This window comes from Pelobates fuscus, chromosome 8 (genome assembly GCF_036172605.1).
Source record: "Pelobates fuscus isolate aPelFus1 chromosome 8, aPelFus1.pri, whole genome shotgun sequence".
NCBI classification, from domain to species: Eukaryota; Metazoa; Chordata; class Amphibia; order Anura; family Pelobatidae; genus Pelobates; species Pelobates fuscus.
The window spans coordinates 177,204,509-177,348,687 of record NC_086324.1 but is presented as its reverse complement, the minus strand read 5'-3'; the positions used below and the strand labels follow the sequence as shown (position 1 = coordinate 177,348,687).

Sequence of the window (144,179 nt, the reverse complement as noted above, 5' to 3'; positions counted from 1 at the left end):
AGGAAGCCTTTTGCACTCTTAAGTTGCTTGTCACCTCAGCTCCAGCACTGGGTCTCCCAGATTACAGAAAACCCTTCACCCTGTTTTGCACCGAGCAGGCTGATTATGCAACAGCTGTCCTCACGCAGGACCACGGTGGGAAACAGAGACCCATTGCCTATTACTGCAGCAGGTTGGACCCTGTTGCCAGAGGTGCCCCTTCCTGTGTCAGAGCAGTAACTGCTGTTACTACCCTACTGGACAGAGCCACTGACATTGTCTTGAAAAATCCTGTCAACATTTACACCCCCGCATGACATTAACCGCATTCTGTCACAAGTTCAGCCAAAACACATACATAATAGACCTATACAAAAATAAAAACAGAACACAACATAGTGTGATCACTACAGGGAAACATCATATGGTTCGTGTTAGGATGGTATTCATATATTTTCTTCATGCCATCACTTCCAGTAATGTCTGCGCCGTCACTTCCTGTGAGTTCTTCCAGTTCAAAGTTCATTATGTCCAAAGAAGGTCTCAGAAGATGGAATCCTTAGTGTTTATACTTGTGGGCACCATTTTTTAAATGGGCATAAAGTCTATATAGTCCATAATGTGCAGGCATATAGTATGGGAAATAAGGAGAACAGAGAGTTAGAATAAATTCTTTAAATAAAACAATGTAGGTATACATCAATACAATCAAATAAATAACATATAAAAAAGTAATAAGAACTCAGGGATAAAGATGTAGAAAATTGAGTAAATGTAAAAAATATAAAAAATAGTAAAACATAGAGGGGATGAATACAAAACAAATATAAGGAGATTAAAAATTATTGTAAAATTGGATTAATCTCAAAATCAATATTAAATCCTTCGGGGACTAAAGTGTGTAATTCAAAAATCCATTTTGTCTCCTGAGAACTTGTTTTTTTTAGTAATATCTCCACCCCTCCAATGAACAATTACTTTATCTATAGTGCACAATTCCAGATGTTTCGGATCTGACATGTGTTTTTCTAAAAAGTGCTTAAATATGCTGTGATTTAAAAAGCCTTTTTAAAGTTCCTCACATGTTCGCTCATTCTTGTTTTGAAAGGTCGAGATATTTTCCCTATGTACTGTAATCCGCAAGTACACCACAAAAGATAGATCACATTCGGTGCTAATTGATTTGATTTTGTGTTTTTTCATTGTGACTGTGGAATTAAAATTGAGGATATTTGCATTCGTTATTTTCGTACTGCGGCATGCGATACACATGCCACAGTGAAAAAAAACCTTCAAGCTCATGTGACCAGTTTGTCAGAAATTTTTGGGGGACTTCACTTTTAATAAAACTTGAAGTTAAAATCTGCTTAAGATTTCTCGCGCCCCTAAAGATAAACTTTGGTTTTTGGACTATGTATTCTTTAATATCGTCCTCGTATTGGAGGATATGCCAGTTTTTATCGATTATTTTTTTAACTGTGCCCACATTACTAGAAAAATTAGAAATTAATGGAATTCGGTCATTAGTTGTCTTTAAATTTTTGTTTTTATTTTTAAGTAGAGGGGATCTATCTAGATTCGCCACCACTTTTATATTATTTAGTAGATTGTGGCTGTTATATCCCTTTTGTTTGAATTGTTTCTTTAAGACATCAGATAGGGTAATAAACTCCTGCTGGTTAGTGCAGTTCCTGCAAATTCTTAGGAACTGCCCCTTAGAAATGTTGGATAACTAGGGGCGCTGGTGGCAGCTATTCAGTTCGATGTAACTATTTACATCAACTTGTTTTAAAAAAGTCGTAAGTGCATGATTAAAAACATAAATATTCAGATCTAAAAAGTCAATGTTAGAATGGCTGACACTTTTTGTAAGGGAGATACCCCAGTTATTTGTATTAAGATAGTTAAAAAACAGTTAAAAGAATCACCAGATTCCCTCCAAATAATGAAGATATCCTCTATATATCTTTTATATAGGACCAAGTTTGCGCCAAATTCATGTTCATGATAAATACAATGTTTTTTTCCAATATGCCATGAAAATATTGCCATAACTTGGTGCAAACATGTTCCCCATTGCACTGCCTCTAATTTGTAAAAATAAATCTTCACCAAAAATAATTGTGGTTTAAAATCATTTTAATTCCCTCTAAAATAAAGGTCTTCTGTGAATCTTTGTATTTATTGCATGAGTCTAAATAAAACATATTTTTCGTGATCTATAATTGTGTATAGGCTGGTGACATCACACGTAATTAAAAGAAAGTCATCATCCCATTTAAACCCATTTAGAGTATTTAAAAGACACATTGAATCCTGTAAAAAAGATGGGCATGTTTTGACCAAAGGTTGTAAATGGAAATCAACATATTAAGATAAAGGGCATAAACTGAATTAATTCCAGATACTATAGGTCGGCCCGGGGGATTATTAGGATCTTTGTGAATTTTGGGTGGGATGTATATTACGGGAATGCTTGGATGCTCTAAGTTTAGAAAGGAATATTCATTCTTATTAAGAATCTTATTCTCTAGGCCCACATCCAAAACATTTTTAAAAAGACTTTTAATATCATTAGTAGGGTCTAATAATAGACATCACTAAATCAAGGGAGATGCTGGCCACAGTCCCTCATTGTGAGTTGCAATTCCCCAGATGTTTGTCCTACCTCACCTCCTTCGTATGAGTTCTACCTGTGAGAGCTAAAAAATATGGGTTAATGGAAACGTAGTACCATAGAATGTGACGGCAGAAAAGAACCATTCGGCCCATCTAGTCTGCCCAATTTTCTAAATGCGTTCATTAGTCCCTGGCCTTATCTCATAGTTATGGATAACATATATTTACTTATTGCTGGCCAGACTAAAATATTTTATGTTTACATGATCGTATATTTTTCTGTGTATTATACAATCTTATAATAGATTATTTAGATTACGGTATATTATTTAACCTCAAAAGTTAGTTGAAGAGGGATTTAATTATTTAAATTTAAAATAGATATTAGACTGCGTAGTATGGAAAAAATGTAGTCCAAGATTAAACCCTCTGGCGGTACACCAGAATGAACACTTTTCGATATGGTTGCCTTATTAAAAACCTGCAGTAGATAGTCTTGACTAGAGTTTAAAACTAATAACGATACAGCTTATTAGCCTTCATTAAATTAACTGAAACTAATATTTTACATTTAATTGAAAACTATGAGTCCTTAAAAATGATATTATTCCTCTATTTTATGCAAGAATCTGATCGTTAGTGTCCGCCTACATTCTGTTGTTTAAGCCTGAATTTTTAGATTGAGTTTAGTGCCAATGATAGATTATAGTATAGGAAGGGACCACACCAATAGTCATCAAGTATCAGATGCAGTGTTTATCTTACCTTCGAGTTAGTTAGTGTTGGAGTGCCAAAAATCATTCTCCTTTCAAAACTAATAGAATCTAAGTATAAAATCTGTATCTACCCTTTTATTAGTGTGAATGACGCTTGAGCTAGTGTAGGAACAATATAAATTCAATCGCAAAGTGATATGTGACTTTGTTTATCATACTATTAATTATGTGTCAATCCTTTAATTAGAGTGAGTGAATATTGACTTGTTTTTTAATATTTTCCCCTTTTCTTTTTTCTTTATTTTCTCCTGAAATCACCAATTGATATGTGACGTTATATTATCAACTCATCCTCTCAGTCATCCCGGTTTTTCTGTTTTTTTGTTTTTCCTTCCCCTTCCCTGTCCTCATCTTATAAACCAATTTAATACCCAAGTTCATAGTGTAGTTAACTTAGCTTCATTTTTCTTCATATTTCCCTTTTGGAAAACCCAATCAAAAAGTGAACCCAAAAAAACGTTGAATTTAAATAGCGAGGTGATATTTAACTTCAAAAGTGGAAATGATCTTGATTTTATTTTTTGGTTCGCTCCTTTACCACTCTATTTTTATTTTATCCCTTTCATTTAGAACTTTATGGTGCAGAGGTTTAATCTCAAGTGCTCGTAAGGTAGTGGAGTTGACCTGACTTATATACTGCTTAAAGAACGTTTAGTGTGATCATATCCATTATAGTATACATGGCATTTGATATGGTGCCGAGTTCCTCTATTCTGTAGTTTTCTTCTACCTACCATTCGTAAAAAATATTTCTAATTTCAGACCTAAAATATATATGATTAGGCTTTTAGTATATCTAAACTTACATCCAGTAAGGTGTCTCTACCGGCCAGTATTTGTTTCATCTAATTGTACGACCTCTGCAATGTAGTCTGCTATTAACGATGATAGTAGTGTCTAAAATGATAAGAAAAAACAAACATATAAACCTATACCTGAACATCTTATAATAATCTAAGGTTCAGATAGATCGATTAAATAGATCAAATAGATTAATGGTATCCTATGTTTCACATAATTGTTTGTCCTTAAGCCAATTTATGACCTTTTGCATGGATTCAAAATTTAAAGTTGAATTTTCATATGGGATTATTAGCATACTTGGAAAGCCCCATCTATATTTGATGTTATTGTTTCTCAAACCTTTGTTGCTTCAGTAAAGAATTTTCTTACCAGTCTAGTTGACCTTGATAGATCAGGAAAACACTTTAAATGTTTGGATTTCAATGGAAAAGTTGACACGTTTCTAAAAGCATGTGTAAACTTTTATTTGCTTTATAAGAATTAAATTTGATTAGGCTTTTGTAGCCTATAAATGCGTTCATTTCTTTCTTTTACCACCCAGAGTAAATTGGCTTATAGTCAAAACAGCCAATCTGTTGCAGATTTGCTGGTGTGCCTGGGATCATGTCCTGTTGCATGACCCAATCTCAGACAAGCCTGAGCTGTCTGACAGGTGGCCCCACATTCGACTCTAGAATACTTTGGTATACAGAGAAGTTCACGGTCGACTCAATGACTACAGGATTCTCAGGTCATGTGACTGCAAAACAACCCCAGTACATCACCTTTCCACCACAATGCTTGACAGTGTGTATCAGATGTCTGTGCTAATATACTCTGTTTAGTTTTCACCAAATATGGTGCTGTGCTTTATGGCCAGATATCTCCACTTTGGTCTTGTTTATGCATAGAACATTGTTCTAGAAGTCTTGTGGTTTGTTCAGATGCAACTTTGCAAAACTAAGCTCCTAGAGAGAAGAGGCTTTCTCTTGGCAAAACTTCCAAACAAACCAAACCATACTTGTTCAGTCATTTTCATGGTAACCTACAGGCCTCAGTTTTTAGTTTTAATAAAGGATTTTATTTTTTCTTCCGTTCAATTTATTTTGAATCACAATTATATTTTCTTAAATGGTGATTATTTTTTACAAATCTCAGGGAGCGCCATGGGTACCAAGTTCGCCCCCAGTTATGCCTATATTTACATGAGGAGGTGGGAGGAGTTATTTGTGTAGTCAGGGCATGACTGGAGGGCGAGCTTGGTCCTATGGCGGCGTTATATTGATGATGTTATTATTATTTGGAAGGGGTCTTCTGCTTCATTTCAGGATTATGTGAAGTTTTTGAATAATAACGAGTACCATTTTGTTTTCAATCCCATATGGAACAGGGATGAGATCAATTTTCTTGATCTTACCTTGTCCCATGATTTGGGACATGTTCAGAGTAAATGTTTTTTTAAGCCCACTGATGGGAATGGGTTTGTCCATCGTAAGAGTTGTCATCATCAACCATGGCTTTGGGGAATTGCCAAGAGCCAATTTACCCGTCTCAGACGGAATTGTTCACATACACAGGATTTATTTTTCACAATCATCACATGTTAAAAAGAAACTTGTAGACAAAGGATACAATAAAAATAAGTTAGAGAGAGAGATCCATAAAATTGGTGATATAGAAAGAAAAACACTTCTGGAAAACAAACTATGTCCCCCCGATACTAGGGACAGTTTTCGACCCGCATTTATAACTCACATTTATAACTCACTTTAATACTGATCATAATAAAATTAAGAGAAGTACAAAGTTTTTGGCCTATTCTGTTACAAGACCCTGTTTTGGGAGCACATTTATCTGATAATCCTACAGTTATATATAAAAAAAATAAAAATCTCAAAAATATGCTAGCACCTAGTTATGTGATTAAGCCACCATCAGTTCATACCTCTGCTCTTTCAGGCTCTTTTTGGGGCTGTGGTTCTTGCAAAGCTTGTGCCACGGCATCCATCAAAAATAGCCACTCGTTCTCTAGTTTTGTAACGGGGGGAACTTTCAAACTTAAGAATGATATTAATTGCCACACGGACTTTGTGGTATACTTATTACAATGTCCGTGTGGCATGCAATATGTGGGACATACAAAGAGGATTTTAAATGTTCGTTTGCTGGAACATCTTAAAGGACCACTCTAGTGCCAGGAAAGCATACTCGTTTTCCTGGCACTAGAGTGCCCTGAGGGTGCCCCCACCCTCAGGGACCCCCTCCCGCCCGGCTCTGGAAAGGGGAAAAGGGTTAAAACTTACCTTTTTCCAGCGCTGGGCGGGGAGCTCTCCTTCTCCTCTCCGCCTCCGTTCCTCCCCGTCGGCTGAATGCGCACGCGCGGCAAGAGCTGCGCGCGCATTCAGCCGGTCACATAGGAAAGCATTCATAATGCTTTCCTATGGACGCTTGCGTGCTCTCACTGTGATTTTCACAGTGAGAATCACGCAAGCGCCTCTAGTGGCTGTCAGTGAGACAGCCACTAGAGGATTAGGGGGAAGGCTTAACTAATTGATAAACATAGCAGTTTCTCTGAAACTGCTATGTTTATAAAACAATTAGTTAACCCTAGCTGGACCTGGCACCCAGACCACTTCATTAAGCTGAAGTGGTCTGGGTGCCTAGAGTGGTCCTTTAATAATATTAAAAAGAGATTAATGACACATTCTGTTTCGGCCCACTGCATATCGTGCCCATTTTTCTCTTTCAAGGACTTCAGATGTCTGGGGATCGAGAGGGTGCTCCCTTTTCTGCGTGGGGGTAATAGGGTCCAGAGATTAGCCCAGAGAGAATCTTTCTGGATCCACAACCGTCATACCCTCACGCCAAGAGGTCTAAATATAGATAGTGATTTAATCTGCTTTTTGGAGTAATATTATTTATTATAACTGATATATAAACATATATATTTTTCTGTACAACATGGGTATGTGTGCTTGCTCACATTGTGGGGCCTTTTCTACAGTTAGGAGTTAATTTTTTATTCACAATACGGATTATATATAATTGTATTATACTATATACAATTTTATATATATATATATATATATATATATATATATATATATATATATATAAACCTTTTTGTATTTTGATTATAATTATAAGTTGTTCTAAGGGTTTGTATATATGGCACAGAATAATCATTACAGATCCACTAAATGGTGATATATAATAAATTATCTGGTTAAATACTTCATACTTGGGATTTAGGATGCTATATCCCTTTAAAAACAATAGATATGTGTGTTTACTTATAGGATTGGAGATCTTTTTACATTTAGAGAAACATCCTTTTCACTTTCATACACTGCACTCTATTACTTCATATAAAACAGTATTTTATATTGTTTAATCTTGATGAATATAATTTATGTTTAATTGGGAGTTAATATAGATGATACAGTTTGATTAGCTACAGGAGCCGCTAACATTCATTGTATAGTGATTTACGAATAAAGAATGAGGGTGTTTTGAGTCAAATATAGCTAACACATGTTTTTTTTAGCAGAATTTTGAGTTTCAATTACTTCTCCTCCGATCTACATGAACTGCAGCTGAGTTTGTGTGTCCGGTTGCCATAGAGATTAATGGCCGCTGGAATGCATTTGGAACGCGGATGTACCCGCAATGTCACTTCCGGTTTTGGCGATGATGGCCACTTCCGGTTTTCTGACGAAAAAGGGTGGAAATTTTATTCCACACAAATTGGAGAAACTAGAAACAGCTGATGAACGAGGATTCCTCCACCAATCCAAATAGAAGAGGATTTACACGCCCACTGAATCCACCAATGGGCTTAGGGACTAGCCCTATTTAAGGACACAGGGAAGGTTTTTTTTAGGATATGTTTGTTTGTAACATGTATTGATACATTTCAACAGTTTTTATTGCGGTCCCTGAGGAGGTTCATTTAGAACGAAACCCGTAGGACTTTTTTCTTTCCTGCTTTCCATATGCTATGCTGATTGGTGACTGCTTACTTTTTTATTGAATAAATTTCTAAAAATGTTTTACCCTGACTTGTGGAAGTCCTGTGGTGGAATAATTACCTGGAGGTGATTAGAGAGATCTGTTGGCCCCCCATTACATCGGGCTAGGCACCTTGAGAACGCTTACACTTGTCTACATCTAGTGAATGCAAATAATGCTGCGCATAACGAAATTGTGTTTTTACAATATCACACTATGTTTTATTTTATGTCTTTTCTGTAGATTTACACGGCCATATCCCGAATTGTTTGTTGTGGTTCTCTAGATTAACAATAGGTTATCTCTATCAACAAAATAACCTTTAATAAACTGAAAACACAGCATGATTTAATATATTCTGGGATATAAATGGATATTTTATCATCTAGAATCTAGTTACATTATAGAAAACATTATAATTGCCAACTACAAAAAGGCTAAAAATAACACTACAAACACTACATTGACATAAGATTCAGAGATTCCTCTCATTGAAGACATTTCTTTTTTTAGAGCATAAAAACTATAGAATGTTATTAATGATTATTTATAAAATTGCAACACACTCAGTAATGTTTTAGGTTCCCTAAATGCTCGGTATAACTGGTACCAGGTCCCTTTTAGCCTGGGGTTGGAAATTATGAGAAGAACAGATTGTACTGGAGTAAAGGAAAATGTCAGGACGAGATGTGCATGGTACCAAAACATGGTTTTCTCTTTTATGATGGAAAAAGTAAATAACTCCACATAAAATGTTAGATAAAATAATAAAAGTCTTGTCATTATATTTGCAGCCGATTGGTGTGATTCCATGTTGGTGTTGCCAAATGTTCCAATGGTCTCCTTCATTCTGTGAACGTGCAGCCTGAGGAACCCAACAGTACAGAATGTAGTGATAGTCATAATCAGGAATGGGGCACAGTTGGTAATAAGTAAACTGTATTTTAATGTTGGATTGATTGTGTATGTTTCAGATGTTGTGTTACTGGAGATAATTATGGATTTGTTGTTGAAGAGTCCTTGATCTTTGTCAGCAATAGAGAAGAGTAGGACTAGAAGGCTGCTACCGAGAGACACCACTTCTGCCACCATTATCAGCCAGGGCACCATAACATCTATCTGCATTTTAACCCGAGTCAGAAATCCAGAGCTAAAGTTTATTATTTTAATGAAGTTGAAGAAACAGAGACAGGCGGTCAGCCAGGAGCAAGATGTGATGCTGAACATGGACATAAAATCAAGAATGACTTTGCCATAAATTTGTGAGATACATAGAAATACAGTGATAGTAATTGTTACGCAGTAACTGACATTGGAAATGCTCAGAGTGAAGAGAATTTTACAGTTACTGCTCATATTCTCCCTTTTTATAAAACCAAGAAATTTGATTGTCCAGATAAATAAACTGAGAATTATTCCAACCACCGCCTCAACACAACATATTGCTTTTACATTATAATCAATCTCCATGATTCAATCGCTCCCTGGGAATGTCTGGCTGTAAGATGCTGTCTTGTTCCAGTTTAATGGCTTGTTTATCTCAATATTTGGTAAAATTCCTCTCACTGTCTCTCAGTTAGTCCTTCAGCCAGCTTTGTGGAATTCCTGTGTGAGATAGAATGAAGATAACACAAAGCTTCTCCAGCAAACAGCGGTCTGACCATCAGTCGGTGTCAATGTCTGTCATTGGGTACATGCAAACTCAGAATATCTATTTTTACAACTGAATTTAAATACAGCCAAACAAGCCTATTAGGTTCCCTTTCCAGAAATGATATCCCTGGCGCCTATTCTTCACCTATACTCCCCATTTGTTTTTATTTTGAAATTTAGTGTTGAATCCTTTCATTGTATTCACTTGTAACAGAAAGTTCACTGCCTTAGGTCATTTAAGATCATTTGATGCTCCTCTCTGTGAAATCTATAGGTGTAGGTAGATGGATACATAGGGTTATGTAACAGCTGGAGCTAAATGAAACACAATTAGAAGTCAATTTATTAGTGTGTGAGCAAAGCAACATAAACAAAAATGATACTCATGCAAATATTTCTTCTAGAACATCTTTGTGGTTCCTTCCAAACTGACAGCAAGATGAAATAAGCCTGTGTTCGTGGTTGGGAGTTCATCTCATCGAAAGGAAACAGCCAATCTTTGTGAGTTTTAAAAGAAATAGCCAGTTATATTGTTTGAAACTGCAGATCTGGGACTCGATGGTCTAATGCAGGAACAAAACAAAAAAAAGCAAATACATTTTTAACATGAAAAAGAGACTACAAAGATTGACATGAATTACAGAGGTTTCTATCACCATAGAGATAAAAACATCCAGAACAGATTGTACTGGAGTAAAGAAAAACGTCACGACTAGATGAATATCGATCCAAACAATATTCCTGGCTGTGTTTGCTAAGTAAAAGGTAAAAATCTCCAAATAGTAGATTAAGTAAAAGAGAAGAAGTCTTGGCATGGTAGTTGAAGCCGATTGGTGAGGTTCCATGTTGATGTTGTCAGATGTCCTGATGGTTCTCTTCATTCTGTGAACATGTAGCCTGAGGAACCCAACAGTACAGAATGTAGTGACTGTAAAAATCAGAAAGGGGGCGCAGTTGTTAACAAACACAAGAGTGTACATTGAGAAATTGGATGCATTTCCTCCGGATGTTGTGTTGGTGGCAATGGTTACGGATTGGTTGTTGAGGGGCCCTTGATCTTCTTCAGCAGTATACCCTATTAGGACAAAAAAGACTACTACCAAGAGTGTATAGACAAAACGGAGACCACCCCGGTGCAGCAGTGAATTGAAAAAAGGGGGATAAATTACTTCCCTCTGAGTCTAGGCTGTAACAAAGGATTCCTCGGATCCTCACAAATCAATATGTAAAACAAGATACGCCTAGATAAAATGGAAGCAGAGAACACTCATAGGGTAACACCGTTTAGTGTATATGTCCCTACTATGAATATTATGCACTCACAAAATAAAGGAGTATTTCAAGCCCATCTGATGTCTTTAGATCCTGGAGTATAATTCCTCAGGAGTACATGCAGAAAAGAAAACTGGACATAGTGTGAAATCTTAATTAAATAAAGAAATCACATTTAATGGAAAAACTTACAAAAAGTCAGAAGTAAAAATGCTCATCAAAGGTGGTGAATTGAAGAAGCAGGTTACAGGATTTATGAAGCAGCTCTACGCGTTTCGTCTAGATAATAGACTGATGAAGGGTAAATCAGAATGCTTTATTATGGCCAAGTTGCCTGGTTATATACACAGAACCCCAGTATGGGGTCTCCATTCAGTTTTACTGTAAGCCCACCCAGGCGCCTCTGTGCCTGGTAGATAAGTGAGCTTGCTTTTACTAAAATTAATTCTCCCAGGCACTCGAGGTACAATACAAAACACAAAACACCCCAAAATACATACAAGTTTGATAGGAACCCCCACAAGTGTTATATTCCCAGATAGCCCGGATCTGAGGGCCCATATAAACATGGGTGGATCAGACCCTTTATAAACATAAACAAAGTCTCCCCCTGGCTCGTACTTAGCGAATGTTCACCTCATTTGGGAGGGTCTTTTCCCCGAAAAAGCGTTTTTTTGGCTTGTCTGGGAATGGAGCAGGCAACGGTATGATTTTCACAGTGTTCGCAAAGCATATTGTCTGAAATTGAGGTCCAGGCATGTGGCAACTAAGTCGCGCTGCCTGAATTCGGGAGACAAAATGGCCGCCATTTACTAAAACATGCGTTGTTTGGTTAGACGAATGGCGCCACCTAGAAAGAGCACTTAACTTTATTGTTTGTTGTTAATGAGCCAGGGGTAGGGGGGGGGGGGGGGGGGGAGGGGAGGGGAGGGTGGTCAGTTCAACAAAAATACTGAACCAAAGGGAAATGTAGGACTTTGATGAAAATGGGAACAAAATAGGAGAATTTGCCAATACTGTCTGTTCAGAGGGAGTTTAGCACATAATCTATTTGTAGTTTGTTACAGAGCTTATCACTTTGCTGCAAAATATATACATAGTATTTATATTTGATATATTTTGCAGTGCAGCGATAGGTACATTTGTGTGCAATTTTATGTAAGCTAATTCTGTTTGGACTTCAGTCACTGCATTCAGACTGTACAGAATAGTATTTGACCATATTTCACATTCGGTCTACATTTGGTCAATGTTCATGATTTAAGTATTAAGTTTCTACTGAGGATTTGGTTGATCTATAGTTTATCTCTTCATTATTTTATTGATTGATTGATTGATCGATTTGTTGTTTTAGTGTCTGTCCCCAAAGCACCAGGGCTCCTTAATTCATTCCTTATTGTGACCGTCTTCTACTGAATGGCAATTAATTACATTAGTCACAGTGTTTGTGTGTTTTTTTTGCAGTAGAATTACACTGTTTTCAGAAGTGATCGAACATACAGCTGTGTGTGCTAAACAATTACTTATTGAATCTTATGTTGTCCCATTAATGCTATACTTTTATAGCGTTAATCATTTGATACATATGTGTAGATGTTATTTGTGTGGCAATTAGCTCCAACTGAAACAGAATACACAATCAGTGTGAGCACTCTGAGTCTATAAACACATAGGACCGTGACAGTACCAACCTCCACGTGGCTACTCTCCATGATTTACACTTATCATCTCCTCTGTTATTTGTATTTTGTGTTAACGCAGTAATGATGATTGTCCTATGCAAATAACTAAATACCTTTCTATTAGAGCTAGAGGGATATTAGCAAATTGCATTTTAAAGTGAATACAATGACCATCCCCCTACCCTGTCTGTCTGTCTGTTGTATCCTATCTTATCCTATTGTATCCTATATTATCCTATCGTATTCTATCTTATCCTATCTTATCCTATCATATCCTATAGTATCCTATCTTATCCTATCTTATCCTGTATTATCCTATCTTACCCTATCGTATCCTATCTTACCCTATCGTATCCTATCTTATCCTATCTTATCCTATCTTATCCTATCTTATCCTATCGTATCCTATCTTTTCCTAGCTTATCCTATTGTATCCTATATTATCCTATATTATCCTATATTATCCTATATTATCCTATCTTATCTTATCGTATCCTATCCTATCTAATCATATCTTATCATATATTATCCTATCTTACCCTATCGTATCCTATCGTATCCTATCGTATCCTATCGTATCCTATCTTATCCTATCGTATCTTATCTTATCCTATCGTATCCTATCGTATCCTATCGTATCCTATCTTATCCTATCTTATCCTATTGTATCCTATATTATCCCATCGTATCATATATCATCCTATTGTATCCTATCTTATCCCATCGTATCTTATCTTATCATATCTTATCCTATCGTATCTTATCTTATCATATCTTATCCTGTCGTATCCTATCTTATCATATCTTATCCTATCTTATCCTATCGTATCTTATCTTATCCTATCGTATCCTATCTTATCCAATCGTATCATATATTATCCTATCGTATCCTATCTTATCCTATCGTATCTTATCTTATCCTATCGTATCCTATCTTATCCTATCTTATCCTATTGTATCATATATTATCCTATGTTATCCCATCATAGCATATATTATCCTATCGTATCCTATCTTATCCTATCGTATCCTATCTTATCCTATCTTATCATGTCTTATCCTATCATATCCTATCTTATCATATCTTATCATATTGAATCGTATATTGTCATATTTTATCCTATCTTATCCTATCATATCTTATCTTATCCTATCTTATCCTATCGTATCCTATCTTATCCTATCTTATCCTATCGTATCCTATCGTATCCTATCTTATCCTATCTTATCCCATCGTATCATATAATATCCTATCGTATCCTATCTTATCCTATCGTATCTTATCTTATCCTATCGTATCCTATTGTATCCTATCGTATCCTATCTTATCCTATTGTATCCTATATTATCCTATATTATCCCATCGTATCATATATTATCCTATCGTATCCTATCCTATCTTATCCTATCATATCTTATCTTATCCTATCGTATCATATCTTATCCTACCGTATCTTATCCTATCTTATCCTATCGTATCCGATCTTATCATATCATATCCTATCTTATCCCATCGTATCATATATTATCCTATCGTATCCTATCTTATCCTATCGTATCTTATCTTATCCTATCGTATCCTATCGTATCCTATCGTATCCTATCGTATCCTATCTTATCCTATTGTATCCTATATTATCCTATATTATCCTATCGTATCATATCTTATCCTACCGTATCTTATCCTATCTTATCCTATCGTATCCGATCTTATCATATCATATCCTATCTTATCCCATCGTATCATATATTATCCTATCGTATCCTATCTTATCCTATCGTATCTTATCTTATCCTATCGTATCCTATCGTATCCTATCGTATCCTATCGTATCCTATCTTATCCTATCATATCCTATCTTATCCTATCTTATCATGTCTTATCATATTGTATCTTATCTTATCATATCTTATCCTATCGAATCTTATCTTATCATATCTTATCGTATCTTATCCTATCTTGTCCTATCTTATCATATCATATCTTATCTTATCGTATCCTATCTTATCCTATCTTATCCTATTGTATCATATATTATCCTATATTATCCCATCGTATCCTATCTTATCTCATCGTATCATATATTATCCTATCGTATCCTATCTTATCCTATCGTATCCTATTGTATCCTATCTTATCCTATCTTACCCTATTGTATCCTATATTATCCTATATTATCCCATCGTATCATATATTATCCTATTGGATCCTATCTTATCCTATCCTATCTTATCTTATCCTATCTTATCATATCTCATCCTATCGTATCTTATCTTATCCTATCTTATCCCATCGTATCCTATCTTATCATATCTTATCCTTTCTTATCCTATCATATTTTATCTTATCATATCGTATCCTATCTTATCCCATCGTATCATATATTATCCTATCGTATCCTATCTTATCCTATCGTATCTTATCTTATCCTATCTTATCCTATCGTATCCTATCTTATCCTATTGTATCCTATATTATCCTATATTATCCCATTGTATCATATATTATCCTATCGTATCCCATCTTATCCTATCATATCTTATCTTATCCTATCGTATCCTATCTTATTCTAGCTTATCCTATCTTATCCTATCATATCCTATCGTATCCTATCCTATCGTATCCTATCCTATCTTATCCTATCTTATCCTATCTTATCGTATCCTATCCTATCCTATCCTATCTTATCCTATCTTATCGTATCCTATCGTATCATATCTTATCCTATCCTATATTATCCTATCTTATCCTATCCTATCTTATCTTATCCTTTCGTATCATATCTTATCCTATCCTATCCTATCCTATATTATCCTATCTTATCCTATCAGATCCTATCTTATCCTATCTTATCCTATCTTATCCTATCTTCGGTCATTACTTACCCGTCGCCAAGTTTTAGTTGCTGTTTGCTTTACACTGTTATGTTATTATTATAATTGGCATTTATTTCGCACAATAGCTTAACAATAGTATAAAGGGCAAAATTAACAAGACAAACTATCACACATTTTGACAGGAACAATGAGTCATTTGAGCTTACAATATGCTTATGGTAAAATGCTGATTTTGTTTGCAACAAAAAAACAAACATTTCCTGAATGTTTTCCTTATTTTGGTGCTGCTACAGATGAGAAGAACAGATTGGGCCAGAGTGAATGAGCATAATAGTACAATGAACAACCAGTACTGAATAGAGAATTCAGGACATGGGAACAGATAAAATATAAATACTTTAACATAAAAAATGACATAAAATAGTAGCTGACAAATCATCATTATCACAACATTTGTATGAGTTTTCCAAGAGTTGGTAGGAACCGATCCAAGTCTATCCTCTATCCGGAGACTATGCAGTTTGAGGGAAGAGACAGTACTCAGCATTGTGCCAAATGCTATAGGAAAAGGTATAAAGTTAATCACAATGGCCACATATGTGTGTAATTGAGTATACCATGTGCCTGGGTTAATACTGTCTGAAGCATTCACAGATCTGCTCATTACAGAATCTCTGGACTCAACATAGATAATTATATGGAAGGCCATACTGCAGAGAGTCAGAAATTCTCCCACCATTATCAGCCGTGGTACAAGAGAGTCAATCTTCATTTTAACCCACGTCAGGAAATCAGAACTGAAACTGATGATTTTAATAAAGTAATAGAAGCACAAGCAGGTAGTCAGCCAGGAGCAGGACGTCATGCAGAACATGTTCACAAGAAACAAGAAAAATCTTGACAGTTAAATTTGTGTCCAGAATAAAGTGCTTAATATACTGAGCAGAGACACCAAAGCAAAATCGATATTGGAGATGCTAAGGGCACACAGGATTTTATTTACGCTAGTCACAATTTTTCCTTTAACCCAATCAAGGAACGTGACCAACACAATAAACAGACTGGTGACGATGCCAATGAGGACTTCTAGCAGGATGATAACCAGACAAGCGGTGGCATTCTGATCCATGATGTCTGCTTGAGTGTAGGACAACACAAAAAGTCCTGAGATTCTTCCTACAATGCTTCTCTTATAACATGAGGTCAGGCTGTTTTGGAAATGTGGCTTGTTCTGCAAGTTTCTTCTGTCTGGTGTTGGATCTATAACAATGTGGCTGTTTTAGACAAACAAATCAAGTTTGCGGTAAGTGCCGAAAAGTGTCCTGTCCTTACGCGTTTCGTGAGTAATCTCTCACTTCATCAGAGGCTGGAATCACTGACCACAGCCCTACACGGCCGATCGGATGCCTGTACTAGAACCTGGACCCCATGGTTGATGTACACAGCCAGAAACAGAACAAGCACTTAAACTCCCCCCATGCCCTCCACCCTTGCTCCCCCCCTTTATTACATTTAGTTATTTATTTTATTTTATTTTTTTTCTTCCTTTCTCTCCTCTCTCTCTCGCATGTGAACAAACCCTGAGCTTTTGCTTTTGTCCCCTTCTCTCGCCTCTGCTGAGTCCCCCCCCCCCTCAGCTCACCCCCGACAGCCGACCGACCTCGGACTTACCCTCCCCCGCTGACCAATGAGCAGAGAGATAGATGAGGGTAGGCAGTTACCACTCGACTGTCCACTGCATCCCCTGATGACCTACGATTATGCCTTACTGAGTTTGAAACCAACGGCCTCTATGTATAGACATGTTACCCTATTGTAACTCTAGTGGAGGCATTAATCGCCCACCGTCTCTTGCTTTTCAAATCTCTGGTTCCATATGTAGTAATTCGCTACTTGCACTTCTCCTTAGCATGTGATGCAGATGTCTGTTGATTAATTGCATTCCCCCTTCGGGCATGAGTCATTTTCACTAAATGTCACATACTGGCCAACCTTACTGTTTATATTCTTGTTATATGCTCAACGCTGTACCGTGAAACTCTGTGTTTTATCAAGCAAAATAAATGGAAATAAAGATTGTCAAACAAAAACAAAAGTTTTAGATTTTAGAAAAACAATCTTTTCTAAAATTAGAATATGCGTAAAGGAGTCATTATCAGACTAGAGCAGTTTAAATTATTGATTGGAGGAGAAATTATATTATTTAAAAGTTGCACTACTAAAGGCAACAGAAAATTAGGCTTGTCAGTAAGAGAAAAAAATTAAGAAACCACTGTGGTACTCGGCAGAAGTGGGCAAAATTCTAAAAAACTGAAAGTACACACAGAAGAGAAAATAGCCCAATTAGTAAAAAAGGGGAATAAAACATTTTTAGAAACATAAATAAGAATAGGAAAGTCAAACAAGGATTAGTTAGACTAAATACAAAAGAAGGAAGGTATGTAGACAGTGTAGGAACTAACGCGGTCGCAGGAGTCACAGCTGCGACCAGGCCCACCACTCCAGGGGGCCCGCGCGTTGTAACCACCGGGGCCCCATTGAAGGGGCCCATTGGGTGGCCAATGCTGGCCAATGCTGTTAGGGTCACCAGATGCTATGTATTTCCAGGGGGCTTTAACAGCGCGACCGTGCCCCCTCTGATGATGACAGACTGCGCTGGGAGGAAGTGACTGCCCTGGTAACTTCCTCCCAGCAACCACCGGGAGCCACACGGGAGGAAATAAAGGAGGGAGTCAGAGTGGGAACTCTGACTCCCATCAGGCTGAGCCACTGCCCCCCAGGGAAAGGTATGTGTGTCTGTATGAATCTCTTTATGTGTGTGTATGTATGTCTTTCTGTGTGTCTGTATGTATGTGTCTGTCTGTGTGTATGTATGTCTGTGTGCGTGTGTGTGTGTGTATATTTGTTTGTGTCTGTATGTATGTGCGTATGTATATCTTTTAAGACAGCCCGCACGGCATGAGGGAGCAGAGCTGGGAGAACATAGCTCCCTCGCCGCATCTGACCAGTAGAGAGCCGCCCGCCTCACTGAAGCCCCACTGAACCCCAGGGACAGATCCACTCAAGCTCTCCAGGTAGGGAGGCTGGGTGGACATTTGTAAATATTACAAAAATGTATAATTTGAGTGTGTCTCTGTGTGTGTGTGTGTGTCTGTCTGTGTGTGTGTCTGTGAAGGATTGTATGTGTGTGTGTGTCTGTGGGTGTGAGTGTCTGAGTATGTGTGTGTGTGTGTGGATGTGAGTGTCTGAGTATGTGTGTCTGTGTGTGTGAGTGTCTGAGTATGTGTGTGTGTCTGTGGGTGTGAGTGTCTGAGTATGTGTGTATGTGAGTGTCTGAGTATGTGTGTGTTTGTCTCTATGTGTGTGTGTCTGAGTATGTGTGTCTGTGAGTGAGTGTATGTGTGTGTGAGAGTGTCTGAGTATGTGTGTGTGTTTGTCTCTATGTGTGTGTGTCTGAGTATGTGTGTCTGTGAGTGAGTGTATGTGTGTGTGAGTGTCTGAGTATGTGTGTGTTTGTCTCTATTTGTGTGTCTGAGTATGTGTGTCTATGAGTGTATGTGTGTGCCTGAGTGTGTGTGTCTGTGAGTGTATGTCTGCAGTGGTGTATCCTGGTTTTGTGCTGCCCTAGGCAGGAAAAAACTCAGGCGCCCCCCCCCTTCTAAATACACACACACACACACACACACACATTCACTGACAGATACGCATACACTAGCTAACAGAAACACACTGTGGCAAAACTAGCCACTTAAGGCTGTATTTGCTTAAATGTGTTTCTGTAGCTTTAAGGTTGTTAGAACCAAGTGTATTCATGTATATGTATTTCATGCGAACAAAAGCATTCGTATGCTGGCGGCATGAAAGCCACCAGCATTCATACAGTAGTTTCACGAACAGTGGATTTCAACACTGTTCGTGAAACAAACAAACTGCCGAATGGGAGACCACACACAGGAGGTCGTGTGGCTCCCATTAAATACTGAAGCATTGTTGCCATCGGTAATTAGAGAGATTCAGGGTGGCAGCCGTTCGGCTACCGACCACGCGGCGGTCGGCCATCTTGGATCCTTTGTTAGCCCAGCGGTATTTGGTCGTCGAGCGCCTGAAACTAAAATCGGCTACTCGACGGCACGAATACCGCTGGACTTCCAAGCCGTTCGGGAGCCCCGGTCCTTCAGTAGTTTGTTCCCCTACTGTCAATCGGTACTTTGAATGTAACTTTGTAATAATATGTATTTCGTGTGGCGTTTGGTTAGTTGTGCTGGGATCTGAGCGGTACTTTCACGAAATGTGCGCGCAGACCCCAGCTATCTACTGAACATCCATTCGTTTAAATAAAGTGAATAATGTTAAAGTTATGCATTTTCATGTAAAATATTGGTTCTGCTGCACGGAGGGATAATCCACTTAACTGTATATTCTAGTGGGAGTATCCCTCTCGTACAGCAGTGCATGATGGGAGAAATGTCCAGGGTGTTAAGTTCCCCATGTAGTCCCCTACTGTACAACCCCTGTAATGTCAGTAGGGAAACTCCTTGCATGGGGAATCCCATAAATACTATGTGTCGTCTAGTTCTTGGGAAGGAAGGATTCTTACAACGCTACCGGGATTATTGTATGCTGTATTTATTTGCCTGCATTATTTTATGCTGTTCCTGTTACCCAGCGGAGATACTGTGGATTATACTACCTCTCCGCTACACACACACTCACTAACAGACACACACACACTCAGACACACACACACTCACTCCCAGACAAACACACATTCACTAACAGACACACACAGACACTAACTAACAGACACACACACACTCAGACACACACACACTCACTCCCAGACAAACACACATTCACTAACAGACACACAAAGACACTAACTAACAGACACACACACACTCAGACACACACACTCACTCCCAGACAAACACACATTCACTAACAGACACACACAGACACTAACTAACAGACACACACACACTCACGCGCAGAGTTCTTTTTTATTTTATTTTTTAATCTTTGTTTTATATATATGCTTTTTGCCTGATACTCCTGTGAATAGTTTTCTACCTACCACCACAAGGAGTGGGGAAACGCAGAGATGTATTGATGGGCTTTTTAACTCCTTGCATACTGTAAGTGCATTGAATAAAGTGTGTGATTTTACTTTATATCAGCGCTATTGCCCTATGAGTTTTTATTTCTCTGTTTAGGTATATCTTACTTTTTCATGCTTGAGACAACGCCTGTTTTGCATATTTGTGCTGTTGTGAAATATTCTATTCAGGAGGTTGAATAATTTCGAGCCTGAAGAACTTGCATTTTCAGATGAATTTGGTGAAACCACTTAAAGCATTAGTTGTGTTGAGCTATTTCAATTGCTTTTGTTTGATTTCTGTATTGCAAAGAGCTTAAAGTCTGTACATTGTGACAATAAACATGATTTTCAATGGGGAATGAAGAATTTGGATTGCAGTTGTATACTGCAAAACCTATTCTGAAGCGCTTGACAATATTATAATCTGGGAAATTTAACAATAAATCAGAAATTTAAAATCGCTCTAGTACGTTTTATTGTGAGTATTCTAGTGTTGCAGGTGTTTTATTTAGTTTATTTTGTTTATGTTTTTGATACATGTATGTCTACATGTTTTTTTTTTCAGTAAGAGAAATAAGAATGTCATGGATGCAGTATGTGTAGTGGATGCAGATTGTACATTTTGTGTAATGTATGTAATGTTTGTATGCATGCATTAGATGCAGAGTGTGTGTGTAGTGAATGTAGGTGTGTATAGTGAATGCAAAGTGTGTGTTTTTGTAGTGGATGTAGTGTGTGTACAGTGAATGCAGAGTGTGTTTTTTTGTAGTGGATGTAGTGTATATAGTGCATGTAGTGTGTTTGTAGTGAATGTAGTTATATTGCATATAGTGTGATTGTGGTGAATGCAATATGTGTATAGTGAATGTAGTGTTTTTGTAGCGAGTGCAAAGTATGTATAGTTGTTGGGGTTAATTCAGGGATTAGTGTTGCAGGGAATATTATTATTATAATTCAAAATGTAAGCTCGTATAGTCAAAACGGGAATAAGATCCATCAAACCCAGTGGCAAAGAAGTGTACACAAAGAGGGGGTGTGAGTTAGGTGAGTTAGGTAATCTCGACCTGCAAATGGAATATGCTTCATGAGAAAGATACAGCAGGTTGTTTTGATATAAAGAAAGAGGGAAAAGTATGTTGTATCGGTAACAAAGGATTGTGATTTTAAGCAGGGGAGACAAGGACAGTTGTGAGGTGATAGGAGATTGAAAGTTTTGGAGGCAGAGGTAGAGAATTTGATCAAAGGGTCTAACTTTTGTAGAGGTGGCAACTTCAGCACTGTTTTAATTGTTTTAATTGTGGAGAGCAGGGGTTCACACCAAGGTGCTCGTGGTGAACCCGGTTCTCCCGGTCAAGCTGGCCCCACTGGTGGTATTGCTGGTGCCCCTGGCTTCCCTGGTGCCTGTGGTGCTCCTGGACCTCAGCCTAATACACAGATGGTTCATGTTCTTAATGTTTTATATATAGATAAAACAGTATTAATGCTGACTCTTAGGGAAAGTACAAGCTGAAGTTGAGATGTAGACATTGTTTGCATAGGCTGCGCAATGTGAAATAACTAAAATAAAATAGGATAATAATAAGTATGCTTAGTCAATTTGTAACGTGGTATCAGAGAGGCATCTGCAATAAAATAAGTGAGTTTACAAGACCTGACAAGTGAGTGCCCCTTCCTTATCAGAGGCCACTTGCAATTTTAGCAAAGCAAGACAACTCTGTATTAAACAAAGCACTTTGCAACAACAGTAATTCATTTTGTTTCTCCTATTTCATTCCTAGTTGTTCTGAAAAAAAAATATTGTTTAAGTGGGATAACTGTATGGAGGTTCCACCATTTATTAAGCATGATCACACACATACAGAACTGGTGGCTTTTTGGACATCGGGATCTATAAAAGGTTTTGGTTTTAAAAAAAAAAAAAAATGTTACCTGGGTCCACAACATTTTTGACAGACCATACGAAGTGTAGAAACTCCCGAACTGACCGGTGTTCGTACGCCTCAATGAAATAGAAGGGGGGCGGCCGTCTCCAGCGGTGTTCGGTAGATAAAGAGTCAGTTTTTAGATCCATAGGTTTTGCACCGAACACCGCTGATTCGCCTCGTGTCCAAAATGGCCGCCGCCTCGTGGTCGGCATACGAACGACGACCACCCATACGAATGGAATGGAGAGGTGTTTGTGGTTAACCACAACGTTCTAATTGTGGTCAAGGTGTTAACAAGCCGCACACTCCTCTCCTGGGTAGCCGTTGGTTCGGTAGTTTCAATCGGTACTTAGGGAAAACATACGAACAGGGGCATACGGACAGGAAATCCACGAACTCAAGGCAAATAGACGAACTAGCAATACAGGGTAGAAAACAATACAGGTCTACGCAGAAGGGTTTGTCACAGTGTGTATAGTGAATGCAGTGTTTGTAGTGAGTGCAAAGTGTGTTTAGTAAATGTAGTGAGTGCAACGTGTGTATAGTGAATGTAGTGTGTGTGTGTAGGGCAAAGTGTGTTTAGTGAATGTAGTGTGTGGTGGAACCAACCTCACCACTGGGCATTGGAGAAGACTGATTGCCAGCCTCCTGCCCTGTGATTATGGCCCCATGTTAAAATGCTTGATTTTCCCCTGCAAACACCTGAAAGCCGTGTCATTCTGTACTTTCCCTATGTGAGCAGTGTTACCCCAGATAGCTATGCCATGGAGCCCATTCATATAATGAAAGACTATGTGAAAGGCTTTGGCTCCATGGCAATTGAACTGTATGTATGTGATCTGAGCGCCATTCAGTAATAAAGTGCGCTCAGATCTAAGCTATCTGGGGATATGTTGAATGTACCTGTTTTATGCAATATCTGCACAGTTATATATTTTTATGTATTTTATTGTATTTTGCTACCATGTGGCTAATGGAGTTTTGCCTCTGTCCTTGGAGATAATTGGATTACTTCACAATTATCTCCAGGACAGAAGACTCTGTGGAACTGGTTCTGGGGAGAAAAGCCATGCTTCATTTGGTCAAATAGGACTTTTCCTTAACTTTTTAATCCCTGAACCGATTGCCCTGATTTTTGAGTATGTGTATATTTTAAGCCTGCTGATTCTGAAAATGTATGTTTTATGTGAACGACATGTATATTTTGGAAGTTATTAATATTTTGTAAAAACTGTATTTCTCTGCCTGTGATAATTATATTACCCAGTGTGTTCAGTAATCATATCAGGCAGAGGGGAGGATTTTGTGTGGGAGTGTCTGTGTGTATTGTACGGATTGATTGGTTGTATTTCAAAACCCTGTGGGCAGTACTAGGTTTGTGGATTGTGAATAAAAGAGGCTGTATGTGCTAGTACAGTCAGTTCTGCTTGACCCTCAAATGAAGTGTTATCTCATTATTAGGGGAATTGGATTGTATGCTGATTGCCAGGAGTGTAAGCTGATTGTATGCTTTTCCTGTTCAGTTATTTACAGCATTCATATGCTTGAGAGCATTCGTATGCTTCTCCGGTTCGGTGGTTGTGGTGTCTGCTGCAGTGCTTGGAGTCCTCAGGAAGCGCTAGGAGCATCCTTCAACGGAGGTACCCAGTCAGGGTGCCGGTCCATCCGTTACATAGTGTTTGTGTAGTGAGTGCAGAGTGTGCTTTGTGAATGTAGTTTGTGTTTAGTGAATGTAGTGTGTGTGTGTAGTCCAGATTATGTTTAGTGAATGTCGTGTGTGTGTAGTGCAGAGTGTGTTTAGTGAATGTAGTGGGTGTGTGTAATGCAGAGTGTGTTTAGTGAATGTAGTGTGTGTGTGCAATGCAGAGTGTGTTTAGTGAATGTAGTGTGTGTTATGCAGAGTGTGTTTAGTGAATGTAGTGTGTGTGTGTAATGCAGAGTGTGTTATGCAGAGTGTGTTTAGTGAATGTAGTGTGTGTGTGTAATGCAGAGTGTGTTTAGTGAATTTAGTGTGTGTGTGTAATGCAGAGTGTGTTTAGTGAATATGGTGTGTGTAATGCAAAGTGTGTTTAGTGAAAGTAGTGTGTGTAATGCAAAGTGTGTTTAGTGAATGTAGTGTGTGTGTGTGTAATACAGAGTGTGTTTAGTGAATGTAGTGTGTGTAATGCAGAGTGTGTTTAGTGAATGTAGTGTGTGTGTGTAATGCAGAGTGTATTTAGTGAATGTAGTGTGTGTGTGTAATGCAGAGTGTGTTTAGTGAATGCAAAGTGTGTTTAGTGAATGCAAAGTGTGTTTAGTGAATGTAGTGTGTGTGTGTAATGCACAGTGTGTGCTTGTAAGAATGCAGTGTGTGTGTAAAATAGGGGGGAGGGGAGTATTTAAAAATATATATATTTTTGTGTATTTAAATTTTATTCCCCCTTCCTTGCTTCTTACCTTGCCGGGGGGGGGGGGGGGGAGTACATTGCAGAGGGGGGCCCAGAAGCACACTCTGTCTTCCTTTCCAGCTCCCCTCTGACGAACTCTCGCGAGACAAGCCTGCATGCTGTGCGGAACGTTGCCATGGTAACCCGTGGCAACGCTCTGGCGCCTGCAGGAAAGTTACAGAGAGGAGCTGGAAAGGAGGACAGAGTGTGCTGCTGGGCCCCCTCTTCAATGTACAGGTAGCAGGGGGCCCTCAGTGCTAATATATATATATAGCGAAAATCGCTATATATATATATGGAAAGAATCTCAATATAGGATTAAATGTAAGATTTTACCATAATGGAAACTATAAAATCATTTGGGAAATTAGAGATACCTGACATAGGGCAAACATCCTGTGCAAGGATTGAGACCCTCTCAATCCGACTGGGATCATAAAAAAATATATAAAAATGGGGCGGGGGCAGAGCCTAGCGTGCGGCGGGGGCGGAGCTAGTGTGCGGCAGAGGTGGAGCCTAGTGTGCGGCGGGGGCGGCGCTTACTGTGCGGCGGGGGCCCTGGTAACTGCTGCATGGGAAGCAGGAAGGAGTTCCTGCTTCCTCAACAATCAGACCCCAGGATCTCTGTTTGGGACTGCCTGTGTGTGTGTGTGACTGTCTGCATGTGTGTGTGTGTGTGTGTGTGTGAGACGGTCTGCCTGTGTGTGTCTGTCTGCCTGTGTGTGTGACTGTCTGCCTGTGTGTGTGACTGTCTGCCTGTGAGTGTGTGACTGTCTGCATGTGTGTGTGACTGTCTGCCTGTGTGTGTGACTGTCTGCCTGTGTGTTTGACTGTCTGCATGTGTGTGTGACTGTCTGCCTGTCTCTGTGTGTGAGAATGTCTGCGTCTGTGTGTGGATGTCTTTGTGTGTGTGCATCTGCTAGTGAGAGAGCGAGCGAGCTTCTGTGTGTTTGTGTGTGCGCATCTGCTAGTGAGGGAGCCTCTGTGTGTGCGCGCCTGCTAGTGAGTTTGTGTGTGTGTGTGTGTGTGCCTGCTAGTGAGTGAGCTTGTATGTGTGTCAGTGAGCTTGTCTGTAAGGAGCATGGGTGTGTCAGAGCCTTTCTCTGATGAGCATGTGTACAGTGAGCTTGTCTATAGTAAGCATGTGTGTGATCGTGAGCTTATCTGTAGTGACCATATGTGTGTCAGGGAGCTTGTCTGTAGTGAGCATGTCTGTGTCAGTGAGCTTGTCTGTAGTGAATCTGTGTGTTAGTGAGCTCTTCTGTAGGGAGCATGTGTGTGTCAATGGGCTTGTCTGTAGGGAGAGTGTGTGTGCATCAGTGAGCTTGTCTGTAGTGAGCGTGTGTGTGTGACAGTGAGCTTGTCTGTAGTAAGCTTGTGTGTGTATCAGAGTTTGCCTGTACTAAATTTGCGTGTGTGCCAGTAACCTTGTCTGTGTGTGTCATTGAGTTTGTGCATCAGTAAGATTGTCTGTGTCTGTGTGTGAGTATGCTTTACTGTATAATTTAATTACCCTGAAAGGACTAATATTTTGAATTAGAAGAAGAAATGTATCAATAATATACATACACCCTACATAGCACAATGACTTATGGGGCTGGCATAGATTTTTTTCCAGGGCTGCTTCGTATCCACAGTCCGGCCCTGGATGGAGCTAGTAAATTAAATATCAAAATATAGAAAATACAGAGAACTTTGGAAAGATGAATTACTTTAATGTTACAACTTGGGCCTCAATTTAATGTTTTTTTTAATTATAAATTGTGTATCAAGGATAGAATTATTAATTTATCAATATTACACCCCAGTGTATAACTGAAGAGATAATTTATATTAACTCGTAGAATTAGCTGCAGTTAAAGGACATGATAACAAATTATACAATTGCAAAAGAACCTCACAAGAGAAACACAATCTTATAGAGAATTGACTAATTGGAGAGATCTATCTCAGTTACTTATTAGTGTCATATTTACAAACCATTAATATGTCCAGTAGTTTTGTAGGTGATATTAATAACAGGTATAACCGGTGCCAAACCTCCTTCAGCCTGACGTTGGTAAGAATGAGAAGACCAGATTGAACAGGGGTAAATATAAACACTAGGACAATATGTATATGATACCAAAGAGCATTGTGGGTAGTATTTCCAAACGTATAGATAAATATTTCCAAATAAAATATCAAATAAAACAATAGAAATCTCCTCATTGTCTTTGCAGCTGTTTGATGAGATTCCAGGTTGGTGTTACCATCGGACTTCTTCATAGATCGAACATGCAGCCTGAGGAACCCAATGGTACAGAATGTAGTGATAGTTATAATGAGGAATGGTGTACAGTTATTAACAAATATAATGATTAAGTACTTTGAAACAGATATAATTCTTCCAGATGTTGGGTTGGCTGAAAGGATATTCGATGTGTTGTTGAATAATTCTTGATCTTCATCATCATTAAAGGCTAACAGGAAAAGGAAACTGGTACAAAAAGACACGACTTCTACCACCACGATCAGCCAGGGCACCTTAACATCTATCTGCAATTTAATCTGAGCCAGAAATCCCACCCTGAAGTTTATTATCTTAATAAAATAGAGGAAACACAGACAGGCGGTCAGCCAGGAAGAAGATGCAAAACTGAACATTAACACATAACTAAAAATAAAGTAATAGTAAACTGAGTTAGAACCATGTAGAAATATTCCGCTAATCGAACAGATAACATTGACCATGTTGGCAACACTCAGTGCAAGGAGTATCTTATTGTTGCTGCTTATATTTGTATTTTTCATAAAATCCATGAAATTGACAAACCAGATAAAACCATTTAGAAATATCCCAACACTAGTCTCGAGCACCAAGACGGAGATTATTATTTCGTAATTATTATCCATAATGAAATCTCTCTCTCTGATCATGGTCCAGTCTTGATCCAGTGGTTTGTTTCTGATCTAGAACCCTATTTAGAAAATATTTATGTCCTTTCCACAGATCTCCGTAATGGGTAAAATATCCCTTCAGTCTCTCTGCTCCATTTGCCAATGTTTGTGGAATTTGAATGTAACAATAAAAAGGATGAAGATAATCTGTGGCTCCTCTACACAAACAAGACCAGTCCCTCAATCTGGCCGGGCTGTCATTGTCTCTTATTGGACTGGTTTTGGGTAAATGCAAATCTGTCCGATCTAGATATACAGCTGGTGGACTTTCTACAGCTGAATTCAAATCTTGTAACTGGAGTATCTCTCTACAATCCGTCAATCTAAACGTTCATGGATTCCAAACAAAACTTGAACTTGGTGAATTTTTTTTTAACATAGTAAACCAAGTAATGGTTACATGCTGTTAAAGGGACACTCCAGGCACCCAGACCACTTCTGCTCATTGGAGTGGTCTGGGTGCCAACTCCCACTACCCTTAACCCTGCAAGTGTAATTATTGCAGTTTTCATAAACTGCAATAATTACCTTGCAGGGTTAACTCCACCTCTAGTGGCTGTCTAGACTACTACTACTACTAAACATCCACTAGAGGGCACTTCCGTGTCTATAGCACAGACTATCTGTGCTAGAGCGTCGCTGGACGTCCTTCTGCTGTGTGAGGACCTCCAGCGTTGCTCAATTCCTCATAGGAAAGCATTGAAAAGCATTAGGTCTCCTCAGCCGGCGGGCGGGATCAGTCTCGCCCATCGGCTGACATAAGGTAGGGGAGGAGCAGCGGTGACCCGAAACCGCCACCGAGGGACATCGGCGGGGGTCTCAGGTAAGTGACTGAAGGGGTTTTCCACCCTTCAGCAAACAGGGATGGGTGGAGGGAGAGGAGACCTGCAGTGCCAAGGAAAATAGATTGTTTTCCTGGCACTCGAGACTCCCTTTAAGTATTCTTAATATAAAGGTGAATTTCTGTTTTTTGAAAAGGAATACAGGAGCAGGGTGGCTCTACTTCCAACAGCACCATCTGACGAGAGGGCTGACAGGATTTTTGCAGATGTGCAGGAATACATCATGCTTCGGAGGTCGCAGATGAACCAGCAAACAGGAGAAAGAGCCACGACGCCTGTTAACATCCTTCCAGGGAAAGCTAAAATTCCCTACCAAGCTTTTAAGAGCTATTCGGAAGCGGATGGTGGGGTAGATGACTACCTGCAGGACTTTGAAAGGTTGTGCCAACTACACAATATCAGTGAGGCCGACCGGGTACCGCTATTAGCAGGGAGATTATCTGGGCGCGCAGCAGAAGCGTACCAGGCGGTGCCAGATGCGGACAGCACAGACTATAACAAGGTGAAACAGGCTATTTTAGCCCGGTATGCGATTACCGCAGAGGCCGACCGCTTAAAGTTCAGAGACATTCAAAAGACTACAAAAAACACCCACGTAGAATGGGCACATCGCCTACAACGCGCTGCAAAGGGGTGGTTAGAAGCCACACAAATTAGCACCATGGAGGACCTGTTCCAGTTAATGGTCATGGAACAGTTCTTCAAGGTGATATCGCCTAAACTACAAGATTGGGTCAGGGACCACAAGCCACAGATCCTGCAAGGGGCAGCCAAGCTGGCGGATGAATAACTGGATACCCGGCGGGACCACCCCATGCACAACCAAACCACCTACAAACCTACCCCGATGATACCCGCTGTGACTTCCACGTTCCAGCCACGACCTGGGGTAAGCCAAAACACTTACAACCCCAGGTACCCTGCACGCCCTCCAATTCGGTGTCACACCTGCAACCAGCAGGGGCATATCCAGCGAGACTGTCCCCGCAACCAACCCAGACCCAGTTGGAATAATGCAGCACCCAGCAACCGAGCAGCCGTACACTGTATGCAAGCGGAACCATATCGAGCACCCAAAACCATCACTCCCCGGGAAGAACCACTGGGGACACTGCATGAAGTAAACCCCATTCAAGCTGCCTCTGACAACCAACAAAGTCATCGACAAGAGGTCCAGATGGAAGGGAAAAAGGTACAAGGACTTCGTGACTCTGGGGCCACCTTAACACTGGTCCGGAACCACCTGGTCCCTAAGAGCAACCTAACGGGAGACTGTGTTGCTGTACGGGTGGCCGGGGAGCCATTTATAAAGTACCGACTGCCAAGGTACATTTGAATTGGGGAGCGGGGCATGGCAATGTGGAGGTGGGGATGATGCCGGACCTACCCGCTGACGTCATTTTGGGCAACGACCTGGGGGAGCTGACTTCAGCTTTTGTTTCTCAAACCGCAGCACAAGAGGCGTACCCGGTTGTGACCCGGCAGCAGGCCCGCACCACAACTCCGCCTAACCACTCTGAGGCTCAGGTAAGCAATGTACCCCCCATGCCTAATGTCACGCCCTGGGCATCCCCCCTAGAATTTGGTTCTGAAGTGGCCCTAGACCGCTCCTTGCAGATTTACAAAGATCGCAGTAATAAAGACCAGGCAGGATTTGAAGGGGAAAGATATACCTGGGACAAGGGGCTGCTGTACCGTCACGCAGAAAAGGTAGTGTCCGGGTCTATACCCATACCCATTAAGCAATTAATAGTGCCTCGGAAGTTTAGACTAGAGCTATTGCACATCGCCCATGACATTTAGGGATTAGCCGTACTAAGCACAGGCTGACCCAGAACTTCTTCTGGCCAGGGATCTCACAGGATGTCCGGCAATATTGCCAGACCTGTGATACCTGCTAGAGGGTAGGGAAGAGGGGAGACCGATACAAAGCCCGGCTCCACTCTCTTCCCATAATTGAAGAACCGTGCCGTAGGGTGGCGGTAGATATTATAGGACCCCTATCAAAACCCAGCCCCTCCGGCAAGAAATATGTCCTGACCGTGGTGGACTATGCCACCATGTACCCTGAAGCAGTGGCCTTAACTAATGTGCACGCAGAGACGATAGCGGATGCCCTGATGCGAATATTTTCCCGGGTGGGATTTCCCAAGGAAATTATTCAGCAGGTATTGAACTCCGCATATCACCCCCAGTCCAATGGGCTCTGTGAACGGTTTAACGGAACACTTAAACAGATGATCCGTACATTCATAGATACTCACAAGGACTGGGAAAGGTTTCTACCCCACTTACTGTTTGCCTATAGGGAAGTGCCCCAGGAATCCACCGGTGTAACGGATCGCCTGGCACCCCGACTTGGTACCTCCGTTAATGGATGCTCCTAGTGCTTCCTGAGGACTCCAAGCACTCTGGCAGACACCACAATCACCGAACCGATGCAGCATATGAACCTTCTCGAGCATAGGACTGCTGTAGACCATTGAATAGGAACCATACGAATAGGCTTGTACTCCTAGCAGTCAACTGGAACAGCATGCAATAAATCCTTCCCCCCAATAATGAGACGACACATCACTTTGAGGGGAAAACAGGAACTCTGGACTGGCTCATCCAGCCTGGCTTTTATTTCCAACTCACACATACAGGCCACACCCAGGGGGAGGCATAAAAGAACCAATGACATAGATGTTACCTCCCACACATCCCCTCCCCTTAGTGTGACACATAATCCCATTATTCATACAGTTTAAAATATACTTTTTACACAATATTTATAACTTCAAAACCATACATCACATTCACACAAAATTACATATCCACAATCAATCCATTCAGGGGAACAACATATTAAAAAATGGCATGGATCAGACCAGGGGTTCAAAAGTTACTAAAAGTATCTTTTAAAACCCCTAGCTTTCCAGGGCCTTCTCTGTGCTGGAGAAGTAATCCAATTATCTCCCAGCACAGAGACAGACTCCATTAAGCACATGGGGACACAAAGACAGTAAAACACTTTAAAATACATAAATTCACCTTTTACACATAACACACAGACATTTCACCTATCCCCAGATAGCTGTGATCTGCGCGCACAAAACTACCGAATAGCGCGCAGATCCTACTCACACAGTACAATTGCCATGGAGCTAAAGTCTTTCCCATAGTCTTTCATTATGAATAGGCTCCATGGTATAGCTATCTGGGGTATCACATTCCCATAAAGTCTGGTCCATAGTCCAAAGGCCAGAGGCGGGCAATCGGCCCCCTCCCAGGACACGTGGCGAGGTCGGTTTCGCCACAATCCCAAAAAGTCCCAATATGTCCATCGATGATTTTAAAAGGGCCAGTTGCAGCAATATAAAGTACAATATGCCCCAAACAACCCAGGGGCCATAGTCATCAGGTAGGAGGCTAGCAAACAGGCTTCTCCAGGGCCCAGTGGCGAGGTTGGTTTCGCCACAACCGGGTTCTCTCCTTTCGAACTACTGTTTGGGAGGAGAGTGAGGGGCCCCCTGGACTTAATTCGGGAACACTGGGAGGGAGAAGAGACCATTAACGGCACCCCCATCGTACCTTATGTGCTGGAGTTTAGAGACTGCCTGGAGGTGCTGACCCAGAACGTACGCGACAACCTCCAGGCGGCCCAACAAAGACAGCGCAGATGGTACGATAAGGGAGCCAGGGACCGCAGCTTTCAGGTGGGACAAAAGGTGTTAATCTTGCGCCCCGTCCACAAGGACAAGCTGCAGGCCTCCTGGCAGGGCCCATACCAGGTGGTAGAGCAGATCTGTGATACCACCTATGTGATCGGTCCAGGCACAGGCGCAGGAGGCAAGCGCATGCTCCATGTGAACATGCTCAAGCCATACCATGAGCGCACAGAAGAGGTAACCGCGATCTGTGCACCTGCCACTGAAGATTATGACAACTTGCCACTCCCAGATCTCCTAGACCAAGAGGGCCAGAGCGGAGACCTGGGGGAAGTACAGTTAGGAGAACGGTTAAACCCCCAGGAGCGGACCCAGGTCCAAAGACTTATCCAGGAAAAGAGGGCCACATTTTCTAACCGGCCCGGGTACACTCCGTTAGCTACTCATAAGGTAGAAACCCTAGACCAGACCCCCCTTCGCCAAACCCCTTATCGCATACCCAAATCTGTTAAAGGAAGTATGCGGGGGGAAATTGAGGAAATGATACAGTTAGGAGTAATAGAACATTCGGACAGCCCCTGGGCCTCTCCAGTAGTCCTAGTACCGAAACGGGACGGCACGACCCGTTTCTGTGTGGACTACCGGAGGCTCAACGATAAGACTACCTCAGACGCCTACCCTATGCCCCGGATAGACGAGCTCCTAGACAAAATGGCCAGAGGCCAGTACCTCACCACACTAGATCTGTGCAAAGGGTACTGGCAAATTCCGTTAGCCGAGGATGCCATCCCCAAGTCGGCATTTGTCACCCAGTTTGGCCTGTATCAGTTTAAGGTCATGCCATATGGGATGAAAAATGCTTTCAGAGGATGGTAGACCGGCTACTGGACAGGGTTCAGGAGTATGCGTGCGCATACTTGGATGATATAGCCATTTTTAGCTGCTCCTGGCCCGAACACCTGACCCACATAGGAGCCGTACTAGACCGGATTAGGGAGGCCGGACTGACCCTCAAGCCCAGCAAGTGCCATATAGGGATGGCAGCAGTACAATACTTAGGGCACAGAGTAGGCAGCGGGCTACAGAAACCCGAACCCGCTAAGATAGAAGCAGTCGCCCAGTGGCCAACTCCTCGCACCAAAACCCAGGTGCTCGCATTCCTCGGTACCGCAGGGTACTACAGAAAATTTGTAGCCAACTATAGCACTATAGCGAAACCCCTCACGAATCTAACCCGTAAAAACCTCCCCAAGATAGTTGCCCCAGAGTGTGAACAGGCCTTTCAACAGCTCAAAACGGCGCTCAGTAAATCACCTGTACTTTCTGCTCCTGATCCAACTAAACGTTTTCTCGTCCATGTAGATGCTTCTATGTTTGGATTGGGAGCAGTACTGAGCCAAGTCGGAGCAGATGGCGGCGAGCACCCTGTGGCTTATCTAAGCCGGAAACTTTTGCCCAGAGAAGTGAGCTACGCCACCATTGAAAAAGAGTTCCTGGCTGTGGTGTGGGCCCTCAAAAAGCTGCAACCCTATTTATATGGACAACCGTTTACATTACTCACAGATCACAACCCGTTGGTGTGGCTGAACAGGGTGTCAGGAGACAATGCCAGGCGCTGCAGCCCTTTGACTTTACAATCCACTATCGCCCTGGGAAACGAAAACGCAACGCTGATGGGTTGTCCACACAAACAGACATTGAACCATGATCTGTGAGTACTCCTCTGGACATCCCCAAGCTGATCCGTTGGGATCAGACTGTGTATGCCGGCTTGGTTCTGGGGGAGCATTGTGGCAAAAGCAGCCACTTTAAAACTATGTTGTTTAAATAGGTGTGTACCACTTTGTAACGGATCGCCTGGCACCCCGACTGGGTACCTCCGTTAATGGATGCTCCTAGTGCTTCCTGAGGACTCCAAGCACTCTGGCAGACACCATAATCACCGAACCGATGCAGCATATGAACCTTCTCAAGCATATGAATGCTGTATACAGCCGAATAGGACAAACCATGCAAATAGGTTTCCACTCCTAGCAGTCAAACTGGAACAGCATACAATAAATCCTTCCCCCAATAATGAGACGACACATCACTTTGAGGTTAAAACAGGAACTCTGGACTGGCTCATCCAGCCTGGCTTTTATTACAATACTACACAAACAGTCCCCACCCAGGGGGAGGCATAAAACACCCAATCACACACATGGTTCAGCCCACACATCTCCTCCCCTTAGATAATACTTAACCCAATTATATAGTACACACTTTTCCCCAATTCCTGGATGTACCCCAAATACATATGATACAACCCTAAAACAGGTATCCCCTGATAGCCCTGATCTGGGTGAGCTCAAAAATCACCCAGATCGGACCAGGGGTTCGGGAGTTATGAGCAGGCAAAGTTTTGACCGACCGCATGGGTAAAGTATCCGAAAACAGTTCCATGCATTTTGGCCCTGCGGTCGGTCACAAACAAGGGAATGAAAACAGGCGAATTGCCTGTGTTATATAGCCTGGAGAGGGTTTAAATGAATTCCCTTGTTTGAGGGGTTCTTTCTACCGAACGGCGGGTCATTCGGTAGTTTCTATACGAAATCATGGAAGTCTGGAGGTCTCAGCGGTGCTTGCCTAGTCAAGTGTCCGATTTCAGTTCCAGACACTCGACGGCAAAACACCGCTGTTCGGTAGTTAAAGATGGCCGCCGCCACGTGTTAGTTTCCTGAATGGCGGCCACCCAGAGGACAAAGACCACACTGCACGGATTGCCAATTACCCGTTTGCAACATTGTTGCAAACTGTAATTGGAGGCACACTTTTTCCTGGGTGGTCTGGTTGTTCGGTAGTTTCACTCAATATAATGAATGGAGTGATTCTACCGAACAATCAGATGAATGCTGCATACAAATCACCCAGGTTAAACTTAACACATATATAAATACATATATAATATTACAGGCTGTACACTAGGATATGCTTCACAGTCTTAAAGGGACAGTAGTCCCAAAAGTCCCAATGTGTCCATAGATGCTGTTAAAAGGGCCAGTAGCAGCAATATACAGTATAACAAGCCCAAATATAAATCTTTAAATGTACCAGTTTTCCAGGGGCCATAGTCAGCGGGTAAGAGGCAGGCAGCCAGGCCCCTCCAATGTCCAGTGGCGAGGTGGGTTCCGCCACATTTCTCCCCTTTCCCATTTAGACTATCCAGACTCCAGACCTCCAGTCGGTCTGGGGCTCTGATAGTCGGCTGGCTGTCCTTACAGGGGGTAGTTGTCCAGATGGCCCCCTGCCACTCGTGTCCAGTTGTAAGTCCAAGGCTTGGGGAAAAAGTAACCAGGGTGTCCTCTCTCCTGGTTGAACACAGCTGTGGTTGGGGAAAAACGACTGTCTCCCCTTCCGATATTTTGTCTGGCTGTTGTGGACTAGGACCGACTGTCCCTATCCCCAGTGGTGTAGGTGCAGAGACTACGGTCCCATCTGCACGGTTGTGGGGTTTACTGTCTCCCCTTGGTGTGCTAAGCTGCCGCTGGGGAGAGGGGATGACAAACTCCTCTCCCTGAACCATAGACTGCCGCTGGGGAGCAAGGACGGCTCCTTCAGCTCCCTGTAACTTGGGCACAGAGACCACGGTCCCATCTGTGCTGGTGAGGGGCTTACTGTCTCCCCTTGGTGAGCTGTGCTGCCGCTGGGGAGAGGAAACAACAAACCCCTCTCCCTGAACCGTAGACGGCCGCTGGGGAGCAAGAACATCTCCTTCAGCTCCCGGTAGCTTGGGCACAGAGACCACGGTCCCATCTGTGCTGGTGTGGGGCTTACTGTCTCCCCTTGGTGTGTTAGGCTGCCGCTGGGGAGCAAGGATGGCACCTTCAGCCCCCTGTAATACACACTGCCGCTGGGGATCTGGGCCAACTGCCCAGCCTCCCTGTAGGGCCGGCAGAGAGACCACGGTCCCATCTCCACCTGCCATCTGTGGGTCTTCCCAGGACCAGTCGATAAGGTCCCCCATTTCTGGGGCTGGTTGGGCAGTAGGAGGTACTAAATGCAGGTCTCCTACTGGCGGGCTTAGTTGTTGGGGAGGGGGAACAAAACTCACCGCTCCCAATGGTGTACAGTCCAGAAGCCCCATCAGGTTAGAGACAGGCGGTGTCACTGGATCATATAAGTCCGCATAATTCTGTTCGATCTCCCACTGCTCTGGTGGTACTTGTGGGGTATATGGTAACTGACTGGCGCTGAACAGGTGTTGGTAATCCTGCTCCAGCTCCCATTCCTGGACAGCCAGTTCAGTCAAGTCTGGCCTTAGGTCCTCGGCCATAGGGAGATCCAGCACGGCTTCTCTGTAGTCAAATATGTCCCAAAGCCGTGACTCTGCCGCACTCCCAAATTCTGGTTCTGCAAATGTCCCCATAATAAGCCAGGGCCATTATAATCCTCGCCCTCGGGTTTGCCAAATTTGGCCATTCCAGGCACCCGCTGAACCGCGTACCAACGTAGCGCTTGGTATGCGTCCTCGAGACCCAGTTCTCTCCATGCCAGTGAATCAAGTTGCATCACCCATTCCTCCTGAGCCTGTTCTCCCAGCATAGGTATCCGTAGGGCCACTCTACCTTGTAACCGCTGCTCCTTGCTGGGAAGACGCTCCCCTCGCCAACGCTGGACACCCTCTAGGGTTTCTTCCCACATCTCTTGTCGTGCGCTGTCACTGCAGTCCAACCTGGTTGCCTCTACTATTGGCTTTACCAGTGGTGCTAAGAGGTTCTGTAACCTCCGGTTAAACTCCTCTTCCACCTGGAGCACTGTCCAGGGACTCGCTGGTTCTATGCCACTCCATAATAATTCCTGTGTCTCCAGGGTGTTGTTCCTCTCACACCAGGACGCCATCCCACCGCTTGCCACCAATGTAACGGATCGCCTGGCACCCCGACTGGGTACCTCCGTTAATGGATGCTCCTAGTGCTTCCTGAGGACTCCAAGCACTCTGGCAGACACCATAATCACCGAACCGATGCAGCATATGAACCTTCTCAAGCATATGAATGCTGTATACAGCCGAATAGGACAAACCATGCAAATAGGTTTCCACTCCTAGCAGTCAAACTGGAACAGCATACAATAAATCCTTCCCCCAATAATGAGACGACACATCACTTTGAGGTTAAAACAGGAACTCTGGACTGGCTCATCCAGCCTGGCTTTTATTACAATACTACACAAACAGTCCCCACCCAGGGGGAGGCATAAAACACCCAATCACACACATGGTTCAGCCCACACATCTCCTCCCCTTAGATAATACTTAACCCAATTATATAGTACACACTTTTCCCCAATTCCTGGATGTACCCCAAATACATATGATACAACCCTAAAACAGGTATCCCCTGATAGCCCTGATCTGGGTGAGCTCAAAAATCACCCAGATCGGACCAGGGGTTCGGGAGTTATGAGCAGGCAAAGTTTTGACCGACCGCATGGGTAAAGTATCCGAAAACAGTTCCATGCATTTTGGCCCTGCGGTCGGTCACAAACAAGGGAATGAAAACAGGCGAATTGCCTGTGTTATATAGCCTGGAGAGGGTTTAAATGAATTCCCTTGTTTGAGGGGTTCTTTCTACCGAACGGCGGGTCATTCGGTAGTTTCTATACGAAATCATGGAAGTCTGGAGGTCTCAGCGGTGCTTGCCTAGTCAAGTGTCCGATTTCAGTTCCAGACACTCGACGGCAAAACACCGCTGTTCGGTAGTTAAAGATGGCCGCCGCCACGTGTTAGTTTCCTGAATGGCGGCCACCCAGAGGACAAAGACCACACTGCACGGATTGCCAATTACCCGTTTGCAACATTGTTGCAAACTGTAATTGGAGGCACACTTTTTCCTGGGTGGTCTGGTTGTTCGGTAGTTTCACTCAATATAATGAATGGAGTGATTCTACCGAACAATCAGATGAATGCTGCATACAAATCACCCAGGTTAAACTTAACACATATATAAATACATATATAATATTACAGGCTGTACACTAGGATATGCTTCACAGTCTTAAAGGGACAGTAGTCCCAAAAGTCCCAATGTGTCCATAGATGCTGTTAAAAGGGCCAGTAGCAGCAATATACAGTATAACAAGCCCAAATATAAATCTTTAAATGTACCAGTTTTCCAGGGGCCATAGTCAGCGGGTAAGAGGCAGGCAGCCAGGCCCCTCCAATGTCCAGTGGCGAGGTGGGTTCCGCCACACACTTTAAGAACCAAGCGTATGTATGTGTAATATGGTTCAGGTGAACTATAGCGTTCGAATGCTGGCGGCATGAAAACCGTCAGCATTCATGTAATTGTTTCACAAACAGTGAATTTCAACACTGTTCGTGAAACAAACAACCGAAGGGAGACGACACACAGGAGGTTGTGTGGCTCCCATTAAGGATTGCAACATTGTTGCAATCTGTAATTAAGAGGATTCAGGGTGGCCGTCGTTCGACTACCGACCACGCGGCGGTCGGCCATCTTGGATCCTTTGTTAGCCCAGCGGTATTTGGTCGTCGAGCGCCTGGAACTAAAATTGGCTACTCGACGGCATGAATACCGCTGGACTTTGGTATGGTAATGTGTTTCCCTAAGGTCAATCGGTAGTTTGAATATAACTTAGAAATAATGTGTGTTTCGTGCGGCATTCGGTTATTTAAGCTGGGATCTGAGCGGTACTTTCACGAAATGTGCGCTCAGACCCCAGCTATCTACCCAACGTCCATTCGTTTAAATCTAACGAATATTATAAAAGTTATGTATTTTCGTGTAGAATATTGGTTCTGCTGTACGGAGGGATAATCCACGTAACTGTATATTCTAGTGGGAGTATCCCTCTCGTACAGCAGTGCATGATGGGAGCAATGTCCAGGTTGATCAGTTCCCCATGTAGTCCCCTACTGTACAACCCCTGGAATGTAAGTAGGGAAACCCTTGCTTGGGGAATCCCATAAATACTGTGACCTGTGATTAAAAGCTCAGTTGACTCCCAGCCTATGTGTCGTCTAGTTCTTGGGAGGGAAGGATTCTTATAACGCTACCGGGATTATTGCATGCTGCATCTGTCTACTTGGATTATTACCTGCTTTTCCTGTCTACCAGCAGAGACCCTGTGGATTATACTACCTCTCCGCTACACAGAGGATGAGAAGAAGCTGTTGATGATCAACAGTGTCAAAAGCCGCAGACAGGTCAAGGAGAATTAGGATAGAGTAGTGACCACAAGATTTTGCAGCGAGTAGATCATTGGATACTTTTTCAGTGCCATTTCAACAGAGTGCTTAGCGCGGAAAACAGACTGAAGCGGGTCTAGCAGAGCGTTGTACTCAAGTAAGTCTGTCAATCTCGCATACACGACTCTTTCAAGGATCTTGGATGCAAAAGGCAGTAGAGAAATAGGATGGTAGTTGGATGGGGAGTTAGGGTCAAGGTTGGGCTTCTTTAGACTTGGGGTTAAAGTTGCATGTTTGAAGGGCGATCAAAATAGATACCTGGAATAGCCTTCCAGTGGGAGCAGTAACAGTGATATAGAAAGGGTAGTAGATACCTGGAATAGGCTTCCAGTGGGAGCAGTAACAGTGATATAGAAAGGGTAGTAGATACCTGGAATAGCCTTCCAGTGGGAGCAGTAACAGTGATATAGAAAGGGTAGTAGATACCTGGAATAGTCTTCCAGTGGGAGCAGTAACAGTGATATAGAAAGGGTAGTAGATACCTGGAATAGCCTTCCAGTGGGAGCAGTAACAGTGATATAGAAAGGGTAGTAGATACCTGGAATAGCCATCCAGTGGGAGCAGTAACAGTGATATAGAAAGGGTAGTAGATACCTGGAATAGCCTTCCAGTGGGAGCAGTAACAGTGATATAGAAAGGGTAGTAGATACCTGGAATAGCCTTCCAGTGGGAGCAGTAACAGTGATATAGAAAAAGTAGTAGATACCTGGAATAGCCTTCCAGTGGGAGCAGTAACAGTTACATGGAAAGGGTAGTAGATATATGGAATAGCCTTCCAGTGGGAGCAGTAACAGTGATATAGAAAGGGTAGTAGATACCTGGAATAGCCTTCCATTGGGAGCAGTAACAGTTATAAGGAAAGGGTAGTAGATACCTGGAATAGCCATCCAGTGGGAGCAGTAACAGTGATATAGAAAGGGTAGTAGATACCTGGAATAGCCTTCCAGTGGGAGCAGTAACAGTGATATAGAAAGGGTAGTAGATACCTGGAATAGCCTTCCAGTGGGAGCAGTAACCGTGATATAGAAAAAGTAGTAGATACCTGGAATAGCCTTCCAGTGGAAGCAGTAACAGTGATATAGAAAGGGTAGTAGATACCTGGAATAGCCTTCCAGTGGAAGCAGTAACAGTGATATAGAAAGGGTAGTAGATACCTGGAATAGCCTTCCAGTGGGAGCAGTAACAGTGATACAGAAAGGGTAGTAGATACCTGGATTAGCCTTCCAGTGGAAGCAGTAACAGTGATATAGAAAGGGTAGTAGATACATGGAATAGCCTTCCAGTGGGAGCAGTAACAGTGATATAGAAAGGGTAGTAGATACCTGGAATAGCCTTCCAGTGGGAGCAGTAACAGTTATATGGAAAGGGTAGTAGATACCTAGAATAGCCTTCCAGTGGGAGCAGTAACAGTGATATAGAAAGGGTAGTAGATACCTGGAATAGCCTTCCAGTGGGAGCAGTAACAGTTATATGGAAAGGGTAGTAGATACCTGGAATAGCCTTCCAGTGGGAGCAGTAACAGTGATATAGAAAGGGCAGTAGATACCTGGAATAGCCTCCCAGTGGGAGCAGTAACAGTGATATAGAAAGGGTAGTAGATACCTGGAATAGCCTCCCAGTGGGAGCAGTAACAGTGATATAGAAAGGGTAGTAGATACCTGGAATAACCTTCCAGTGGGAGCAGTAACAGTGATTTAGAAAGGGTAGTAGATACCTGGAATAGCCTTCCAGTGGGAGCAGTAACAGTGATATAGAAAAAGTAGTAGATACCTGGAATAGCCTTCCAGTGGGAGCAGTAACAGTTATATGGAAAGGGTAGTAGATATATGGAATAGCCTTCCAGTGGGAGCAGTAACAGTGATATAGAAAGGGTAGTAGATACCTGGAATAGCCTTCCAGTGGGAGCAGTAACAGTTATATGGAAAGGGTAGTAGATACCTGGAATAGCCATCCAGTGGGAGCAGTAACAGTGATATAGAAAGGGTAGTAGATACCTGGAATAGCCTTCCAGTGGGAGCAGTAACAGTGATATAGAAAGGGTAGTAGATACCTGGAATAGCCTTCCAGTGGGAGCAGTAACAGTGATATAGAAAAAGTAGTAGATACCTGGAATAGCCTTCCAGTGGAAGCAGTAACAGTGATATAGAAAGGGTAGTAGATACCTGGAATAGCCTTCCAGTGGAAGCAGTAACAGTGATATAGAAAGGGTAGTAGATACCTGGAATAGCCTTCCAGTGGGAGCAGTAACAGTTATATAGAAAGGGTAGTAGATACCTGGAATAGCCTTCCAGTGGGAGCAGTAACAGTGATATAGAAAGGGTAGTAGATACATGGAATTGCCTTCCAGTGGGAGCAGTAACAGTGATTGATATCGAAAAAGTAGTAGATACCTGGAATAGCCTTCCAGTGGGAGCAGTAACAGTTATATGAAAAGGGTAGTAGATACCTGGAATAGCCTTCCAGTGGGAGCAGTAACAGTGATATAGAAAGGGTAGTAGATACCTGGAATAGCTTTCCAGTGGGAGCAGTAACAGTTATATGGAAAGGGTAGTAGATACCTGGAATAGCCTTCCAGTGGGAGCAGTAACAGTGATATAGAAAGGGCAGTAGATACCTGGAATAGCCTCCCAGTGGGAGCAGTAACAGTGATATAGAAAGGGTAGTAGATACCTGGAATAGCCTCCCAGTGGGAGCAGTAACAGTGATATAGAAAGGGTAGTAGATACCTGGAATAACCTTCCAGTGGGAGCAGTAACAGTGATTTAGAAAGGGTAGTAGATACCTGGAATAGCCTTCCAGTGGGAGCAGTAACAGTGATATAGAAAGGGTAGTAGATACCTGGAATAGCCTTCCAGTGGGAGCAGTAACAGTGATATAGAAAGGGTAGTAGATACCTGGAATAGCCTTCCAGTGGGAGCAGTGGAGGCTAAGAAAGCATTTCAGAATTAAGAATATGAGAACAGAGAATTGTAGAATTAAGGGAGAGCAAGATCTTAAAGCTTGAACATCCCCATTGAAGTATATGGTGTTTGGAGTTGAGGTATGTCAGAGTTACCGTAGGTAGAGTCACAGTCAGCAAAAACAACAGAAGGTTAAAAGTCTGATTTATTAGGACATTCCTTTTTCTAATCCCAATTCCTTATGCCAGTGAGGTGGGTTTCCTTTTTACAGACATTAGAATGGGATCCAGAGGTTTCTGCCAAGTATAACAACTGAACTGACGTCACATAAATCTGGAAATTCTGCCTGTTCAATAGAAAAGGTACTAATTTCATGTTAATTTATATCTGGACTGATACCGCTACAATCTCTACTATTGCACTGTATGTATACTGTGAGTATTATTACTGTGGAGCTCTGTGACACATTCACACACCGCACATTACTGTGGGGTTTATTGCCATGGAGCTCTGTGACACATTCACACACCGCACATAACTGTGGGGTTTATTGCCATGGAGCTCTGTGACACATTCACACACTGCACATTACTGTGGGGTTTATTGCCATAGAGCTCTGTGACACATTCACACACTGCACATTACTGTGGGGTTTATTGCCATGGAGCTCTGTGACACATTCACACACTGCACATTACTGTGGGGTTTATTGCCATGGAGCTCTGTGACACATTCACACACTGCACATTACTGTGGGTTTTATTGCCCCGGAGCTCTGTGACACATTCACACACACTGCACATTACTGTGGGTTTTATTGCCATGGAGCTCTGTGACACATTCACACACTGCACATTACTGTGGGGTTTATTGCCATGGAGCTCTGTGACACATTCACACACTGCACATTACTGTGGGGTTTATTGCCATGGAGCTCTGTGACACATTCACACACTGCACATTACTGTGGGTTTTATTGCCCCGGAGCTCTGTGACACATTCACACACACTGCACATTACTGTGGGTTTTATTGCCATGGAGCTCTGTGACTCAATCACACACACTGCACATTACTGTGGGTTTTATTGCCATGGAGCTCTGTGACACATTCACGCACACTGCACATTACTGTGGGTTTTATTGCCCCGGAGCACACATTCACACACTGCACATTACTGTGAGTGTTATTGCCACAGAGCTCTGTGACACATTCACACACTGCACATTACTGTGGGGTTTATTGCCATGGAGCTCTGTGACTCATTCACACACACTGCACATTACTGTGGGGTTTATTGCCATGGAGCTCTGTGACACATTCACACACTGCACATTACTGTGGGTTTTATTGCCCCGGAGCTCTGTGACACATTCACACACACTGCACATTACTGTGGGTTTTATTGCCATGGAGCTCTGTGACTCAATCACACACACTGCACTTACTGTGGATTTTATTGCCATGGAGCTCTGTGACACATTCACGCACACTGCACATTACTGTGGGTTTTATTGCCCCGGAGCACACATTCACACACTGCACATTACTGTGAGTGTTATTGCCATGGAGCTCTGTGACACATTCACACACTGCACATTACTGTGGGGTTTATCACCACAGAGCTCTGTGACACATTCACACACTGCACATTACTGTGGGTTTTATTGCCCCGGAGCTCTGTGACACATTCACACACACTGCACATTACTGTGGGTTTTATTGCCATGGAGCTCTGTGACACATTCACACACACTGCACATTACTGTGGGTTTTATTGCCCCGGAGCACACATTCACACACTGCACATTACTGTGAGTGTTATTGCCATGGAGCTCTGTGACACATTCACACACTGCACATTACTGTGGGGTTTATCACCACAGAGCTCTGTGACACATTCACACACTGCACATTACTGTGGGTTTTATTGCCATGGAGCTCTGTGACACATTCACACACACTGCACATTACTGTGGGTTTTATTGCCCCGGAGCACACATTCACACACTGCACATTACTGTGAGTGTTATTGCCATGGAGCTCTGTGACACATTCACACACTGCACATTACTGTGGGGTTTATCACCACAGAGCTCTGTGACACATTCACACACTGCACATTACTGTGGGGTTTATTGCCATGGAGCTCTGTGACTCATTCACACACACTGCACATTACTGTGGGGTTTATTGCCATGGAGCTCTGTGACACATTCATACACTGCACATTACTGTGGGTTTTATTGCCATGGAGCTCTGTGACTCACTCACACACACTGCACATTACTGTGGGGTTTATTGCCATGGAGCTCTGTGACACATTCACACACTGCACATTACTGTGGGGTTTATTGCCCCGGAGCTCTGTGACACATTCACACACACTGCACATTACTGTGGGTTTTATTGCCATGGAGCTCTGTGACTCAATCACACACACTGCACATTACTGTGGGTTTTATTGCCATGGAGCTCTGTGACACATTCACGCACACTGCACATTACTGTGGGTTTTATTGCCCCGGAGCACACATTCACACACTGCACATTACTGTGAGTGTTATTGCCATGGAGCTCTGTGACACATTCACACACTGCACATTACTGTGGGGTTTATCACCACAGAGCTCTGTGACACATTCACACACTGCACATTACTGTGGGTTTTATTGCCCCGGAGCTCTGTGACACATTCACACACACTGCACATTACTGTGGGTTTTATTGCCATGGAGCTCTGTGACACATTCACACACACTGCACATTACTGTGGGTTTTATTGCCATGGAGCTCTGTGACACATTCACGCACACTGCACATTACTGTGGGTTTTATTGCCCCGGAGCACACATTCACACACTGCACATTACTGTGAGTGTTATTGCCATGGAGCTCTGTGACACATTCACACACCGCACATTACTGTGGGGTTTATTGCCATGGAGCTCTGTGACACATTCACACACTGCACATTACTGTGGGTTTTATTGCCCCGGAGCTCTGTGACACATTCACACACACTGCACATTACTGTGGGTTTTATTGCCCCGGAGCACACATTCACGCACTGTACACGTTTTTGTGAAGTCTATTGGGCAGCACAATGACAGCTCCATGTAGACATAGAAGACACAGTAAACACATCTCTTTACAAGAATATTTACCCACAATCCCTAGCCCAGATATTTAATCCACTAAACTTCACCTCATCAAATGTTATTTGCTTCTCCCTTTCAGCCACATCTCACCCCGCGCCCTCCAGTCTGACTGCATTCTCTCCAGCCCCCCTTCATGTCACTAATCGCTTTACAATAAGTAATCACTAGCAGCCAGTATCATTTAACAAACAAACAAAAACAAAAACAAAAAATAAGAATGAAACCATTTCAGGCAAAGTAACGTATCCATAGAATGACTTTTATTAACATATTTGTAACAAATAGAAGAATCAGAAAATATGTGTAACAATAATCAGCTCAGATTTGTAGCAATATATTTAGCTCCAAAGCTTATGTAATTAAACAAAGTTCTTTAAATGTACGAAACTGATTCATTCCCAGAAAATAAGAAAAATGTAAAACCTGTTTAGCTGTAATATTAATGCCTTATCATTGTATTATCACTATGATTGCCATTTATATAGCCAAGAATAGAAAGCAGCCAAATGTAACAATAAAACAGACAATTACAAAATGTTACAGGAACAATAGGTGGATAAGGACCCTGCTCAACAAGCTTACAGTCTAGAAGAGGATCAATTTTCCAAAAACCAAGAAAAGAAGAAAAAATACAATAAAAAGTAAGTATTGAATAAGCCATGAAACACTAGACATCAAAATAGAAGCCCAAATACGGGTCAGGGCAGCCATTAGAAGACGTCTGACAGCAGGACACCATATACAGAGGGCTACCGTGGCTGCATGGGGGAAGCCAGCCAGGGACTGTCCCAATACGTAGACTTCAATGGTTTCCGGACTTGTTTGTCCTTAGTCATAGATTGCTACAGAAACAGGACATGAATTATTTAAGTGATGTATATATTTATCTGTTGGTGCAATGTGTTGTATCCTGCATTTTGTTTCAATTCATTGATGGGCACTTTTTTGCTGCTTATTTGACGTGATTTGATGTCTGATCTTTGGTAATATAAAACCAGGTACTATTAGAGTTTGTTGTCGCCTCAAACCATTCTCCTATAGTTTCATCCTCTCTTCCTTTTTCAAAATCGCTTCTTCTTTTCTTAATTTCTGATCTAGGTCTCTTTAAAACATATGACAATTGTGACGAAAGGTGTAGCTTAAGGCGGGTTTCACTAACAGGGTGAGGTTTGCCTTGAGCGCCAGCCTTTGTCAATTCTACCAAGCGTATCAAAAATCCATAAACCAAACTAGCCCCTGCTCCATCTTACGTTTCAAACAGAAATATTTAGGAAATGAAGAACAGATTGTGAAAGAGGAAAAGGAGAGGAAACACTTGTAGAAAGGTAAAGGGGCCGAGACACTTTAGGTTGTGGGTAAAATGATTTCATGGCTGCGGGATGGCCGCGAGGCAGTCCCCATTATTATGTATACTGAGAGTGTAATAGCCAGTCATGAAGAAGGGAAACCAACGGGGCACCTACATCAAAAAATAAACTGAATGAGGAATCAGCAAGAGAGGGATTTAAGGCAAATTTTTTTAATTATTGGCTAGTTAATAATGTAAAAAGCCACATAGAGTAAATGTGCGCATAGTCAGGGTCTGCAGCGTTTTTGCAGAGTCTGGTCACTACGGGTAAGAGATAAGAAAAAACAGAATTATCAAACACAATGGTAAAAAGGTCTGTCTGTCTATCTATCTATCTATCTCTAGCAGAGAAGGAGAGACAATGCACAGTGCTGACCTGTGTATTATAGCAAACAATGTATTTCAATCTTTGCTCTTGTGATTTATTACACTTCGGAAACCCACCATTTATATCTAGTCATTCTTATTATCAAACCATCGTTTATTAATGTTAGTGGACTGACTCGGAGGGAACGGTCCTGTGATTATAGAATCGGACAAGACCTTTTCTCTTTCTCTTTCTGAAGATTTTCTATCTCCTCTTCCCTTTCTCTAATTGCTTCCCTGTTTTTCTCATCATCAATGTCCTTAAGGTATCCTAAAATAAACTTCATCCTGTCATTCCTTTCACTTTTTGGATCCCTCTTCTGCTCCATCCCGAAATTGACTTCATTGAGAATCTGGGAGAGAAATGATAGAATTTCCCTGTGTTTTCCCAACACTTGCTGGTGATCTTCGATGGTGTAATTTTCGATGGCATATATCTTATTACTATCCATGTCTTCAAACGTGTTCCGTGTTTCAATAAGACCACCGTAGGATTTATGAGTCAGAACAACAATAGGATTAATTCCTGGAAAAGAAATAAACCAAGTAGATTATTGCCAATTAAAAGCGAGAGCAATTCTAAATAATAGGTGAAAAGATTAAAGACAAATTAACATAAAGAAAGATCTGTAACATAAATAAATTGGGATGGTGATCAATTTGGGTTGGAAATGTAGTATCACATGCAGGGCCAGAGCCACCGTTAGGCAAACTAGGCATTCGCCTAGGGTACCGGTCTTCTGGGAGCACCCACTGGAATGTTTCCTAGTGGGCTCGCCCTGTCTGGGGCTGCAGCGCTAAGCGAGAGGCTCTTGAGCCGCCCCCAACTCCAGGGCGACACTCAAGGCACCCAAAGGTGCGGGTGCCGAGAGGAGGCATGTCACAGAGGGGCCACCCCAGGGATCCCCCAATGCACAGCTAGGCAAGGCAAGGCAGACACCTGCTTACCTCCATGGCCGGTGCCTTCTCTGCCAAAAAATGCTGGCGACTGGAGGAGAGGGGGACAGAGCAGGCAGGCGGCTCTTGCAGCCTCTCACTCCTCCCTCGCGTGCCCTCGGTGATGCAGGGAGCCGGAATATGATGTCATTACGGCCCCGGCATGCTAAACAGCGCACTGGAGGAGTGATGAGCTGCCCCACACTGGACCCCAGGGAGGTGATTGTTTGACTGTCAGTAAGTGTGCGTGTGTGTCTTTCTGTCAGTAAGTAATTGTGTGTGTGTCTGTCAGTGAGTGTATGTATGTATGCCAGTGAGTGTGTGTGTGTGCCTGTCAGTGAGTAATTGTATGTATGTATGCCAGTGAGTGTCTGTGTGTGTGTCTGTCATTGTATGTCTGTCAGTGAATGTATGTGTGTGTCTGTCAGTGAGTGTGTGTGTCTGTCATTGAGTGTGTGTGTCTGTCAGTGAGTGAGTGCATGGCTGTCAGTCAGTGTCTGTGTGTGTGTGTGTTTATGCCTGTCAGTAAGTGTGTGTCTGTCAGTGAGTGAGTGTGTGTGTGTGAGTGTGTGTGTGTGTGTGTCTGTCTGTCAGTGTTTGTGTGTGTGTGTGTGTGTTTGTCAGTGAGTGAGTGTATGCCTGTCAGTCAGTGTCTGTGTGTCTGTTTATGCCTGTCAGTAAGTGTGTGTCTGTTAGTGAGTGAGTGTGTGTGTGTCTGCCAGTGTGTGTCTGTCAGTGAGTGAGTGTGTGTGTGTCAGTGAGTGAGTGTCTGTCAGTGAGCGTGTGTGTGTTTGCCAGTGTGTGTCTGTCAGTGAGTGAGTGACATGAGGGGACAGCAAAATGGATCATTGCTAGGATATCCTTGCACCGATCCCGATCACATGTGCTAGACACAAAACTATAGCAATTAATTAAATTCCTTCAGAATGACCATGTCATAATAGGTCAACTATATCAGTATGATGTCCACAGAAAATCTACTGCTGTATTCACGTACATAATTCACGTACTGCTCATGCAAAATAATATATATTTATTGAAGAATAGTGAACATATAAAGCCGTTTATTATCACGTAGTTGTTTGGCACCTTTGTAAATCATAATGATAACAGAAATCACCCATATGGCTCTGATCAAAAGTTTACATCCCATAGAATGTTTAGCCTTGTTACAGACACACAAGGTTACACACCAGTTAAAATGGCAATTAACGGTTAATTTCCCACACCTGTGGCTTTTTAAATTGCAATTAGTGTCTGTGTATAAATAGTCAATGAGTTGGTTAGCTCTCACATGGATGCACTGAGCAGGCTAGATACTGAGCCATGAGGAGCAGAAAAAAAACTGTTAAAAGACCTGTGTAACAAGGTAATGGAACTTTATAAAGATGGAAAAAGACATAAAAAGATATCCAAAGGCTTGAAAATGACAGTCAGTACTGTTCTATCATTTATTAAGAAGTGGGAAATTCAGGGTGGGGCAAAGATGCCTCTGCCACGAGCTAGTGGAGGAGCATGCTGGCAAGCCTCCTGCACACGGACTATGGCTTCCAGTTAGCTCAATGTAAGATTCTGGTGCTTTCTTACAGGTTCCTACATAATGCTGCTCCAACCTACCTATCCTCCCTAATACACAAGTAGGTCTCATCGAGGCCCCTGCGCTCTGCCAAAGACCTACGTATATCCTCTGTCCGTACTACCACCTCTAATACTTGCCTCCAAGACTTTTCCAGGGCTGCACCTCTTCTATGGAACTCCCTTCTCCGTAAGAATTTCATCCAGTCTCCACTCTTTCAAAAAATCATTGAAAACTCACTTCTTCAAGAAAGCATATTAATTGACTTCTCTCCTGCAACTGTCAAAAATTACGTACTAAGCCCTCAGTGAATACTATTCTAATAACCTACTTTGGGTCACTACTTTTACCCTTTGTGTCACTATACCCCACTCCCTCTAGATTGTAAGCTCATTGAGCAGGCCCTCCCCCCTCTGTTCCTGTACGTTCAGTTGTCTGGTTACAATTACATGTCTGTTAGTCCACCCATTGTACAGCGCTACGGAATCTGATGGCAATATATAAATAATAAAATAATAAAAATAATAATTAATAATGTAACCAACATTTAAAAGACTTGGTTCGTGTGGTTTCCCTTTTTAGTTTGGGAAACAAACAAACGCATGAATTGCGGACCACCTCTGGGCTTGTTAACTCCTACTAACCTCTCTTACTAACCCCACTTCTAATATACCTTTCACACTAGGTATCCTAAGTGTTCGCCTGGGGTTACGCCATTTGTATGCATGAACACATGGAAACTGAGTTTGTGGCCATCTTGTCGCACGAACATAGGCAACTGTGTTTGGTCGTCGAGTGAATGGAACTAAAATCGGACACTCTAACTCGCGAACACCGCTGAAAATTTACAAACGTCTGCTTCTTCTCTACTCATGTTAGGAGTATGTTTCTATACGGTCCTATTAATGAGAGCTAGAGGTCTATGTGTACTGAGCCGGTCACACTATGCTGGGATAGTCTGTGTGCTCTCTATACAGTCCTATTAATGAGAGCTAGAGGTCTATGTGTACTGAGCCGGTCACACTATGCTGGGATAGTCTGTGTGCTTTCTATACAGTCCTATTAATGAGAGCTAGAGGTCTATGTGTACTGAGCCGGTCACACTGTGCTGGGATAGTCTGTTTGCTCTCTAGACAGTCCTATTAATGAGAGCTAGAGGTCTATGTGTACTGAGCCGGTCACACTATGCTGGGATAGTCTGTTTGCTCTCTAGACAGTCCTATTAATGAGAGCTAGAGGTCTATGTGTACTGAGCCGGTCACACTATGCTGGGATAGTCTGTGTGCTCTCTATACAGTCCTATTAATGAGAGCTAGAGGTCTATGTGTACTGAGCCGGTCACACTATGCTGGGATAGTCTGTGTGCTTTCTATACAGTCCTATTAATGAGAGCTAGAGGTCTATGTGTACTGAGCCGGTCACACTGTGCTGGGATAGTCTGTTTGCTCTCTAGACAGTCCTATTAATGAGAGCTAGAGGTCTATGTGTACTGAGCCGGTCACACTATGCTGGGATAGTCTGTTTGCTCTCTAGACAGTCCTATTAATGAGAGCTAGAGGTCTATGTGTACTGAGCCGGTCACACTATGCTGGGATAGTCTGTTTGCTCTCTAGACAGTCCTATTAATGAGAGCTAGAGGTCTATGTGTACTGAGCCGGTCACACTATGCTGGGATAGTCTGTTTGCTCTCTAGACAGTCCTATTAATGAGAGCTAGAGGTCTATGTGTACTGAGCCGGTCACACTATGCTGGGATAGTCTGTGCTTTCTATACAGTCCTATTAATGAGAGCTAGAGGTCCCTGTGTACTGAGCCGGTCACACTATGCTGGAATAGTCTGTGCTTTCTATACAGTCCTATTAATGAGAGCTAGAGGTCTATGTGTACTGAGCGGGTCACACTATGCTGGGATAGTCTGTGTGCTCTCTATACAGTCCTATTAATGAGAGCTAGAGGTCTATGTGTACTGAGCCGGTCACACTATGCTGGGATAGTCTGTGTGCTCTCTATACAGTCCTATTAATGAGAGCTAGAGGTCTATGTGTACTGAGCTGGTCACACTATGCTGGGATAGTCTGTGTGCTTTCTATACAGTCCTATTAATGAGAGCTAGAGGTCTATGTGTACTGAGCCGGTCACACTATGCTGGGATAGTCTGTGTGCTTTCTATACAGTCCTATTAATGAGAGCTATAGGTCTATGTGTACTGAGCCGGTCACACTACGCTGGGATAGTCTGTGTGCTTTCTATACAGTCCTATTAATGAGAGCTATAGGTCTATGTGTACTGAGCCGGTCACACTATGCTGGGATAGTCTTTGTGCTTTCTATACAATCCTATTAATGAGAGCTAGAGGTCTATGTGTACTGAGCCGGTCACACTATGCTGGGATAGTCTGTGTGCTTTCTATACAGTCCTATTAATGAGAGCTAGAGGTCTATGTGTACTGAGTCGGTCACACTATGCTGGGATAGTCTGTGTGCTTTCTTACAGTCCTATTAATGAGAGCTAGAGGTCTATGTGTACTGAGCCGGTCACACTATGCTGGGATAGTCTGTGTGCTTTCTATACAGTCCTATTAATGAGAGCTAGAGGTCTATGTGTACTGAGCCGGTCACACTATGCTGGGATAGTCTGTGTGCTTTCTATACAGTCCTATTAATGAGATCTAGAGGTCTATGTGTACTGAGCCGGTCACACTATGCTGGGATAGTCTGTGTGCTTTCTATACAGTCCTATTAATGAGAGCTAGAGGTCTATGTGTACTGAGTCGGTCACACTATGCTGGGATAGTCTGTGTGCTTTCTATACAGTCCTATTAATGAGAGCTAGAGGTCTATGTGTACTGAGCCGGTCACACTGTGCTGGGATAGTCTGTGTGCTTTCTATACAGTCCTATTAATGAGCGCTAGAGGTCTATGTGTACTGAGTCCTTCACACTATGCTGGGATAGTCTGTTTGCTCTCTATACAGTCCTATTAATGAGAGCTAGAGGTCTATGTGTACTGAGCGGGTCACACTATGCTGGTATAGTCTGTGTGCTTTCTATACAGTCCTATTATTGAGAGCTAGAGGTCTATGTGTACTGAGCCGGTCACACTATGCTGGGATAGTCTGTGCTTTCTATACAGTCCTATTAATGAGAGCTAGAGGTCTATGTGTACTGAGCCGGTCACACTATGCTGGGATAGTCTGTGTGCTTTCTATACAGTCCTATTAATGAGAGCTAGAGGTCTATGTGTACTGAGCCGGTCACACTATGCTGGGATAGTCTGTGTGCTTCTATACAGTCCTATTAATGAGCGCTAGAGGTCTATGTGTACTGAGCCGGTCACACTATGCTGGGATAGTCTGTGTGCTTTCTATACAGTCCTATTAATGAGAGCCAGAGGTCTATGTGTACTGAGCCGGTCACACTATGCTGGGATAGTCTGTGTGCTTTCTATACAGTCCTATTAATGAGAGCTAGAGGTCTATGTGTACTGAGCCGGTCACACTATGCTGGGATAGTCTGTGTGCTTTCTATACAGTCCTATTAATGAGCGCTAGAGGTCTATGTGTACTGAGCCAGTCACACTATGCTGGGATAGTCTGTGTGCTTTCTATTCAGTCCTATTAATGAGAGCTAGAGGTCTATGTGTACTGAGCCGGTCACACTATGCTGGGATAGTCTGTGTGCTTTCTATACAGTCCTATTAATGAGAGCTAGAGGTCTATGTGTACTGAGCCGGTCACACTATGCTGGGATAGTCTGTGTGCTTTCTATACAGTCCTATTAATGAGAGCTAGAGGTCTATGTGTACTGAGCCAGTCACACTATGCTGGGATAGTCTGTGTGCTTTCTATTCAGTCCTATTAATGAGAGCTAGAGGTCTATGTGTACTGAGCCGGTCACACTATGCTGGGATAGTCTGTGTGCTTTCAATACAGTCCTATTAATGAGAGCTAGAGGTCTATGTGTACTGAGCCGGTTACACTATACTGGGATAGTCTGTGTGCTTTCTATACAGTCCTATTAATGAGAGCTAGAGGTCTATGTGTACTGAGCCGGTCACACTATACTGGGATAGTCTGTCTGCTTTCTATACAGTCCTATTAATGAGAGCCAGAGGTCTATGTGTACTGAGCCAGTCACACTATGCTGGGATAGTCTGTGTGCTTTCTATACAGTCCTATTAATGAGAGCTAGAGGACTATGTGTACTGAGCCGGTCACACTATGCTGGGATAGTCTGTGTGCTTTCTATACAGTCCTATTAATGAGCGCTAGAGGTCTATGTGTACTGACCTGGTCACACTATGCTGGGATAGTCTGTGTGCTTTCTATACAGTCCTATTAATGAGAGCTAGAGGTCTATGTGTACTGAGCCGGTCACACTATACTGGGATAGTCTGTGTGCTTTCTATACAGTCCTATTAATGAGAGCTAGAGGTCTAGGTGTACTGAGCCGGTCACACTATGCTGGGATAGTCTGTGTGCTTTCTATACAGTCCTATTAATGAGAGCTAGAGGTCTAGGTGTACTGAGCCGGTCACACTATGCTGGGATAGTCTGTGTGCTTTCTATACAGTCCTATTAATGAGCGCTAGAGGTCTATGTGTACTGAGCCAGTCACACTATGCTGGGATAGTCTGTGTGCTTTCTATACAGTCCTATTAATGAGAGCTAGAGGTCTATGTGTACTGAGCCGGTCACACTATGCTGGGATAGTCTGTGTGCTTTCTATACAGTCCTATTAATGAGAGCTAGAGGTCTATGTGTACTGAGCCGGTCACACTGTGCTGGGATAGTCTCAGTGGCGGATCCAGGGGGGGGGGGGCAACGGGGCAATTGCCCCCCCCCGAGATTCTCCCCTGCCGGCTAATGCAGGGCTGACATTGCCCAAGTGCCAGCCCTGCATTGTGCCTGCAGACCGGGGAGGGAGATCAGTGATCTCCCTCCCCGGTCTGCAGGCACATTACTGACAGCCGACCGGCAGGGGAGGGAGAGAGGACCCGGGAGCTGTTACCAGCAGCTCCTCCGGGTCCTCCTCTCGCGAGATTTGGAGCGTTGCCGCGGTTACCACGGCAACGCTCCAAATCTCGCGAGAGTGAACTCTAGCCCTGGAGCGCGGGCTAGAGTTCACTCCTACCACTGGGACCACCAGGGAATCCCCACTGGGACCACCAAGGAAAGAAAGATGTCCCCCCTCCTCCCAGTAAAGGTAAGAAGGGAGGGGGGACATAAATTATATATTAATTTTAATTAAATGTTTAAAAAAAAAACACACACACATTAACCCCCCCCCCTATCCTTCTTCTACACACACATTGCCCCTGCCCCCCATACACACACACACACATTGCCCCTGCCCCCCATACACACACACACACATTGCCCCTGCCCCCATACACACACACACACACACACATTGCCCCTGCCCCCCATACACACACACACACATTGCCCCTGCCCCCCATACACACACACACACACATTGCCCCTGCCCCCCATACACACACACACACACATTGCCCCTGCCCCCCATACACACACACACATTGCCCCTGCCCCCATACACACACACATTGCCCCTGCCCCCCACACACACATTACCCCTGCCCCCCATACACACACACATTGTCCCTGCCCCCCATACACACACACATTGCCCCTGCCCCCCATACACACACACATTGCCCCTGCCCCCGATATACACACACATTGCCCCTGCCCCCCATACACACACATTGCCCCTGCCCCCATACACACACAGTGCCCCTGCCCCCCATACACACACACACACACATTGCCCCTGCCCCCCATACACACACACATTGCCCCTGCCCCCGATATACACACACATTGCCCCTGCCCCCCATACTCACACATTGCCCCTGCCCCCATACACACACAGTGCCCCTGCCCCCCATACACACACACACACATTGCCCCTGCCCCCCATATACACACACATTGCCCGTGCCCCCCATATACACACACATTGCCCGTGCCCCCATATACACACACATTGCCCCTGCCCCCCATACACACACACATTGCCCCTGCCCCCCATACACACACACATTGCCCCTGCCCCCCATACACACACATACACACACATTGCCCCTGCCCCCCATACACACACACACACACACACACACACATTGCCCCTGCCCCCCATACACACACACACATTGCCTCTGCCCCCCATACACACACACACACACACATTGCCCCCATACACACACACACATTGCCCCTGCCCCATACACACACACATTGCCCCAGCCCCCATACACACACATTGCCCCTGCCCCCATACATACACACACATTGCCCCTGCCCCCCATACACACACACATTACCCCTGCCCCCCATACACACACACACATAGCCCCTGCCCCCCATACACACACACACATTGCCCCTGCCCCCCATACACACACACATTGCCCCTGCCCCCCATACACACACACATTGCCCCTGCCCCCCATACACACACACATTGCCCCTGCCCCCCATACACACACACATTGCCCCTGCCCCCCATACACACACACACATTGCCCCTGCCCCCCATATACACACACATTGCCCCTGCCCCCCATATACACACACATTGCCCCTGCCCCCCATACACACACACATTGCCCCTGCCCCATACACACACACACACATGGCCCCTGCCCCATACACACACACACACACACACATTGCCCCTGCCCCCATACACACACACACATTGCCCCTGCCCCCCATACACACACACACATTGCCCCTGCCCCCCATATACACACACATTGCCCCTGCCCCCCATATACACACATTGCCCCTGCCCCCCATACACACACATTGCCCCTGCCCCCCATACACACACATTGCCCCTGCCCCCCATAAACACATTGCCCCCACATACACACACTGCCCCACATACACACACTGCCCCCCATAAACACACTGCCCCCACACACATACATTGCCCCACACACACACTGTAACTGTCACACACACATACTGACCCACACACACACTGCACCCCTGACATATACTGCCGCCCTCACGTACACACTGCAACCTTCACACACACACACACTGCTAATACACTGTCCCCCTCACACACACACACACACTGCACCCCTCACACATTGCACCACTCACACATACCACTGCTCCTCTGCTCTACTACAGCCCCATTCCCCAGAGGACCTCAGGTAAGTTGTCAAACAGTTCTTAAACAGTTTGACTACTTACTCTGGGAGGGGGTCTTGGCATTATTGGCACTATAACCACTACACTGAGCTGTAGTGGTTATTGTGTCTGGATTATTTATTTAAATAATCTACAAGTGCCCCTCCCGAGATCAGGCTCTGGATCCGCCACTGGATAGTCTGTGTGGTTTAAATGGTCTCCCTTGAGATTTGCATGGTGCAAAATGTTACCTGTTATTTTTCTTGCATTCTTCAGTATAAGTTTGTATGTATCACGTTCCTGTGATGGAATTCTGTTGTTTACACTAAAAAAAAAAAGAAAAGAAAAGATATATATGATATTAATATTATTATTGACATTTATAAAGCGCCGACATATTCCGTAGCGCTTTACAATTTCTTCAATGGTGGAAATTTAACAATATTAATAAAAAATGAGACAATTACAAAATGTTACTGGAACAATAGTTTGATTGAGGACCTTGCTCAAATGAGCTTACTATCTAGAGGAGGGGAGTATAAAGACACGTTCGGAAGGACAGCAAACAACAAGGTGACAACTGGAGGTGAGTGAGTGCTACCCATAAGCTTCCCTAAAGAGATGGGTGATTAAGGCACTTCTTAAATGATTGAAGACTGATGGCGGTAGGCAGGCTGTTCCAAAGAAAAGGAGCCGCCCGCTAGAAGTCCTGCAAGAGTGAGTTGGCCGTACGGGTGCGAGCAGTGGACAGGAGAAGGTCACCGGCACAGCTGAGAGACCAAGAAGGGGCATATCTCCTGTAGAGGAGTAGTAGGTTAATCCACGGTATCTCAGTCGAACACAATCTCTGATATGTTGAAGTGGCTAGGTTTTGCCACATCTACGAATCAATAAATAAATGTAACAGGGGCTAGAGTTGCTTAGAGCTGTAATGGTAAGAGTTAGTATTTTGGTGAGGTGTGAGAGGAGCGAAAGGGGCGAAAGATCAGTCTGGCGGTCACATTCGTTACAGATTGTGGCGGTCACATTCGTTACAGATTGTAGCGAGTCAGTACTGCTTCTGGGGAGACCAACTGGTAGAGAATTACCGTAATCAATACAAGGCATTATGAGAGCATTAACAAGCTCCTCGGCAGCATCTTGTGTAAGAAAGGGGCCGATTGGGATTGGGATTGACAAGTTTTAGCAACATTCTGGATATGAGGTGCAAAGGTGAGGCCAGGATCAAAGATAACACAAAGACAGCGAGCTTGCAAATCTCTGTCTCGGGATCTCTTCCTCCCATTCTGTATACTCTGCCTGTATATTTTATATTACAATCTCTGTCTCGGGAACTCTTCCTCCCATTCTGTGTACTCTGCCTGTATATTTTATATTACAATCTCTGTCCCGGGATCTCTTCCTCCCACTCTGTGTACTCTGCCTGTATATTTTATATTACAATCTCTGTCCCGGGATCTCTTCCTCCCATTCTGTGTACTCTGCCTGTATATTTTATATTACAATCTCTGTCTCGGGATCTCTTCCTCCCATTCTGTGTACTCTGCCTGTATATTTTATATTACAATCTCTGTCTCGGGATCTCTTCCTCCCATTCTGTGTACTCTGCCTGTATATTTTATATTACAATCTCTGTCCCGGGATCTCTTCCTCCCACTCTGTGTACTCTGCCTGTATATTTTATATTACAATCTCTGTCTAAGGATCTCTTCCTCCCATTCTGTGTACTCTGCCTGTATATTTTATATTATAATCTCTGTCTAAGGATCTCTTCTTCCCATTCTGTGTACTCTGCCTGTATATTTTATATTACAATCTCTGTCTCGGGATCTCTTCCTCCCATTCTGTGTACTCAGCCTGTATATTTTATATTACAATCTCTGTCCCGGGATCTCTTCCTCCCACTCTGTGTACTCTGCCTGTATATTTTATATTACAATCTCTGTCCCGGGATCTCTTCCTCCAACTCTGTGTACTCTGCCTGTATATTTTATATTACAATCTCTGTCTCGGGATCTCTTCCTCCCATTCTGTGTACTCTGCCTGTATATTTTATATTACAATCTCTGTCCCGGGATCTCTTCCTCCCACTCTGTGTACTCTGCCTGTATATTTTATATTACAATCTCTGTCCCGGGATCTCTTCCTCCCACTCTGTGTACTCTGCCTGTATATTTTATATTACAATCTCTGTCTCGGGATCTCTTCCTCCCATTCTGTGTACTCTGCTTGTATATTTTATATTACAATCTCTGTCTAAGGATCTCTTCCTCCCATTCTGTGTACTCAGCCTGTATATTTTATATTACAATCTCTGTCTCGGGATCTCTTCCTCCCATTCTGTGTACTCTGCCTGTATATTTTATATTATAATCTCTGTCTAAGGATCTCTTCTTCCCATTCTGTGTACTCTGCCTGTATATTTTATATTACAATCTCTGTCTAAGGATCTCTTCCTCCCATTCTGTGTACTCAGCCTGTATATTTTATATTACAATCTCTGTCTCGGGATCTCTTCCTCCCATTCTGTGTACTCTGCCTGTATATTTTATATTACAATCTCTGTCCCGGGATCTCTTCCTCCCATTCTGTGTACTCTGCCTGTATATTTTATATTACAATCTCTGTCTCGGGATCTCTTCCTCCCATTCTGTGTACTCTGCCTGTATATTTTATATTACAATCTCTGTCCCTGGATCTCTTCCTCCCATTCTATGTACTCTGCCTGTATATTTTATATTACAATCTCTGTCTAAGGATCTCTTCCTCCCATTCTGTGTACTCTGCCTGTATATTTTATATTACAATCTCTGTCTCGGGATCTCTTCCTCCCATTCTGTGTACTCTGCCTGTATATTTTATATTACAATCTCTGTCCCTGGATCTCTTCCTCCCATTCTATGTACTCTGCCTGTATATTTTATATTACAATCTCTGTCTAAGGATCTCTTCCTCCCATTCTGTGTACTCTGCCTGTATATTTTATATTACAATCTCTGTCTCGGGATCTCTTCCTCCCATTCTGTATACTCTGCCTGTATATTTTATATTACAATCTCTGTCTCGGGATCTCTTCCTCCCATTCTGTGTACTCTGCCTGTATATTTTATATTACAATCTCTGTCCCGGGATCTCTTCCTCCCATTCTGTGTACTCTGCCTGCATATTTTATATTACAATCTCTGTCCCGGGATCTCTTCCTCCCATTCTGTGTACTCTGCCTGCATATTTTATATTACAATCTCTGTCCCGGGATCTCTTCCTCCCATTCTGTGTACTCTGCCTGTATATTTTATATTACAATCTCTGTCTCTGGATCTCTTCCTCCCATGCTGTGTACTCTGCCTGTATATTTTATATTACAATCTCTGTCTCGGGATCTCTTCCTCCCATTCTGTGTACTCTGCCTGTATATTTTATATTACAATCTCTGTCTCTGGATATCTTCCTCCCATTCTGTGTACTCTGCCTGTATATTTTATATTACAATCTATGTCTCGGGATCTCTTCCTCCCATTCTGTGTACTCTGCCTGTATATTTTATATTACAATCTCTGTCTAAGGATCTCTTCCTCCCATTCTGTGTACTCTGCCTGTATATTTTATATTACAATCTATGTCTCGGGAACTCTTCCTCCCATTCTGTGTACTCTACCTGTATATTTTATATTACAATCTCTGTCCCGGGATCTCTTCCTCCCATTTTGTGTACTCTGCCTGTATATTTTATATTACAATCTCTGTCCCGGGATCTCTTTCTCCCATTTTGTGTACTCTGCCTGTATATTTTATATTACAATCTCTCTCCCTGGATATCTTCCTCCCATTCTGTGTACTCTGCCAGGAAATTTTATATTACAATCTCTGTCTCGGGATCTCTTCCTCCCATTCTGTGTACTCTGCCTGTATATTTTATATTACAATCTCTGTCTCGGGATCTCTTCCTCCCATTCTGTGTACTCTGCCTGTATATTTTATATTACAATCTCTGTCTCGGGATCTCTTCCTCCCATTCTGTGTACTCTGCCTGTATATTTTATATTACAATCTCTGTCTCGGGATCTCTTCCTCCAACTCTGTGTACTCTGCCTGTATATTTTATATTACAATCTCTGTCTCTGGATCTCTTCCTCCCATTCTGTGTACTCTGCCTGTATATTTTATATTACAATCTCTGTCCCGGGATCTCTTCCTCCCACTCTGTGTACTCTGCCTGTATATTTTATATTACAATCTCTGTCCCGGGATCTCTTCCTCCCACTCTGTGTACTCTGCCTGTATATTTTATATTACAATCTCTGTCTCGGGATCTCTTCCTCCCATTCTGTGTAGTCTGCCTGTATATTTTATATTACAATCTCTGTCTAAGGATCTCTTCCTCCCATTCTGTGTACTCAGCCTGTATATTTTATATTACAATCTCTGTCTCGGGATCTCTTCCTCCCATTCTGTGTACTCTGCCTGTATATTTTATATTACAATCTCTGTCCCGGGATCTCTTCCTCCCATTCTGTGTACTCTGCCTGTATATTTTATATTACAATCTCTGTCTCGGGATCTCTTCCTCCCATTCTGTGTACTCTGCCTGTATATTTTATATTACAATCTCTGTCCCTGGATCTCTTCCTCCCATTCTATGTACTCTGCCTGTATATTTTATATTACAATCTCTGTCTAAGGATCTCTTCCTCCCATTCTGTGTACTCTGCCTGTATATTTTATATTACAATCTCTGTCTCGGGATCTCTTCCTCCCATTCTGTGTACTCTGCCTGTATATTTTATATTACAATCTCTGTCCCTGGATCTCTTCCTCCCATTCTATGTACTCTGCCTGTATATTTTATATTACAATCTCTGTCTCGGGATCTCTTCCTCCCATTCTGTGTACTCTGCCTGTATATTTTATATTACAATCTCTGTCCCTGGATCTCTTCCTCCCATTCTGTGTACTCTGCCTGTATATTTTATATTACAATCTCTGTCTCGGGATCTCTTCCTCCCATTCTGTATACTCTGCCTGTATATTTTATATTACAATCTCTGTCTCGGGATCTCTTCCTCCCATTCTGTGTACTCTGCCTGTATATTTTATATTACAATCTCTGTCCCGGGATCTCTTCCTCCCATTCTGTGTACTCTGCCTGCATATTTTATATTACAATCTCTGTCCCGGGATCTCTTCCTCCCATTCTGTGTACTCTGCCTGCATATTTTATATTACAATCTCTGTCCCGGGATCTCTTCCTCCCATTCTGTGTACTCTGCCTGCATATTTTATATTACAATCTCTGTCTCGGGATCTCTTCCTCCCATTCTGTGTACTCTGCCTGTATATTTTATATTATAATCTCTGTCTAAGGATCTCTTCTTCCCATTCTGTGTACTCTGCCTGTATATTTTATATTACAATCTCTGTCTCGGGATCTCTTCCTCCCATTCTGTGTACTCAGCCTGTATATTTTATATTACAATCTCTGTCCCGGGATCTCTTCCTCCCACTCTGTGTACTCTGCCTGTATATTTTATATTACAATCTCTGTCCCGGGATCTCTTCCTCCAACTCTGTGTACTCTGCCTGTATATTTTATATTACAATCTCTGTCTCGGGATCTCTTCCTCCCATTCTGTGTACTCTGCCTGTATATTTTATATTACAATCTCTGTCCCGGGATCTCTTCCTCCCACTCTGTGTACTCTGCCTGTATATTTTATATTACAATCTCTGTCCCGGGATCTCTTCCTCCCACTCTGTGTACTCTGCCTGTATATTTTATATTACAATCTCTGTCTCGGGATCTCTTCCTCCCATTCTGTGTACTCTGCCTGTATATTTTATATTACAATCTCTGTCTAAGGATCTCTTCCTCCCATTCTGTGTACTCAGCCTGTATATTTTATATTACAATCTCTGTCTCGGGATCTCTTCCTCCCATTCTGTGTACTCTGCCTGTATATTTTATATTACAATCTCTGTCCCGGGATCTCTTCCTCCCATTCTGTGTACTCTGCCTGTATATTTTATATTACAATCTCTGTCTCGGGATCTCTTCCTCCCATTCTGTGTACTCTGCCTGTATATTTTATATTACAATCTCTGTCCCTGGATCTCTTCCTCCCATTCTATGTACTCTGCCTGTATATTTTATATTACAATCTCTGTCTAAGGATCTCTTCCTCCCATTCTGTGTACTCTGCCTGTATATTTTATATTACAATCTCTGTCTCGGGATCTCTTCCTCCCATTCTGTGTACTCTGCCTGTATATTTTATATTACAATCTCTGTCCCTGGATCTCTTCCTCCCATTCTATGTACTCTGCCTGTATATTTTATATTACAATCTCTGTCTAAGGATCTCTTCCTCCCATTCTGTGTACTCTGCCTGTATATTTTATATTACAATCTCTGTCTCGGGATCTCTTCCTCCCATTCTGTATACTCTGCCTGTATATTTTATATTACAATCTCTGTCTCGGGATCTCTTCCTCCCATTCTGTGTACTCTGCCTGTATATTTTATATTACAATCTCTGTCCCGGGATCTCTTCCTCCCATTCTGTGTACTCTGCCTGCATATTTTATATTACAATCTCTGTCCCGGGATCTCTTCCTCCCATTCTGTGTACTCTGCCTGCATATTTTATATTACAATCTCTGTCCCGGGATCTCTTCCTCCCATTCTGTGTACTCTGCCTGTATATTTTATATTACAATCTCTGTCTCTGGATCTCTTCCTCCCATGCTGTGTACTCTGCCTGTATATTTTATATTACAATCTCTGTCTCGGGATCTCTTCCTCCCATTCTGTGTACTCTGCCTGTATATTTTATATTACAATCTCTGTCTCTGGATATCTTCCTCCCATTCTGTGTACTCTGCCTGTATATTTTATATTACAATCTATGTCTCGGGATCTCTTCCTCCCATTCTGTGTACTCTGCCTGTATATTTTATATTACAATCTCTGTCTAAGGATCTCTTCCTCCCATTCTGTGTACTCTGCCTGTATATTTTATATTACAATCTATGTCTCGGGAACTCTTCCTCCCATTCTGTGTACTCTACCTGTATATTTTATATTACAATCTCTGTCCCGGGATCTCTTCCTCCCATTTTGTGTACTCTGCCTGTATATTTTATATTACAATCTCTGTCCCGGGATCTCTTTCTCCCATTTTGTGTACTCTGCCTGTATATTTTATATTACAATCTCTCTCCCTGGATATCTTCCTCCCATTCTGTGTACTCTGCCAGGAAATTTTATATTACAATCTCTGTCTCGGGATCTCTTCCTCCCATTCTGTGTACTCTGCCTGTATATTTTATATTACAATCTCTGTCTCGGGATCTCTTCCTCCCATTCTGTGTACTCTGCCTGTATATTTTATATTACAATCTCTGTCTCGGGATCTCTTCCTCCCATTCTGTGTACTCTGCCTGTATATTTTATATTACAATCTCTGTCTCGGGATCTCTTCCTCCAACTCTGTGTACTCTGCCTGTATATTTTATATTACAATCTCTGTCTAAGGATCTCTTCCTCCCATTCTGTGTACTCTGCCTGTATATTTTATATTACAATCTCTGTCTCGGGATCTCTTCCTCCCACTCTGTGTACTCTGCCTGTATATTTTATATTACAATCTCTGTCCCGGGATCTCTTCCTCCCACTCTGTGTACTCTGCCTGTATATTTTATATTACAATCTCTGTCCCGGGATCTCTTCCTCCCACTCTGTGTACTCTGCCTGTATATTTTATATTACAATCTCTGTCCCGGGATCTCTTCCTCCCATTCTGTGTACTCTGCCTGTATATTTTATATTACAATCTCTGTCTAAGGATCTCTTCCTCCCATTCTGTGTACTCTGCCTGTATATTTTATATTACAATCTCTGTCTCTGGATCTCTTCCTCCCATTCTGTGTACTCTGCCTGTATATTTTATATTACAATCTCTGTCTCGGGATCTCTTCCTCCCATTCTGTGTAGTCTGCCTGTATATTTTATATTACAATCTCTGTCTAAGGATCTCTTCCTCCCATTCTGTGTACTCAGCCTGTATATTTTATATTACAATCTCTGTCTCGGGATCTCTTCCTCCCATTCTGTGTACTCTGCCTGTATATTTTATATTACAATCTCTGTCCCGGGATCTCTTCCTCCCATTCTGTGTACACTGCCTGTATATTTTATATTACAATCTCTGTCTCGGGATCTCTTCCTCCCATTCTGTGTACTCTGCCTGTATATTTTATATTACAATCTCTGTCCCTGGATCTCTTCCTCCCATTCTATGTACTCTGCCTGTATATTTTATATTACAATCTCTGTCTAAGGATCTCTTCCTCCCATTCTGTGTACTCTGCCTGTATATTTTATATTACAATCTCTGTCTCGGGATCTCTTCCTCCCATTCTGTGTACTCTGCCTGTATATTTTATATTACAATCTCTGTCCCTGGATCTCTTCCTCCCATTCTATGTACTCTGCCTGTATATTTTATATTACAATCTCTGTCTCGGGATCTCTTCCTCCCATTCTGTGTACTCTGCCTGTATATTTTATATTCCAATCTCTGTCCCTGGATCTCTTCCTCCCATTCTGTGTACTCTGCCTGTATATTTTATATTACAATCTCTGTCTCGGGATCTCTTCCTCCCATTCTGTATACTCTGCCTGTATATTTTATATTACAATCTCTGTCTCGGCATCTCTTTCTCCCATTCTGTGTACTCTGCCTGTATATTTTATATTACAATCTCTGTCCCGGGATCTCTTCCTCCCATTCTGTGTACTCTGCCTGCATATTTTATATTACAATCTCTGTCCCGGGATCTCTTCCTCCCATTCTGTGTACTCTGCCTGCATATTTTATATTACAATCTCTGTCCCGGGATCTCTTCCTCCCATTCTGTGTACTCTGCCTGTATATTTTATATTACAATCTCTGTCTCTGGATCTCTTCCTCCCATGCTGTGTACTCTGCCTGTATATTTTATATTACAATCTCTGTCTCTGGATATCTTCCTCCCATTCTGTGTACTCTGCCTGTATATTTTATATTACAATCTATGTCTCGGGATCTCTTCCTCCCATTCTGTGTACTCTGCCTGTATATTTTATATTACAATCTCTGTCTAAGGATCTCTTCCTCCCATTCTGTGTACTCTGCCTGTATATTTTATATTACAATCTATGTCTCGGGAACTCTTCCTCCCATTCTGTGTACTCTACCTGTATATTTTATATTACAATCTCTGTCCCGGGATCTCTTCCTCCCATTTTGTGTACTCTGCCTGTATATTTTATATTACAATCTCTGTCCCGGGATCTCTTTCTCCCATTTTGTGTACTCTGCCTGTATATTTTATATTACAATCTCTCTCCCTGGATATCTTCCTCCCATTCTGTGTACTCTGCCAGGAAATTTTATATTACAATCTCTGTCTCGGGATCTCTTCCTCCCATTCTGTGTACTCTGCCTGTATATTTTATATTACAATCTCTGTCTAAGGATCTCTTCCTCCCATTCTGTGTACTCTGCCTGTATATTTTATATTACAATCTCTGTCTCGGGATCTCTTCCTCCCACTCTGTGTACTCTGCCTGTATATTTTATATTACAATCTCTGTCCCGGGATCTCTTCCTCCCACTCTGTGTACTCTGCCTGTATATTTTATATTACAATCTCTGTCCCGGGATCTCTTCCTCCCACTCTGTGTACTCTGCCTGTATATTTTATATTACAATCTCTGTCCCGGGATCTCTTCCTCCCATTCTGTGTACTCTGCCTGTATATTTTATATTACAATCTCTGTCTAAGGATCTCTTCCTCCCATTCTGTGTACTCTGCCTGTATATTTTATATTACAATCTCTGTCTCTGGATCTCTTCCTCCCATTCTGTGTACTCTGCCTGTATATTTTATATTACAATCTCTGTCTCGGGATCTCTTCCTCCCATTCTGTGTACTCTGCCTGTATATTTTATATTACAATCTCTGTCCCGGGATCTCTTCCTCCCATTCTGTGTACTCTGCCTGCATATTTTATATTACAATCTCTGTCCCGGGATCTCTTCCTCCCATTCTGTGTACTCTGCCTGTATATTTTATATTACAATCTCTGTCTCTGGATCTCTTCCTCCCATGCTGTGTACTCTGCCTGTATATTTTATATTACAATCTCTGTCTCGGGATCTCTTCCTCCCATTCTGTGTACTCAGCCTGTATATTTTATATTACAATCTCTGTCCCGGGATCTCTTCCTCCCACTCTGTGTACTCTGCCTGTATATTTTATATTACAATCTCTGTCCCGGGATCTCTTCCTCCAACTCTGTGTACTCTGCCTGTATATTTTATATTACAATCTCTGTCTCGGGATCTCTTCCTCCCATTCTGTGTACTCTGCCTGTATATTTTATATTACAATCTCTGTCCCGGGATCTCTTCCTCCCACTCTGTGTACTCTGCCTGTATATTTTATATTACAATCTCTGTCCCGGGATCTCTTCCTCCCACTCTGTGTACTCTGCCTGTATATTTTATATTACAATCTCTGTCTCGGGATCTCTTCCTCCCATTCTGTGTACTCTGCTTGTATATTTTATATTACAATCTCTGTCTAAGGATCTCTTCCTCCCATTCTGTGTACTCTGCCTGTATATTTTATATTACAATCTCTGTCCCTGGATCTCTTCCTCCCATTCTATGTACTCTGCCTGTATATTTTATATTACAATCTCTGTCTAAGGATCTCTTCCTCCCATTCTGTGTACTCTGCCTGTATATTTTATATTACAATCTCTGTCTCGGGATCTCTTCCTCCCATTCTGTATACTCTGCCTGTATATTTTATATTACAATCTCTGTCTCGGGATCTCTTCCTCCCATTCTGTGTACTCTGCCTGTATATTTTATATTACAATCTCTGTCCCGGGATCTCTTCCTCCCATTCTGTGTACTCTGCCTGCATATTTTATATTACAATCTCTGTCCCGGGATCTCTTCCTCCCATTCTGTGTACTCTGCCTGCATATTTTATATTACAATCTCTGTCCCGGGATCTCTTCCTCCCATTCTGTGTACTCTGCCTGTATATTTTATATTACAATCTCTGTCTCTGGATCTCTTCCTCCCATGCTGTGTACTCTGCCTGTATATTTTATATTACAATCTCTGTCTCGGGATCTCTTCCTCCCATTCTGTGTACTCTGCCTGTATATTTTATATTACAATCTCTGTCTCTGGATATCTTCCTCCCATTCTGTGTACTCTGCCTGTATATTTTATATTACAATCTATGTCTCGGGATCTCTTCCTCCCATTCTGTGTACTCTGCCTGTATATTTTATATTACAATCTCTGTCTAAGGATCTCTTCCTCCCATTCTGTGTACTCTGCCTGTATATTTTATATTACAATCTATGTCTCGGGAACTCTTCCTCCCATTCTGTGTACTCTACCTGTATATTTTATATTACAATCTCTGTCCCGGGATCTCTTCCTCCCATTTTGTGTACTCTGCCTGTATATTTTATATTACAATCTCTGTCCCGGGATCTCTTTCTCCCATTTTGTGTACTCTGCCTGTATATTTTATATTACAATCTCTCTCCCTGGATATCTTCCTCCCATTCTGTGTACTCTGCCAGGAAATTTTATATTACAATCTCTGTCTCGGGATCTCTTCCTCCCATTCTGTGTACTCTGCCTGTATATTTTATATTACAATCTCTGTCTCTGGATATCTTCCTCCCATTCTGTGTACTCTGCCTGTATATTTTATATTACAATCTATGTCTCGGGATCTCTTCCTCCCATTCTGTGTACTCTGCCTGTATATTTTATATTACAATCTCTGTCTAAGGATCTCTTCCTCCCATTCTGTGTACTCTGCCTGCATATTTTATATTACAATCTCTGTCCCGGGATCTCTTCCTCCCATTCTGTGTACTCTGCCTGTATATTTTATATTACAATCTCTGTCTCTGGATCTCTTCCTCCCATGCTGTGTACTCTGCCTGTATATTTTATATTACAATCTCTGTCTCGGGATCTCTTCCTCCCATTCTGTGTACTCTGCCTGTATATTTTATATTACAATCTCTGTCTCTGGATATCTTCCTCCCATTCTGTGTACTCTGCCTGTATATTTTATATTACAATCTATGTCTCGGGATCTCTTCCTCCCATTCTGTGTACTCTGCCTGTATATTTTATATTACAATCTCTGTCTAAGGATCTCTTCCTCCCATTCTGTGTACTCTGCCTGTATATTTTATATTACAATCTATGTCTCGGGAACTCTTCCTCCCATTCTGTGTACTCTACCTGTATATTTTATATTACAATCTCTGTCCCGGGATCTCTTCCTCCCATTTTGTGTACTCTGCCTGTATATTTTATATTACAATCTCTGTCCCGGGATCTCTTTCTCCCATTTTGTGTACTCTGCCTGTATATTTTATATTACAATCTCTCTCCCTGGATATCTTCCTCCCATTCTGTGTACTCTGCCAGGAAATTTTATATTACAATCTCTGTCTCGGGATCTCTTCCTCCCATTCTGTGTACTCTGCCTGTATATTTTATATTACAATCTCTGTCTCGGGATCTCTTCCTCCCATTCTGTGTACTCTGCCTGTATATTTTATATTACAATCTCTGTCTCGGGATCTCTTCCTCCCATTCTGTGTACTCTGCCTGTATATTTTATATTACAATCTCTGTCTCGGGATCTCTTCCTCCAACTCTGTGTACTCTGCCTGTATATTTTATATTACAATCTCTGTCTCTGGATCTCTTCCTCCCATTCTGTGTACTCTGCCTGTATATTTTATATTACAATCTCTGTCCCGGGATCTCTTCCTCCCACTCTGTGTACTCTGCCTGTATATTTTATATTACAATCTCTGTCCCGGGATCTCTTCCTCCCACTCTGTGTACTCTGCCTGTATATTTTATATTACAATCTCTGTCTCGGGATCTCTTCCTCCCATTCTGTGTAGTCTGCCTGTATATTTTATATTACAATCTCTGTCTAAGGATCTCTTCCTCCCATTCTGTGTACTCAGCCTGTATATTTTATATTACAATCTCTGTCTCGGGATCTCTTCCTCCCATTCTGTGTACTCTGCCTGTATATTTTATATTACAATCTCTGTCCCGGGATCTCTTCCTCCCATTCTGTGTACTCTGCCTGTATATTTTATATTACAATCTCTGTCTCGGGATCTCTTCCTCCCATTCTGTGTACTCTGCCTGTATATTTTATATTACAATCTCTGTCCCTGGATCTCTTCCTCCCATTCTATGTACTCTGCCTGTATATTTTATATTACAATCTCTGTCTAAGGATCTCTTCCTCCCATTCTGTGTACTCTGCCTGTATATTTTATATTACAATCTCTGTCTCGGGATCTCTTCCTCCCATTCTGTGTACTCTGCCTGTATATTTTATATTACAATCTCTGTCCCTGGATCTCTTCCTCCCATTCTATGTACTCTGCCTGTATATTTTATATTACAATCTCTGTCTCGGGATCTCTTCCTCCCATTCTGTGTACTCTGCCTGTATATTTTATATTACAATCTCTGTCTCGGGATCTCTTCCTCCCATTCTGTATACTCTGCCTGTATATTTTATATTACAATCTCTGTCTCGGGATCTCTTCCTCCCATTCTGTGTACTCTGCCTGTATATTTTATATTACAATCTCTGTCCCGGGATCTCTTCCTCCCATTCTGTGTACTCTGCCTGCATATTTTATATTACAATCTCTGTCCCGGGATCTCTTCCTCCCATTCTGTGTACTCTGCCTGCATATTTTATATTACAATCTCTGTCCCGGGATCTCTTCCTCCCATTCTGTGTACTCTGCCTGCATATTTTATATTACAATCTCTGTCTCGGGATCTCTTCCTCCCATTCTGTGTACTCTGCCTGTATATTTTATATTACAATCTCTGTCCCGGGATCTCTTCCTCCCATTCTGTGTACTCTGCCTGTATATTTTATATTACAATCTCTGTCCCGGGATCTCTTCCTCCCACTCTGTGTACTCTGCCTGTATATTTTATATTACAATCTCTGTCCCGGGATCTCTTCCTCCAACTCTGTGTACTCTGCCTGTATATTTTATATTACAATCTCTGTCTCGGGATCTCTTCCTCCCATTCTGTGTACTCTGCCTGTATATTTTATATTACAATCTCTGTCCCGGGATCTCTTCCTCCCACTCTGTGTACTCTGCCTGTATATTTTATATTACAATCTCTGTCCCGGGATCTCTTCCTCCCACTCTGTGTACTCTGCCTGTATATTTTATATTACAATCTCTGTCTCGGGATCTCTTCCTCCCATTCTGTGTACTCTGCCTGTATATTTTATATTACAATCTCTGTCTAAGGATCTCTTCCTCCCATTCTGTGTACTCAGCCTGTATATTTTATATTACAATCTCTGTCTCGGGATCTCTTCCTCCCATTCTGTGTACTCTGCCTGTATATTTTATATTACAATCTCTGTCCCGGGATCTCTTCCTCCCATTCTGTGTACTCTGCCTGTATATTTTATATTACAATCTCTGTCTCGGGATCTCTTCCTCCCATTCTGTGTACTCTGCCTGTATATTTTATATTACAATCTCTGTCCCTGGATCTCTTCCTCCCATTCTATGTACTCTGCCTGTATATTTTATATTACAATCTCTGTCTAAGGATCTCTTCCTCCCATTCTGTGTACTCTGCCTGTATATTTTATATTACAATCTCTGTCTCGGGATCTCTTCCTCCCATTCTGTGTACTCTGCCTGTATATTTTATATTACAATCTCTGTCCCTGGATCTCTTCCTCCCATTCTATGTACTCTGCCTGTATATTTTATATTACAATCTCTGTCTAAGGATCTCTTCCTCCCATTCTGTGTACTCTGCCTGTATATTTTATATTACAATCTCTGTCTCGGGATCTCTTCCTCCCATTCTGTATACTCTGCCTGTATATTTTATATTACAATCTCTGTCTCGGGATCTCTTCCTCCCATTCTGTGTACTCTGCCTGTATATTTTATATTACAATCTCTGTCCCGGGATCTCTTCCTCCCATTCTGTGTACTCTGCCTGCATATTTTATATTACAATCTCTGTCCCGGGATCTCTTCCTCCCATTCTGTGTACTCTGCCTGCATATTTTATATTACAATCTCTGTCCCGGGATCTCTTCCTCCCATTCTGTGTACTCTGCCTGTATATTTTATATTACAATCTCTGTCTCTGGATCTCTTCCTCCCATGCTGTGTACTCTGCCTGTATATTTTATATTACAATCTCTGTCTCGGGATCTCTTCCTCCCATTCTGTGTACTCTGCCTGTATATTTTATATTACAATCTCTGTCTCTGGATATCTTCCTCCCATTCTGTGTACTCTGCCTGTATATTTTATATTACAATCTATGTCTCGGGATCTCTTCCTCCCATTCTGTGTACTCTGCCTGTATATTTTATATTACAATCTCTGTCTAAGGATCTCTTCCTCCCATTCTGTGTACTCTGCCTGTATATTTTATATTACAATCTATGTCTCGGGAACTCTTCCTCCCATTCTGTGTACTCTACCTGTATATTTTATATTACAATCTCTGTCCCGGGATCTCTTCCTCCCATTTTGTGTACTCTGCCTGTATATTTTATATTACAATCTCTGTCCCGGGATCTCTTTCTCCCATTTTGTGTACTCTGCCTGTATATTTTATATTACAATCTCTCTCCCTGGATATCTTCCTCCCATTCTGTGTACTCTGCCAGGAAATTTTATATTACAATCTCTGTCTCGGGATCTCTTCCTCCCATTCTGTGTACTCTGCCTGTATATTTTATATTACAATCTCTGTCTCGGGATCTCTTCCTCCCATTCTGTGTACTCTGCCTGTATATTTTATATTACAATCTCTGTCTCGGGATCTCTTCCTCCCATTCTGTGTACTCTGCCTGTATATTTTATATTACAATCTCTGTCTCGGGATCTCTTCCTCCAACTCTGTGTACTCTGCCTGTATATTTTATATTACAATCTCTGTCTAAGGATCTCTTCCTCCCATTCTGTGTACTCTGCCTGTATATTTTATATTACAATCTCTGTCTCGGGATCTCTTCCTCCCACTCTGTGTACTCTGCCTGTATATTTTATATTACAATCTCTGTCCCGGGATCTCTTCCTCCCACTCTGTGTACTCTGCCTGTATATTTTATATTACAATCTCTGTCCCGGGATCTCTTCCTCCCACTCTGTGTACTCTGCCTGTATATTTTATATTACAATCTCTGTCCCGGGATCTCTTCCTCCCATTCTGTGTACTCTGCCTGTATATTTTATATTACAATCTCTGTCTAAGGATCTCTTCCTCCCATTCTGTGTACTCTGCCTGTATATTTTATATTACAATCTCTGTCTCTGGATCTCTTCCTCCCATTCTGTGTACTCTGCCTGTATATTTTATATTACAATCTCTGTCTCGGGATCTCTTCCTCCCATTCTGTGTAGTCTGCCTGTATATTTTATATTACAATCTCTGTCTAAGGATCTCTTCCTCCCATTCTGTGTACTCAGCCTGTATATTTTATATTACAATCTCTGTCTCGGGATCTCTTCCTCCCATTCTGTGTACTCTGCCTGTATATTTTATATTACAATCTCTGTCCCGGGATCTCTTCCTCCCATTCTGTGTACTCTGCCTGTATATTTTATATTACAATCTCTGTCTCGGGATCTCTTCCTCCCATTCTGTGTACTCTGCCTGTATATTTTATATTACAATCTCTGTCCCTGGATCTCTTCCTCCCATTCTATGTACTCTGCCTGTATATTTTATATTACAATCTCTGTCTAAGGATCTCTTCCTCCCATTCTGTGTACTCTGCCTGTATATTTTATATTACAATCTCTGTCTCGGGATCTCTTCCTCCCATTCTGTGTACTCTGCCTGTATATTTTATATTACAATCTCTGTCCCTGGATCTCTTCCTCCCATTCTATGTACTCTGCCTGTATATTTTATATTACAATCTCTGTCTCGGGATCTCTTCCTCCCATTCTGTGTACTCTGCCTGTATATTTTATATTCCAATCTCTGTCCCTGGATCTCTTCCTCCCATTCTGTGTACTCTGCCTGTATATTTTATATTACAATCTCTGTCTCGGGATCTCTTCCTCCCATTCTGTATACTCTGCCTGTATATTTTATATTACAATCTCTGTCTCGGCATCTCTTTCTCCCATTCTGTGTACTCTGCCTGTATATTTTATATTACAATCTCTGTCCCGGGATCTCTTCCTCCCATTCTGTGTACTCTGCCTGCATATTTTATATTACAATCTCTGTCCCGGGATCTCTTCCTCCCATTCTGTGTACTCTGCCTGCATATTTTATATTACAATCTCTGTCCCGGGATCTCTTCCTCCCATTCTGTGTACTCTGCCTGTATATTTTATATTACAATCTCTGTCTCTGGATCTCTTCCTCCCATGCTGTGTACTCTGCCTGTATATTTTATATTACAATCTCTGTCTCTGGATATCTTCCGCCCATTCTGTGTACTCTGCCTGTATATTTTATATTACAATCTATGTCTCGGGATCTCTTCCTCCCATTCTGTGTACTCTGCCTGTATATTTTATATTACAATCTCTGTCTAAGGATCTCTTCCTCCCATTCTGTGTACTCTGCCTGTATATTTTATATTACAATCTATGTCTCGGGAACTCTTCCTCCCATTCTGTGTACTCTACCTGTATATTTTATATTACAATCTCTGTCCCGGGATCTCTTCCTCCCATTTTGTGTACTCTGCCTGTATATTTTATATTACAATCTCTGTCCCGGGATCTCTTTCTCCCATTTTGTGTACTCTGCCTGTATATTTTATATTACAATCTCTCTCCCTGGATATCTTCCTCCCATTCTGTGTACTCTGCCAGGAAATTTTATATTACAATCTCTGTCTCGGGATCTCTTCCTCCCATTCTGTGTACTCTGCCTGTATATTTTATATTACAATCTCTGTCTAAGGATCTCTTCCTCCCATTCTGTGTACTCTGCCTGTATATTTTATATTACAATCTCTGTCTCGGGATCTCTTCCTCCCACTCTGTGTACTCTGCCTGTATATTTTATATTACAATCTCTGTCCCGGGATCTCTTCCTCCCACTCTGTGTACTCTGCCTGTATATTTTATATTACAATCTCTGTCCCGGGATCTCTTCCTCCCACTCTGTGTACTCTGCCTGTATATTTTATATTACAATCTCTGTCCCGGGATCTCTTCCTCCCATTCTGTGTACTCTGCCTGTATATTTTATATTACAATCTCTGTCTAAGGATCTCTTCCTCCCATTCTGTGTACTCTGCCTGTATATTTTATATTACAATCTCTGTCTCTGGATCTCTTCCTCCCATTCTGTGTACTCTGCCTGTATATTTTATATTACAATCTCTGTCTCGGGATCTCTTCCTCCCATTCTGTGTACTCTGCCTGTATATTTTATATTACAATCTCTGTCCCAGGATCTCTTCCTCCCATTCTGTGTACTCTGCCTGCATATTTTATATTACAATCTCTGTCCCGGGATCTCTTCCTCCCATTCTGTGTACTCTGCCTGTATATTTTATATTACAATCTCTGTCTCTGGATCTCTTCCTCCCATGCTGTGTACTCTGCCTGTATATTTTATATTACAATCTCTGTCTCGGGATCTCTTCCTCCCATTCTGTGTACTCAGCCTGTATATTTTATATTACAATCTCTGTCCCGGGATCTCTTCCTCCCACTCTGTGTACTCTGCCTGTATATTTTATATTACAATCTCTGTCCCGGGATCTCTTCCTCCAACTCTGTGTACTCTGCCTGTATATTTTATATTACAATCTCTGTCTCGGGATCTCTTCCTCCCATTCTGTGTACTCTGCCTGTATATTTTATATTACAATCTCTGTCCCGGGATCTCTTCCTCCCACTCTGTGTACTCTGCCTGTATATTTTATATTACAATCTCTGTCCCGGGATCTCTTCCTCCCACTCTGTGTACTCTGCCTGTATATTTTATATTACAATCTCTGTCTCGGGATCTCTTCCTCCCATTCTGTGTACTCTGCTTGTATATTTTATATTACAATCTCTGTCTAAGGATCTCTTCCTCCCATTCTGTGTACTCTGCCTGTATATTTTATATTACAATCTCTGTCCCTGGATCTCTTCCTCCCATTCTATGTACTCTGCCTGTATATTTTATATTACAATCTCTGTCTAAGGATCTCTTCCTCCCATTCTGTGTACTCTGCCTGTATATTTTATATTACAATCTCTGTCTCGGGATCTCTTCCTCCCATTCTGTATACTCTGCCTGTATATTTTATATTACAATCTCTGTCTCGGGATCTCTTCCTCCCATTCTGTGTACTCTGCCTGTATATTTTATATTACAATCTCTGTCCCGGGATCTCTTCCTCCCATTCTGTGTACTCTGCCTGCATATTTTATATTACAATCTCTGTCCCGGGATCTCTTCCTCCCATTCTGTGTACTCTGCCTGCATATTTTATATTACAATCTCTGTCCCGGGATCTCTTCCTCCCATTCTGTGTACTCTGCCTGTATATTTTATATTACAATCTCTGTCTCTGGATCTCTTCCTCCCATGCTGTGTACTCTGCCTGTATATTTTATATTACAATCTCTGTCTCGGGATCTCTTCCTCCCATTCTGTGTACTCTGCCTGTATATTTTATATTACAATCTCTGTCTCTGGATATCTTCCTCCCATTCTGTGTACTCTGCCTGTATATTTTATATTACAATCTATGTCTCGGGATCTCTTCCTCCCATTCTGTGTACTCTGCCTGTATATTTTATATTACAATCTCTGTCTAAGGATCTCTTCCTCCCATTCTGTGTACTCTGCCTGTATATTTTATATTACAATCTATGTCTCGGGAACTCTTCCTCCCATTCTGTGTACTCTACCTGTATATTTTATATTACAATCTCTGTCCCGGGATCTCTTCCTCCCATTTTGTGTACTCTGCCTGTATATTTTATATTACAATCTCTGTCCCGGGATCTCTTTCTCCCATTTTGTGTACTCTGCCTGTATATTTTATATTACAATCTCTCTCCCTGGATATCTTCCTCCCATTCTGTGTACTCTGCCAGGAAATTTTATATTACAATCTCTGTCTCGGGATCTCTTCCTCCCATTCTGTGTACTCTGCCTGTATATTTTATATTACAATCTCTGTCTCGGGATCTCTTCCTCCCATTCTGTGTACTCTGCCTGTATATTTTATATTACAATCTCTGTCTCGGGATCTCTTCCTCCCATTCTGTGTACTCTGCCTGTATATTTTATATTACAATCTCTGTCTCGGGATCTCTTCCTCCCATTCTGTGTAGTCTGCCTGTATATTTTATATTACAATCTCTGTCTAAGGATCTCTTCCTCCCATTCTGTGTACTCAGCCTGTATATTTTATATTACAATCTCTGTCTCGGGATCTCTTCCTCCCATTCTGTGTACTCTGCCTGTATATTTTATATTACAATCTCTGTCCCGGGATCTCTTCCTCCCATTCTGTGTACTCTGCCTGTATATTTTATATTACAATCTCTGTCTCGGGATCTCTTCCTCCCATTCTGTGTACTCTGCCTGTATATTTTATATTACAATCTCTGTCCCTGGATCTCTTCCTCCCATTCTATGTACTCTGCCTGTATATTTTATATTACAATCTCTGTCTAAGGATCTCTTCCTCCCATTCTGTGTACTCTGCCTGTATATTTTATATTACAATCTCTGTCTCGGGATCTCTTCCTCCCATTCTGTGTACTCTGCCTGTATATTTTATATTACAATCTCTGTCCCTGGATCTCTTCCTCCCATTCTATGTACTCTGCCTGTATATTTTATATTACAATCTCTGTCTCGGGATCTCTTCCTCCCATTCTGTGTACTCTGCCTGTATATTTTATATTACAATCTCTGTCCCTGGATCTCTTCCTCCCATTCTGTGTACTCTGCCTGTATATTTTATATTACAATCTCTGTCTCGGGATCTCTTCCTCCCATTCTGTATACTCTGCCTGTATATTTTATATTACAATCTCTGTCTCGGGATCTCTTCCTCCCATTCTGTGTACTCTGCCTGTATATTTTATATTACAATCTCTGTCCCGGGATCTCTTCCTCCCATTCTGTGTACTCTGCCTGCATATTTTATATTACAATCTCTGTCCCGGGATCTCTTCCTCCCATTCTGTGTACTCTGCCTGCATATTTTATATTACAATCTCTGTCCCGGGATCTCTTCCTCCCATTCTGTGTACTCTGCCTGCATATTTTATATTACAATCTCTGTCTCGGGATCTCTTCCTCCCATTCTGTGTACTCTGCCTGTATATTTTATATTATAATCTCTGTCTAAGGATCTCTTCTTCCCATTCTGTGTACTCTGCCTGTATATTTTATATTACAATCTCTGTCTCGGGATCTCTTCCTCCCATTCTGTGTACTCAGCCTGTATATTTTATATTACAATCTCTGTCCCGGGATCTCTTCCTCCCACTCTGTGTACTCTGCCTGTATATTTTATATTACAATCTCTGTCCCGGGATCTCTTCCTCCAACTCTGTGTACTCTGCCTGTATATTTTATATTACAATCTCTGTCTCGGGATCTCTTCCTCCCATTCTGTGTACTCTGCCTGTATATTTTATATTACAATCTCTGTCCCGGGATCTCTTCCTCCCACTCTGTGTACTCTGCCTGTATATTTTATATTACAATCTCTGTCCCGGGATCTCTTCCTCCCACTCTGTGTACTCTGCCTGTATATTTTATATTACAATCTCTGTCTCGGGATCTCTTCCTCCCATTCTGTGTACTCTGCCTGTATATTTTATATTACAATCTCTGTCTAAGGATCTCTTCCTCCCATTCTGTGTACTCAGCCTGTATATTTTATATTACAATCTCTGTCTCGGGATCTCTTCCTCCCATTCTGTGTACTCTGCCTGTATATTTTATATTACAATCTCTGTCCCGGGATCTCTTCCTCCCATTCTGTGTACTCTGCCTGTATATTTTATATTACAATCTCTGTCTCGGGATCTCTTCCTCCCATTCTGTGTACTCTGCCTGTATATTTTATATTACAATCTCTGTCCCTGGATCTCTTCCTCCCATTCTATGTACTCTGCCTGTATATTTTATATTACAATCTCTGTCTCGGGATCTCTTCCTCCCATTCTGTGTACTCTGCCTGTATATTTTATATTACAATCTCTGTCCCTGGATCTCTTCCTCCCATTCTGTGTACTCTGCCTGTATATTTTATATTACAATCTCTGTCTCGGGATCTCTTCCTCCCATTCTGTGTACTCTGCCTGTATATTTTATATTACAATCTCTGTCCCTGGATCTCTTCCTCCCATTCTATGTACTCTGCCTGTATATTTTATATTACAATCTCTGTCTAAGGATCTCTTCCTCCCATTCTGTGTACTCTGCCTGTATATTTTATATTACAATCTCTGTCTCGGGATCTCTTCCTCCCATTCTGTATACTCTGCCTGTATATTTTATATTACAATCTCTGTCTCGGGATCTCTTCCTCCCATTCTGTGTACTCTGCCTGTATATTTTATATTACAATCTCTGTCCCGGGATCTCTTCCTCCCATTCTGTGTACTCTGCCTGCATATTTTATATTACAATCTCTGTCCCGGGATCTCTTCCTCCCATTCTGTGTACTCTGCCTGCATATTTTATATTACAATCTCTGTCCCGGGATCTCTTCCTCCCATTCTGTGTACTCTGCCTGTATATTTTATATTACAATCTCTGTCTCTGGATCTCTTCCTCCCATGCTGTGTACTCTGCCTGTATATTTTATATTACAATCTCTGTCTCGGGATCTCTTCCTCCCATTCTGTGTACTCTGCCTGTATATTTTATATTACAATCTCTGTCTCTGGATATCTTCCTCCCATTCTGTGTACTCTGCCTGTATATTTTATATTACAATCTATGTCTCGGGATCTCTTCCTCCCATTCTGTGTACTCTGCCTGTATATTTTATATTACAATCTCTGTCTAAGGATCTCTTCCTCCCATTCTGTGTACTCTGCCTGTATATTTTATATTACAATCTATGTCTCGGGAACTCTTCCTCCCATTCTGTGTACTCTACCTGTATATTTTATATTACAATCTCTGTCCCGGGATCTCTTCCTCCCATTTTGTGTACTCTGCCTGTATATTTTATATTACAATCTCTGTCCCGGGATCTCTTTCTCCCATTTTGTGTACTCTGCCTGTATATTTTATATTACAATCTCTCTCCCTGGATATCTTCCTCCCATTCTGTGTACTCTGCCAGGAAATTTTATATTACAATCTCTGTCTCGGGATCTCTTCCTCCCATTCTGTGTACTCTGCCAGTATATTTTATATTACAATCTCTGTCTCGGGATCTCTTCCTCCCATTCTGTGTACTCTGCCTGTATATTTTATATTACAATCTCTGTCTCGGGATCTCTTCCTCCCATTCTGTGTACTCTGCCTGTATATTTTATATTACAATCTCTGTCTCGGGATCTCTTCCTCCAACTCTGTGTACTCTGCCTGTATATTTTATATTACAATCTCTGTCTAAGGATCTCTTCCTCCCATTCTGTGTACTCTGCCTGTATATTTTATATTACAATCTCTGTCTCGGGATCTCTTCCTCCCACTCTGTGTACTCTGCCTGTATATTTTATATTACAATCTCTGTCCCGGGATCTCTTCCTCCCACTCTGTGTACTCTGCCTGTATATTTTATATTACAATCTCTGTCCCGGGATCTCTTCCTCCCACTCTGTGTACTCTGCCTGTATATTTTATATTACAATCTCTGTCCCGGGATCTCTTCCTCCCATTCTGTGTACTCTGCCTGTATATTTTATATTACAATCTCTGTCTAAGGATCTCTTCCTCCCATTCTGTGTACTCTGCCTGTATATTTTATATTACAATCTCTGTCTCTGGATCTCTTCCTCCCATTCTGTGTACTCTGCCTGTATATTTTATATTACAATCTCTGTCTCGGGATCTCTTCCTCCCATTCTGTGTAGTCTGCCTGTATATTTTATATTACAATCTCTGTCTAAGGATCTCTTCCTCCCATTCTGTGTACTCAGCCTGTATATTTTATATTACAATCTCTGTCTCGGGATCTCTTCCTCCCATTCTGTGTACTCTGCCTGTATATTTTATATTACAATCTCTGTCCCGGGATCTCTTCCTCCCATTCTGTGTACTCTGCCTGTATATTTTATATTACAATCTCTGTCTCGGGATCTCTTCCTCCCATTCTGTGTACTCTGCCTGTATATTTTATATTACAATCTCTGTCCCTGGATCTCTTCCTCCCATTCTATGTACTCTGCCTGTATATTTTATATTACAATCTCTGTCTAAGGATCTCTTCCTCCCATTCTGTGTACTCTGCCTGTATATTTTATATTACAATCTCTGTCTCGGGATCTCTTCCTCCCATTCTGTGTACTCTGCCTGTATATTTTATATTACAATCTCTGTCCCTGGATCTCTTCCTCCCATTCTATGTACTCTGCCTGTATATTTTATATTACAATCTCTGTCTCGGGATCTCTTCCTCCCATTCTGTGTACTCTGCCTGTATATTTTATATTACAATCTCTGTCCCTGGATCTCTTCCTCCCATTCTGTGTACTCTGCCTGTATATTTTATATTACAATCTCTGTCTCGGGATCTCTTCCTCCCATTCTGTATACTCTGCCTGTATATTTTATATTACAATCTCTGTCTCGGGATCTCTTCCTCCCATTCTGTGTACTCTGCCTGTATATTTTATATTACAATCTCTGTCCCGGGATCTCTTCCTCCCATTCTGTGTACTCTGCCTGCATATTTTATATTACAATCTCTGTCCCGGGATCTCTTCCTCCCATTCTGTGTACTCTGCCTGCATATTTTATATTACAATCTCTGTCCCGGGATCTCTTCCTCCCATTCTGTGTACTCTGCCTGTATATTTTATATTACAATCTCTGTCTCTGGATCTCTTCCTCCCATGCTGTGTACTCTGCCTGTATATTTTATATTACAATCTCTGTCTCTGGATATCTTCCTCCCATTCTGTGTACTCTGCCTGTATATTTTATATTACAATCTATGTCTCGGGATCTCTTCCTCCCATTCTGTGTACTCTGCCTGTATATTTTATATTACAATCTCTGTCTAAGGATCTCTTCCTCCCATTCTGTGTACTCTGCCTGTATATTTTATATTACAATCTATGTCTCGGGAACTCTTCCTCCCATTCTGTGTACTCTACCTGTATATTTTATATTACAATCTCTGTCCCGGGATCTCTTCCTCCCATTTTGTGTACTCTGCCTGTATATTTTATATTACAATCTCTGTCCCGGGATCTCTTTCTCCCATTTTGTGTACTCTGCCTGTATATTTTATATTACAATCTCTCTCCCTGGATATCTTCCTCCCATTCTGTGTACTCTGCCAGGAAATTTTATATTACAATCTCTGTCTCGGGATCTCTTCCTCCCATTCTGTGTACTCTGCCTGTATATTTTATATTACAATCTCTGTCTAAGGATCTCTTCCTCCCATTCTGTGTACTCTGCCTGTATATTTTATATTACAATCTCTGTCTCGGGATCTCTTCCTCCCACTCTGTGTACTCTGCCTGTATATTTTATATTACAATCTCTGTCCCGGGATCTCTTCCTCCCACTCTGTGTACTCTGCCTGTATATTTTATATTACAATCTCTGTCCCGGGATCTCTTCCTCCCACTCTGTGTACTCTGCCTGTATATTTTATATTACAATCTCTGTCCCGGGATCTCTTCCTCCCATTCTGTGTACTCTGCCTGTATATTTTATATTACAATCTCTGTCTAAGGATCTCTTCCTCCCATTCTGTGTACTCTGCCTGTATATTTTATATTACAATCTCTGTCTCTGGATCTCTTCCTCCCATTCTGTGTACTCTGCCTGTATATTTTATATTACAATCTCTGTCTCGGGATCTCTTCCTCCCATTCTGTGTACTCTGCCTGTATATTTTATATTACAATCTCTGTCCCGGGATCTCTTCCTCCCATTCTGTGTACTCTGCCTGCATATTTTATATTACAATCTCTGTCCCGGGATCTCTTCCTCCCATTCTGTGTACTCTGCCTGCATATTTTATATTACAATCTCTGTCCCGGGATCTCTTCCTCCCATTCTGTGTACTCTGCCTGTATATTTTATATTACAATCTCTGTCTCTGGATCTCTTCCTCCCATGCTGTGTACTCTGCCTGTATATTTTATATTACAATCTCTGTCTCTGGATATCTTCCTCCCATTCTGTGTACTCTGCCTGTATATTTTATATTACAATCTATGTCTCGGGATCTCTTCCTCCCATTCTGTGTACTCTGCCTGTATATTTTATATTACAATCTCTGTCTAAGGATCTCTTCCTCCCATTCTGTGTACTCTGCCTGTATATTTTATATTACAATCTATGTCTCGGGAACTCTTCCTCCCATTCTGTGTACTCTACCTGTATATTTTATATTACAATCTCTGTCCCGGGATCTCTTCCTCCTATTTTGTGTACTCTGCCTGTATATTTTATATTACAATCTCTGTCCCGGGATCTCTTTCTCCCATTTTGTGTACTCTGCCTGTATATTTTATATTACAATCTCTCTCCCTGGATATCTTCCTCCCATTCTGTGTACTCTGCCAGGAAATTTTATATTACAATCTCTGTCTCGGGATCTCTTCCTCCCATTCTGTGTACTCTGCCTGTATATTTTATATTACAATCTCTGTCTAAGGATCTCTTCCTCCCATTCTGTGTACTCTGCCTGTATATTTTATATTACAATCTCTGTCTCGGGATCTCTTCCTCCCACTCTGTGTACTCTGCCTGTATATTTTATATTACAATCTCTGTCCCGGGATCTCTTCCTCCCACTCTGTGTACTCTGCCTGTATATTTTATATTACAATCTCTGTCCCGGGATCTCTTCCTCCCACTCTGTGTACTCTGCCTGTATATTTTATATTACAATCTCTGTCCCGGGATCTCTTCCTCCCATTCTGTGTACTCTGCCTGTATATTTTATATTACAATCTCTGTCTAAGGATCTCTTCCTCCCATTCTGTGTACTCTGCCTGTATATTTTATATTACAATCTCTGTCTCTGGATCTCTTCCTCCCATTCTGTGTACTCTGCCTGTATATTTTATATTACAATCTCTGTCTCGGGATCTCTTCCTCCCATTCTGTGTAGTCTGCCTGTATATTTTATATTACAATCTCTGTCTAAGGATCTCTTCCTCCCATTCTGTGTACTCAGCCTGTATATTTTATATTACAATCTCTGTCTCGGGATCTCTTCCTCCCATTCTGTGTACTCTGCCTGTATATTTTATATTACAATCTCTGTCCCGGGATCTCTTCCTCCCATTCTGTGTACTCTGCCTGTATATTTTATATTACAATCTCTGTCTCGGGATCTCTTCCTCCCATTCTGTGTACTCTGCCTGTATATTTTATATTACAATCTCTGTCCCTGGATCTCTTCCTCCCATTCTATGTACTCTGCCTGTATATTTTATATTACAATCTCTGTCTAAGGATCTCTTCCTCCCATTCTGTGTACTCTGCCTGTATATTTTATATTACAATCTCTGTCTCGGGATCTCTTCCTCCCATTCTGTGTACTCTGCCTGTATATTTTATATTACAATCTCTGTCCCTGGATCTCTTCCTCCCATTCTATGTACTCTGCCTGTATATTTTATATTACAATCTCTGTCTCGGGATCTCTTCCTCCCATTCTGTGTACTCTGCCTGTATATTTTATATTACAATCTCTGTCCCTGGATCTCTTCCTCCCATTCTGTGTACTCTGCCTGTATATTTTATATTACAATCTCTGTCTCGGGATCTCTTCCTCCCATTCTGTATACTCTGCCTGTATATTTTATATTACAATCTCTGTCTCGGGATCTCTTCCTCCCATTCTGTGTACTCTGCCTGTATATTTTATATTACAATCTCTGTCCCGGGATCTCTTCCTCCCATTCTGTGTACTCTGCCTGCATATTTTATATTACAATCTCTGTCCCGGGATCTCTTCCTCCCATTCTGTGTACTCTGCCTGCATATTTTATATTACAATCTCTGTCCCGGGATCTCTTCCTCCCATTCTGTGTACTCTGCCTGTATATTTTATATTACAATCTCTGTCTCTGGATCTCTTCCTCCCATGCTGTGTACTCTGCCTGTATATTTTATATTACAATCTCTGTCTCTGGATATCTTCCTCCCATTCTGTGTACTCTGCCTGTATATTTTATATTACAATCTATGTCTCGGGATCTCTTCCTCCCATTCTGTGTACTCTGCCTGTATATTTTATATTACAATCTCTGTCTAAGGATCTCTTCCTCCCATTCTGTGTACTCTGCCTGTATATTTTATATTACAATCTATGTCTCGGGAACTCTTCCTCCCATTCTGTGTACTCTACCTGTATATTTTATATTACAATCTCTGTCCCGGGATCTCTTCCTCCCATTTTGTGTACTCTGCCTGTATATTTTATATTACAATCTCTGTCCCGGGATCTCTTTCTCCCATTTTGTGTACTCTGCCTGTATATTTTATATTACAATCTCTCTCCCTGGATATCTTCCTCCCATTCTGTGTACTCTGCCAGGAAATTTTATATTACAATCTCTGTCTCGGGATCTCTTCCTCCCATTCTGTGTACTCTGCCTGTATATTTTATATTACAATCTCTGTCTCGGGATCTCTTCCTCCCATTCTGTGTACTCTGCCTGTATATTTTATATTACAATCTCTGTCTCGGGATCTCTTCCTCCCATTCTGTGTACTCTGCCTGTATATTTTATATTACAATCTCTGTCTCGGGATCTCTTCCTCCAACTCTGTGTACTCTGCCTGTATATTTTATATTACAATCTCTGTCTCGGGATCTCTTCCTCCCATTCTGTGTACTCTGCCTGTATATTTTATATTACAATCTCTGTCCCGGGATCTCTTCCTCCCATTCTGTGTACTCTGCCTGTATATTTTATATTACAATCTCTGTCTAAGGATCTCTTCCTCCCATTCTGTGTACTCAGCCTGTATATTTTATATTACAATCTCTGTCTCGGGATCTCTTCCTCCCATTCTGTGTACTCTGCCTGTATATTTTATATTACAATCTCTGTCCCGGGATCTCTTCCTCCCATTCTGTGTACTCTGCCTGTATATTTTATATTACAATCTCTGTCTCGGGATCTCTTCCTCCCATTCTGTGTACTCTGCCTGTATATTTTATATTACAATCTCTGTCCCTGGATCTCTTCCTCCCATTCTATGTACTCTGCCTGTATATTTTATATTACAATCTCTGTCTAAGGATCTCTTCCTCCCATTCTGTGTACTCTGCCTGTATATTTTATATTACAATCTCTGTCTCGGGATCTCTTCCTCCCATTTTGTGTACTCTGCCTGTATATTTTATATTACAATCTCTGTCTCGGGATCTCTTCCTCCCACTCTGTGTACTCTGCCTGTATATTTTATATTACAATCTCTGTCCCGGGATCTCTTCCTCCCACTCTGTGTACTCTGCCTGTATATTTTATATTACAATCTCTGTCTCGGGATCTCTTCCTCCCATTCTGTGTAGTCTGCCTGTATATTTTATATTACAATCTCTGTCTAAGGATCTCTTCCTCCCATTCTGTGTACTCAGCCTGTATATTTTATATTACAATCTCTGTCTCGGGATCTCTTCCTCCCATTCTGTGTACTCTGCCTGTATATTTTATATTACAATCTCTGTCCCGGGATCTCTTCCTCCCATTCTGTGTACTCTGCCTGTATATTTTATATTACAATCTCTGTCTCGGGATCTCTTCCTCCCATTCTGTGTACTCTGCCTGTATATTTTATATTACAATCTCTGTCCCTGGATCTCTTCCTCCCATTCTATGTACTCTGCCTGTATATTTTATATTACAATCTCTGTCTAAGGATCTCTTCCTCCCATTCTGTGTACTCTGCCTGTATATTTTATATTACAATCTCTGTCTCGGGATCTCTTCCTCCCATTCTGTGTACTCTGCCTGTATATTTTATATTACAATCTCTGTCCCTGGATCTCTTCCTCCCATTCTATGTACTCTGCCTGTATATTTTATATTACAATCTCTGTCTAAGGATCTCTTCCTCCCATTCTGTGTACTCTGCCTGTATATTTTATATTACAATCTCTGTCTCGGGATCTCTTCCTCCCATTCTGTATACTCTGCCTGTATATTTTATATTACAATCTCTGTCTCGGGATCTCTTCCTCCCATTCTGTGTACTCTGCCTGTATATTTTATATTACAATCTCTGTCCCGGGATCTCTTCCTCCCATTCTGTGTACTCTGCCTGCATATTTTATATTACAATCTCTGTCCCGGGATCTCTTCCTCCCATTCTGTGTACTCTGCCTGCATATTTTATATTACAATCTCTGTCCCGGGATCTCTTCCTCCCATTCTGTGTACTCTGCCTGTATATTTTATATTACAATCTCTGTCTCTGGATCTCTTCCTCCCATGCTGTGTACTCTGCCTGTATATTTTATATTACAATCTCTGTCTCGGGATCTCTTCCTCCCATTCTGTGTACTCTGCCTGTATATTTTATATTACAATCTCTGTCTCTGGATATCTTCCTCCCATTCTGTGTACTCTGCCTGTATATTTTATATTACAATCTATGTCTCGGGATCTCTTCCTCCCATTCTGTGTACTCTGCCTGTATATTTTATATTACAATCTCTGTCTAAGGATCTCTTCCTCCCATTCTGTGTACTCTGCCTGTATATTTTATATTACAATCTATGTCTCGGGAACTCTTCCTCCCATTCTGTGTACTCTACCTGTATATTTTATATTACAATCTCTGTCCCGGGATCTCTTCCTCCCATTTTGTGTACTCTGCCTGTATATTTTATATTACAATCTCTGTCCCGGGATCTCTTTCTCCCATTTTGTGTACTCTGCCTGTATATTTTATATTACAATCTCTCTCCCTGGATATCTTCCTCCCATTCTGTGTACTCTGCCTGTATATTTTATATTACAATCTCTGTCTCGGGATCTCTTCCTCCCATTCTGTGTACTCTGCCTGTATATTTTATATTACAATCTCTGTCTCGGGATCTCTTCCTCCCATTCTGTGTACTCTGCCTGTATATTTTATATTACAATCTCTGTCTCGGGATCTCTTCCTCCCATTCTGTGTACTCTGCCTGTATATTTTATATTACAATCTCTGTCCCGGGATCTCTTTCTCCCATTTTGTGTACTCTGCCTGTATATTTTATATTACAATCTCTCTCCCTGGATATCTTCCTCCCATTCTGTGTACTCTGCCTGTATATTTTATATTACAATCTCTGTCTCGGGATCTCTTCCTCCCATTCTGTGTACTCTGCCTGTATATTTTATATTACAATCTCTGTCTCGGGATCTCTTCCTCCCATTCTGTGTACTCTGCCTGTATATTTTATATTACAATCTCTGTCTCGGGATCTCTTCCTCCAACTCTGTGTACTCTGCCTGTATATTTTATATTACAATCTCTGTCTCGGGATCTCTTCCTCCCATTCTGTGTACTCTGCCTGTATATTTTATATTACAATCTCTGTCCCGGGATCTCTTCCTCCCACTCTGTGTACTCTGCCTGTATATTTTATATTACAATCTCTGTCCCGGGATCTCTTCCTCCCACTCTGTGTACTCTGCCTGTATATTTTATATTACAATCTCTGTCTCGGGATCTCTTCCTCCCATTCTGTGTACTCTGCCTGTATATTTTATATTACAATCTCTGTCTAAGGATCTCTTCCTCCCATTCTGTGTACTCAGCCTGTATATTTTATATTACAATCTCTGTCTCGGGATCTCTTCCTCCCATTCTGTGTACTCTGCCTGTATATTTTATATTACAATCTCTGTCCCGGGATCTCTTCCTCCCATTCTGTGTACTCTGCCTGTATATTTTATATTACAATCTCTGTCTCGGGATCTCTTCCTCCCATTCTGTGTACTCTGCCTGTATATTTTATATTACAATCTCTGTCCCTGGATCTCTTCCTCCCATTCTATGTACTCTGCCTGTATATTTTATATTACAATCTCTGTCTAAGGATCTCTTCCTCCCATTCTGTGTACTCTGCCTGTATATTTTATATTACAATCTCTGTCTCGGGATCTCTTCCTCCCATTCTGTGTACTCTGCCTGTATATTTTATATTACAATCTCTGTCCCTGGATCTCTTCCTCCCATTCTATGTACTCTGCCTGTATATTTTATATTACAATCTCTGTCTAAGGATCTCTTCCTCCCATTCTGTGTACTCTGCCTGTATATTTTATATTACAATCTCTGTCTCGGGATCTCTTCCTCCCATTCTGTATACTCTGCCTGTATATTTTATATTACAATCTCTGTCTCGGGATCTCTTCCTCCCATTCTGTGTACTCTGCCTGTATATTTTATATTACAATCTCTGTCCCGGGATCTCTTCCTCCCATTCTGTGTACTCTGCCTGCATATTTTATATTACAATCTCTGTCCCGGGATCTCTTCCTCCCATTCTGTGTACTCTGCCTGCATATTTTATATTACAATCTCTGTCCCGGGATCTCTTCCTCCCATTCTGTGTACTCTGCCTGTATATTTTATATTACAATCTCTGTCTCTGGATCTCTTCCTCCCATGCTGTGTACTCTGCCTGTATATTTTATATTACAATCTCTGTCTCGGGATCTCTTCCTCCCATTCTGTGTACTCTGCCTGTATATTTTATATTACAATCTCTGTCTCTGGATATCTTCCTCCCATTCTGTGTACTCTGCCTGTATATTTTATATTACAATCTATGTCTCGGGATCTCTTCCTCCCATTCTGTGTACTCTGCCTGTATATTTTATATTACAATCTCTGTCTAAGGATCTCTTCCTCCCATTCTGTGTACTCTGCCTGTATATTTTATATTACAATCTATGTCTCGGGAACTCTTCCTCCCATTCTGTGTACTCTACCTGTATATTTTATATTACAATCTCTGTCCCGGGATCTCTTCCTCCCATTTTGTGTACTCTGCCTGTATATTTTATATTACAATCTCTGTCCCGGGATCTCTTTCTCCCATTTTGTGTACTCTGCCTGTATATTTTATATTACAATCTCTCTCCCTGGATCTCTTCCTCCCATTCTGTGTACTCTGCCTGTATATTTTATATTACAATCTCTGTCTCGGGATCTCTTCCTCCCATTCTGTGTACTCTGCCTGTATATTTTATATTACAATCTCTGTCTCGGGATCTCTTCCTCCCATTCTGTGTACTCTGCCTGTATATTTTATATTACAATCTCTGTCTCGGGATCTCTTCCTCCCATTCTGTGTACTCTGCCTGTATATTTTATATTACAATCTCTGTCTCGGGATCTCTTCCTCCCATTCTGTGTACTCTGCCTGTATATTTTATATTACAATCTCTGTCTCGGGATCTCTTCCTCCCATTCTGTGTACTCTGCCTGTATATTTTATATTACAATCTCTGTCTCGGGATCTCTTCCTCCCATTCTCTGTACTCTGCCTGTATATTTTATATTACAATCTCTGTCTCGGGATCTCTTCCTCCCATTCTGTGTACTCTGCCTGTATATTTTATATTACAATCTCTGTCTCGGGATCTCTTCCTCCCATTCTGTGTACTCTGCCTGTATATTTTATATTACAATCTCTGTCTCTGGATCTCTTCCTCCCATTCTGTGTACTCTGCCTGTATATTTTATATTACAATCTATGTCTCGGGATCTCTTCCTCCCATTCTGTGTACTCTGCCTGTATATTTTATATTACAATCTCTGTCTCGGGATCTCTTCCTCCCATTCTGTGTACTCTGTCTGTTTATTTTATATTCCAATCTCTGTCTCGGGATCTCTTCCTCCCATTCTGTGTACTCTGCCTGTATATTTTATATTCCAATCTCTGTCTAAGGATCTCTTCCTCCCATTCTGTGTACTCTGCCTGTATATTTTATATTACAATCTCTGTCTCTGGATCTCTTCCTCCCATTCTGTGTACTCTGCCTGTATATTTTATATTACAATCTCTGTCTCGGGATCTCTTCCTCCCATTCTGTGTACTCTGCCTGTATATTTTATATTACAATCTCTGTCTCGGGATCTCTTCCTCCCATTCTGTGTACTCTGCCTGTATATTTTATATTACAATCTCTGTCTCGGGATCTCTTCCTCCCATTCTGTGTACTCTGCCTGTATATTTTATATTACAATCTCTGTCTCTGGATCTCTTCCTCCCATTCTGTGTACTCTGCCTGTATATTTTATATTACAATCTCTGTCCCGGGATCTCTTCCTCCCATTTTGTGTACTCTGCCTGTATATTTTATATTACAATCTCTGTCCCGGGATCTCTTCCTCCCATTCTGTGTACTCTGCCTGTATATTTTATATTACAATCTCTGTCTCGGGATCTCTTCCTCCCATTCTGTGTACTCTGCCTGTATATTTTATATTACAATCTCTGTCTCGGGATCTCTTCCTCCCATTCTGTGTACTCTGCCTGTATATTTTATATTAGAATCTCTGTCCCGGGATCTCTTCCTCCCATTTTGTGTACTCTGCCTGTATATTTTATATTACAATCTCTGTCCCGGGATCTCTTCCTCCCATTCTGTGTACTCTGCCTGTATATTTTATATTACAATCTCTGTCTCGGGATCTCTTCCTCCCATTCTGTGTACTCTGCCTGTATATTTTATATTACAATCTCTGTCCCTGGATCTGTTCCTCCCATTCTATGTACTCTGCCTGTATATTTTATATTACAATCTCTGTCTCGGGATCTCTTCCTCCCATTCTGTGTACTCTGCCTGTATATTTTATATTACAATCTCTGTCCCTGGATCTCTTCCTCCCATTCTGTGTACTCTGCCTGTATATTTTATATTACAATCTCTGTCTCGGGATCTCTTCCTCCCATTCTGTATACTCTGCCTGTATATTTTATATTACAATCTCTGTCTCGGGATCTCTTCCTCCCATTCTGTGTACTCTGCCTGTATATTTTATATTACAATCTCTGTCCCGGGATCTCTTCCTCCCATTCTGTGTACTCTGCCTGCATATTTTATATTACAATCTCTGTCCCGGGATCTCTTCCTCCCATTCTGTGTACTCTGCCTGCATATTTTATATTACAATCTCTGTCCCGGGATCTCTTCCTCCCATTCTGTGTACTCTGCCTGTATATTTTATATTACAATCTCTGTCTCTGGATCTCTTCCTCCCATGCTGTGTACTCTGCCTGTATATTTTATATTACAATCTCTGTCTCTGGATATCTTCCTCCCATTCTGTGTACTCTGCCTGTATATTTTATATTACAATCTATGTCTCGGGATCTCTTCCTCCCATTCTGTGTACTCTGCCTGTATATTTTATATTACAATCTCTGTCTAAGGATCTCTTCCTCCCATTCTGTGTACTCTGCCTGTATATTTTATATTACAATCTATGTCTCGGGAACTCTTCCTCCCATTCTGTGTACTCTACCTGTATATTTTATATTACAATCTCTGTCCCGGGATCTCTTCCTCCCATTTTGTGTACTCTGCCTGTATATTTTATATTACAATCTCTGTCCCGGGATCTCTTTCTCCCATTTTGTGTACTCTGCCTGTATATTTTATATTACAATCTCTCTCCCTGGATATCTTCCTCCCATTCTGTGTACTCTGCCAGGAAATTTTATATTACAATCTCTGTCTCGGGATCTCTTCCTCCCATTCTGTGTACTCTGCCTGTATATTTTATATTACAATCTCTGTCTCGGGATCTCTTCCTCCCATTCTGTGTACTCTGCCTGTATATTTTATATTACAATCTCTGTCTCGGGATCTCTTCCTCCCATTCTGTGTACTCTGCCTGTATATTTTATATTACAATCTCTGTCTCGGGATCTCTTCCTCCAACTCTGTGTACTCTGCCTGTATATTTTATATTACAATCTCTGTCTCGGGATCTCTTCCTCCCATTCTGTGTACTCTTCCTGTATATTTTATATTACAATCTCTGTCCCGGGATCTCTTCCTCCCATTCTGTGTACTCTGCCTGTATATTTTATATTACAATCTCTGTCTAAGGATCTCTTCCTCCCATTCTGTGTACTCAGCCTGTATATTTTATATTACAATCTCTGTCTCGGGATCTCTTCCTCCCATTCTGTGTACTCTGCCTGTATATTTTATATTACAATCTCTGTCCCGGGATCTCTTCCTCCCATTCTGTGTACTCTGCCTGTATATTTTATATTACAATCTCTGTCTCGGGATCTCTTCCTCCCATTCTGTGTACTCTGCCTGTATATTTTATATTACAATCTCTGTCCCTGGATCTCTTCCTCCCATTCTATGTACTCTGCCTGTATATTTTATATTACAATCTCTGTCTAAGGATCTCTTCCTCCCATTCTGTGTACTCTGCCTGTATATTTTATATTACAATCTCTGTCTCGGGATCTCTTCCTCCCATTTTGTGTACTCTGCCTGTATATTTTATATTACAATCTCTGTCTCGGGATCTCTTCCTCCCACTCTGTGTACTCTGCCTGTATATTTTATATTACAATCTCTGTCCCGGGATCTCTTCCTCCCACTCTGTGTACTCTGCCTGTATATTTTATATTACAATCTCTGTCTCGGGATCTCTTCCTCCCATTCTGTGTAGTCTGCCTGTATATTTTATATTACAATCTCTGTCTAAGGATCTCTTCCTCCCATTCTGTGTACTCAGCCTGTATATTTTATATTACAATCTCTGTCTCGGGATCTCTTCCTCCCATTCTGTGTACTCTGCCTGTATATTTTATATTACAATCTCTGTCCCGGGATCTCTTCCTCCCATTCTGTGTACTCTGCCTGTATATTTTATATTACAATCTCTGTCTCGGGATCTCTTCCTCCCATTCTGTGTACTCTGCCTGTATATTTTATATTACAATCTCTGTCCCTGGATCTCTTCCTCCCATTCTATGTACTCTGCCTGTATATTTTATATTACAATCTCTGTCTAAGGATCTCTTCCTCCCATTCTGTGTACTCTGCCTGTATATTTTATATTACAATCTCTGTCTCGGGATCTCTTCCTCCCATTCTGTGTACTCTGCCTGTATATTTTATATTACAATCTCTGTCCCTGGATCTCTTCCTCCCATTCTATGTACTCTGCCTGTATATTTTATATTACAATCTCTGTCTAAGGATCTCTTCCTCCCATTCTGTGTACTCTGCCTGTATATTTTATATTACAATCTCTGTCTCGGGATCTCTTCCTCCCATTCTGTATACTCTGCCTGTATATTTTATATTACAATCTCTGTCTCGGGATCTCTTCCTCCCATTCTGTGTACTCTGCCTGTATATTTTATATTACAATCTCTGTCCCGGGATCTCTTCCTCCCATTCTGTGTACTCTGCCTGCATATTTTATATTACAATCTCTGTCCCGGGATCTCTTCCTCCCATTCTGTGTACTCTGCCTGCATATTTTATATTACAATCTCTGTCCCGGGATCTCTTCCTCCCATTCTGTGTACTCTGCCTGTATATTTTATATTACAATCTCTGTCTCTGGATCTCTTCCTCCCATGCTGTGTACTCTGCCTGTATATTTTATATTACAATCTCTGTCTCGGGATCTCTTCCTCCCATTCTGTGTACTCTGCCTGTATATTTTATATTACAATCTCTGTCTCTGGATATCTTCCTCCCATTCTGTGTACTCTGCCTGTATATTTTATATTACAATCTATGTCTCGGGATCTCTTCCTCCCATTCTGTGTACTCTGCCTGTATATTTTATATTACAATCTCTGTCTAAGGATCTCTTCCTCCCATTCTGTGTACTCTGCCTGTATATTTTATATTACAATCTATGTCTCGGGAACTCTTCCTCCCATTCTGTGTACTCTACCTGTATATTTTATATTACAATCTCTGTCCCGGGATCTCTTCCTCCCATTTTGTGTACTCTGCCTGTATATTTTATATTACAATCTCTGTCCCGGGATCTCTTTCTCCCATTTTGTGTACTCTGCCTGTATATTTTATATTACAATCTCTCTCCCTGGATATCTTCCTCCCATTCTGTGTACTCTGCCTGTATATTTTATATTACAATCTCTGTCTCGGGATCTCTTCCTCCCATTCTGTGTACTCTGCCTGTATATTTTATATTACAATCTCTGTCTCGGGATCTCTTCCTCCCATTCTGTGTACTCTGCCTGTATATTTTATATTACAATCTCTGTCTCGGGATCTCTTCCTCCCATTCTGTGTACTCTGCCTGTATATTTTATATTACAATCTCTGTCTCGGGATCTCTTCCTCCAACTCTGTGTACTCTGCCTGTATATTTTATATTACAATCTCTGTCTCGGGATCTCTTCCTCCCATTCTGTGTACTCTGCCTGTATATTTTATATTACAATCTCTGTCCCGGGATCTCTTCCTCCCACTCTGTGTACTCTGCCTGTATATTTTATATTACAATCTCTGTCCCGGGATCTCTTCCTCCCACTCTGTGTACTCTGCCTGTATATTTTATATTACAATCTCTGTCTCGGGATCTCTTCCTCCCATTCTGTGTACTCTGCCTGTATATTTTATATTACAATCTCTGTCCCGGGATCTCTTCCTCCCATTCTGTGTACTCTGCCTGCATATTTTATATTACAATCTCTGTCCCGGGATCTCTTCCTCCCATTCTGTGTACTCTGCCTGTATATTTTATATTACAATCTCTGTCTCTGGATCTCTTCCTCCCATGCTGTGTACTCTGCCTGTATATTTTATATTACAATCTCTGTCTCTGGATATCTTCCTCCCATTCTGTGTACTCTGCCTGTATATTTTATATTACAATCTATGTCTCGGGATCTCTTCCTCCCATTCTGTGTACTCTGCCTGTATATTTTATATTACAATCTCTGTCTAAGGATCTCTTCCTCCCATTCTGTGTACTCTGCCTGTATATTTTATATTACAATCTATGTCTCGGGAACTCTTCCTCCCATTCTGTGTACTCTACCTGTATATTTTATATTACAATCTCTGTCCCGGGATCTCTTCCTCCCATTTTGTGTACTCTGCCTGTATATTTTATATTACAATCTCTGTCCCGGGATCTCTTTCTCCCATTTTGTGTACTCTGCCTGTATATTTTATATTACAATCTCTCTCCCTGGATATCTTCCTCCCATTCTGTGTACTCTGCCAGGAAATTTTATATTACAATCTCTGTCTCGGGATCTCTTCCTCCCATTCTGTGTACTCTGCCTGTATATTTTATATTACAATCTCTGTCTCGGGATCTCTTCCTCCCATTCTGTGTACTCTGCCTGTATATTTTATATTACAATCTCTGTCTCGGGATCTCTTCCTCCCATTCTGTGTACTCTGCCTGTATATTTTATATTACAATCTCTGTCTCGGGATCTCTTCCTCCAACTCTGTGTACTCTGCCTGTATATTTTATATTACAATCTCTGTCTCGGGATCTCTTCCTCCCATTCTGTGTACTCTTCCTGTATATTTTATATTACAATCTCTGTCCCGGGATCTCTTCCTCCCATTCTGTGTACTCTGCCTGTATATTTTATATTACAATCTCTGTCTAAGGATCTCTTCCTCCCATTCTGTGTACTCAGCCTGTATATTTTATATTACAATCTCTGTCTCGGGATCTCTTCCTCCCATTCTGTGTACTCTGCCTGTATATTTTATATTACAATCTCTGTCCCGGGATCTCTTCCTCCCATTCTGTGTACTCTGCCTGTATATTTTATATTACAATCTCTGTCTCGGGATCTCTTCCTCCCATTCTGTGTACTCTGCCTGTATATTTTATATTACAATCTCTGTCCCTGGATCTCTTCCTCCCATTCTATGTACTCTGCCTGTATATTTTATATTACAATCTCTGTCTAAGGATCTCTTCCTCCCATTCTGTGTACTCTGCCTGTATATTTTATATTACAATCTCTGTCTCGGGATCTCTTCCTCCCATTTTGTGTACTCTGCCTGTATATTTTATATTACAATCTCTGTCTCGGGATCTCTTCCTCCCACTCTGTGTACTCTGCCTGTATATTTTATATTACAATCTCTGTCCCGGGATCTCTTCCTCCCACTCTGTGTACTCTGCCTGTATATTTTATATTACAATCTCTGTCTCGGGATCTCTTCCTCCCATTCTGTGTAGTCTGCCTGTATATTTTATATTACAATCTCTGTCTAAGGATCTCTTCCTCCCATTCTGTGTACTCAGCCTGTATATTTTATATTACAATCTCTGTCTCGGGATCTCTTCCTCCCATTCTGTGTACTCTGCCTGTATATTTTATATTACAATCTCTGTCCCGGGATCTCTTCCTCCCATTCTGTGTACTCTGCCTGTATATTTTATATTACAATCTCTGTCTCGGGATCTCTTCCTCCCATTCTGTGTACTCTGCCTGTATATTTTATATTACAATCTCTGTCCCTGGATCTCTTCCTCCCATTCTATGTACTCTGCCTGTATATTTTATATTACAATCTCTGTCTAAGGATCTCTTCCTCCCATTCTGTGTACTCTGCCTGTATATTTTATATTACAATCTCTGTCTCGGGATCTCTTCCTCCCATTCTGTGTACTCTGCCTGTATATTTTATATTACAATCTCTGTCCCTGGATCTCTTCCTCCCATTCTATGTACTCTGCCTGTATATTTTATATTACAATCTCTGTCTAAGGATCTCTTCCTCCCATTCTGTGTACTCTGCCTGTATATTTTATATTACAATCTCTGTCTCGGGATCTCTTCCTCCCATTCTGTATACTCTGCCTGTATATTTTATATTACAATCTCTGTCTCGGGATCTCTTCCTCCCATTCTGTGTACTCTGCCTGTATATTTTATATTACAATCTCTGTCCCGGGATCTCTTCCTCCCATTCTGTGTACTCTGCCTGCATATTTTATATTACAATCTCTGTCCCGGGATCTCTTCCTCCCATTCTGTGTACTCTGCCTGCATATTTTATATTACAATCTCTGTCCCGGGATCTCTTCCTCCCATTCTGTGTACTCTGCCTGTATATTTTATATTACAATCTCTGTCTCTGGATCTCTTCCTCCCATGCTGTGTACTCTGCCTGTATATTTTATATTACAATCTCTGTCTCGGGATCTCTTCCTCCCATTCTGTGTACTCTGCCTGTATATTTTATATTACAATCTCTGTCTCTGGATATCTTCCTCCCATTCTGTGTACTCTGCCTGTATATTTTATATTACAATCTATGTCTCGGGATCTCTTCCTCCCATTCTGTGTACTCTGCCTGTATATTTTATATTACAATCTCTGTCTAAGGATCTCTTCCTCCCATTCTGTGTACTCTGCCTGTATATTTTATATTACAATCTATGTCTCGGGAACTCTTCCTCCCATTCTGTGTACTCTACCTGTATATTTTATATTACAATCTCTGTCCCGGGATCTCTTCCTCCCATTTTGTGTACTCTGCCTGTATATTTTATATTACAATCTCTGTCCCGGGATCTCTTTCTCCCATTTTGTGTACTCTGCCTGTATATTTTATATTACAATCTCTCTCCCTGGATATCTTCCTCCCATTCTGTGTACTCTGCCTGTATATTTTATATTACAATCTCTGTCTCGGGATCTCTTCCTCCCATTCTGTGTACTCTGCCTGTATATTTTATATTACAATCTCTGTCTCGGGATCTCTTCCTCCCATTCTGTGTACTCTGCCTGTATATTTTATATTACAATCTCTGTCTCGGGATCTCTTCCTCCCATTCTGTGTACTCTGCCTGTATATTTTATATTACAATCTCTGTCTCGGGATCTCTTCCTCCAACTCTGTGTACTCTGCCTGTATATTTTATATTACAATCTCTGTCTCGGGATCTCTTCCTCCCATTCTGTGTACTCTGCCTGTATATTTTATATTACAATCTCTGTCCCGGGATCTCTTCCTCCCACTCTGTGTACTCTGCCTGTATATTTTATATTACAATCTCTGTCCCGGGATCTCTTCCTCCCACTCTGTGTACTCTGCCTGTATATTTTATATTACAATCTCTGTCTCGGGATCTCTTCCTCCCATTCTGTGTACTCTGCCTGTATATTTTATATTACAATCTCTGTCTAAGGATCTCTTCCTCCCATTCTGTGTACTCAGCCTGTATATTTTATATTACAATCTCTGTCTCTGGATCTCTTCCTCCCATTCTGTGTACTCTGCCTGTATATTTTATATTACAATCTCTGTCCCGGGATCTCTTCCTCCCATTCTGTGTACTCTGCCTGTATATTTTATATTACAATCTCTGTCTCGGGATCTCTTCCTCCCATTCTGTGTACTCTGCCTGTATATTTTATATTACAATCTCTGTCCCTGGATCTCTTCCTCCCATTCTATGTACTCTGCCTGTATATTTTATATTACAATCTCTGTCTAAGGATCTCTTCCTCCCATTCTGTGTACTCTGCCTGTATATTTTATATTACAATCTCTGTCTCGGGATCTCTTCCTCCCATTCTGTGTACTCTGCCTGAATATTTTATATTACAATCTCTGTCCCTGGATCTCTTCCTCCCATTCTATGTACTCTGCCTGTATATTTTATATTACAATCTCTGTCTAAGGATCTCTTCCTCCCATTCTGTGTACTCTGCCTGTATATTTTATATTACAATCTCTGTCTCGGGATCTCTTCCTCCCATTCTGTATACTCTGCCTGTATATTTTATATTACAATCTCTGTCTCGGGATCTCTTCCTCCCATTCTGTGTACTCTGCCTGTATATTTTATATTACAATCTCTGTCCCGGGATCTCTTCCTCCCATTCTGTGTACTCTGCCTGCATATTTTATATTACAATCTCTGTCCCGGGATCTCTTCCTCCCATTCTGTGTACTCTGCCTGCATATTTTATATTACAATCTCTGTCCCGGGATCTCTTCCTCCCATTCTGTGTACTCTGCCTGTATATTTTATATTACAATCTCTGTCTCTGGATCTCTTCCTCCCATGCTGTGTACTCTGCCTGTATATTTTATATTACAATCTCTGTCTCGGGATCTCTTCCTCCCATTCTGTGTACTCTGCCTGTATATTTTATATTACAATCTCTGTCTCTGGATATCTTCCTCCCATTCTGTGTACTCTGCCTGTATATTTTATATTACAATCTATGTCTCGGGATCTCTTCCTCCCATTCTGTGTACTCTGCCTGTATATTTTATATTACAATCTCTGTCTAAGGATCTCTTCCTCCCATTCTGTGTACTCTGCCTGTATATTTTATATTACAATCTATGTCTCGGGAACTCTTCCTCCCATTCTGTGTACTCTACCTGTATATTTTATATTACAATCTCTGTCCCGGGATCTCTTCCTCCCATTTTGTGTACTCTGCCTGTATATTTTATATTACAATCTCTGTCCCGGGATCTCTTTCTCCCATTTTGTGTACTCTGCCTGTATATTTTATATTACAATCTCTCTCCCTGGATCTCTTCCTCCCATTCTGTGTACTCTGCCTGTATATTTTATATTACAATCTCTGTCTCGGGATCTCTTCCTCCCATTCTGTGTACTCTGCCTGTATATTTTATATTACAATCTCTGTCTCGGGATCTCTTCCTCCCATTCTGTGTACTCTGCCTGTATATTTTATATTACAATCTCTGTCTCGGGATCTCTTCCTCCCATTCTGTGTACTCTGCCTGTATATTTTATATTACAATCTCTGTCTCGGGATCTCTTCCTCCCATTCTGTGTACTCTGCCTGTATATTTTATATTACAATCTCTGTCTCGGGATCTCTTCCTCCCATTCTGTGTACTCTGCCTGTATATTTTATATTACAATCTCTGTCTCGGGATCTCTTCCTCCCATTCTCTGTACTCTGCCTGTATATTTTATATTACAATCTCTGTCTCGGGATCTCTTCCTCCCATTCTGTGTACTCTGCCTGTATATTTTATATTACAATCTCTGTCTCGGGATCTCTTCCTCCCATTCTGTGTACTCTGCCTGTATATTTTATATTACAATCTCTGTCTCTGGATCTCTTCCTCCCATTCTGTGTACTCTGCCTGTATATTTTATATTACAATCTATGTCTCGGGATCTCTTCCTCCCATTCTGTGTACTCTGCCTGTATATTTTATATTACAATCTCTGTCTCGGGATCTCTTCCTCCCATTCTGTGTACTCTGTCTGTTTATTTTATATTCCAATCTCTGTCTCGGGATCTCTTCCTCCCATTCTGTGTACTCTTCCTGTATATTTTATATTCCAATCTCTGTCTAAGGATCTCTTCCTCCCATTCTGTGTACTCTGCCTGTATATTTTATATTACAATCTCTGTCTCTGGATCTCTTCCTCCCATTCTGTGTACTCTGCCTGTATATTTTATATTACAATCTCTGTCTCGGGATCTCTTCCTCCCATTCTGTGTACTCTGCCTGTATATTTTATATTACAATCTCTGTCTCGGGATCTCTTCCTCCCATTCTGTGTACTCTGCCTGTATATTTTATATTACAATCTCTGTCTCGGGATCTCTTCCTCCCATTCTGTGTACTCTGCCTGTATATTTTATATTACAATCTCTGTCTCGGGATCTCTTCCTCCCATTCTGTGTACTCTGCCTGTATATTTTATATTACAATCTCTGTCCCGGGATCTCTTCCTCCCATTTTGTGTACTCTGCCTGTATATTTTATATTACAATCTCTGTCCCGGGATCTCTTCCTCCCATTCTGTGTACTCTGCCTGTATATTTTATATTACAATCTCTGTCTCGGGATCTCTTCCTCCCATTCTGTGTACTCTGCCTGTATATTTTATATTACAATCTCTGTCTCGGGATCTCTTCCTCCCATTCTGTGTACTCTGCCTGTATATTTTATATTACAATCTCTGTCTCGGGATCTCTTCCTCCCATTCTGTGTACTCTGCCTGTATATTTTATATTAGAATCTCTGTCCCGGGATCTCTTCCTCCCATTTTGTGTACTCTGCCTGTATATTTTATATTACAATCTCTGTCCCGGGATCTCTTCCTCCCATTCTGTGTACTCTGCCTGTATATTTTATATTACAATCTCTGTCTCGGGATCTCTTCCTCCCATTCTGTGTACTCTGTCTGTATATTTTATATTACAATCTCTGTCTCGGGATCTCTTCCTCCCATTCTGTGTACTCTGCCTGTATATTTTATATTACAATCTCTGTCTAAGGTTCTCTTCCTCCCACTCTGTGTACTCTGCCTGTATATTTTATATTACAATCTCTGTCTCGGGATCTCTTTCTCCCATTCTGTGTACTCTGCCTGTATATTTTATATTACAATCTCTGTCCCGGGATCTCTTCCTCCCATTCTGTGTACTCTGCCTGTATATTTTATATTACAATCTCTGTCTCGGGATCTCTTTCTCCCATTCTGTGTACTCTGCCTGTATATTTTATATTACAATCTCTGTCCCGGGATCTCTTCCTCCCATTCTGTGTACTCTGCCTGTATATTTTATATTACAATCTATGTCTCGGGATCTCTTCCTCCCATTCTGTGTACTCTGCCTGTATATTTTATATTACAATCTCTGTCTCGGGATCTCTTCCTCCCATTCTGTGTACTCTGCCTGTATATTTTATATTACAATCTCTGTCTCGGGATCTCTTCCTCCCATTCTGTGTACTCTGCCTGTATATTTTATATTACAATCTCTGTCTCTGGATCTCTTCCTCCCATTCTGTGTACTCTGCCTGTATATTTTATATTACAATCTCTGTCTAAGGATCTCTTCCTCCCATTCTGTGTACTCTGCCTGTATATTTTATATTCAATCTCTGTCTCTGGATCTCTTCCTCCCATTCTGTGTACTCTGCCTGTATATTTTATATTACAATCTCTGTCTCGGGATCTCTTCCTCCCATTCTGTGTACTCTGCCTGTATATTTTATATTACAATCTCTGTCCCGGGATCTCTTCCTCCCATTCTGTGTACTCTGCCTGTATATTTTATATTACAATCTCTGTCTCGGGATCTCTTCCTCCCATTCTGTGTACTCTGCCTGTATATTTTATATTACAATATCTGTCCCGGGATCTCTTCCTCCCATTCTGTGTACTCTGCCTGTATATTTTATATTACAATCTCTGTCTCTGGATCTCTTCCTCCCATTCTGTGTACTCTGCCTGTATATTTTATATTACAATCTCTGTCCCGGGATCTCTTTCTCCCATTCTGTGTACTCTGCCTGTATATTTTATATTACAATCTCTATCTCGGGATCTCTTCCTCCCATTCTGTGTACTCTGCCTGTATATTTAGATTGCAATATTCACCCTGTTTGTGATGTAATGTGTACAATTAGTGCAGCGATTATTGATGACATCATTTACTGATGACCACTAAATTAATGCTAAGCACTTACCTGTGCACAAAGATGGGGACAATAAAATCACTGTAATTTTGTTTTTTATCCTCTTCCAAAATCCGATCCAAATTTTTTTTATAATCTTCACACCATTCTACTTCGTCATTAATAGGCAATAAATTAGCTGAAAACAAGCAAAAACATTCTTCAATTTAGTACAAACTGTGTCCCGTTCAATATAGAGATATTTTTATATTATAGTAAAACAATATTTATTTACCAATATAAATGATTTGATGACACAGTGAGGGTTAGGGCTAGGTCCACCTGAATACCGGGCATCACTGCATCCTTATATAAAACACAAAACATATCCAATACACCCCAAAGTGACACTATATGGAAAAAACTACTTAACTTAGTACAACAAATAATAATGCAGCACCCTGGAGGAGGTTTGCAGTGCCCCCACTTTACATGGAGCTCACAGACTCCAGATGAAAAGAGCGCATTGAGGTTGCCTTCCCCCAGAGGAGGTCTGCTTTATATTTAAAAAAATGGTGGTATATCACCGGTCCTACGCATTTCGTTTCTATGGAAACCTCCTCAGGGACCACCTTTTATACAATCATACAAACATAGAAAATATGTCTAACAATTTCATGTCCTTAGGTGGACCCTGAGGAAGTTTCCATACGCGTAGGACCGGTGATATGCCACCAATTTTTAAAATATTTATTTTATTCAATTTATTTGTAATAAATCAGTTTTTACCTACCCACCTGATTTCTGATTTGGATCAAAAAGCACCACTCTGACTGTGAAAGCAGACCTCCTCTGGGGGGAAGGCAACCTCTATGCGCTCTTTTCATCTGGAGTCTGTGAGTTCCATATAAAGTGGGGGCACTCCAGCAGTGTTGCAATATTATTTGTTATGTTTTGTTTTAGATATCCAGCTGTTTTCCATTTTCTGTATTTTTTTAATCACTGCATCCATGTCTGTGACTGACACTGGCTTGAATTGGCTGCTGCTTTCCTTAATTCTAACTCTATTCATTCAAAGGACACTCCATACAATATAGCCACAGCGTTTTGTATTGGTTATGGTGCCACAAGTACCTTTGTACCTTTTCGAATGGTTTCACAACTTACCCAGGGTTTGATCGCCTTGTCTTTTGCAACCTGGGAAGGTGTAGCACTGAGTTCAGACAATGAGTCTGCCGAGTACGGCAGGACTTCGCTAGCTTCCAGGCACCAGAGGAAGAGGTGACCAGCGCCCAGCAGACCCCAGATAAGTTGTCAAACCATTCACAAATAGTTTGACTACTTACATTGGGATGCTGCTGAACTCACTAGAGCAGGCTGTACATTGGTTATGGTGCTTGGAGTGTTACTTGATCGATATGGGGAGAGGAGCTGTGGAGAGAGACTGGCACCGTCTCTGTCTCCCCATTCCATTGTTACATAATAGTATCAGCTGAGGAATGAATTAACTGTAAAAGTACACACTGTGCAGGTGTACTGTCCTGCACATTTTAAATCCCACTGTGAATCACAGTTTTTAATGCAATGTTTGATATCGTCCAATATATCAGTCTAGGACAGGGGTTCCCAACTCAGTCCTCATTACCTAACAGTCCAGAATTTAGGGATTACCCAGCTGTGTCTAAAGGGTTCTTTTTTATATTTCTAAAAACACTTTAGACACAGCTGGCTAATCCATAAATCCTGGACTGTTCGGTAATGAGGACTGAGTTGGGACTGTGTTGGGTACCCCTGATCTAGAAAATCAAAGACTTGCAATCTGAGCTGGTCACTAAAGTGAGATTTCAAAGTGAATGTCAAAGTTAAGGCCAGAGTAGCTGAATTGGGAGAACTCTCTGAGCCAGCTATGCTCCTAGTTCAGCTACTTTGGACTAAAATTTGAAATCCACTTTGAATTCCCCATAAAGAAAATACCAGTGAATGTTTTTTATTCTGAAAAGCTTCTTCCAGCAGATGTTCTGCACGTTAGCCAATCATTACAAACGAACGCAAAACGGAGCACTGCGGAAGCTATGAATGGCATACCTGGAATTTATTGGAGTCGATATTAACCAGAACAACTACAGCTTATTGAATTTGTTCTGGTGAGTAGAATCATTCCTTCCAGGCTTTTTGCTGTAAACACTGTCTTTTTTCAGAGAAAATGCAGTGTTGACATTACAGCCTAGTGATACCCCCACTGGCCACTCCTCAGATGGCTGCTAGAGGTGCTTCCTGGGGCGGTGCTGCACAGTGTGACTGACATTCATTGTCTCCACCCTCTGCATGCAGACACTGAAATTTTCTCATAGAGATGCAGCGATTCAGTTAATCTCTATGAGGAGATGCTGATTGGCCAGGGCTGTGTTTGGCTTGTGCTGGCTCTGCCCCTGATCTGCCTCCTTGACAGTTTCAGCCAATCCTATGGGAATGCACTGTGATTGGCTCAGACCTCCACTTCTGATGATGTCAGCCAAAAAGGCAGATCAGAGGCCGAGCAAGCAGCAGCAGACTGGAGTCATAGTAAGATTATACTCTATTTAGGGTGGAAGGGGAGGCCATGGGGGCTAGATGGAGGTTTTTAACATTATAAGGTGAGGAATACATATTTGTGTTCCTGAACCTATAGTGTTCCTTTAAAAATGTTTAGCACCAGGTAACATTTACTCTAAAATGGCATTTACTAGTGTTCATATCTAATCAGTTATTAGGCAGGAAGAAACTCTTCGAGCAAGCTGAAAAGATCCCACAAATAAATAGTATCTCGGTAACAGGGAATAGTGACCCATTAACCTTTGGAATTTGAAATATACAAGTTAGTGATCAGTAGTTGATGGCTTACCGAGCTGAGCGAATATCTGCCCTGTCTCGTATTTGTTGAGTGTCGGACACCCGCGGTTATCGACCATCATTATGGTATCTGTGAGCTTGTAGGGGACTCTCCTCGTGGTGCAGCCTCCTTGTTTTTTCTTAGCCTCAGCATGTTCATTAAACACACCCTCTAGAGCAAACTTACAGGAGTTGATGAAGGAGGACTTGCCGTTACCTGGCAAACCGAATACCTGCAGGAGGACGCGTCCATAGCCCTGATTCCCATGTCTACAGTTATTCAAACTGTAGTTATTGATATCTGCTTTGTACTTTTCAATATCAGCCATTTTCTGATTGATCCACCTTCAGTGAGCGACCAGAGAGATCTGCTTATAGAGACAGAAGATAAAAAATGTACTTCTTAATAATTATTAACCGGTTTTGAAGCCATATAACTTCTAAAAACAAAGTTATATGAGGCTGTGTATCCGTGTATATCAGTATTTATAAATACTGATATACACAGATACACAGCCTCATATTACATACGTGGGATTGTTTAGACATAATATACATACTACAAGTATAGAGATTGTAGATATATAGATACAGAGCCTCTCATTCCATGATGGAGTGCAGACACTATATACTTATTATACATTATAAATAGATATTAATATACGTCCTCGGATACATACCTGGGTGTGCCTGTCTCAGCTATGGCGTTCAGTTATAGAACAATTTCCTCTGTTTATTCTGAGTCTGGGAAACTCTCATAATGAAAGTGAAAGTAATTACCGTAGATATTGTTATTCCCAGCCCCCAATTCAAAGAAATCACGTTTTATTCAGCAGACAGTGAATTGTGAGGATAACAATATAATAGCAAAGTTCAGGAAGATAGCTTGGTTCTAAATAATCACAGGTTATTTACTAAGTTAGAAATGTTAGTCATTTAAAGTGAATTTCAAATTTAACCTCATAATATCCAAACTAGAAACTTCTTCCATTTCAGCAATTTCCTGACAATCGTCACTTTAGTGAATAGCCCTGATAGAGGGGTTTGAGACAGGGATAGAGACTATAACTACATGGGGGACCTCAGTCACCGCGTACCAGCAAGGCGTGTAAATTGAGTATTATTACACGTCTTCCCCGTCATGGTTCCAGAATATGGCCGCTTCCTTGGCCTCTCTGACAATCGGGTTGGTCTGTGTGGGCTCATTTTTATTCTCTTTCTTTTTATCAGCGTACAGCAAACAGTACATGTTGAAGTAACATAGCATACAGGAAATACAGAGTAAAACGAACACACTGAATGTACAGACACAGCATATACCATCTTGTAAATAGGACGTGTGAACAGTTGGGGAATTAGAGGGGGTAGAACGGGGAATTAAACCAGTGAAGAATGCTGCCTCTAAACGTCTGATTGAAGGCTTGTAAAACCATTGTAGACCAGATACCAGAGGCTGTAACTCCGGAAGTGGCTGTGACAAGGGGGGGCATGCTGGATAACGCGGGGCGGGATGATGAATTTAGATAGTGTCCTAATATAACAGCCAAGCAGGTTCCTGAGTGTACTGTCTCTCTCCCAGATACAGTTTGTTCACTTTGTAGTCCTCTTTAAGATTTGTTTCTTCTTTCCTGATGATTTTAATATTGATTACAGTCACAAAATGAGTCCAATAAGTGATATTACTAGGAAAAAAGACGTGTTTGTGATTGTATGATTTTTTAAAATTTTTTTTTGTCTTAAACAAAAATGACAATGTGGAACCCTGCTGACCGGTAAAATATGAATAAATACATAATATTAACTAATAATAAATAGGCAGGAATAGGAAGCGCACAATAACATCTCATAAAATGTGAGCATGATACTTTTTATCTGATATTTTGTTACACATGGTGGTATATGACTATGTAAATTGTCTGCTGGCCGCTAATGGTTTTATCAGGTCACTTTGTCTCCCAGGAGCTAGTCACAGAATCACTGTATATGTAGAGCACTACTTGAGTTACATCTCCAACACTGGTCAGCTCTAACTGAGTCAATAGTATGCAACTGTATTGGGGTCAAGTACCACTATCTCTTTAGAGGCCACCAAGGTCCACTTTCTCTAGCACTTTGGCATCTTGTGGAATAAATAAAATGTATATATATATTATATATAATAAACTAGGTGTACGGATGCAAACTGGTCGACTTGTTTTATCTAGTTCCCCCAGTTATTTTCACAATGAACAGTTTTGACTTTGTAGTGAGCTATTTTACACACCCAGCACCCCCTCCCTCTAGGTATATGTGATCTACCACTTTGTGGCTGTTATAAGTGGCTCCTAGACATTCCACTTCACAATAGTGCAGAATGCCTCCTAAGAAAGGGTTAACTCTGCTTCATATCCCTTACTGAGTGATGTTCTAGTAGTCCTCTTTGTTTAATAGCGATTGTTTCAGGTTAAATTGCTTCCGGTTGGGATTGCCCATTTAAACATTGCTCTGTAGATTTCCCAGGGATTGATTATTGAGTCTCTGTGGTCTGTAATGTGTATAACAACATTCCTTTCCAATCACAGTCCATGTGTGCTCCAAGCGACATGTCTGGTTGTACTGCTAACTTGTTGGCTTCTAACCTCGGTTCTAATGTCCTGACTACGCTTGTGTGAGTGGAGGGACTCCTAGTCGACACATAACAAATTAAGGGATTGTCTCCTTGGAGGGGAGAGCAACTGAGTAGATACTTTGTGTGTAAGGAGGGAGGGGGCTCTTCATAGCTTATTTGAGGGTCTTTTCAGCCTGCCAATATCTCTGCTTTCTCCTCTGCAGGTTTTCCCGCCCGTCTCCCCTGGATTTTCGGCAAATAGCTTTCTTGTGGTGGCAGCACTGAGTTCCGCCTCTCCTTAGTCGGAGTGTTAGTTGCCAGTGCGAGGCCTGCTTAGTGGAGCTCATCACTCTGCTTGCTTTAGTTTTTGATTCTCATGTGGTTGATGTCATTGAGAATAAACAAAAAAAGAAAAAAATGCCATTCTACCTGTGTATGATTTACTGAGAAGATTATAGGCTTAAAAAGTAACTTTTAATAAATAAATCTAAAATAAAAATATATTAAAGAAAAATAATAATATGAACAGCAGGAGTGAGTGGAGACTATACAGCGAGTAAAACTCTGTGACTACTTATATAAGCTGTAAAAGTGTATACATAACTAGAAAAGCTACAATTTCTGGGGAAATTGTGTTAAAGGACCACTCTAGGCACCCAGACCACTTCAGCTTAATGAAGTGGTCTGGGTGCCAGGTCCTTCTAGGGTTAACCCATTTTTTCATAAACATAGCAGTTTCAGAGAAACTGCTATGTTTATCAATTAGTTAAGCCTTCCCCTATTTCCTCTAGTGGCTGTCTCACTGACAGCCGCTAGAGGCGCTTGCATGCTTCTCACTGTGATTTTCACAGTGAGAGCACGCCAGCGTCCATAGGAAAGCATTATGAATGCTTTCCTATGTGACCGGCTGAATGCGCGCGCAGCTCTTGCCGCGCGTGCGCATTCAGCCGACGGGGAGGAGAAGAGGCGGATCGGAGGAGGAGAGCTCCCCACCCAGCGCTGGAAAAAGGTAAGATTTAACCCCTTTCCAGAGCCGGGCGGGAGGGGGTCCCTGAGGGTGGGGGCACCCTCAGGGCACTCTAGTGCCAGGAAAACGAGTATGCTTTCCTGGCACTAGAGTGGTCCTTTAAGTGTTCTTGCCTCCAACAGTAGTCTACAACTGGAGTGGGCGGAGTAACTGTTATCATTTATATAGCACATTTAATTGCAACGTTGTTGCACAGTTACATTAAAACATACATTTATAAAAACATTAGCAGGTGTGAAAAAGGCTTTGTCTATGACATCACTTGCTGCTGCAGCCTGGCACAGGTCAGAGTATTTTTGCGGTTGCCATCTTCAAATGGTCGTATTTTAAAAACTATAAATCCTACAGTGAAGAGCTTTATATTGTGAGAATCACAAGACCCAGACCTACAATTTGATGTATAGTATGTCTCTGAGATATTAACAATGAAGGCACAGTTGCAGTTTAGAAATTGCCCTTCAAATGTGAGCTTTGCAGAGTGGAGTTTCAATGAATGTCAATGGACGGCGTGAGTTGCAAACAAATGGTCATATTGCGAAAACTATCATGACTACGGCTTAGCCGTGGACATTTTTAGTGGCAGCAGGGATAGCTGAACGTTTTTATATAAGATTTGTGTAGGTGGGCCTGAAAATGAGGGAGTGGTGGCAGTTTAGAAATCATGTCCTGATTTTTCAGCTTTTGCCAGCTCCCACTCTAGCTTTGCCATTCATTCCTATGGGACAAATCTCGCCACAAGAACGACGATATTCCGTGAACCATTCGGCGAAACGTTCCACAAAGTAATAGCAACGCGATCGGGAACAATCTGCACGTTTTGGTATATTTTTGTTTATGTAGTGTAAAAACTGTGGGAGGAGTTAGGGTGGTGCACTGTCTACCTGTGTATGTGCCTGAGAGTGTGTCTGACAGAGAGTATCCTTGTGTGTGCGAATGTATGTCTCTGTGAGCATGTTTGCGTTTTTGTCTGAGACCCTATGTGTATGGGGTAGCTGATGGTGAGAGGGAGCGGGGGTTGTGATGGTGAGAGGGAGCGGGGGGTGTGATGGTGAGAGGGAGCGGGGGTGTGATGGTGAGAGGGAGCGGGGGGTGTGATGGTGAGAGGGAGCGGGGGGTGTGATGGTGAGAGGGAGCGGGGGGTTGATGGTAATGTGAGAGGGAGCGGGGGGTGATGGTAATGCGAGAGGGAGCGGGGGGTGATGGTAATGCGAGAGGGAGCGGGGGGTGATGGTAATGCGAGAGGGAGCGGGGGGTGATGGTAATGCGAGAGGGAGCGGGGGGTGATAGTAATGTGAGAGTGAGAGGGGGTAATGTGAGAGTGAGAGGGGGTAATGTGAGAGTGGGGGGCTAATGTGAGATTGGGGGGCTAATGTGAGAGTGGGGGGCTAATGTGAGAATGGGGGGGCTAATGTGAGAGTGAGGGGGTAATGTGAGAGTGAGAGGGGGCAATGTGAGAGTGAGAGGGGGTGATGTGAGAAGGAGGGGGTGATGGTGAGTGGGGGGAGGCTGAGGGTGGTGACGGAGGGTTATGCTGAGGGTGGTGATGCTGAGGGTGGTGGGGGGTAATGCTGAGGGTGGTGAGGGGCGATGATGAGGGTGGTGAGGGGTGATGCTGAGGGTGGTTGGGGTGAGGCTGAGGGGGGTGATGCTGAGTGGGGTGAGGAGGGTGATGCTGAGGGGGTGGGGGGAGTGATGCTGAGGGTGGTGATGTTGATGGTGGTGGTGGGTGGTGAAGCTGAGGGTGGTGAGGGGTGATGCTGAGGGTGGTGGGAGGTGAGGCTGAGGGTGTTGGGGGGTTATGGGGGATGGTGAGGCTGAGGGTGGTGGGGGGTGAGGCTGAGGGTGAAGGGGTAATGGTGAGGGTGGTGGGGGTGAGGCTGAGGGTGGGGAGGGGTGGTGGGGGTGAAGCTGAGGGTGGTGGGGGTGAAGCTGAGGGTGGTGGGGGTGAAGCTGAAGGTGGTGGGGGTGATGGTGACGGTGGTGGTGGGTGTAGCTGAGGGTGGTGGGGGTGAGGCTGAGGGTGGTGGGAGGTGATGGTGGGGAGGGGTGATGGTGAGGGTGGTGAGGGTGGTGAGGGATGATGGTGGTGGGGGTGATGGTGGTGGGGGATGATGGTGGTGGGGGGTGAGGCTGAGGGTGGTGATGGTGATGGTGGGTGATGGTGGTGGGGGGGTGATGGTGACGGTGGTGGGGTGGTGAAGCTGAGGGTGGTGGGGGTGATGGTGGTGGTGGGGGATGAGGCTGAGGGTGGTGGGGGTGATGGTGGTGGTGGGGGGAGAGGGTCGTGGGGGTGATGGTGAGGGTGGGGAGGGGTGATGGTGGTGGGGGTGAGGCTGGGGAGGGGTGATGGTGGTGGGGGTGAGGCTGAGGGTGGTGGGGTGATGGTGGTGGGGGGTGAAGCTGAGGGTGGTGGGGGGTGATGGTGGTGGGGGGTGAGGCTGAGGGTGGTGGGGGTGATGGTGGTGGGGGGTGAAGCTGAGGGTCCCTCTATGTGGGACTAATTCTGTATTGCGTGCCACAGGTCATGCCACCGGGCGCTAGTGAGCACTTACATAGATGCAGACTAGCACCGGTGGCATGAATCCTCCACATGCAACTACCATAGAGAGCCACCCCACCACCCATTGAAAAAGCCACGGCAGTGCACGGATGGATTGCTCAATTGCTCCCGCCCTTTTCCTGTACTCGGGGTCAAGTGGGCGGGAGAATAGCAGAGACAGAGCTAAGAGTGAGGCAGCAAGGCGCAATGAGGAAGCCTGGGACACATGGAGAGCCAATATGAAATTAAGATAAGAGGGGAACTTCATAGTGTGTGTTTTAAAGAATGTGTCATATTGCGAAAACTATCATGACTACGGCTTAGCCGTGGACATTTTTAGTGGCAGCAGGGATAGCTGAACGTTTTTATATAAGATTTGTGTAGGTGGGCCTGAAAATGAGGGAGTGGTGGCAGTTTAGAAATCATGTCCTGATTTTTCAGCTTTTGCCAGCTCCCACTCTAGCTTTGCCATTCATTCCTATGGGACAAATCTCGCCACAAGAACGACGATATTCCGTGAACCATTCGGCGAAACGTTCCACAAAGTAATAGCAACGCGATCGGGAACAATCTGCACGTTTTGGTATATTTTTGTTTATGTAGTGTAAAAACTGTGGGAGGAGTTAGGGTGGTGCACTGTCTACCTGTGTATGTGCCTGAGAGTGTGTCTGACAGAGAGTATCCTTGTGTGTGCGAATGTATGTCTCTGTGAGCATGTTTGCGTTTTTGTCTGAGACCCTATGTGTATGGGGTAGCTGATGGTGAGAGGGAGCGGGGGTTGTGATGGTGAGAGGGAGCGGGGGGTGTGATGGTGAGAGGGAGCGGGGGTGTGATGGTGAGAGGGAGCGGGGGGTATGATGGTGAGAGGGAGCGGGGGGTGTGATGGTGAGAGGGAGCGGGGGGTTGATGGTAATGTGAGAGGGAGCGGGGGGTGATGGTAATGCGAGAGGGAGCGGGGGGTGATGGTAATGCGAGAGGGAGCGGGGGGTGATGGTAATGCGAGAGGGAGCGGGGGGTGATGGTAATGCGAGAGGGAGCGGGGGGTGATAGTAATGTGAGAGTGAGAGGGGGTAATGTGAGAGTGAGAGGGGGTAATGTGAGAGTGGGGGGCTAATGTGAGATTGGGGGGCTAATGTGAGAGTGGGGGGCTAATGTGAGAATGGGGGGGCTAATGTGAGAGTGGGGGGGCTAATGTGAGAGTGAGAGGGGGTAATGTGAGAGTGAGAGGGGGCAATGTGAGAGTGAGAGGGGGTGATGTGAGAAGGAGGGGGTGATGGTGAGTGGGGGGAGGCTGAGGGTGGTGACGGAGGGTTATGCTGAGGGTGGTGATGCTGAGGGTGGTGGGGGGTAATGCTGAGGGTGGTGAGGGGCGATGATGAGGGTGGTGAGGGGTGATGCTGAGGGTGGTTGGGGTGAGGCTGAGGGGGGTGATGCTGAGTGGGGTGAGGAGGGTGATGCTGAGGGGGTGGGGGGAGTGATGCTGAGGGTGGTGATGTTGATGGTGGTGGTGGGTGGTGAAGCTGAGGGTGGTGAGGGGTGATGCTGAGGGTGGTGGGAGGTGAGGCTGAGGGTGGTGGGGGGTTATGGGGGATGGTGAGGCTGAGGGTGGTGGGGGTGAGGCTGAGGGTGAAGGGGTAATGGTGAGGGTGGTGGGGGTGAGGCTGAGGGTGGGGAGGGGTGGTGGGGGTGAAGCTGAGGGTGGTGGGGGTGAAGCTGAGGGTGGTGGGGGTGAAGCTGAAGGTGGTGGGGGTGATGGTGACGGTGGTGGTGGGTGTAGCTGAGGGTGGTGGGGGTGAGGCTGAGGGTGGTGGGAGGTGATGGTGGGGAGGGGTGATGGTGAGGGTGGTGAGGGATGATGGTGGTGGGGGTGATGGTGGTGGGGGATGATGGTGGTGGGGGTTGAGGCTGAGGGTGGTGATGGTGATGGTGGGTGATGGTGGTGGGGGGGTGATGGTGACGGTGGTGGGGTGGTGAAGCTGAGGGTGGTGGGGGTGATGGTGGTGGTGGGGGATGAGGCTGAGGGTGGTGGGGGTGATGGTGGTGGTGGGGGGAGAGGGTCGTGGGGGTGATGGTGAGGGTGGGGAGGGGTGATGGTGGTGGGGGTGAGGCTGGGGAGGGGTGATGGTGGTGGGGGTGAGGCTGAGGGTGGTGGGGGTGATGGTGGTGGGGGGTGAAGCTGAGAGTGGTGGGGGGTGATGGTGGTGAGGGGTGAGGCTGAGGGTGGTGGGGGTGATGGTGGTGGGGGGTGAAGCTGAGGGTCCCTCTATGTGGGACTAATTCTGTATTGCGTGCCACAGGTCATGCCACCGGGCGCTAGTGAGCACTTACATAGATGCAGACTAGCACCGGTGGCATGAATCCTCCACATGCAACTACCATAGAGAGCCACCCCACCACCCATTGAAAAAGCCACGGCAGTGCACGGATGGATTGCTCAATTGCTCCCGCCCTTTTCCTGTACTCGGGGTCAAGTGGGCGGGAGAATAGCAGAGACAGAGCTAAGAGTGAGGCAGCAAGGCGCAATGAGGAAGCCTGGGACACATGGAGAGCCAATATGAAATTAAGATAAGAGGGGAACTTCATAGTGTGTGTTTTAAAGAATGTGTTCTGCTAGGGACAGTGTGTTGACGCGTATCTGCTAGGGACAGTGTGTGCGCTCGTATCTGCTAGGGACAGTGTGTGCGCGCGTATCTGCTAGGGACTGTGTGTGTGTCTGCATGGATCAGTGTGTGTGTCTGCATGGATCAGTGTGTGTGTCTGCATGAGTCAGTGTGTGTGTCTGCTAGGGACAGTGTGTGTGCTAGGGACAGTGTGTGTGTGTCTGCTGGGGACAATCTGTGTGTAGCAGAGCCCCTTTTGGCTGTCCCATCTATTTCTTTTAATTGTGGCACTTCAGAGTTTTTACTGTGCCTGGAATATACATAATTACATATAACTATATGTGGCCAGACTTTGTTCGGTATAAGGAGATACCAGCTTGAAGGTGAACAACTAAATTCACCATACGAACAAAGTGCCGAACAACCGGACCACCCTGATGTGAAGAATAGATGTAATTTACCTCCCTGATTGCTTTTCGTACTCCCTTGCACGTACGAACACGCTGCTACATTCCCTGGGTGGCCATTTCGGCAGCCATTTCGGCAGCCGAACACGTGGCGGCGGCCATCTTAAACCTGCAAACAGCGGTGTTTGGTCGTCGAGTGTCTGGAACTCAAAATGGACACTCGACTAGCTGAACACCGCTAAGACCTCCAGGGCTTCATAAAACACTGATAGAAACACACGAACGGCCCCTCGTTCGGTAGGATGAATCCCACGAACCAGGGGATTCATCTGGTTACCGACTTAACTATGGATGGTATAGACTTTCGTGACTTTTGAGGCACGAACAGAGACCGACCGCAGGGCCAGATCTCATGGAACTATTTTCGGCTACCTTACCCATGTGGTCGGTCAAAACTTTACCTTCCCATAACTCCTGAACCCCTGGTCTGATCTGGGTGATTTTTGGATATGTTCCTCACCCAGATCAGGGCTACCAGGGGATATTTAAAGGTATATTGCACATATTTGGGGTACATCTAAAAAGTGGGGGAAATTATGCATTGTATAATTGTATTAATTTCTAATCTAAGGGGAGGAGATGTGTGGGAGGTAACGTCTATGGGATTGGTTATTGTACTAATGTGATGAATCCCTCCCTTGCATGGGAGAATCTCATAAAAGCAGGAATGTTGCCATTAAACTTCAGTTCTACTCCTGATACTGTGTGTCGTCCAGTGATTGGGAAAGGTGATGGGATACTATTGGATTGTATTGCTGATTGTGCTGGATATTCTCTGGGATTTATTACTTGTTCCTGCATCCTCTTAATATATTGGTGGAGTTCAGCTGTGGGAAATCAGCTCTGTGTGTGTTTGTGTGTGTGTGTGTCAGTCAACACAAGTCATTTTATGTCTGCTTGAGTCAGTGTGTGTGTGTGTGTGCATTGGTCACTAATTGTGATTTGTGACCATTTGTTTTTACTGTGTTAGGAGTTTTTAAATAAGGGTTAGTAATATTTTATGCACATTAAATTTTGAATATATCATATTAACTGTACCATTCTGTACATTCCTATTTTAACACCCCATTTATATCCAATACACCACTGGGAAGATGAATATAGATTTATAAACTCTGCACAATACACATATTATATTTATGCTAGAACCCATCGAGATTTGCTTTGGGAACGATCTATTAAGCGCTGACACTTTCACTCTGCATATTTGTTTTAAAGATTTTGAGGAATAATCTTCTATGTGTTTAGCAGCAATTATTTATACGTAATTTTAAACCACCATTTAAATTTTTAGTATTTTTTGTGCTCTTTTGTTTATATTTTATAAATGTAAGATGTTTAACAATTGTTACAATGCATTTTGTGTTAAAAACAAGCAGGGACATAAGTAAAACGCCTATTTGTTTATTAGTGGGTGTTCCAATATGGCATCGGGTAAAAGGTCATGTGACCTGCGATACACGGAGGAAATATGTGTAAAAACAAATACATATGGTAGAGATATGGCTTCATAGCCTTAGGAGTAATAGAAAGTGTAAAAATGGGGCTAAAAATGACAAATGAGCATAAATAAAAGAAAACAGAAGGTGTATTGGAGATGGGAGCACCAAGATGATGGATACAATCTTGTTAGAATAACATTTCTTGCTGAAATTACACAGAGCACCTGCATTGCTAAAGTGATTGGTCAGCAACAGAAAGTCTGGGCGGAGTTACAAGGGGAGGGCTTGCAAAGGCTGCAGACATAAGAACTGCAGGTTTTGCAAGCTGTTTTTAGATTTAACGCCAATGAGAAATGCACAATTAAATGGAAAAGGGGAAATTTAACAATAAACAACACAATAAGAAAATGTTACAGGAACAATAGGCGGCTGAGGACCCTGCTCAAATAAGCTTACAATCTAGATAATGTTTAGTTCTAGTAATAATCAAGATGTCGCCAATATGTTTACTGCTAATTTTCAGCTATTTTTACTACAATTTGTTAAGACTGTTTTTAATTTTTTCCCATGTTGCTTCTTTTATGTCCTAACCATAATTTTTTAATTTTCCAAAAAAAAATTCAGTAGTAAATGATTACGCTTTCTGCCACTATTCTTAGTGCCACTATACATTTAGTGGTCTTATAAAATAGAATTTTCATGGAAAAGCAGTGTAATTTTCATTGAGAAAATATTACATTTTTAAGATAATTTTTAGAGCAATTTAATAAATATGAACCGATTAAAGACCAAAAATAAAAGACTTTTTTCAGAACATCTAGACACATTTCCCTGGGTGACTCCAATGATGCTATGGAACTGCTGACGTTCTCTAGGAATGCCCTCTCGAAGGACCATATTGCTGGGAGACTGCTGTCCCGAGCAGAAGAAATGGATCTGTAAGTATGTTCTTCTTTTTGAGACTTTTTGCATCTGGAAGGATGCTTCTGTCTTCTCAAAGCAGTCAATGAATTGACATGTGCATAGTCGTCTCTCGGCATATGCCATAAATTATCGGAACTTACCCCTTTCCCAGAACGACACAAATAAAATATAAAAATATAAAGTAAAGTGGGTAAAGGTTCCAGCTCTAATAATTGATAAATATATACAGTTTCTCACAAAAGATATGTCTCCAGACCTAAGCCCTATTGATCATCTGTGGGGGATCATCAAACGGAAGGGGGAGGAGCGCAAGATATCTAATGATCCACCAGCTCTGTGATGTCATCATGGAGGAGTGGAAGAGGACTCCAGTGGCAACCTGTGAAGCTCTGGTGAACTCCATGCCCATGAGGGTTAAGGCAGTGCTGGAAAATAATGGTGGCCACACAAAATATTGACACTTTGGGCCCACTTTGGTGTGTTGAGTTATTTTGAGGGGACACCAAATTCACACTGTTATGCAGGCTGTACACTTACTACTTTACATTGTAGCAGAGTGTCATTTCTTCAGTGTTGTCACATGAAAGGATATGATAAAATATTTACAAAAATGTGAGGGAGTATACTCACTTTTGTGTGATACTGTATATTTAACACAATGGGTCATTGTCAGAGCAAACTCTGTTCATATCCCATTAAATACATCCAAAAGCACTATACCCACTGACAATGACCCATAACATAACTTACAAAATCAATGACAGTATTATAATGACATAATACAACACACACAGCCACAACAGGCAACATAATATAACAGTTTTAACTTTATAGGGGTATACTGAGATACCCCATACACCCCCAGGTTAAGAGCCACCAGTGGGCTCCAACCTACCAAATACCAAATCCAACCAAGTGAATATTGGTACCGAACTTCCAAGCTCCCAGTTCTACCTACCCCCAATATTTCTACACCCCCCATCAAAACTAGCTGAGAACAAAAGTGACAAACCCACACAAAACCCATAAAAAAGGGAGTGAGGGTGGGACAACAAGTAAGTCAGGATTAGTTAAAATCGCTCCTACACTAAAATGTCCGTTATTAATGTTCCTATAGGCCCCGTCCCCTCAACCTACCCAAACCAATTAAACACATTCAAGGTCAAGGCCCATTCCACTTGGTTTCACTGCTCCATGGGCTACTGTCTTGGTAGTCGTGTGCTATGCACCCAAGATCTCACTTGTCATGATTAAAATCTTAAACTCTAGAAATTGTGTGTCAGTCAGTGCTCAAAGGATTGGAATATTGCTTGTCTTATCTCTTCATAATTTTTCTCTGTTAATACCAAACCTTAAATCTCACAGACTTGGTTGACACCGCTGAGAATTTCTTGTGAATACCAGCCAAAAGAATTGAAATGGAGATTGTCCATTATTTCAGTTCGTCTTGGACTTGTGGGTCAAAAATGAGTTTCTGTTTGAAGGAATTAGAAGTTTTCTATATATTTTAATATGTTTAAAGAAAATGTTACTTTATAACACAATAAATCTAAATGTTTATTTCAAACTGGTAAACGTTGCAGTAATTATATGGAATTACTATTATATTTATTAATAACATAATGATTCCATCATTTCCAATTATTTTAATGTGTGAGTTGGTAAATATTTGTACTGAAGAGAAGCCCGTCTCATTCCTGGAGAGACAGTGAGGGATTTTAATCTAATTCTGCATTTTATAATGTGGCCATCAACTAATTTACAGGAGATAAACATCTGCTGAACTCATTCCTAACACGCCAACACTGAACGCTTTTCCTCCTTATTGGGACACTAAGATCTCAATAAATGTATTGAAGTGCGGGTTCAAGTCTTTTTCTTATGTTTTAAGGATGAGGAGCTGCAGAAAAAGTTGTTCTCAGATGTTGAAGTTATTCGTCAGACAAACAAGGAGCCAAAATACAAAATACCAGATTCTATCATATTTCATGTTAAGTGTTGCTATATATCGACAATAAAATTAACATCAGATTCAGAAAGCGAACAACTAAGATAACAGTGTATTCTGTTAATTAGCTGATATAAAAAATATAGAGACAGATATGAGTCTTGATTGAAATAAACATAAGATGCGTGTTTTCTGAATCTGTGTTTCTCAGGTAGTGTTTGAGTCCTGGACGTGTGTCTTTATTGCACATTGTCTACTTCCCACATAAATAAATTATTATAATTTATGAGATTTGTTCATTAATTTGTGGTGGGAAGAGGTAAGGAGTTGATGTCCAATCCTGCGGAATGAATCTATGAATGAATCTATGTGAGCTGTTGTCCGTTCTCAGTACTCTCTTGCTCCTTGTTTTTCGCTATCCTGTGGGATGTATCTAATCCTGAGATGGTATTAGCGATGATTGATGTTGGTGGACAGCTGTTATAAATGTGTGCTGTTTAACGCAGCCTTTACCAATCTTTACTAATACAATGAAAAGGCAGTAACAACTGACACAAGCTACTGGAGGAGCCAGTGAGACTTCATTACCAATCAATGGCATTGCTCTAGAAAGACAGACAGGTTTTTATTCTACAGACAGACAGACACTATTTGACATTGTAACGGTGCTGTGCAATGAGTGTCGGTGTTCTCCTGGTACAATGAGCCTGCAGGGATCCGTCATTCTTTATACAAGTAAAGATATTCTAACGTGGATTGCCTGAACTTACCCAATGAGTTTAGTGTTTGTTTGCCACCTGTGAGGTCTATCTGATACCTTCTGTCTATTGTCAGAGAAAGTGAAACTAGATATGTCCTATATTCTGTGAACTATGAACTATGATGCAGAGAGAGAGAGAGAGAGAGACTTAAATACAGAGAGAGGAAAGGCAAGTCAAGAAAGCCAAGAGGCAGCGAGTGAAAGGTAATAGGACAAACCCAGTGATAGAACCATGTCCACACAGCCCTGAGAAGTTACATTCTCCATAATGGATCACCACCAGCTCAGAGAGGATATCAAGAAATTCAGCCTTGATGACTGTGCTCTGGGTAACCAGGGCTATGACCGGGTTCTCCTGCAGCTATTTGGTTATACAGGCCATGGGATGTCCTCCTTCATCAACTCCTGTAAGTTTGTCCTGGACGGGGAGTATAAAATGGTCGCTGAGTCTGGAGCAGAACATGGTGGTATAACCATGGTGAGAAGATCCTACGAGCTAACAGACACCATCACCATCGTGGATAACCGAGGGTTTGCAAAAACTGACGTGTTTAAGACATTAACAGTCTACAATCACCTAGGTAAGTGACTGCTGTGAGTGTCAATGTAAGTCATTGTGTCACTTCTTAAAGGGGCACTCCAGAATAAATTCCCCATACCTTGTGTAAATTATGTGATGCTTTACAATAAAAATGTGCATTAATAAAACCGTGCATGAAGATCTTCTAAACTTTTACTTTAGACATTTCTTCTTTTAAAACAGGATTATTGTAGCCAGTCCAGGCAATGTTAAGCTTAGCTGTGCTCAGCAGGACCAATAGCAGCATCCCCAACAATATCTCACCCTGTGCCCCACGCATTTAACAATCAATAGTGTGTAATGTTTAGCCCACATGGCTGCTTTCCTCTGTTAACGTGTAAAGTAAGATGGTTTATGTTTCATTAAATCCACAAACAAGCTGCCGACAGGGAAAAAACAGAGAGACGTAGTGATATACTTACTGTATGTCTTGGTGTCCAAGTCTAATGAAGGCTGCTTTAATTCCTGCAGCTCAGCTCACTCCCAGCAGATATACACTGGAATGAAACTAGTTTGGTAGAATGGGGAAAATGTGGCAAATGAGACAGTTTTATGGTAAAATGTTGCAAATCATTTAGGGTTTATTATATTATTATTTGCAATACCTACAAAGATTTGAGCTGTGTGAATCACTCCATGCATTACATGGTATGTTTCTGGACAGAGTGTTCCCTCTAAGCTCAGAACTCTTTTATAGATAATATAACTACGCTATATTAAAGTTGATATAAAATCCAGTCACTGTGTTTTTGACAGTTTAATAATAATTTGAGTTTTAGGGAGAATTGTCGATTTACCATTTTGGACTAAACGACTGAAAACAGAAATAGGAAATGGCAAAATATTATTTTAATTACAAAATAACGAGTGACCAATTAAGTATTTTATTTTCGAAACCTGATTTCAAATTAAATATTAATTTGTGTTTTTTCGTAAAGTGCCTTTCGGGTGCAATACTACAGCACATCATTGTGGCTATTACTACTGTGGAGCTCTGTGAGTCATCATATACATATACACTGATATTACTGAGTTTTGCTGCTGTGGAGCTCCGTGATACACTCACACGCTCTGTATATTACTATTAGTTATATTGCTGTGGAGCTCCGTGATACTCTCACACACTCTGTATATTAATATTAGTTATATTGCTGTGGAGCTCCGTGATACACTCACACACTCTGTATATTACTATTAGTTATATTGCTGTGGAGCTCCGTGATACTCTCACACACTCTGTATATTAATATTAGTTATATTGCTGTGGAGCTCCGTGATACACTCACACACTCTGTATATTACTATTAGTTATATTGCTGTGGAGCTCCGTGATACTCTCACACACTCTGTATATTAATATTAGTTATATTGCTGTGGAGCTCCGTGATACACTCACACACTCTGTATATTAATATTAGTTATATTGCTGTGGAGCTCCGTGATACTCTCACACACTCTGTATATTAATATTAGTTATATTGCTGTGGAGCTCCGTGATACTCTCACACACTCTGTATATTAATATTAGTTATATTGCTGTGGAGCTCCGTGATACTCTCACACACTCTGTATATTAATATTAGTTATATTGCTGTGGAGCTCCGTGATACTCTCACACACTCTGTATATTAATATTAGTTATATTGCTGTGGAGCTCCGTGATACTCTCACACACTCTGTATATTAATATTAGTTATATTGCTGTGGAGCTCCGTGATACACTCACACACTCTGTATATTACTATTAGTTATATTGCTGTGGAGCTCCGTGATACTCTCACACACTCTGTATATTACTATTAGTTATATTGCTGTGGAGCTCCGTGATACACTCACACACTCTGTATATTACTATTAGTTATATTGCTGTGGAGCTCCGTGATACTCTCACACACTCTGTATATTAATATTAGTTATATTGCTGTGGAGCTCCGTGATACTCTCACACACTCTGTATATTACTATTAGTTATATTGCTGTGGAGCTCCGTGATACTCTCACACACTCTGTATATTAATATTAGTTATATTGCTGTGGAGCTCCGTGATACTCTCACACACTCTGTATATTAATATTAGTTATATTGCTGTGGAGCTCCGTGATACTCTCACACACTCTGTATATTACTATTAGTTATATTGCTGTGGAGCTCCGTGATACACTCACACACTCTGTATATTACTATTAGTTATATTGCTGTGGAGCTCCGTGATACTCTCACACACTCTGTATATTACTATTAGTTATATTGCTGTGGGGCTCCGTGATACACTCACACACTCTGTATATTAATATTAGTTATATTGCTGTGGGGCTCCGTGATACACTCACACACGCTGTATATTAATATTAGTTATATTGCTGTGGAGCTCCGTAATACTCTCACACACTCTGTATATTAATATTAGTTATATTGCTGTGGAGCTCCGTGATACACTCACACACGCTGTATATTAATATTAGTTATATTGCTGTGGGGCTCCGTGATACACTCACACACGCTGTATATTACTATTAGTTATATTGCTGTGGAGCTCCGTGATACACTCGCACACTCTGTATATTAATATTAGTTATATTGCTGTGGAGCTCCGTAATACACTCACACACGCTGTATATTAATATTAGTTATATTGCTGTGGGGCTCCGTAATACACTCACACGCTGTATATTAATATTAGTTATATTGCTGTGGAGCTCCGTGATACACTCGCACACTCTGTATATTACTATTAGTTATATTGCTGTGGAGCTCCGTGATACACTCACACACTCTGTATATCACTATTAGTTATATTGCTGTGGAGCTCCGTAATACACTCACACACGCTGTATATTAATATTAGTTATATTGCTGTGGGGCTCCGTGATACACTCACACACTCTGTATATCACTATTAGTTATATTGCTGTGGAGCTCCGTAATACACTCACACACGCTGTATATTAATATTAGTTATATTGCTGTGGAGCTCCGTGATACACTCACACACTCTGTATATTACTATTAGTTATATTGCTGTGGAGCTCCGTGATACTCTCACACACTCTGTATATTAATATTAGTTATATTGCTGTGGAGCTTCGTGATACTCTCACACACTCTGTATATTAATATTGGTTATATTGCTGTGGAGCTCCGTAATACACTCACACACTCTGTATATTACTATTAGTTATATTGCTGTGGAGCTCCGTGATACACCCACACACTCTGTATATCACTATTAGTTATATTGCTGTGGAGCTCCGTGATACTCTCACACACTCTGTATATTAATATTAGTTATATTGCTGTGGAGCTCCGTGATACTCTCACACACTCTGTATATTAATATTAGTTATATTGTTGTGGGGCTCCGTGATACACTCACACACGCTGTATATTAATATTAGTTATATTGCTGTGGAGCTCCGTGATACTCTCACACACTCTGTATATTAATATTAGTTATATTGCTGTGGGGCTCCGTGATACACTCACACACGCTGTATATTAATATTAGTTATATTGCTGTGGAGCTCCGTGATACTCTCACACACTCTGTATATTAATATTAGTTATATTGCTGTGGAGCTCCGTGATACACTCACACACTCTGTATATTACTATTAGTTATATTGCTGTGGAGCTCCGTGATACTCTCACACACTCTGTATATTAATATTAGTTATATTGCTGTGGAGCTTCGTGATACTCTCACACACTCTGTATATTAATATTAGTTATATTGCTGTGGAGCTCCGTAATACACTCACACACTCTGTATATTACTATTAGTTATATTGCTGTGGAGCTCCGTGATACTCTCACACACTCTGTATATTAATATTAGTTATATTGCTGTGGAGCTCCGTGATACTCTCACACACTCTGTATATTAATATTAGTTATATTGCTGTGGAGCTCCGTGATACACTCACACACTCTGTATATTAATATTAGTTATATTGCTGTGGAGCTCCGTGATACACTCACACACGCTGTATATTAATATTAGTTATATTGCTGTGGAGCTCCGTGATACACTCACACACGCTGTATATTAATATTAGTTATATTGCTGTGGAGCTCCGTGATACACCCACACACTCTGTATATTAATATTAGTTATATTGCTGTGGGGCTCCGTGATACTCTCACACACTCTGTATATCACTATTAGTTATATTGCTGTGGAGCTCCGTAATACACTCACACGCTGTATATTAATATTAGTTATATTGCTGTTGAGCTCCGTGATACTCTCACACACTCTGTATATTACTATTAGTTATATTGCTGTGGAGCTCCGTGATACACTCGCACACTCTGTATATTAATATTAGTTATATTGCTGTGGAGCTCCGTAATACACTCACACACGCTGTATATTAATATTAGTTATATTGCTGTGGGGCTCCGTAATACACTCACACGCTGTATATTAATATTAGTTATATTGCTGTGGAGCTCCGTGATACACTCACACACTCTGTATATCACTATTAGTTATATTGCTGTGGAGCTCCGTAATACACTCACACACGCTGTATATTAATATTAGTTATATTGCTGTGGAGCTCCGTGATACACCCACACACGCTGTACAAATAATGTAGTAAAAGTGTGTGGATTCTCCTAATCATTCGGTGAACAAGTACATTTCTTAATTAAATTATTTTAGATAATTTTTCGTTCAGATTTTATCAATTTCTACCGTGAACCCTGGTGTGACCATATGATTCCTGGAAATGCCACTCAGTGGTAAAGGATCCCGAACAGCCCCATTCCATCACCACTTCCTTCTCCATGCCTTCGCTGTGTTTATTTTTGGAAAGTCGGTTATGATAAGATGTAACTGTAGATGTGGAGATCTTTTTATATGTAGCATTGAAGCTATGAAATTATGGTTAAAGTCTTAAAGAAAAACAAATAGTTATAATATCATTGTATTTTTTTTACTTAGGTAATTTTCAACCCCTTAATAATGATGTGGAGTGGAGTGAGAATTATTCTATTGTGATGGAACATCTGGAGAAGGCGGACATGGACCCAAATTACTCCGATTTAATTGTTCCAATTTTCATTTTCAAGTAAGAAAGAAAGTTCTATTCCCAAAAGTGCAGTAAATTTTAAATAAAAGTGAAGATTAAAGGGAGGCATGTGTCCAGGGGAAGGGAGGCCAATGTCTGGGGGAAGGGAGGCATATGTCTGGGGGAAGGGAGGCCGATGTCTGGGGGAAGAGAGGCCGATGTCTGGGGGAAGGGAGGCATATGTCTGGGGGAAGGGAGGCCGATGTCTGGGGGAAGAGAGGCCGATGTCTGGGGGAAGGGAGGCCGATGTCTGGGGAAAGAGAGGCCGATGTCTGGGGTAAGGGAGGCCGATGTCTGGGGGAAGAAAGGCTGATGTCTGGGGGAAGAAAGGCTGATGTCTGGGGGAAGGGAGGCCAATGTCTGGGGGATGTAGGCTTGTATCCAGGGGAAGGAAGGCCTGTGTCCGGGGAACGGAGGCTAATGCCTGGGGAAAGGAGGCCGATGTCTGGGGGATCTAGGCTCGTAGCCAGGGAAAAGTAGGCCTGTGTCTGGTTGAAGGGAGGCGGATGTCTGGGGGAAGGGAGGTCAATGTCTGGAGGAAGGGAGGCCAATGTCTGGGGTAAGGGAGGCCTGTGTCCGGGGGAAGGGAGGCCGATGTCTGGGCTTGGCTAACTTGGCTATAGCCGCTTGGCTATAACTAGATTGGTAAATGTCCCTCAATTATGAATGGGAGTCATATTGAACGACAGAATAACAACAGCATTTTATTTGTGCATCCGACATCATTGTGGAATTAAATAGGAGTTCTATGACTGTCATTCTATTAATTAAAGGGACACTATAGTCACCTGAACAACTTCAGCTTAATGAGGTTGTTTAGGTGAGTGCTACAGCTACCCGGAGCCTTTTTCTTGTAAGCACTGTATTTTCTGAGAAAATGCAGTGTTTACATTGGAAGCTTGGAACACCTCTTGTTGCAGTCAATCAGACGGCCACCAGAGGGACTTCCGAGTTCAGAGGCCCTAAAAAGGCCTCTCGTCCGATGCATTCTGGGTGAATGCATCAGACGGGCTATCAGCACACAAAGCACTGTGAACGCGCTTTGTGTGCTGACAGCCTGTCAGCACTGCTGTGGGCGTGGCTTCAGCTGACAGCTGAAGCCCGAACCCACAGGGATGCTGTCTGGCCACAATAGTGGTTGAAGGGAGGGGGGGGACGGACCTACTCTCCTCCCCCCCCCCCCCCCCGGCCCCCACCCCTGAGCGGTGAGTGGGGGCCCTAAAAATAAGGGTGGCACATACTGCCCCCCCGGCCCCCACCCCTGTGCGGCGGGTGGGGGCACTAAAATTATCAATAAGGGGGGACCTATTGTCCCCCCCCGGCCCCCACCCCTGTGCGGTGGGTGGGGGCCTTAAAATAAAAAATAAGGGGGGGACATACTGCCCCCCCCCGGCCCCCACCCCCACCCCTGTGCGGCGGGTGGGGGCCCTAAAATTCACAATAAGGGGGGGGCCTACTGCCCCCCCCCCGGCCCCCACCCCTGAGCGGTGGGTGGGGGCCCTAAAATTCACAATAAGGGGGGGGACCTACTGCCCCCCCCCCCGGCCCCCACCCCTGAGCGGTGGGTGGGGGCCCTAAAATTCACAATAGGGGGGGGACCTACTGTCCCCCCCCGGCCCCCACCCCTGTGCGGCGGGTGGGGGCCCTAAAATTCACAATAAGGGGGGGGGACCTACTGCCCCCCCCCGGCCCCCACCCCTGAGCGGTGGGTGGGGGCCCTAAAATTATCAATAGGGGGGGACCTATTGTCCCCCCCCGGCCCCCACCCCTGAGCGGTGGGTGGGGGCCCTAAATACAAAGGGGGTGGGGACCCTAGTTAACCCTCTCCCCCCCCCCCCCCCCAAAAAAAAAAAAACTTATCTCCCTACCTACCCCCTCACCCTAAAAATAATGAGGGGGGACCCTTTAACTAAAAACCTGTAAAGAAAAAAAAAAATAAGATAAAAACAACTTACCATTCGATGTTTTCTTTCTTCTAAAATCTTCTTTCTTCAGCCCCAAAAAAGGCCAAATAAAAATCCATAATAACCGACGCAATAAAAAAAAAAAAAAAAAAAAACCCGAGCGCAAAAAAAATAATCCATCTTCACCCATGGAGGGCTCCGCGCAGACTGAGCTCCGCAGGGCGGGGGAAGGCTTATAAAGCCTTGCCCCGCCCTGCAATTAGGCTAAGAACACTCTGATTGGTGGGTTTAAGCCAATCAGAGTGCTCTTTGTCATTTTACAAGCGTGGGAAAGTTCTTTGGAATTTTCCCACGCTTGTAAAATGACACAGAGCAATGTGATTGGATGGCTTGAAATCCATCCAATCACAGTGCTCTTTGTCATTTTACAAGCGTGGGAAAGTTCTTTGGAATTTTCCCACGCTTGTAAAATGACACAGAGCACTGTGATTGGATGGATTTCAAGCCATCCAATCACATTGCTCTGTGTCATTTTACAAGCGTGGGAAAATTCCAAAGAACTTTCCCACGCTTGTAAAATGACACAGAGCACGGTGATTGGATGGCTTGAAATCCATCCAATCACAGTGCTCTTTGTCATTTTACAAGCGTGGGAAAATTCCAAAGAACTTTCCCACGCTTGTAAAATGACACAGAGCACTGTGATTGGATGGCTTGAAATCCATCCAATCACAGTGCTCTGTGTCATTTTACAAGCGTGGGAAAATTCCAAAGAACTTTCCCACGCTTGTAAAATGACAAAGAGCACTCTGATTGGCTTAAACCCACCAATCAGAGTGTTCTTAGCCTAATTGCAGGGCGGGGCAAGGCTTTATAAGCCTTCCCCCGCCCTGCGGAGCTCAGTCTGCGCGGAGCCCTCCTTGGGTGAAGATGGATTATTTTTTTTTGCGCTCGGTTTTTTTTTTTTTTTTTTTAATTGCGTCGGTTATTATGGATTTTTATTTGGCCTTTTTGGGGGCTGAAGAAAGAAGATTTTAGAAGAAAGAAAACATCGAATGGTAAGTTGATTTTATCTCATTTTTTTACAGGTTTTTAGTTAATGGTCCCCCCTCATTATTTTTAGGGTGAGGGGGGTAGGTAGGGAGATATTTTTTTTTGGGGGGGGGAGGGTTAACTAGGGTCCCCCCCCCCCCTTTGTATTTAGGGCCCCCACCCACCGCTCAGGGGTGGGGGCCGGGGGGGGGACAATAGGTTCCCCCCCCCTTATTGATAATTTTAGGGCCCCCACCCGCCGCTCAGGGGTGGGGGCCGGGGGGGGGGCAGTAGGTCCCCCCCCTCATTGATAATTGTAGGGCCCCCACCCGCCGCTCAGGGGTGGGGGCCGGGGGGGGACAGTAGGTCCCCCCCTCATTGATAATTTTAGGGCCCCCACCCGCCGCACAGGGGTGGGGGCCGGGGGGGGACAGTAGGTCCCCCCCTCATTGATAATTCTAGGGCCCCCACCCGCCGCACAGGGGTGGGGGCCGGGGGGGGGACAGTAGGTCCCCCCCCTCATTGATAATTTTAGGGCCCCCACCCGCCGCACAGGGGTGGGGGCCGGGGGGGGACAGTAGGTCCCCCCCTCATTGATAATTTTAGGGCCCCCACCCGCCGCACAGGGGTGGGGGCCGGGGGGGGGACAGTAGGTCCCCCCCCCTCATTGATAATTTTAGGGCCCCCACCCGCCGCACAGGGCGGGTGGGGGCCCTAAATTATTATTGATAATTTTAGAAAGCGAGCTGAGCTGTCAGTCAGACAGCTCAGCTCGCGAACGCGCATTCCGCGCACATGCGCGGTAAAGCGCTCAGGTTCTTCATAGGGCGGCATTCAATGCCGCTCTATGAAGAACGCGATTGGTCCAGCGCGAAGCCGTCCCATTGGGCCCCGCGATTTCGTCATTTTGACGAAAAAGGGGGCGCGGCCTAGCGGGGAGCTCGGCGCTGGAACGGAGGTAAGTTTTTAATATAAAAACACCGATTTTTTTTTTTTTAATGAATGAAAGTTCATATAAAAGCAAGAAGGAAGGCTGGGGGACCTGTCTTTCTTGCTTTTATATGGTGACTATAGAGTCCCTTTAATGGAAATTTGTCTAACAAAGAGTCAGAGGGATATTATTATACATAGTACTGCTGCATAAAAACACATGGCGGTCCACTCACATTACATTAAACATTACAGTATTTGTCATGGTACTGATTGTTGGGTGCCAATATGTATAATGTCCATGGTACTGATTGTTGGGGTGCCAATATGTATAATGTCCATGGTACTGATTGTTGGGGTGCCAATATGTATAATGTCCATGGTACTGATTGTTGGGGTGCCAATATGTATATTGTCCATGGTACTGATTGTTGGGGTGCCAATATGTATAATGTCCATGGTACTGATTGTTGGGGTGCCAATATGTATAATGCCCATGGTACTGATTGTTGGGGGGCCAATATGTATAATGTCCATGGTACTGATTGTTGGGGTGCCAATATGTATAATGTCCATGGCACTGATTGTTGGGGTGCCAATATGTATAATGTCCATGGTACTGATTGTTGAGGGGCCAATATGTATAATGTCCATGGTACTGATTGTTGGGGTGCCAATATGTATAATGTCCATGGTACTGATTGTTGGGGTGCCAATATGTATAATGTCCATGGCACTGATTGTTGGGGTGCCAATATGTATAATGTCCATGGTACTGATTGTTGAGGGGCCAATATGTATAATGTCCATGGTACTGATTGTTGGGGTGCCAATATGTATAATGTCCATGGTACTGATTGTTGGGGTGCCAATGATCTGCCTCCTTGACAGTCTCAGCCAATGATTTGTGAAAGCATTGTGATTGGCTCATATAATCATTTTTGATGATTTCAACCAAGCAGGCAGATCAGGGTCAGAGCCAGCAGCTGCAGACTGGAATCAAGGTAATATTATACTATATTTAGGGAGGCGAGGGGGAGGGGGGTGGGGGGGAGGCTAGATGGTGGTTTTAACACTATAGGATCAGGAATATATGTTTGTGTTCCTGACCCTATAGTGTTCATTTACGAATCTAGCTGGTACAGTTTCCATAATCCTAACTACCACAGTCACAGGAAGAAGTGATTTATTTCCAAACTCAATGTCACAGCTGGTGATTAACTTGAAAATTTCAATCTGACATTATGATGGATTGATCGGGTGTTTGATGGGAAGGGGGAACTAAATATAACTTGTGTATAAAAAAAAAAAAAACATGCTTAGAATAGATTTAATAACTAGATGTTCCTTCCTTGTCTAGTGCACGTATGACAATCTGTGAACAGAATGAGGCAGAATTGAGAACGTTCCTTAACACGTGCAAAGAAGTGACAGGTAACCTTCCTCTCTATATTTACATTGTGCTCTTTATAGAGCAGTGCAGAGTATCTCACACACAGAGATAGAATATATCTTAGCCATGTGCAAATCTCCTTTGTATTTCTCTGTATTAGGAATGTTCCCGACCATCGTCCTCACCCATAAAACAAGAGGAAACTACCGTGAGATTGAAGAGAAGTTCCGGGGTTGGGGAGCGAGGGTGGTGGTCGCTGTGGAGAATTACACTGAGGACAATCATCTTCCAACACGAGGTAGACACACGGATATATTAACCATCATACAAAAAGCCTTGGAGGATGTTAACGCTTACATGGAAAACGAGAGAAACAGACTACAAGAACGCATCGAACGCAGGAAATTTCTTCTTCGAACTTTACATGAAAGTGTTGTCCACAAAAACCTTAATATGTTCTCCAGGGAGCAGGAAGAGGAATGGAGACCTGAACAAAGACCTATCATGTATGATATAAAGTTATAAAAATCCTGTAATGTTTATATTAATACACTCCACGAACCATAACAACTTCATTGGAATATTGAGAAGGGGCTCCCTTACTACTTTTTGATAAACTGCACCAACTCCTTTATCTGGAGCAGGAACAGCCAAGTGAAAATAAAAAATGACAAGCACAAAATTTGAGGAGAGAAGGCGATAGACAACTTCTATTATCTGAAGAGATTGTATACTTCGCTCCAAAACATAATTACAAAATGAAAACACGTATTGTGCATTCTCTAAATGCAGGTATTATAATAGTATAATGTTATATGTATTAGAAATAAATGATACTATCACTTTAAGGGATTGTCACTAGAAAAGTAGGTAAATACATTCATGCACCCCAATCAAAGTGCTAAGTGCATTATAACACAATAACATTTTAAAAGATACAATTTGACATGAAAAGTGTTGACATCAAATTAAACATGGACAGATCTACTAATTGCTCCAAATTATATGTCGTATCACGTTTGCACTTAGTGTCATATAAAGCAATCCAGCATCTCATTAAATTGCTGATTATATATACTTGAGCAAATCTATTAATTGTGCAAAGTGCAATAAAGGCATTGTACATCAGAGTGCACTAAACATAAAGTGTATGGCGACTACATGAAAAGTGTTGATATCAAGCTAAAACTCGCAAATCTGCTAATTGAGCAACGTTATTAAGATGTGATTCGAAAGGCACCAGTATATGTTTTATACAATGCATAGATCTTTTTTAACTTGAGGTTATATGGATAAATATTGGATTCATAACCAGTAAATAAAGGTAATGACTTTGGTATTACAACTAAAATATGCCAAATAAAATAAAGACTGATAAGCAATGCTTTCAACATATCTGACAATAAAAAGTGTCCTTTAAAGCACTATATCATCAGGAACACTGAACAAAGGAGAAATAACCAGTCACCAATATAAGAAAAAATATTAAATTCACGTTTGACCCAGAAAAATAATGTTATTGTAAATGACATTAACAGAATGTACACTTAGTAGAACCAGCTTGAGATTTGACCTGTCACTTCTCCGGAATTTACACAATTGAATAGGGATGTGCATGGGCAAAAAATTTGATTTGGTTCAGCACTTCCGGGACATCTGCAATTCGTGACTTTGGCACTTCGGGACTTTGGCACTTCGGTTCGGCACTTGGGAAATTCGTGGCTTCACCATTCGTGACTTCAGGACTGCGCACTTTGGGACTTCAGGTTGAGTTAGGGTTAGGGGTAGGGTTAGGGTTAGGGGTAGGGTTAGGATTAAGGGTAATGGTAATGGTAGGATTAGAGTAGGGTTAGGGATAGGGTTAGGGTAAGGTTAGGAGTAGGGTTAGGGTAGGATTAGGGTTAAGAATAGAGTTAGGGTAGGGATAGGTTAGCGGTAGGGTTGGGTTAGGAGTAGGGTTTGGGTTAGGGTAGGGTTTGGGTAGAGTTAGGAGTAGGGTTAGGGTTACCCTACCCCTAACCCTCCTCCAACCTCTACCCCAACCCCAACCCTTAACTCTAACCCCTAACCCTATCCTACCCCTAACCCTACCCTACCCCTAACCCTACTCCTAACACTAACCCCTAAGGGTAGGTGTAGGGTTAGGGGTAGGATTAGGGTTAGATTCCTGTCATCATTTCCGTAATTTTCTCTCCCTCTCCTGTTTTGTCACAGAAATCCGAAGCACTCCAGCACTTCGGCAATTTATCACTTCGCAAATTCGGACATTTGGAAGCATCCAAATGTCAGAATTTCCGAAAATTGTCTGAATTTACATTCGGACCGAACAAAATTGCACATGTCTACAGTTGAATAAAACATTGAAAATCACATATATTGTGTGCTAAACCTTTATTTTTTGAGTGGTTTTCCTTACAATGTATATTAAAGAATCAGCAAAATGGATATTAATCAATTGTGACAGTAAATAGGGAGAGTAAATGTCATTATTATTTTAATTGTATTTATTAAAGTGACCTAAAAGTTTAAAGTTATAGTAAATTCTTGAGTCATTTGCAAAAATGTATATTTCAGAAAATCAACACATTTTTCACTCTTAAGGGACAAAAAAATGTGTAAATCCATAGTGTCGACAAAAAATGGTGAAAACCAAAAAAACATTACAGGACACAAATAAAGCAACAGATGTAAAAATAATTCACAGATTTTATACATTTTAACAATTAATTGGAAACTAGACAGAAATGTGTTGATATAACTTTGGTAAAACTCATCAAATTACTGATTTCTTCTCCACTCTGTCTGCTCTCTCTATACTGACTGCCAGGTGTAAAGGGCGGAGCTTATAACAATGATTGACAGGGAGCTAAGATGGAGGTGGCTCTCTCTATACTGACTGCCAGGTGTAAAGGGCTGAGCTTATAACAATGATTGACAGGGAGCTAAGATGGAGGTGGCTCCCTCTATACTGACTGCCAGGTGTAAAGGTCGGAGCTTATAACAATGATTGACAGGGAGCTAAGATGCAGGTGGCTCTCTCTATACTGACTGCCAGGTGTAAAGGGCGGAGCTTATAACAATGATTGACAGGGAGCTAAGATGGAGGTGGCTCTCTCTATACTGACTGCCAGGTGTAAAGGGCGGAGCTTATAACAATGATTGACAGGGAGCTAAGATGGAGGTGGCTCTCTCTATACTGACTGCCAGGTGTAAAGGGCGGGGCTTATAACAATGATTGACAGGGAGCTAAGATGGAGGTGGCTCTCTCTATACTGACTGCCAGGTGTAAAGGGCGGGGCTTATAACAATGATTGACAGGGAGCTAAGATGGAGGCGGCTCTCTCTATACTGACTGCCAGGTGTAATGGGCGGAGCTTATAACAATGATTGACAGGGAGCTAAGATGGAGGTGGCTCTCTCTATACTGACTGCCAGGTGTAAAGGGCGGGGCTTATAACAATGATTGACAGGGAGCTAAGATGGAGGTGGCTCTCTCTATACTGACTGCCAGGTGTAAAGGGCGGGGCTTATAACAATGATTGTCAGGGAGCTAAGATGGAGGTGGCTCTCTCTATACTGACTGCCAGGTGTAAAGGGCGGGGCTTATAACAATGATTGACAGGGAGCTAAGATGGAGGTGGCTCTTTCTATACTGACTGCCAGGTGTAAAGGGCGGAGCTTATAACAATGATTGACAGGGAGCTAAGATGGAGGTGGCTCTCTCTATACTGACTGCCAGGTGTAAAGTGCGAAGCTTATAACAATGACTGACAGGGAGCTAAGATGGAGGTGGATCTCTCTATACTGACTGCCAAGTGTAAAGGGCGGAGCTTATAGCAATGACTGACAGGGAGCTAAGATGGAGGTGGCTCTCTCTATACTGACTACCAGGTATAAAGGGCGAAGCTTATAACAATGACTGACAGGGAGCTAAGATGGAGGTGGCTCTCTCTATACTGACTGCCAGGTGTAATGGGCGGAGCTTATAACAATGACTGACTGGGAGCTAAGATGGAGGTGGCTCTCTCTATACTGACTGCCAGGTGTAAGGGGCGGAGCTTATAACAATGATTGACAGGGAGCTAAGATGGAGGCGGCTCTCTCTATACTGACTGCCGAGTGTAGAGGGCGGAGCTTATAACAATGATTGACAGGGAGCTAAGATGGAGGTGGCTCTCTCTATACTGACTGCCGAGTGTAAAGGGCGGAGCTTATAACAATGATTGACAGGGAGCTAAGATGGAGGTGTCTCTCTCTATACTGACTGCCAGGTGTAAAGGGCGGAGCTTATAGCAATGACTGACAGGGAGCTAAGATGGAGGTGGCTCTCTATATACTGACTGCCAGGTGTAAAGGGCGGAGCTTATAGCAATGACTGACAGGGAGCTAAGATGGAGATGGCTCTCTCTATACTGACTGCCAGGTGTAAAGGGCGAAGCTTATAACAATGACTGACCGGGAGCTAAGATGGCGGTGGCTCTCTCTATACTGACTGCCAGGTGTAAAGGGCGGAGCTTATAGCAATGACTGACAGGGAGCTAAGATGGAGGTGGCTCTCTCTATACTGACTGCCAGGTGTAAAGGGCGAAGCTTATAACGATGACTGACAGGGAGCTAAGATGGAGGTGGCTCTCTCTATACTGACTGCCAGGTGTAAGGGGCGGAGCTTATAACAATGATTGACAGGGAGCTAAGATGGAGGTGGCTCTCTCTATACTGACTGCCAGGTGTAAAGGGCGGAGCTTATAACAATGACTGACTGGGAGCTAAGATGGAGGTGGCTCTCTCTATACTGACTGCCGAGTGTAAAGGGCGAAGCTTATAACAATGATTGACAGGGAGCTAAGATGGAGGCGTCTCTCTCTATACTGACTGCCAGGTGTAAAGGGCGGAGCTTATAACAATGATTGACAGGGAGCTAAGATGGAGGTGGCTCTCTCTATACTGACTGCCAGGTGTAAAGGGCGGAGCTTATAACAATGACTGACAGGGAGCTAAGATGGAGGTGGCTCTCTCTATACTGACTGCCAGGTGTAAAGGGCGGAGCTTATAACAATGATTGACAAGGAACTAAGATGGTGGTGGCTCTCTCTATGCTGACTGCCAGGTGTAAAGGGTGAAGCTTATAACAATGATTGACAGGGAGCTAAGATGGAGGTGGCTCTCTCTATACTGACTGCCAGGTGTAAAGGGCGGAGCTTATAACAATGATTGACAGGAAGCTAAGATGGAGGTGGCTCTCTCTATACTGACTGCCAGGTGTAAAGGGCGAAGCTTATAACAATGACTGACAGGGAGCTAAGATGGAGGTGGCTCTCTCTATACTGACTGCCAGGTGTAAAGGGTGGAGCTTATAACAATGATTGACAGGGAGCTAAGATGGAGGTGGCTCTCTCTATGCTGACTGCCAGGTGTAAAGGGCGGAGCTTATAACAATGATTGACAGGGAGCTAAGATGGAGGTGGCTCTCTCTATACTGACTGCCAGGTGTAAAGGGCGGAGCTTATAACAATGATTGACAGGGAGCTAAGATGGAGGTGGCTCTCTCTATACTGACTGCCAGGTGTAAAGGGCGAAGCTTATAACAATGATTGACAGGGAGCTAAGATGGAGGCGGCTCTCTCTATACTGACTGCCAGGTGTAAAGGGCGGAGCTTATAACAATGACTGACAGGGAGTTAAGATGGAGGTGGCTCTCTCTATACTGACTGCCAGGTGTAAAGGGTGAAGCTTATAACAATGACTGACAGGGAGCTAAGATGGCGGTGGCTCTCTCTATACTGACTGCCAGATGTAAAGGGTGGAGCTTATAACAATGACTGACAGGGAACTAAGATGGAGGTGGCTCTCTCTATGCTGACTGCCAGGTGTAAAGGGCGGAGCTTATAACAATCATTGACAGGGAGCTAAGATGGAGGTGGCTCTCTCTATACTGACTGCCAGGTGTAAAGGGCGGAGCTTATAACAATGATTGACAGGGAGCTAAGATGGAGGTGGCTCTCTCTATACTGACTGCCAGGTGTAAAGGGCCAAGCTTATAACAATGATTGACAGGGAGCTAAGATGGAGGCGGCTCTCTCTATACTGACTGCCAGGTGTAAAGGGCGGAGCTTATAACAATGACTGACAGGGAGTTAAGATGGAGGTGGCTCTCTCTATACTGACTGCCAGGTGTAAAGGGTGAAGCTTATAACAATGACTGACAGGGAGCTAAGATGGCGGTGGCTCTCTCTATACTGACTGCCAGATGTAAAGGGTGGAGCTTATAACAATGACTGACAGGGAACTAAGATGGAGGTGGCTCTCTCTATGCTGACTGCCAGGTGTAAAGGGCGGAGCTTATAACAATGATTGACAGGGAGCTAAGATGGAGGTGGCTCTCTCTATACTGACTGCCAGGTGTAAAGGGCGGAGCTTATATCAATGATTGACAGGGAGCTAAGTTGGAGGTGGCTCTCTCTATACTGACTGCCAGGTGTAAAGGGCGGAGCTTATAACAATGATTGACAGGGAGCTAAGATGGAGGTGGCTCTCTCTATACAGACTGCCAGGTGTAAAGAGCGAAGCTTATAACAATGACTGACAGGGAGCTAATATGGCGGTGGCTCTCTCTATACTGACTGCCAGGTGTAAAAGGTGGAGCTTATAACAATGACTGACAGGGAGCTAAGATGGAGGCGGCACTCTCTATACTGACTGCCAGGTGTAAAGGGCGGAGCTTATAACAATGTTTGACAGGGAGCTAAGATATAGGTGGCTCTCTCTATACTGACTGCCAGGTGTAAAGGGCGAGCTTATAACAATGATTGACAGGGAGCTAAGATGGAGGTGGCTCTCTCTATACTGACTGCCAGGTGTAAAGGGCGGAGCTTATAACAATGATTGACAGGGAGCTAAGATGGAGGTGGCTCTCTCTATACTGACTGCCAGGTGTAAAGGGCGAAGCTTATAACAATGACTGACAGGGAGCAAAGATGGAGGTGGCTCTCTCTATACTGACTGCCAGGTGTAAAGGGCGGAGCTTATAACAATGATTGACAGGGAGCTAAGATGGCGGTGGCTCTCTCTATACTGACTGCCAGGTGTAAAGGGCGAAGCTTATAACAATGACTGACAGGGAGCTAAGATGGAGGTGGCTCTCTCTATACTGACTGCCAGGTGTAAAGGGCGGAGCTTATAACAATGATTGACAGGGAGCTAAGATGGAGGTGGCTCTCTCTATACTGACTGCCAGGTGTAAAGGGCGGGGCTTATAACAATGATTGACAGGGAGCTAAGATGGAGGTGGCTCTCTCTATACTGACTGCCAGGTGTAAAGGGCGAAGCTTATAACAATGATTGACAGGGAGCTAAGATGGAGGTGGCTCTCTCTATACTGACTGCCAGGTGTAAAGGGCGAAGCTTATAACAATGATTGACAGGGAGCTAAGATGGAGGTTGCTCTCTCTATACTGGCTGCCAGGTGTAAAGGGCGGAGCTTATAACAATGACTGACAGGGAGCTAAGATGGCGGTGGCTCTCTCTATACTGACTGCCAGGTGTAAAGGGTGGAGCTTATAACAATGATTGACAGGGAGCTAAGATGGAGGTGGCTCTCTCTATACTGACTGCCAGGTGTAAAGGGCGAAGCTTATAACAATGACTGACAGGGAGCTAAGATGGCGGTGGCTCTCTCTATACTGACTGCCAGGTGTAAAGGGTGGAGCTTATAACAATGACTGACAGGGAACTAAGATGGAGGTGGCTCTCTCTATGCTGACTGCCAGGTGTAAAGGGCGGAGCTTATAACAATGATTGACAGGGAGCTAAGATGGAGGTGGCTCTCTCTATACTGACTGCCAGGTGTAAAGGGCGGAGCTTATAACAATGATTGACAGGGAGCTAAGATGGAGGTGGCTCTCTATATACTGACTGCCAGGTGGAAAGGGCGGAGGTTATAACAATGATTGACAGGGAGCTAAGGTGGAGATGGCTCTCTCTATACTGACTGCCAGGTGTAAAGGGCGGAGCTTATAACAATGATTGACAGGGAGCTAAGATGGAGGTGGCTCTCTCTATGCTGACTGCCAGGTGTAAGGGGCGGAGCTTATAACAATGATTGACAGGGAGCTAAGATGGAGGTGGCTCTCTCTATACTGACTGCCAGGTGTAAAGGGTGGAGATTATAACAATGATTGACAGGGAGCTAAGATGGAGGTGGCTCTCTCTATACTGACTGCCAGGTGTAAAGGGCGGAGCTTATAACAATGATTGACAGGGAGCTAAGATGGAGGTGGCTCTCTCTATACTGACTGCCAGGTGTAAAGGGCGGAGGTTATAACAATGATTGACAGGGAGCTAAGATGGAGGTGGCTCTCTCTATACTGACTGCCAGGTGTAAAGGGCGGGGCTTCTAACAATGATTGACAGGGAGCTAAGATGGAGGTGGCTCTCTCTATATTGACTTCCAGGTGTAAAGGGCGGAGCTTATAACAATGACTGACAGGGAGCTAATATGGAGGTGGCTCTCTCTATACTGACTGCCAGGTGTAAAGGGCGGAGCTTATAACAATGATTGACAGGGAGCTAAGATGGAGGTGGCTCTCTCTATACTGACTGCCAGGTGTAAAGGGCGGAGCTTATAACAATGATTCACAGGGAGCTAAGATGGAGGTGGCTTTCTCTATACTGACTGCCAGGTGTAAAGGGCGGAGCTTATAACAATGATTGACAGGGAGCTAAGATGGAGGTGGCTCTCTCTATACTGACTGCCAGGTGTAAAGGGCGGAGCTTATAACAATGATTCACAGGGAGCTAAGATGGAGGTGGCTTTCTCTATACTGACTGCCAGGTGTAATGGGTGGAGCTTATAGCAATGATTGACAGGGAGCTAAGATGGAGGTGGCTTTCTCTATACTGACTGCCAGGTGTAATGGGTGGAGCTTATAGCAATGATTGACAGGGAGCTAAGATGGAGGTGGCTTTCTCTATACTGACTGCCAGGTGTAATGGGTGGAGCTTATAACAATGATTGACAGGGAGCTAAGATGAAGGTGGCTCTCTCTATGCTGACTGCCAGGTGTAAAGGGCAGAGCTTATAACAATGACTGACAGGGAGCTAAGGTGGAGATGGCTCTCTCTATATTGACTTCCAGGTGTAAAGGGCGGAGCTTATAACAATGACTGACAGGGAGCTAATATGGAGGTGGCTCTCTCTATACTGACTGCCAGGTGTAAAGGGCGGAGCTTATAACAATGATTGACAGGGAGCTAAGATGGAGGTGGCTCTCTCTATACTGACTGCCAGGTGTAAAGGGCGGAGCTTATAACAATGATTGACAGGGAGCTAAGATGGAGGTGGCTTTCTCTATACTGACTGCCAGGTGTAATGGGTGGAGCTTATAGCAATGATTGACAGGGAGCTAAGATGGAGGTGGCTTTCTCTATACTGACTGCCAGGTGTAATGGGTGGAGCTTATAGCAATGATTGACAGGGAGCTAAGATGGAGGTGGCTTTCTCTATACTGACTGCCAGGTGTAATGGGTGGAGCTTATAACAATGATTGACAGGGAGCTAAGATGAAGGTGGCTCTCTCTATGCTGACTGCCAGGTGTAAAGGGCAGAGCTTATAACAATGACTGACAGGGAGCTAAGATGGAGGCGGCTCTCTCTATACTGACTGCCAGGTGTAATGGATGGAGCTTATAGCAATGATTGACAGGGAGCTAAGATGGAGGTGGCTTTCTCTATACTGACTGCCAGGTGTAATGGGTGGAGCTTATAACAATGATTGACAGGGAGCTAAGATGGAGGCGGCTCTCTCTATACTGACTGCCAGGTGTAAAGGGCGGGGCTTATAACAATGATTGACAGGGAGCTAAGATGGAGGTGGCTCTCTCTATACTGACTGCCAGGTGGAAAGAGCGGGGCTTATAACAATAACTGGCAGGGAGCTAAGATGGAGGTGGCTCTCTCTATACTGACTGCCAGGTGTAAAGGGCGGAGCTTATAACAATGATTGACAGGAAGCTAAGATGGAGGTGGCTCTCTCTCTATACTGACTGCCAGGTGGAAAGGGCGGAGCTTATAACAATGATTGACAGGGAGCTAAGATGGAGGTGGCTCTCTCTCTATACTGACTGCCAGGTGGAAAGAGCGGGGCTTATAACAATGACTGGCAGGGAGCTAAGATGGAGGTGGCTCTCTCTATACTGACTGCCAGGTGTAAAGGGCGAAGCTTATAACAATGATTGACAGGGAGCTAAGATGGAGGTGGCTCTCTCTATACTGACTGCCAGGTGTAAAGGGCGAAGCTTATAACAATGACTGAAAGGGAGCTAAGATGGCGGTGGCTATCTCTATACTGACTGCCAGGTGTAAAGGGTGGAGCTTATAACAATGACTGACAGGGAACTAAGATGGAGGTGGCTCTCTCTATGCTGACTGCCAGGTGTAAAGGGCGGAGCTTATAACAATGATTGACAGGGAGCTAAGATGGAGGTGGCTCTCTCTATACTGACTGCCAGGTGTAAAGGGCGGAGCTTATAACAATGATTGACAGGGAGCTAAGATGGAGGTGGCTCTCTCTATACTGACTGCCAGGTGTAAAGGGCGGAGCTTATAACAATGACTGACAGGGAGCTAAGATGGAGGTGGCTCTCTCTATACTGACTACCAGGTGAAAAGGGCGGAGCTTATAACAATGATTGACAGGGAGCTAAGATGGAGGTGGCTCTCTCTATACTGACTGCCAGGTGTAAAGGGCGGAGCTTATAACAATGATTGACAGGGAGCTAAGATGGAGGTGGCTCTCTCTATACTGACTGCCAGGTGTAAAGGGCGGAGCTTATAACAATGATTGACAGGGAGATAAGATGGAGGTGGCTCTCTCTATACTGACTGCCAGGTGTAAAGGGCGGAGCTTATAACAATGATTGTCAGGGAGCTAAGATGGAGGTGGCTCTCTCTATACTGACTGCCAGGTGTAAAGGGCGGAGCTTATAACAATGATTGACAGGGAGATAAGATGGAGGTGGCTCTCTCTATGCTGACTGCCAGGTGTAAAGGGCGGAGCTTATAACAATGATTGACAGGGAGCTAAGATGGAGGTGGCTCTCTCTATACTGACTGCCAGGTGTAAAGGGCGGAGCTTATAACAATGATTGACAGGGTGCTAAGATGGAGGCGGCTCTCTCTATACTGACTGCCAGGTGTAAAGGGCGGAGCTTATAACAATGATTGACAGGGAGCTAAGATGGAGGTGGCTCTCTCTATACTTACTGCCAGGTGTAAAGGGCGGAGCTTATAACAATGATTGACAGGGAGCTAAGATGGAGGTGGCTTTCTCTATACTGACTGCCAGGTGTAATGGGTGGAGCTTATAGCAATGATTGACAGGGAGCTAAGATGGAGGTGGCTTTCTCTATACTGACTGCCAGGTGTAATGGGTGGAGCTTATAACAATGATTGACAGGGAGCTAAGATGAAGGTGGCTCTCTCTATACTGACTGCCAGGTGTAAAGGGCGGAGCTTATAACAATGATTAACAGGGAGCTAAGATGGAGGTGGCTCTCTCTATGCTGACTGCCAGGTGTAAAGGGCAGAGCTTATAACAATGACTGACAGGGAGCTAAGATTATGGTAGCTCTCTCTATACTGACTGCCAGGTGTAAAGGGCGGGGCTTATAACAATGATTGACAGGGAGCTAAGATAGAGGTGGCTCTCTCTATACTGACTGCCAGGTGGAAAGAGCGGGGCTTATAACAATGACTGGCAGGGAGCTAAGATTATGGTAGCTCTCTCTATACTGACTGCCAGGTGTAAAGGGCGGGGCTTATAACAATGATTGACAGGGAGCTAAGATGGAGGTGGCTCTCTCTATACTGACTGCCAGGTGTAAAGGGCGGAGCTTATAACAATGATTGACTGGGAGCTAAGATGGAGGTGGCTCTCTCTATACTGACTGCCAGGTGTAAAGGGCGGAGCTTATAACAATGATTGACAGGGAGCTAAGATGGAGGTGGCTCTCTCTCTATACTGACTGCCAGGTGGAAAGGGCGGAGCTTATAACAATGATTGACAGGGAGCTAAGATGGAGGTGGCTCTCTCTCTATACTGACTGCCAGGTGTAAAGGGCGGGGCTTATAACAATGACTGACAGGGAGCTAAGATGGAGGTGGCTCTCTCTATACTGACTGCCAGGTGTATTGGGCGGAGCTTATAACAATGATTGACAGGGAGCTAAGATGGAGGTG

At 42.6% G+C, this 144,179-nt stretch overlaps 2 protein-coding genes across 2 annotated transcripts; both read right to left on the bottom strand.

Annotated features, from left to right (window-relative positions):
* Positions 1-27,015: 27,015 nt before the first annotated feature.
* On the bottom strand, positions 27,016-27,981 carry LOC134571403 (taste receptor type 2 member 39-like). Its single transcript, XM_063429608.1, has one exon. It carries the CDS (start codon positions 27,979-27,981, stop codon positions 27,016-27,018), a length of 966 nt encoding a protein of 321 aa, XP_063285678.1.
* A 19,598-nt stretch (positions 27,982-47,579) lies between these two features.
* On the bottom strand, positions 47,580-107,064 carry LOC134571402 (uncharacterized). The gene is made up of 4 exons (XM_063429607.1): positions 106,749-107,064; positions 103,940-104,066; positions 57,456-57,529; positions 47,580-48,049 (listed from the first exon to the last, which is right to left on the bottom strand). Exons 1-4 carry the CDS (start codon positions 107,062-107,064, stop codon positions 47,682-47,684), a joined length of 885 nt encoding a protein of 294 aa, XP_063285677.1. The 3' UTR covers positions 47,580-47,681.
* Between the last annotated feature and the right edge of the window lie 37,115 nt (positions 107,065-144,179).

Coding starts and splice junctions, on each gene's coding strand:
- LOC134571403 (XM_063429608.1), bottom strand. CDS start 27,981: ATGATCAGAGAGAGAGATTTCATTATGGATAATAATTACGAAATAATA.
- LOC134571402 (XM_063429607.1), bottom strand. CDS start 107,064: ATGGCTGATATTGAAAAGTACAAAGCAGATATCAATAACTACAGTTTG. Junction 104,067..106,748: donor GCAGATATTCGCTCAGCTCG/GTAAGCCATCAA, acceptor GCTTGTTTTCAG/CTAATTTATTGCCTATTAAT. Junction 57,530..103,939: donor GTCCCCATCTTTGTGCACAG/GTAAGTGCTTAG, acceptor TTTTTTTTTTAG/TGTAAACAACAGAATTCCAT.